The 112005-nt window shown below is 51.3% G+C and overlaps 2 protein-coding genes and 2 long non-coding RNA genes across 7 annotated transcripts in view; 2 read left to right on the top strand and 2 right to left on the bottom strand.

Annotated features, from left to right (window-relative positions):
* Positions 1-15919: 15919 nt before the first annotated feature.
* Positions 15920-60157, bottom strand: Kcnk3 (potassium two pore domain channel subfamily K member 3). The gene is made up of 2 exons (XM_006994271.4): positions 59685-60157; positions 15920-19255 (listed from the first exon to the last, which is right to left on the bottom strand). The coding sequence occupies exons 1-2, from the start codon at positions 59965-59967 to the stop codon at positions 18324-18326; spliced, it is 1215 nt and encodes a 404-aa protein (XP_006994333.1). The 5' UTR covers positions 59968-60157; the 3' UTR covers positions 15920-18323.
* Positions 59814-69796, top strand: LOC107399598 (uncharacterized). Of its 2 annotated transcripts, none has more exons than XR_006067120.2 (4): positions 59814-59913; positions 61070-62710; positions 62983-65591; positions 69534-69796. It is a non-coding gene; the product is annotated as an uncharacterized LOC107399598 (long non-coding RNA). The 2 variants fall into 2 exon arrangements; XR_013047281.1 differs by lacking the exon at positions 69534-69796 and adding an exon at positions 66443-68069.
* Positions 69797-86970: 17174 nt separating this feature from the next.
* On the bottom strand, positions 86971-102475 carry LOC121825019 (uncharacterized). 3 transcript variants are annotated; one of them, XR_013047278.1, is made up of 7 exons: positions 102174-102468; positions 100048-100486; positions 98674-98763; positions 92057-92418; positions 91775-91946; positions 91325-91621; positions 86971-89776 (listed from the first exon to the last, which is right to left on the bottom strand). It is a non-coding gene; the product is annotated as an uncharacterized LOC121825019 (long non-coding RNA). The 3 variants fall into 3 exon arrangements; XR_006067068.2 differs by lacking the exon at positions 91775-91946 and having other exon boundaries at positions 102174-102467; XR_013047277.1 differs by having other exon boundaries at positions 91325-92418; positions 98674-100486; positions 102174-102475.
* Positions 102445-112005, top strand: part of Cib4 (calcium and integrin binding family member 4) — a 60897-nt gene continuing 51336 nt past the window's right edge. Inside the window, exons 1-2 of the mRNA XM_006994272.4 lie at positions 102445-102599; positions 103048-103082. Coding sequence (XP_006994334.1) covers positions 102546-102599; positions 103048-103082 — 89 coding nt within the window. The 5' untranslated portion in view covers positions 102445-102545. The remainder of the gene's footprint in view (positions 102600-103047; positions 103083-112005) is intronic.

The following is a 112005-nucleotide window of genomic DNA, read 5'->3' as shown; positions in this document are numbered from 1 at the left end:
CTCTCTTCTCTCTCTCTCTCTCTCTCTCTCTCTCTCTCTCTCTCTCTCTCTCTCTGTGTGTGTGTGTGTGTTTCATTAACGTTGTCTGCAGGTACACAGGCCCCTTACTGGGGGTTACACTACTGAAGAAATGATCTTTCCCTCTACCAGCCACCACTAACTGGGTAAACTCTCAGACAGGGTGTGGCCTCCTGAGTCCCTCCCCCCTGGATGACAGACTGCTAGCAGGACCAATCTCGTGCCGGTAACCATGGCTGCCCTGAGTTCAGGAGCGCAATGGCCGCACCGTACTTGGAAGTCAATATTCCACACCACAGCTCCCCTTTCTGATGGAAAATAGCTCATGAGTGCAATCGGACTACCAGGGCAAAAGGAAGTTTCTCTCTGGACCGTGAGAAGCACATCGTAAGAGGAAGGCTAAAGGCATAAGGAACACCATTTTCACCTTTCTATGGAACAATGTCATTGATTTTAATAAGATCTCTTTTTTTTTTTTATATGTATTTATCGCATAGGTGGAAATGTGAGTGTGCACTCTCTTGGGGAGGTCAGAGGACAACTTGCAGAAGCTGGTTCTCTCCTTCCACCATGGGGCTCTGGGGATTGAACTCAGGTCCCAAGGCTGGGCAGCAAGCACCTTACCCACTCAGCCATTGCACAGGCCTGACTGGAGCAATTTTAAATAAAACATAACAAGAGGATGCTGAGAAGCGACACGCTGAAATCAAGTCAGTGTTTAACATCTGAAGAGGCCAGTTTGGTTATGTCTATGAAAAATCACACGTGTACACCGCGTGTTCCAGCATGAAGCTGTCATGTGTCCCGGGGCCATGTCCTGCTAGACATTTTGTTGTTTGCATGGGATAAATGAAGAATGTGCTTACCCTTAAACTCAAGCTTATCATGCTTGAGTTTTCTGGTTTACGAGACAAAAATGAATCCTAATGGGCAACCTCAACAGATCCATTGTTCAAGGATTTATTCTAACATATTTTTTCCCTAAAAAAATGTTTGTTATTGGGATGGATATCGGGAGCCACATGATGTCCACAAAACGCATCGGGAATCACTTAATGTCTGCTAGGAAAGGGTTAAATAAATGATGTAAGTTCCATGTACTGCCACATGAGACGGGACAGGGTCACTTTATGAGTCAAGACGTTCCTTGTGTGCTAGTGCGCAGTGGTGTTGGGTCAATGCGGTGTTGAGAGCACTGTGCATGTTTGGTGCCCCATGCAGAAATGCAAGAATCTGTGTATACTTGTAACTCTATGGGAAGTCAGGCGGGACATGTGGGAACCGATGATTGGGTGGTGGTGTCCTGGGATGAAAGGCAATGCATCTTTGCACGTGTGCAAACTTATCTATTCAGGAAGGTAACAGAATTTAAAAAAAAATGAAAGGAACAGAAAGTGAGTTCATCCTGCAAAAGGGACACTTCCTTTCATTCACGTCTACTAGAATCGAAGGCTGCTCCCTGCTCCCAGAAACACAGCTTGCAGCAAATTAGGGAAGCGTAGCTTGCTGCTCAGGAACCGGGTGATGGTTCAGGAGACTGGATTCCAACTTGCTGTGCAACTTAAGACTGGTCACTTCCTCTCTCTGAACCTTTCAACTAACTGGCTCCCCCAGATCTGCAGCGTTTTTTTTTTTTTTTTTTTTTCCCCCAGATCACAAGCTGTCCAGTCTGGCCACTAGATGGCGTGCTGACCCCGCCGCTGGAGCATAGATGCTGCTGGGCTAGCCAGCCTTTAAAGCCGTTTGGGGGTCACCTGAGGCAATTTTGGCACCAGAAGCAACCCCCCCCCCCAGGAGAGGTGATATCTTGGACATGATGGGGGCGATTAGCTAATTCAGAGGAGTTCAGAAAAACAAGAAGTTTTGAGGGGTTCAGTCTCGCCAAGGGTCAGGGAGAACACAGCCACGCCTCCTCAACCAGGACGGCAAAGTGGCATAGCCAAAGCTGGTCAGAGACCTGGGCTTTGACAGGCTCCCTTCCATGCCTTTCGTGGCTGAGGAAGAGCCCCGAAGAGCCTCAGGTGTGTCATCAGGGCTGAGCCAGTCTGTTGGCCTCTCTGAGACTTAGATTCCCATCTGTACAATGGGTGCGATAATCACAGCTCCCGCATGGGGGTTACTGTCAAGGAGGGGGCCTGTGTGCAGTTCCTCAGGTAGCTTGTGTCCTGGACACGTTAAAGAATTCGTATACGTAGCCATCACCCCTCTCAATCAAAGGAGGGACCCTCTTCAGAGGGCTTGATGTCCACGGTTCTCTGGGAGGACGGAGCATGGCCGGGTAGCGACTTCCCACACCGCAGTCGGGTTCTCAAGAAAGTTTCTGGCTGGCAGACGCAGACGTTCTCCAGATTTTTCTTTTTATGGGGACATGTGAGGAAAGTAGTGAATGTCTTTGCTTAAAAGCAGCTCTGTTTAAGGGCCATCGAATGTAAACACTATGGCCCGAGGAAAGAGGATGGCCTTTTAAAGGAGTCTTTGGTCAAAGCCTCATTTAAAACATCACCGGAAACCACTAGGGGCTGGGACTGTTGGATGTTTAGTGACTTGGGGCAAAACGACCTCCACAGCAGATGTTGGAGGGGAGGTGATGAGCAGGCAAGACGCCACGGAAGGATGCTCTTGGCTGAGCGAGGTGCTAGTGACCTGGAGGCCGGGCCTCTGCTCAGTTCTTCCTCTTCTTTCACCTGAGCACAGCTTCCTTCTGGGCTGTGTGCCTTGAGGAAAGGGTGCTTCTTTTTTTTCTAGACAGAGAGGCTGTTTGTTCCCTATGGATGCTATACCTCCCAGAAGGGAGCCTTTTCCCCAAGGCGCTACATCCGCTTGCTTTGGTCATGGTAGTGTGGACGGGAAATCAGTTTTTCCTTTCTTGAAAATAGCCCTGAAGTATTCATTTCCCAAAATCAGTGCTTTGGTTAAAAAATGGAGCTTCCCAGTGCCCACCACCCGGGATTTCTCCCGGGAAGGGGTTGCCTAGCTCACCCTGGCAGGTGGAGGGGACAGTTTGAGCTGGCATAACACCATCAGATGAGGACCAGCCTTGTGTGAGGGGAGAGGGGCAGTCAGCTGAGGACCCATGAGGGTGCTGGCTGTGTTGGTGAGGTTGGCAGACATCCGGAAGCCAACAGCAGCAGATAGCCTAGGCTGGCGGGAATAGTAAGAGAACACTGCACTCCAGGCTCTTCTCTGTATCACTTGGGTGACCTAGGGGAACCACTTAGCTTCCCTGAGCTCTCTCACCTGTAAGATGGGCACAACAGTTCTTGCTGGCAAGATGTTTGGCCTGCAACAGCAACAGTCGAAGCGGTTGTCTTGTCTGTGTTATGGCCCTTGTCCTTGAGCTCTGTAAGTCCCTGGGGCACAGGCTTCAGGAAGTCTTCAGTGCTGTGAGGGCAGGAAAATGGGATGCTAAGCCTGAATCTCTCTGACGGTGCCCTCAGGATCCCTGGGGCCGGCCTGACCAGGCCTCTCTCCCGATGTTCAGAGCATAGACTATGGACTTGTGACCTCATTCTCCATCCTCTTAAGGCCCTGCTTCCTGATGGAGGGATGGGACAGGTGGGTGGAGAGGTCTCCTTCTAACTCTGGTCAAACCTTGTGAAGTTTTGTCGATGTTACCAAAGGTGCGAACAGTGCGAGCTACCCTGTCTTCACACCCTGCTGCGGAGTTCCCTGGGGTGTGCCTGACTTCCGGACAGCTGTGGGCATCCCTGCCTTCGTGTGGATGTACTGGTCAGATTCTGACCATAAATTGACAGGAAGAAGGGGAGAAGAAGTTCCCTTTATAACTGACATCAGTCTGGTATTCTGGCTCCAGCGTGGCTGGTTCTCTCTCTCTGTCTCTCTCTGTCTCTGTCTCTCTGTCTCTGTCTCTCTGTCTCTCTCCTCTCTCTCTCTCTCTCTCTCTCTCTCTCTCTCTCTCTCTCTCTCTCTCTCTCTCTCTCTCTCTCTGGGCTTTGGGACACATTGCTTCAGCTTTCTATGCTGAAGACCGACCCTCATTCCCAGTAGATGGTTGGGACAAGATGGTCCCTGTCCTGCCTTTCAGTAATGGCAGACCCAGGGAGGCGTTGAAAAAAAAAAAGGCCCTTCTTCGAGTCCTCTGTAAATTCCTCTGAGGATTTCCTCATGCTTCTTGGACCCTTTGATGCTGACCAGGAAGCTAAGCTCCTTCATCGTACACATTTCAGCTGTGGAGCCTTAGACAGCCACACACACCCATCTATCTGATCCATGCGGAGGCTCCGCTCTGCCATGGGCACAGGTTTACTTCCCTGCTGGCTTTATGGGTTCAGAGGGAAATGAAAACATCTACTGTACAGTCCTGAGCCAGGGACTGGGTGTGGTAAATTACAAGGCCTGTCTTTCCTCAGATCAGGATAGATGGATAGATTGGGAGAATGGAGAGAGAGAAGGGGGGTAGCTTCAGGTAACATTTGTGTGTGTGTGTGTGTGTGTGTGTGTGTGTGTGTGTGTGTGTGCAAGCCAGGGGTCGACCTTGGGTGTCATTCCTCAGAAGCTGTCCACTTTGAGACTGGCCTCAGTCTTGCCGAGTAGACTATGCTGGCTCCTGTCTCTGTCCACACAACGTTGTGGTTACAAGCTTGTAGCACATACTTGGCTTTTTCAGTGTGGGTTCTGGAGATGCAACCCAGGTTCTCAAGCTTGCACAAATGCTTTACTGACCAAATTATCACCCTACCTTCTCTGTCAAGTTTTATTCCTATATGACTGACTGCCTGCCTGCCTCTCTGTCTATCATCTATTTAATCATCAGTCTATCCATCCATCTATCTATCTATCTATCTATCTATCTATCTATCTATCTATCTATCTATCTACCTATCTATCATCCATCTACCATCTACCTATAATCATCCATCCATCCATCCATCCATCCATCCATCCATCCATCCATCCATCCATCCATCTATCCATCCGTCTGTCTGTCTATCTATCTACCTATCCATCTGTCATCTATCCATCCATCCATTTTCTGTTTACCTACCATCTTTCTAACTATCCATCTATTATCTATATCCATCATCTATCCATCTTCCATCTACCTATTTTCATCTATCATCCATCTATCATCTAACCATCTATCATCTATCTATCTATCTATCTATCTATCTATCTATCTATCTATCTAATCCATCTATCATCTATCTATCCAACTATCATCTATCTACTTATCATCCATCCATCATCTATCTAGTGCTGGGGATCAGATCCAGGGCCTTACACTTGCCAGGCAAGCTTTAAGCGACACCCCAGCCTCTAGATGCTGCTGGATTTTGATACATGAGGTGCAGACGGTCTGGCAGCAGGGTAGTCCAGGCAGAAATCTGGTCCCAGTGTCCTGGGAACATCTTCACATGTCTACTCTCACCCCACCCAGGGGCTCTCTCCAAGTGAGATGGCATCCTGTAGAGAGAGAGACTTGGGTCTTCTAGCTTCATGGTGGTGCTGGAGGGAGCCCAGAATACAGCTAATCCCCACCCCTCCCCAGCCTCAGCACACTTCTAAAGGAGTCTGCTCTTTTTCCCTGTTCTGGAGGCTATGTACAGCCGCTGATCTGCTTTCTGTCCCCTGAGGTTTTGTTTGTTTGCTAAAACATTATGTAAATGGAACCATGGAGTACATGCTCTTTTGAAAACTGTATTCTGTATGTGTGTATGTAGGTTGGTGGTGCGTGCACCACGGCTGTATATAGAGACCTTCTACTATATGTGTCCCGGGACTCAAGGTCATCAGACTTGGCATCAGGTACATTGACCTAATAAGTCACCTCTCTGGCTGCAGTGTGCGCCCTCTCAAAGCCTCCGCTGTTATCATTTGGTGCTGACGACCGAACGCAGGGCTCATGTATTTCACCACAGAGCTGCTCCCCAGGCTCTGTGCTCTTTTCTGCTTGGTGTCCCTCACTCAGGATGGCAGCTTGCACACTGGTGCATTTTCTCAGGTGTCTTGGCAGCCCCATCCTGGGCACGGCTCCGTGACATTCCTTGACCCCCATGGTCTGCTTGGCCTTTGCCTGCTGATGGAACCTGGGGTTGTTTCAGATGAGGCTCTGTAGCAGTAGCCAGGGAGCCCCAGGGCCCTGGTTCTGTCACCCTTGACTCTGTCTACCCCTCCATTCTCCGAACCTTCCTTTCCTTCTGAAACATGAAGCCAAGGGCTCCCATCCTTTTCCTAAGGGTCCCTCTGGCTACCATCGGAATTCCCTCTTGTTAACCATACCCCATGCACCCCCACCCCCAACCCAGTGCACCAGCTCACGACTTGGGGGTTCTAGGCTTCTGTGCTTGCATACTCCTAGGAACAGAAGTAGCTGCCTCATGTAGCAGACTTGCGCTGTGGATGGTGGGGTTTGTGAAGCTGGGTGTGCCCATCCCTGCTCCCTCCCGTGAGCCCCCACTCCACAGCTGGCTCACCTCCCTCTTTCCTCTCAGCAACTTCAGCATGCCCTAGTTATGTCCCAGAGAGGGGCTGTCCATCTGTTCGCTGTGGCAGAGGTTGGGGGTCAGATAGCAGCATGTTCTCACGCTGTCTCTGATGCTAGACCCAAGATCAATCCCGAGTCACACGGCTCTTAGGAACCCTGGAGTGGTTTTTCTCATGGCCTGATGTCACCCTATCAGCCTGTCACACCGTCCTGGAGTCAGGCAGGGCTGGCTTCAGGCTCACCTCTTTCTGAGGTGGCTGCCCCGCCTAGTGTCGGTCACTAGTGTCTGGGGTGTGTGTGGTGGGGGGACAAGCCTGAAAAGCATGAAAACCAGGGAGCGGCTCATGTGGAAGGTCCGCCAATGCCATTGGGGCTTAGGTCAGAGATATGGCCCTGTACTGTGGCCCATGGCAGTGCCAGGAGTTCTTAAATCACAGTTTACTTATTTTCTGTCTGTGCGCATGTGTGATGCACAGCCTGTGTGTAGAGGTCAGGGGACACTCTGTATATTTGGTTCTCTCCTCCTCCGTGTGGGTACTGGAAATGGAACCCAGGTCATCAGGCTTAGCTGCAGAAACTACAACGTGATGAACCATCCCTCTAGGCCTCTGCTGAGTTATTTTCAGAGATCTCTACTCAGGTGGAACAACCAGGATTCCTTCTCTCTCTCTCTCTCTTTCTCTCTCTCTCTCTCTCTCTCTCTCTCTCTCTCTCTCTCTCTCTCTCTCTCTCTCTCCTTCCTTCTTTTCTTTTTCTTTCTTTCTTTCTTTCTTTCTTTCTTTCTTTCTTTCTTTCTTTCTTTCTTTCTTTCTTTCTTTCTTTCTTTCTTTTTTTAGATTTTCAAGACAGGGTTTCTCTGTGTAGCTCTGGCTGTCCTGGAACTTACTCTGTAGACCTGTAGACCAAGTCGGCCTCAACTGTAGACAGAGATCCGCCTGCCTCTGCCTCCCGAGTGCTGGGATTAAAGGTGTTCCTCTCCTACCTTCCCGCCAAACCAGGATTCTTGACTTTGCCTCAAAAAAGAATTTCAGGATGACTCAGTGAGCCACAGAGTTAGGGTTTATGAGGAAACAATTTTTAACACAAATTTAAGTACAGAGGTTACGAGGAGAGCCACTCAGAAGGATTGACACTTCCAAGTCAATTGAGATGTGGGCTTCTCAATAGAGTCATACCTAAGGGTCTTAACAGTAGCCATACATATGATTTGGGTAGCTTTCAAGTTACCTCTGAAAGGGTTTATAAATCCCCCCCCCCCCCCCCCCCCCCCCCCCCCCCCCCCCCCCCGCCTTTCTGGTGAATGAGATCATGCTGTGGTTCCTCAGGTGCCTAGGATAGGATAGGATTGCAGTCTGATAAGCTGTGGCTCTCAAGGGTTGCATAAGGAATCCCTGTGAGATTTCCAGGAAATTGTAGGTTTGCTGCTGGGAAGGGAGACAGGCCATACTCAAAGGTTCTCTGTGCTTAAGTCTTAAGTGGGGCTCATTGTTGTATTTTAAAACAGAATCATTTGAAACAGCTCCCTGTGAAAAGAATATTGTTTCAGTGTAGGCAACCTTCACAGTACGTGTGAATTGTGATGGAATCCTTTTTTTTTTTTTTTTTTTTTGGTTTTTCGAGACAGGGTTTCTCTGTGTAGCTTTGCGCCTTTCCTGGGACTCACTTGGTAGACCAGGCTGACCTCGAACTCACAGAGATCCGCCTGCCTCTGCCTCCCGAGTGCTGGGATTAAAGGCGTGCGCCACCACCGCCCGGCGGAATCCTTTTTAAAATGTTGACTAATTTACTTTGTATGTGTATGGAAGTGCAGGGGTGTGCGCGCTACAGCACACAGGTGGAGGTCAGAGGATAACTCATGGGAGTCGGTTCTCTCTCTTCTGTCACCTTGTGGGATGCCAGAATCAAACTCAGGTCATCAGGCCTGGGTGCCAGGGCCTTTACCTGATAAGCCTCACCAGCCCCATGCTGGAACTCTTGACTCTTGGCCCTATGGGGCGGGCCTTCAACCAGACTCAGAGGTAAGAGTCTTCTTTTCCTTTTCAAGTCCCCTTCACTTTCCATGTCTTTCTGTTCCGCCTCAGAGCTAATAATAATAATAATAATAATAATGGGTTTGAGACCTGGTTCTGATCCTTACCAGTTGGGTGACCTTACTGAGTTCCACTGTGCCCCTTGGATGCAGCTCATCACACCCCCTCCTGCAGGGGAGGTGGGAGACTCCTACCCCCCTCCTAGTCCACCTCCTACAGGCGTTTCCTGAATACAGCTTTGCACCCTTCCCAGACCCCCTGTCAAGTCTCCTGGGGGCAGTTCCAACCCTGAGTGCTCCAAGAAGCGTCCTTTGTGCCTTCCACTCAAGGATAGATAAGTTGCCTGTGCAAGGAACTGAGTCTGAGCTGATTAAGGCTGGGTCGGTGTTGGGAATCAGGATGGGGTGGGGGCTCAGCCCAGCTTATTGACATGAGGCATTCCAGATAAGGTGGTGGCTGGTGCAGAGGCTGGGGGATGCTGAACAGGGGGGAGTTGTTTCTTCTTTCTTTTCTTCCTTTACTTCCTTTGGTTCTCTCTCTTTTTTTTTTTTGGTTTTTCGAGACAGGGTTTTCCTGTGTAGCTTTGCACCTTTCCTGGAACTCACTTGGTAGCCCAGGCTGGCCTCGAACTCACAGAGATCTGCCTGGCTCTGCCTCCCGAGTACTGGGATTAAAGGCGTGCGCCACCACCGCCTGGCCTTGGTTCTCTTCTTTTGAGACACATTTGCTAGGTAGCTGAGGGTGACTTTGTGACTTTAAACTCCTGACCACCTTGTCTCCACCCTTCGAGTGCCAGGATCACAGGCATGTGCCCTTCACGCCTGGGTTTTTGCGGTGCCGAGGATCAAACTCAGGGATTTGTGCATGCTAGGCGAACACTCTACTAACCGAGCTACATCCACAGCCTGCTATTTTCAGAAAGTTCAAGTCCCCCAGCCCAGGTTGTGACATCCCAGAGACTAGGGTGTGGTGAGCGTGACTGGAACCCAGCCACCTGCCAGCTTTGATTAAGCGGACTGTTTTAGAGTATACATAAAAGAAAGAGGTGAGGAGCTGGGCCAGCAACAGTTCACAAAGAACATGCTGGAATAAATGTCATCTGGAATTAAGAGCCTGCTATCTGGTTCTGTCCTCTTTGATATTTTTATCAAAGGCTTGAATAATGGCCCTGAAGGCTAGATTATCAAATCAGGGGGAGATGTGGAGCTGGGGAGAAGGGAGGAATCGATGTGATATGGGACAGGGCTTTGACCCTGGAACATCATGGAAAACCTGGGATGCCGGTATGGTCTAAGTGTTCAGTCTTGTATCAGCACAGAATGGAGCCATAAGTCAGTCCCAGCACAGGAGAAGCTGGCCCCAAGGTGTGTAACCCCAATATTTTCTCTCACCCTAGAATCTGCCAAGGACAAAGAGATGTTCTCTGTTCACCCCAGTCCAGACAATTAGCAGGAGGGAGAGAGAGGATGGCTGTGGTTGCGGGTTGAAAACCTGGGCATGCCAGGCGGTGGTGGCACACGCCTTTAATCCCAGCACTTGGGGGGGGGGGTGCAGAGGCAGGCGGATCTCTGTGAGTTCGAGCCCAGTCTGGTCTACAGAGTGAGATCCAGGACAGGTTCCAAAGCTACAGAGAGAAAACCTGTCTCAAAAACAAAACAACAACAACAAAAAAAAAAACAAAAAACCCAAAAAGAAAAAAGAAAGCCTGGGCATGTAACCCAGTCATGGCGGGCAGCAGGACTGGCTCAAAGACCCTGCAAGGAGAGGGCATCTCTTCTCGGGGACCTGGCCTTGACTCCTCCTCCTCTGTTCCTGTGACAGAGAGGGTAGAACAGGGGCAGGAGTGGCAGGCTCTCACGGGCACTTTCAGGCATGGTCAGCATGCATGAGTATCCCATGTGCTGACTGAGCAATGAAGGATACAGCAGAGGGCTGGTTTGGGGACCAAAGGAGGCCGTGGGGCTCTCCAGGGGCAGCACTTTGGGAACATCAGTTTGCCTCTCCACGGCTCCTGAAAGGACTCTGGACCCCAGTGAGGGCTGGCACCTGCGTCCTGGCCTCGGAGAGGCTTCCACTGACATCCTTTTGTCATCCTTCCCAGCTGGCTGTGGAGCAGCCAGAAATAGAAGGAGAGAGTGGAGGAGGCTGCATCTCTCCCATGTCTAAGTTCCTTGCCCGAGCTGGAGGCTCGGTCTGTCCTGGGAGCAGGGAAAATACCGGTGTTCAGGGCATTTGATGGAAGTTTCCAGTTGAACTAGATTGGACTGGGGGCCTCTTTATAGCCTAGGGTGGCCACACGTCTTTGTGACTGGCCCTCAGTATCTTTTAAGAGTCAGGAATAAGAGGTGCAACCCCGGGCTAGTGCTAGACTCTGAAGGGAAGGTGAACAAACCATCCAGCCAACCCCGTTTCTTCTTCCTTGTGGCCCTCCAGGCTTAAGACTGTGCATGTCCCATTCCAGGAGTCTGAGGGCCATGGGGTCTTCAGAAGCCAGTAGCAGAAAATCCATTTGGGTCCCTCACCTTCCATTTCCCATGACAAGAGCTCCTCCAGTTGGGGGCTCCTGGGTGTTCTCAGTAAGCCAGCAAAGCTCTTTGCCCTTTCTTCCTCTACCATCTTCATCGGGTCTGCAATGTTTCCCTCAAGGTCACAAGATGGCTGCCATAGTTCTGACGGGTCCATAGAGAGGCCTATCTAGTCAAAGCATAGGGGCATTTCCTCTCCTCTGATGCCTTTACAGGAAGAATGCCTTTCCCGGTAGTCCCACTGAAGCCATACCTGGAGAGCTCCAAACCGAGACAGAGCCTAATGTTGACATCCCTAGGATCAGCTGAGTCCCAGGGCTTGGGGTTGGGGAAGGATGAGCCTCTGAGAAATGTCAGCGCTCTGTCATCAAGCAGAAGGTTGCTGGAACGGCTCTCGCTTTGGTAGCTCACCGAATCTGCTACCATGGCTCTCCAGTGAGGTCTTGGTGGCTTGGTGAACCCAGAGGAGGCAGCCAATGAATGCTTGGCTTGTGTTCCTAGGGGAATGGCATTCAGAGCGGAGGAGGGGACGAGTGCCACCTCTGTGTTGGCTGGGTCTATGTGGCATGTCTACGTGGCACATCAAGCCCCCGGGGCCAGAGAAAGGCTGAAGCTGGCCTTGAGAAGGGGCCAGGCTGGTGGGGCATCCAGATGCACATTTACAGGAAAGGGGGCAGAAACAGCTGGGGATTTAACCTGAGAAGGCCTAGGAGTTCCTGTCCATCTGGAGGGCCATCTTGACTTGTTTGGGTGACTTCATCTGCCCTCCGGTGAGAACCTCAAAGCAGTTCTTGTCTCAGTGGGAGGAAGACACGATGGTCCTTAGAACTGCCATGTAGTGGGGGGGGGGGAGCCACCCAGAGCATGGGGTGCTGTGGGCTGGGTCTGTTCACCAGATTCTTGGCCTAGGGAGGGGCTGAGTGGCAAAGTTGGGTGTCGTACAGTGGGAGTGTGGAATTCAGTCCCAGGTCCTAGAGGGCCCATCCTCCAACCTCTGGGACCTCCTTTGGGAAGGACCAGAAGGACATCTCTACACGGCCCCTGGCAGGCAAGGGTCTAGAGCTTCATGGTTCCTCATATTAAGGCAGAACACGACTCTTCACTTAAAGCAGGGGTGAGACCAGAGGGTTGCAGGGCCTGGCAGACCCCCTGTGCTGGGGGGCAGCCCTGCTCTTCAGGGTTTAACCCTCACAGTGTCTCTCCAGCCCTGATGCTGGAGAGGTTAAGATCTCAGGCCTCCTAGAACCCCAGTCTGCTCCTGAAGCGAGACTCTAACATTCCGTGGCTGTGGATGACCCGGCCACAGGTGCCCTCTTCCCGGGAACAAGAACTGTGAAGATGTGTAGAGGTGGCCCGGGTCAAAGGCAGGACCTTTGTTCCCTCCTGTCGAGGGCCGGGATTGTTGGCTGGACATTCTACTGGCCTTGGCCCAAAGTCCAGGGCACAGGGTGAAGCGGGTGAAGAGTCCCTTACTCTCCGTCCCTGTTTACCAATGACTTCTGGAACTGTGTCCACCTGGATTCTCCCGAAGCCTGGGACCTGTCCAGCCCTCTGAGGAGGCTGTAAACAACAGGGCACTGGCCGTCTCAGATCTCTCAGGACCTGACTGCTGTCCTGGCCCAGCACAGCAGTCCCTGAGGAGACTCTTTAGGCTATGCCCAGTGCCTCTGATACCAAGTTCTGTGACCTCAGTCGCATGGCAAGACCTTGGTCTTCCTGACAAGGGTGTTAATTCATGTTTAACTTACAGTGTTGTCCTGGTGGTCAAATGCTTTCGATGTGGACTCTCCAGGTGTTTTGTGTGTGTCACTGGCTAGAAGGGATCAAAGAGACCCATGTCATCACAGTCCCACCCACGAGTCCTCCATGCAGCTGGGAGACAAGGGGGCGTGAGTCTCCCAGTTGGTTCAGATGTGAGGTAAATTTCCAGCACCAGAGTGACTCAACTCCAGGATTAGCACTTTCTTCCAGTCAGAAGCCAAGGACCCAGGGTCTGTGTGTGTGTGTGTGTGTGTGTGTGTGTGTGTGTGTGTGTGTGTACAAGCCAGGATCTATGGCTACTAGCTCTGGCTTTACCATTGTCTTCCTTCATGACCTTGAACCTATCATTTCTTTCCTGACAGATAGGAGTTGGCCCTCTGATCTGGGGACCCATACACACACACACACACACACACACACACACACACACACACACACACACACACACGTCTCCATATGGCTTGGCAAGGAGAGTAAGGGCAGCTGGAGGTCTGTTGTCGCAGCCGCACAGGAGACCCTGAATCCACCTGAGTCGACTGGCCTTGTGAGGTGAGGAGGAGAGGGAGCCTGGGTCTCATACTCCTCAACGGCCAAACCTTTTCTGAAGACAGTGACCACTGCCAGGCAGTGTCCAATAGGAGGAGGGAGGACACAGGCTTCATCCATGTAGCCATTAGCCTGGGTCCCAGGCTCAGCTGTGTTACCAGCACACTTGTCTGGTTTTGGACCAGTGTGCCGCTCTGTGCCTTTTGTGACTTGGTACATAGTGAGCTTTGCTTGTGTATTTCTTATTGCTACAGCTGTCAGTTACAGATGGGCTACAGTTTATCGAGGCTTCAGCTTACTGGTTTGTTTGTTTATTCACTCATCCACCCATTCATTGAGGATCTTGTGTGCCCCAGGTTGGCCTTAAACTCACTAGGTAGCCAAGGATGACCTTGAACTCCTGATCATCCTGCCTTCACCTCTGGAGTGCTGGGATTCGAGGCGTAAGCTGCCACCTGTATGCGGTGCAGGGGGAGCAGACACAGGGCTTTGTGTATACTAGGCAAGCACTCTGCCAACTGAGCTACATCCACATCCTTTAAGACTGTAATGGCGGACAAGAGGGATGGATGAGACCTACTTCTCTCTCAGCGAGATGGTGATAGCCGAGCAGGTCCCAAAGTGCGCTGGGGGATCCAGGATGTGAACAAGTGTCAGGCAAACAGAGGAGCTGGTGTGCGATGAGTTTGAGTGGCCCCAGTTTAAGTAAAAACAAGCAGTGTTTTGGCCGTGGGACCTCTCAGAACCTTTACCGCATTAAGAAGCTTGTGGGGTTCCAACAGTGGGGTGACTCGCGCAGCTTTCTATCAAATTCCTTTGACCCAGGACCAACTCTTCTCTTCCCTTCTGGTGTTTTGAGGCAGGCTAGAGGCAGCCTGACCCCAAACTCACGTCAATCTTCCTGCCTTAGTCTCGCGCATTGGGGATTATAGGTGTGAGTCACCAAGCTCGGCTAAGCACCTATGAGTCACCTGCTGCATACTCAGAGAGGCACTGTCATGGCATCCCTCTTTTTCTCTTGGCTCCTAGGAAGCTTGTTCCCATTGATGCTCACCCAAATCACCATATATTTGTTTCCCACTCCCTCTCTGGGGTGCAGGTTAGCAACTTCTGTTACTCCTGTGTCCTTCAGTTCAGGTAGCCTCAGGGGTAAAGAGGACGGGGTTGGCAGTGTCTGGACGTGAAGATCCCGTATTAGTGCTGAGCTCTGGGGAGCTGTGGGTGGGGCTGGGGGTGCGGGTCCCCTCTGGGAATCCCTGCAACATCTGTTTTCGGTAGCTTTGCCCAGGCGATGTTGAAAGGAGGGCAAGAATCATCATGCTTGTGTCCTGAAAACACTGCGTGAGAAAGTACAGGTGACCTTGTGCTGGCCACCACTGACCGCCAGAAGGACCCACCTTGGCTGACGCTGCATTTCTGAGAGCTAAGAGAAGCAGGAGCCTTTGAGCCTTGATTGTGATGAAGCAGTTTTAGGAGTAGGTGAGCCAGGGTTCTGCTGTGCCCACCCTGAGGGCAGCAGATTACCAATGAACATGCCCTAAAACCTTGGCATGGCCAGAGGTGCATCACAGGGAGACTGGCTGTGTCTTGGAGAGGTCACAGGCTTTTACCCCTTTTTTTTTTCTTTGAACCCAGAACCTCCCTCCCCACAAATATGTCCCCTTCTCTCTTCAGTTGGTCTGCGGAGGTAGAAGGGAAGGTTAGGGAGGTGCGCCCCCAGCCCCAGCCCCTTGATTCTCTAGTGTGTGTGTCGATCTGAAGATAGCAAGCCACGGATGGGTAGAGAAAATCATCGGAGTGGGCCACAGCTGGCATTTATACACGGAATGGATATGCGCGTACTGAGTGTGGCGGGGTGGTTGTGAGTCAGGATGTGTAGCGAGATTGTGGTGCCGAAGGTATCACTATGGTTCATGCTCAGGGGAGCCTGGAAGCCCATTGGCTGGGTGATTCAGGTGCTGGCTCCAAATGGGCGGGGTCTATCTGCTTCCTACATATCTATCTTGTACTCTGGGGCCCATTCCCAAGCCTAAGGAAAAGTACTTGTGATGTGCCCCTGTTGAAAGTGATTGTGTGTGTGTGTGTGTGTGTGTGTGTGTGTGTGTGTGTGTGTGTGTGTGTGTGTTGGTGTCCATCAGGCCACTGGGGGCAGGAGCCTCTGATGAAGGAGGTCATGTTACTCCCAGAAGTCCTGTTTGACTCTGCAGGCCAGGTGAGGAGGGAAAGTGAGGGAATCCCCAGCTTTTCTTCTAATCCTAGGTTGCCATTCACAGGCTGTGTGACTCCGGGCAAGTGACTTGTCCTTGTTAGCCTCAGGTTACTTATGTACAGAAGGGGGACAGGACCCAGTCATTTCTAAGGTCCTGTTCTCATAGTCTGTTCCAGGATGAGATCGAAGAGCTCGGATCTTTTGAGAAACTACCAAGGGAAGCCAGGGTTGACTCCCGGGTTTTTTCACAAGGCCCCCAAAGCACTTTTGATCAGCCTGAGGGGAATCCACCAGCCACATCTGTAGACCCCGGCGGGGCAGGGTGAGTGAATGGCTAGGCTTGAGCAACTGAGGCGACCAATGACAGAGGAGCGGGAACCAGAGCCTGGTCTCCATGGACAGCATTTATTAGGCGCCATTCTCAATGTGAAGACAGATGGGCAGGAGCTGCTGAGGGGGGCCAGGGCAGCCACAGCCTGGGGGGACTTAGGGGCTGCCCGGGTGGGTGTGGGGCGTGTCACCCACACATATTGCATATTCTGTGGCAGTGTGCCCAGGCATAAGGCATTGGGGAAGCAGAAAGGCTGCCTGCAGTGGGAGGGGGTGAGACAGGAAGTGACAGTGGCTTTCGAGTTCCCTAGGCAAGACCCTACAGGAGACAAGCAGTCCCCCAAGCTCAGAACCCTAGGGCCGCTCTGCTGCCTTCCCCACCCTCTCTGTAACTTTGGTTGTGGCTCCCTCGGATCTGACGGGACTTGACCCCTCGAGGGCGGGGTCACACACAGGACAGAGGCAGTGAGCACTGCCCCTGCCCCAACATAAACACAGACGGCACCTCTCCAGCTCCGGGGTCCCACTCCCCTTGGCACACGGGCCAGCTCTTCCACAAGGACAGGGGATACACATAGGTCAGATTCCTTCCACCTAGGGACCGCCAGGGCCTGGAGGACATGGTGGGGGCTCTCTCTCTAGCTTGCCAAATGGTCGGGCTGGCCTTACTCTAGGCCTGGGAACAGTGAGTGGAAGGCAGCTGGGGGGAGGGGGGTGTTCCCTTCCCCCTTTTCCTGGTGCCAGGGATGAAACTCAGGGTCTCAAGCACACTAGGAAAGTGCTTTACCTCTGAGCCATACCCACAGCCCCACACATACCCTTCTGCTGCCCTGGGCCTACCCCACCTCTAGCTTGTCCCCAGTAGCAAGCCACCAGTCCGCCACCCCCAACCTGGGTTGCAGGTGGAGGAGGTAGAGGGCATACCAAGTCCAATACATTCTCTCCCCTAGAGGGGCATTCCTGGCTATAGTGGAAGCCTTAGGTCTAGCAACTTAGGATGCAGGCACCCATCCCGGCTTCTAGTCCAGGGATAATGTCCCAGGATACACCTGCCAGCTGTCTGGGCTGCTCAGCCCAGTCCCTGAACTCTCAGAGTGTTGCAACTCCCGGCTTTTAGTCCGTGAGACTTTTAGTCCTGCTCACCTCAGTCCCGAGGACTTCCCTGCTTGTGAACAGAGACAAGGGTCCATTTAGAGCCGCGGTCTCTGGGCTAAGAAGAGTAGCAGAGTCAGAGCCATGGCAAAAGGGCTCTGACGGAGGGGTTCTGATTCTAGTTTACGCCCCAGCTGCCTACACAAGGCCAGGGTGCTGCCCGTTGCTTCTGAGAGGAGGCTGGGCCAGAAAGAAGAGCACTTGGGCTGGGAACAAGCTTGCAGGTTCTTGTTCCCCTTCAAGACTTGCATCACCTGGGGCAAGTAATTTTTACCTGTTTTCCTCTTCTGAAAAAAAAAAAAAATGGCCATAAGAACTGCCCAGGTGACCTAACCCGAGTGTTAGTACACTCAAATGAACGTAGGGAGGACAGGGTTTCCGGTGCTAAAAAAATCACTATAAATGGAAGAGTAGGTGAGCAGCCATAACAGCAGCCAGGGACAGACAGCAAGCGGGAGTCTGTGTTTCAGATTCCAAGGGCAATCCTGAAGGCTGGAGTCTCCCCGGAGCCCTGAGCATGACATCAGACTCCAGGTAGCTCACCTACGGATGTGGCCGCCTCGCAGAGTTGGAAGCCACAGTTTCTGCGCTCACTTTGCTCTAACTCCTGTGGCCTGCCTGCCACTTTTTTTCCCCTGTCCTGCCCTCTGGGGACTAGCTTTAGGGACCGCTGGGATTTCCTTTTTTTTTTTTCTTCCATAACTGCATAGCCATGCAAAAAAAAAAAAAAAAGACACAGAAGGTAGTGGAAGGCTGGGAGACGTGACTGGAGATGAGAGAGCAAGGTGGGATGGAGTGGGGGGTGACCTGGACAAAGACACCGTGGGCTTTGGAGAACCCAGGGGAGGTATAAGTAGAGATGAAAAAAAAAAAAAAAACCAGAACAAAACCAGAAAACAAAAAACAAACAAACAACAAACAAAAAACCCGAGAACAGAAGTCCCCTCGGGAGGTAAGGGTTCTGGGTCCCAGCAGGGCCTCTGAGGACTGCGGAGCTTCTCAGATTTCCGAAAGGCTCCTAGTGGCTGCGGTCCCCACCTCCCCACCTCCCAAGTTTCACATTTCTCGGAATGGATCGGGCTCTGATCGGGGCTCCAGGGGTCCTCAGAGCCCGGTCTCCTGCTGGCTAGTGCAAGCCCGCACAGTTGGAGATTAGGGGCTAGGGAAGAATAGAGGTGGTGGGCTGGGGACGTCCCACGGGGCCCGAAGGCGTCTTTGGGTGGGGCCTCCTGGTCAACTCCTGCGGCTTCTGCAGGCTGGACCCCCACCCTGCTGGCTCACAGGTGCTGCAGGCCTGGCCGTGTGGTTCACACCGAACTCCTGCGCTTCATGAGGCTGCGGAAGGTAACCAGGCTGTGCAGGCCCGTGGACACCGAGCTGATGGCCGAGCGCTGCGTCCCGCTGCACAGGCAGGGGTGCGAGGGCGTGTCGCTGTAGCGGCCACCGCATCCCGGCGACGAGAAGCTGTGCTCCACGCACGTGTCGGACGTGGAGAGGTCCCGCGGGATGATCATAGGGATGGAGTACTGCAGCTTCTCGCGGCTCTTGTACCACAGGCACGAGCACATGGATTGTAAGTGCAGCACCTCGGCGTAGACATTGCGGAAGCCGCTGCCACCCACGCCCGCGGCCGCCGGGCACATGATCGGGTCGCGGGGATGCATGCTGTCGCTCAGGCTACCGCTCAGGCAGCTCAGGCCCCCCAGGCCACCCGCCTGGCCGTTGTGCGTGAGCAGTGCGCGGTGCTCCTTGTCACGCTTCTCGTCCTCGGCGTTCATGGTCATGAACCGCAGCACCACGAGGTTGAGGAAGGCGCCGATGACCGTGAGGCCCGTGAGGATGTACACGAAGCTGAAGGCCACGTACTGCGGCTGCGTCTGCAGCGCCTGGTCCTTCTGCAGCGCCACGTAGTCGCCGAAGCCGATGGTGGTGAGCGTGATGAAGCAGTAGTAATAGGCCTGGAAGAAGGTCCAGCGTTCATAGTAGGAGAAGGCGGCGGCGCCAATGCACAGCGTGCTGATGCACGACACGAAGCCGATGAGCACCATGTTGGCCATGGACACTTCGGGGTGCCGCATGCCCAGCCCCTTCTTGGCACGATGCAGCAGGTACTTCACCATGGTATTGATGCGCTCACCGAGGCTCTGGAACATGACGAGTGTGAGCGGGATACCCAGCAGCGCGTAGAACATGCAGAACACCTTGCCACCGTCCGTGCTGGGCGCTGCGTGACCATAGCCTGTGAGAGAGAAGAGAGAAAGCACACACTGTGGGACTGGCCTGGCGGGGGTCCCTCCTCCTCCTCTGCCTGCCCCCTTTCCTCCCCACCTTGCAGGTTCTTGACCTGCCCCCCCCCCCCAACTTCTTTCTTTGCTAGCTATGGAGCCGTGGTTAACTTGCATCTCTGAATATGTAGACCAGGCTGGTTTTGAACTCACAATGATCTTCCTGCCTCCGCCTTCCAAGTGCTAGGGTTACAGACATGTACCACCATGTCTGCCACCGCAGCTGGCTACTGAGCCTGCCTTTCAACACACGGGCACATCCGCGTCCTGTCACGCTTTGGGCACCAAACCCTTTGTATCACCCAGAAGCACTTGGATGATAATCCCCGAAGGCAGAGAGGAGTTAGCGACTTTCCAGGTCACACTGTCGAGAAGTTTTAGCAGGCGGAGTTTGAACTTGAATCTGTTTTCTTGAAAACACGGCATGTCTCATGCCTCTGGGAGAGGGGAGCTGGCTGCTGGTACTTGCTGGGAAGTTTGTCCGCCGGCAGCTGATGTGTGGGGGATGGCAGGCAGGCAGTTGAGAGCTGGCTTCCTGTCTAATACTTGTGGGCTCTGCCATGCTCCCTGTCCTCTGTGGGCTTCAGTGCCCATGGCTATAAGGGGAGATGGTGGGATGGAATGGCTTCTGATATGGTGATGCAGTGTGGAGGGAGAGAAACTGAGGCATGCATGGCTTCTTGCTTCTTGATGGTTTCCTTGCTGTAGTCAAAGCTCTTTGGGGCAGGGTAGGGCAGGGTGGGGTGGGTGATGGCCACTGGGACTTTGCAGTTTCCCTGAGCAGCTGGCCTATAGTGCCCTCCCTCACCACGGTAGCATGAACCCATACTCCAGGTTTTCCACCCTGCCTGGGACTGGGATCTGCCCATGGGACTTGGTCCAAAAGTCGGCTCTGTCCGTGTGAGGGTGGGACATTGCCCTGGGCAAGGCAGGAGTCCTGAGTGTCCTGTCACCAGCTAGACCATCTCTAAGGTCCTCTCCTCTGCCCTGTCTACCCTCTATGGACTCTCCCCATCTGTGCGCCAGGCAGAGTCAAATCCACCCCCTCTGAGCTGATCATCAAATGACTATCAGAAATTCTGCCCTGAGCTGGGTGTAGTGGTGCATGCCTGTAGCCTCAGCGTGTGCTAGGCTGAGGCAGGAGAGTAAGAGGTGGAGAGGCAGTCCGGGCTGCAGAGTAAACCCTTCTCAAAACAATAACAACAAAATCTTCCTGGCTGCCTGGGAGAGGTGCAGAAAGGACCCTGAACAGGAACCAGAAGCCGTGGGCACAAGTTCTGGCCTCGTTACTTGTGGCCTTGTGACCTTGAACTAATGACTTTCTGTCTTTGATCATGTCTCTTTATTTGAAAATGAAATCTTCTGTTCTGGGCACTCGCTTCTCCAATCAGACCAGAGAGCATAAACACTTCAGCTTTTATTAAGATAATTATGAGATTGAAAGAATGTGGGCAGGGTTTCCAAGTTTTCCTCTTTTCTGACTCGTAGGGAATCTCAACCAAACACTGCTTCTTCCAGGCAGTCTTCCTGAATTCCTCCTAGTGCTTTATTTGGGTGGTTCAGAGAAGGCTCATCTGTGACCTCTAGGGCCCCCAACTATATAAAACTAAACATCAACTTGGGAGGGAGCCCTGGTGAAACTATAATGGTCCCCTCTAACGTCGGCCTTCCAAGGGAGTCCCAAATACACTTCACGACTACATTTCAAGCCGGGATGTTATGAGCTTTGCAAGTTTTCCCATCTGTAAAATGGGGCTAAATATGTCACACGCAGCAAGAACTTTGGGGGAATAAGTGAGATGATGTATGTGATGCACTTAGCCTAGAGCCTGGCACATCTCAAATGCCCAACAATAGTTCCCTGATTAATAATGAAGGAGGTGGCAGAGAACTCTCACGTTTCCAGGAGATCTCCAGGCTTGGGAGCAGCTGCATTCCAGTAGGATCATCTCTGCCAGCCTAGGGCCATCAGAAGCCTAAAGCTCAGAGAGGTCTAGGAACAGATGTTTGGGGTGTGAAGGCTTCAGGACTCCTTAGAATTGTTGCCCCCCACCCCCCACCCTCCCCACCCCCCCAGTGCGGCATCTAGCCAGTGGCTGTGTGTCGCTTCATCTGCCAGAGGCTGCGCAGTTGAGCGGTTGAGCCACGGGGCCTGCGCCTGGCCTGTCCGCACCCTGGCAGTGTGAGAACAGATTGTGCCCGCCAGCTTGGCCCCACAGCTCACCTCGACAGCCGGGCAGCGAGACAACCATCAGCTAGAGTGGCTTCCTGCCCTGTTCTTCCCTGTCTCCCAGGCCAGCAGCACGCACTATGTGGACCCCCACCCCAGACAGGACACTGGGGGCAGATTTCCCCACGCAGGGCAGAACGTGGATACCGACCCCAGCTTTGTGACACTGGGACAATCTCTTTGTGTCTCTGGGCTCATTTGCCTTGTCTGCACTTGGGGGCCGGGTAGGGACCTAAAACTGCTATTCCATGCCCTGGGGACCTATCAGATCTGCCCCAGGGAGTCAAGGAGACAAATGCTGGGGGGGGGGGGTGTCTTCCGGAACCTGTAGAGTGCACAACTGGCAGGAGCCCTTGGGAAAGCACCTGAGGACACAGGCCAAGAAGCAGGGCCCTGTCGGGGGAGCCATCCATAACCACCACCAGATGAAGGAACCCTTTTATTTTATTTTATTTTTTTTGGTTTTTCGAGACAGGGTTTCTCTGCGTAGCTTTGCGCCTTTCCTGGAGCTCACTTGGTAGCCCAGGCTGGCCTCGAACTCACAGAGATCCGCCTGGCTCTGCCTCCCGAGTGCTGGGATTAAAGGCGTGCGCCACCACCGCCCGGCTGAAGGAACCCTTTTATATGGCCCCTCTACCCTTACCAACTTGCCCTGGGTTCCGTCAAAGACCACAGCGCTTCAGGAAAACTTAGTGCCCACCTGCCTGGCATTCTCTGCTCCACCCTGCTGGCTATGGCCCTCAGGCACTGCCCTGGAGCCACACCTGGCACCCAGAGGTGCAGCTACCCGCCCCTCCCCCACGGTGCTCCCTCCCCCTTCATCCTTCTGCTTCTGCCCAGCTCCCAACCCCCAAGAGAGGGCAGTGCTCAGAGCTTACTTTGAACCGTAAGTACACCCCCAACTTGGTGACTCTCAAATCGAGTGACTCATCCAGGCCTGACCAGAGGTTCCTACCAGGGGCAGAGCCAGTGCCTGGCCTTTGGGGCAGATGGCCAGGCTGGCCCTCATTCCCTACCACAAGTCAGGGTCACCAATAAAAAAGCTCTCACCCTTAGGATAAAAATTTACCTTTGCCCTCACTAACATCCCCCAAGGTCACTCCGGTGACTGACTTCTGTTTTACAGCTGGGATTGAGAAGTTGGGAGGGGCCTTTGGAGGTGGCTGTGGCCAGTAGGCATTTCTGACTCTGTATTCACGCCACTGCGTGTCAGGAAGGGAAACTGAGGCCCAGAGGGAAGCGCATTCCATGGGAAGCCTCAGCCCGAGGCCCTGTCTCAAGCCAGACGAGGCACAGTAGAAATGGGAGGGTGCTGCCCGGGAGATGCCCTGGAGACAGACGCTATTCATCTTGGGGCCGAGGGTAAGCATGCCCATCCCTTTGTCTGCCTTATTGTCACTGGGTGAAAGGGCAAAGGAGCCACGAGGACCTGCTGACGTGGGTGCCTTGCTTGGAGGACTGCCAGCTAGGGTGGAGTCAGTCCCAGGGGACCCTGGACTTCTGGGAAGTCACCGGGAGTTTGGCCAACCCTGTCCCCCTGCAGTGGGGCAGCATGGTGCCTAGTTTGGTTAAGGGAGAAGGTAAAAAGAATTACCCATTGCTGCCTCCTCAAGCCTCTGGTTGGGAGGGGCTCTGCCAGTTCCTCTGGGTACCAACACACACAGGGGCTACTCTCTGAGGCTGATGCTTTGGGTACCTTCTCCCAGTACCTGTTGGGCCAAACAGCCAGAACCTCATCATATCTTGAACACAGACTCTGGTGGCGGTCTCTCTGAGCACTCTCCAGGGCTCTCCTCCTCTCCCGTCTCCCATCCTGAATCCACCACAGATGTAAATAAAGGCTCTCAGTGGTCATTTGGTCTGGTCCTGGGGTTGTATGGATAAGCCACAGAGGAGCAGAAAGAGAAAGCAACGTGCTCCAGACCTATAGCTGGTAAGTGCGGGGACCAGGCTGTAGCCCAGGACACTCGCTTCTAGAACTGTGTTCTGGCCGCTGCTGAACATGTTCAGGTGTGGCCGGAGCTCTACCCGCTCCTTCACAGCCAGGGCTGGCGAGTCAGTCATCAGGGGAAGCAACTTCACTAAGAGGTGGGTCTGGGACTGACTAGAGGCACAGAAACCACCGGGATCAGCAAGATGGCTCAGTGGGGAATGGCATTTGCTGCCGATCCCAGTGACCTGAGCTTGATTCCCAGGACCCACGTGGTAGAAAGAAGAACCAACCCCCACAAGTTCCCCCGAGTTCTACACATACACCATAGAACACACACACACACACACACACACACACACACACACACACACACACACAAGTAGATGTAATTAAAAAAATAAAACTCTTCTAAAAAAGAATTCGACTAAGGAAGCCATGGCTGGACATAAATGTTAATTATTAGTATAAATATTTTAGGGCAGCAGGAAGCTAAAAGATGCCATTGGAAGCCTCAGGCCTCTGTTTTCTTTTCTTCCTGGTGTTAAGGACTCAGACATTGGTCGTAGCTCTGGCTTCTAGGGACCTGGAGGGCCTGGAGGGGTTGTCCCCGCCCCTCCCCCCTTACTGGTCTCTTCTCCCAGTGGCCTGGCTCCCTGTACTCAAAGCAGAACTCTAAACGCTTGGTAATAGCCTGGTCTTGGCCACCTGCTCCCCACTGGCCTTGGGAGTGTGTGAGCTTGCTGCCCGCCTCCTACCCTTGGCCTAGCTGGCCCCAAGGTGGGCCCCTGGCCACAGCTTCAGTAGAGCAAAGTGTGGGGAACTGGAAGGCAGGAGGTTAGGGTCTGCCCTGAGCTTGGTGAGCACTAGCTTTGTGTCCTGGCCTGTCCCCTCCCGTCTCTGGTTCTTACCCTACCTATTTTTTTTTTTTTCTGTTCTGAATGTCATTTAGTGTTTTCTCTGTTCACCCACCCACTCATAGGATCAAAGATTCCATTTGTGAAGTGTTGATCAAATGTGCTGTTTTACTACGCTGAACAGGCGCCACGTAGATGATTGTTAAGACTCTAATTAGTTTATTTCCCCCATCGAAATCAATTAAGAACCCACCTGTCAATCAGAACTTCAGATGAGCATGGGATAATTGATTCTGTGAGACAGGATGAAGTTATCCTTGTATGCTGGAAATGCTGCAGATAGGCAGGGAATCTGCAGTTCAGGGACACACAAAGAGCACAGGCTCTGCCGCCGAACAGCTCTTCACCTTGGTCAGGTTCCGTGAGCCACGGAGCCTCAACTTCCTCGTCTATGAAATGGGTACAGTGAAGTATGGACCTCATATGGTTGTTGTGGAGATTTGGTGAACTAGTAGACTTGAGACGTGACTGTGAATATATTTGGTCCCCCAAGATTGCACAGCCATTGACGTTCCCCTCAACACTAGCGCTGTATGATCAATATTTCTTAAAGGTTCATTTCCTCAAATACCAGTGCCATGGTTATTAAGGGTCGGATAAGAAAAAGGGTTGTTTGGCTCAATTAATTGGGGGAAATAGGGACTAAGCAGGATTTTTCATCATGTGACTTCATTGTCACAGGGTCATACTAGTCTGTGTTCCTGTGCAGAGGTGGAGAATGTGTTATATGTTTCTCACATGTTTGACCGTGGAACGTTTTTTCTCACAGTGCATACTGATAAACAAGGGTTCTCCTGAGCATAGTTTGGGAAGCACTCCTCTGTTACATCGAGAACTTCTGGGGTCCTTCTTCCAGGCCATTCTCTGCCTCTGAGCCTCTGATCCCCATCCCTGGGCTGATTAGAACCTTGGTAGTTCCTGGCTGTACTCTGCCTCTTAGCAGACTCGCTTATCTTGAGTAAATACGGCCCTGGCTAGGGCTAATGTCTGTCCCAAGGGGAAGATGAATGAGGTTGACCTGGGGTGTAGACACCCGAAGGCTTTACACACTGGGGTGAGGCCGGAAACGAGGGGTCGGGGAAGAGGGGATCGCCTGGAAGGGGGTGCGGCCTGGGCTTGTTGAGCAGAAGTAGGGCGGGCAGTGTGGGGCTCTGGGGGAGGGCCTGCTCCAGCAGGTTGGAGAAGGGATGGATACCTCAAGGGCCGCTTGCCTGTGGGTGGAAAGGGGCAGTCAGGCTTGAGCCACGAGCACCAGGAAAAGGTGACATTTGGGGCTGTGCCTCCTGAAGGGCTGGAGGTCTGGGGACAGCAGCAATGTGGAGCTGAATGGGTGCGTGAAAGGAGATGAGATGAAAGGCGTGTGGTATTGGTACCCAGGCCCAGCTCTGAGGGTAACGGGAGGGGCAGCTGGCCTAGTGGACATTGCAGAGAGTGTGGGTGGGTGTTCTCCTCTCCTCTGGAAGATGCCTTCAGACACCATGGTGTCTAAGAAGCTTCTAGGACTTCCTCAAAGTACCAGGAGGGCCTTGATCATGCCCCCTTTTTGGCGCCCTCTTTCCATGGTGGAGTCCGCAGAGTGGAAAGTCCCTTTGGTGTTGTGCACAGGACCTGGCAGGGGGTGAGGAAGGGGGTGGGCAGCTCGTCAGAAATTGCTGTTCTATCCAGAAAGTCAAAGTTCCAGAAGGCAAAGGCTCTGGAGTCTGTGTGGTCTGTGATGGTGACCCTCAAATGCCTCCCCGCAAATTCTTAATTTCCAGAAGGGTCAGCCATCTTTTGTTGACTCACAGCCCTGGCCCTTGCTCTAACCCCTTCCCCTCAAAACGAAGCCAACTCTAGACTCCAAAGGCATCCCACTGCTGTAGGCCCGGCTCAGCCAAAAGCTAGGTCTGAGAAGCCACCAGGGCTCCAAGGACTTGGGCGGGGGTGGAGATGAGCATGCAGAACTGGGTCTGGGGTTTGTCACCCTCCAGGCCAGGACTCCTGGAAGGACAGTTCTGCAACCAGGCGCCCATCTCATCGTCTCTCCGCCCTGCCCCTTCCCAGGGCCTCTTCGTCCCATCTCAGCAGCTCCGTTTTCAACACCTGCCCCTCACTCTACAGCAGCAGCTCTTTCTCACTGACCCTTCTCGACTCCCTGGCTTTCCCCTCACTCTCGAGCTGTCTCCCACCCACAGGTGTCTGTCCCTGTGACTGACTGGGACCTCTTATGCAGAAGAGCTCCAGTGCCCCACCCCCAACCTCCCAGGCCCATGTGGAATGGGGGAGTTGAGAGGGAGGGTGCTGGTGTCATGGAAAATCCCTGCAGCAGCCAAGGTCAGTGTTTGCAGACACAGTCTGGCCTGCAGCCAGGCCTGCCTCAGGGCCCAGCTCCTTTGGGCCATCCACCCCCCAGGGCTGGCTTTGTCCAGGGGCCTCATAGGTTTAGAGCAGAGGCTTCAAGCAGGGTCCTCAAGAGGGGTTCATGCTGCAGTGTGGGGGTTTGGGTGGTTCAACTTACCCATTTTTCAGAGGAGTAAACTAAGGCCTAGAGAGAAGCAGAGGACCAGATCCATAACACAAGTCACTGGCAGAGTGAGGAATTGATTATCATGGTCTATCCTCTCTGCCTTCCCCAATGCTGCAGAGGGGTGCAGCCTTGTTCGTCCCACCAGGCCAAGGAACAGTAAAGGCAAGGTTAAAAGTGCCCTTCAACTCAAGGCTAGCTTGCGGTTGGGCTACACTGAAGCTTGAAAACTATGGCCAGGAGAGGTAGACCAGATGACCAAACCCGGGTCCTTGATCTCAAGACACTTTCCACATGCAAGTATATCAGATGAAACCCTGTGGTGGAACACTTTAAAGCTTCCTTGTTTTCCCCAAAGCAAAGGTAATTACAGCACTAGCTATTGAGAGATATGACAGAGTTGGCTAATTTGGGGAGTGATTAAGATAAATGAGCAGAAGGAGGGATGGAGGTGAAGAACCCCAGCTGGGGTGTCAGGGAGAACAACAAAGAGGTGGTATTTGTCCTGATCTCTGAAGGGTTGAAGGAAGATACAGGGTTCCCATAGGGGGAGCTGTTGAAGTTAAGATGTACAGAATGAAGTTAAGGGGCAGAGAAAATGGCCCGGGGGGCACTGTCACCATTGCGTAGGGACCGGCAGAGTCTCCCAGGAAAGTAGTTTCATATACACAGCAAGATCCTTAGAAATGCATCTACCCAGGACCCGGTGGTACCACTTCTAGGAATCTCTGCTGGGAAAATAACCAGAGATCGGAGCAAAGATTTATGAACACGGATGTTTATAGCAGCATTTTCATTGTGAAAAATTGTAAACACTCCAAATGTTCACCAATAGGGTTTAGTTAAACATATTAAGGTATATTTATGGGGTGGAATACTGTGCAGCCATTAAAGTGCTATTCCTGAGGAGTCTCTTAATTACATAGAAAACCACTGTATTATGACAAAAAACAGTAGGCACAATGCTTTCTGTATAGTGGGATCCTATCCTAAATCTATAAAGACAAAAGGTGCATATGCATACACACAGGGAAAGAGCTAGAGATGTAACAGAGAGCTCACAGAGTTTATCCATAAATAATGAGCTTATTATTGATTTTAATTTCCTTTTCACACTGTTTTACATGTTCTACAAAACATCTATTATTATTATTTTTTTATAGTACTGAGGGTTGATCTAAGGGCCTTGCACATGCTGAGCAAATGCTCTACCATTGAGCTATATACCCAACGCTCTACTACTTTTAGAGGTAGAAATGCATTAATAATAGTAACAATAACAATTTATATTATTAGGCAGGGTCTTACCACATTGCTGGCTTGGGACACCTAAAGCTCAAGTGATTCTTCTGCCTCAGCCTCCTGAGTGCTGAGACTACCAGCATGCACCATTGTGTGGGCCTAGTCAGAATGCCAAAAATAATAACATCTAACAACAACAACAGCAACAACAAAATCTTCCTGATGTTCCTGCAGCAGGAAGTTTGATTGAAAAGTGAGAATTGTTTTGGTGGGCAAGGGTTAACATGTGCAGAGCAAGACTCTTACCTGGAAGACAATGTGGAGCCCTTGGCAGCTCCGAGTTAGGAAAGGGACAAATGCCCAAAGAGATACCATTGTAAATTTCCTCACACCCCTGGGTAGAGGAGGAGTGGGCGTGGCTGTGGGAGATTGGGAGCAAGGAGCTTCACTGGGGGTCCTCAGCATAGCTTTGTTGGCAAGTGCTCAGGCCTGAGCTAGAGGGGAGCAGAGAACTCAGGGATTCAGGAAGGGATGGGAAAGGGAAAGGAGGAAGCGAGGAGGGAGGAGATGGAATGGATACAGTGTGTGTGATGCCTTTGTGTTCAGGACTAAACTGTGAGCTACCCCAGGGCAGGCGCCTTTGTGTCTTATGCCTTCCTTATGCCTGGGAAGCAGCTTGGCACAGAGGTGCCTCTGAGGTTGGAGCAGGTTGAAGACAGGGAGGCTGGATGTAGTGTGAGGCTCTGGGAGATTCTGCTACATGGAAGGACAGCTGGGGATCCTGGGAAGGCTAACTGACCTCAGGTCTGTGGCATCTGTCTTAGGCCACCCACTGTACCAGGTGTCATGATATAGACCTGTGGCCTGTGTCTTCATGGCCAGATGGACAGCTATACTGCATGGCCATAGGCAAGACCTGATCTTCCCTGGGCTCCGAGTGCCTTTTATGGGATATGAAGAGGCTAGGGGAGATGTTCTTAGGCCCCTTGGAATCTGGGGTGCTAGACACTCATAGGAGCCACAACCTCAAGCCCCAAACCAAAGACACAGCAGTGGTCTCAGTGGCAGTTACCCAAGGGCCAAGGGGATTCTTGGGTGCCCAAAGTAATGACTGGGTCTCTGGCTGCACGATCAGATCACAGTATTGGTCGGCACTGTTCAAATGTGAGGGAGAGGAAGAGTATGGATGAGCCTTCTGGCTCACTTTGAGTAGTAACAGTGCCTCAGCTGAAGCAGGTGTGTGTGTGTGGGGGCAGCCAGAAGTTCAAATCCCAGCTCCCCTAGACAGCCTCCCTTCACAGCAGCTTCTCAGGGTTGCAGGGAGGCAGCTGCCAAGGAAAAGTCTTGTTGGTCTCAGGTCTCTGACTGCTTGCCAAGCCCCAAGGTACCCATATCTCCATCCCTACTCCTAGTCTTAGAAACCTGTCTTCAGGGCCCTTGAGTCTTCTGTCCTTTTGCTCCTTTGCCTCCAGATAATACCCAATTGTGGGGCTCCGTGGTGGAAGTGGAGGTGTTGGTGTTGGTGTTGGTGGTGGTGGTGGAGGAGGTGGAGGAGGTGGTGGAGGTGGAGGTGGTGGAGGTGGTGGAGGAGGTGGAGGAGGTGGTGGAGGTGGAGGTGGTGGTGGAGGTGGTGGATGAGGTGGTGGAGGTGGTGGTGGAGGTGGTGGAGGTGGAGGTAGTGGAGATGGAGGTGGTGGAGGTAGTGGTGGAGGTGGTGGAGGTGGAGGAGGTGGAGGTGGTGGTGGTGGAGGTGGTGGAGGTGGAAGTGGTGGAGGTGGAGGTGGAGGAGGTGGAGGTGGTGGAGGTAGTGGAGGTGGTGGAGGTGGAGGTGGAGGAGGTGGAGGAGGTGGAGGTGGAAATGGTGGAGGTGGAAGTGGTGGAGGTGGTGGAGGTAGTGGTGGAGGTGGTGGAGGTGGAGGAGGTGGAGGTAGTGGTGGAGGTGGAGGAGGTGGTAGTGGTGGAGGTGGAGGAGGTGGTAGTGGTGGAGGTGGAGGTGGTGGAGGAGGTGGAAGTGGAAGTGGTGGAGGTGGAGGTGGAGGAGGTGGAGGTGGAGGTGGTGGAGGTGGAGGAGGTAGAGGTGGAAGTGGTGGAGGTGGAGGTGGAGGATGTGGTGGAGGTGGAGGAGGTGGAGGAGGTGGTGGTGGTGGTGGTGGTGGAGGTGGAGGTGGAGGTGGTGGAGGTGGTGGTGGAGGTGGTGGAGGTGGTAGTGGTGGTGGAGGTGGTGGTGGAGGTGGTAGAGGTGGAGGTGGAGGAGGTGGAGATGGAGGAGGTGGTGGTAGAGGAGATGGAGGAGGTGGAGGTGGTGGAGGTGGTGGAGGTGGTGGAGGTGGTGGAGGAGGCAGAGAAGATTTTCGTAACACCTCCCCCACTCCCCCGTTCCCCCACATGCACCGCTAGTGAATGGCAGTCAAGGGTTGCATTCAGGCCTGGCACCGTGGCCTGCCTAGCTGATGCATCATGGATGGTGAATTCTGGAAGGCAGATGGTCAGGATTTCTAAGGAAGGAAACTAAGCTGAAGGGTTGGATAATTTGTCAAGGCCATCCAGGTCAGTGACAGAGCCAGTTCCTCCCAGGCCACACACTCTTCTTTTTGTTTCTCATATTGATGACCCCCTGGGCTTCTGAGGTCAAGGATCAGGGTCCATGGGACACCTGAATGGGAATTTCATGAACTCCCCTCTTAGGGTTTCTGGGGAAGCAGTATCAAGGGATGGACAAGCCCCAGGCACTACCTCTAACAACAGCTCTTCCTCCTTCTCCAGCTTCCCCACCTGCACTGGGTCAGTAACAAGGACTCCACCACCAGCCTGAGCCAGAGAGCAGGAGGCTGATATTGTTGGGGAGCTCAGGATCAGTCTTGGAAGAAGACACTGACCTCTGGCAGAGGAAACCTGGGCACCTGGGGAGGCTAGGCAGGAAGCAGGCACCCCAGAAGGCTGTGACACTTTGTCAGTCTCAGGAAGATCAGGTGGAAAATGGGTGTGACAGGCATGGCTTCATCCTCTTCGCTTGCTATAATTGATTAGCTGAGCCAACATTTCCTCTAGCACCTCTGACTTTTGTACCAGGCACTCGGCTAAGTGCTGAGGTAGGATGCAGAAATGGGACAACCAAGTCGTGCTTTTTGAGAACAGACTAGCCAGGGTGCAGGTGGGAAGAGACCAGAAAGCGGAGAGATGCCCTAGGAAGTTCCGAGTCTGTGCCAGGGATGGGGACCCCATCCCCTGAAGGTGGGGTGGGACCAGGAAGCCAGGACAGGGAGTCGGAAGGCACAGCACCTTTGCCAACCTCTAATGGCTGAGAATGCAGTATCTCCTGCTCCTGTGCCCTCTGGAGGTGGCCCTGGACACTTGTAAGCAGTTCCCAGGTCAGGGTGAAATCTAGCCCATGTGTATAGTAGCTTGGTCTTGGATGTCATTATATATTGGCTCAAGGTCAATGTCTCTTCCTCTGCTTCTTTTCTTGTTATTTTGGTTCGTTTATTTTGCCACTGATCATTAAAAACAAACAAACAAACAATAAATGTAACTGTAGAACAGTTTTGGGTGAACCGAATGTCCATGAAGACCACTCTCCTGTGTTGATGCGGGGCTGGTTGTGTGAATCCCACCTCTCCTATACTGTCTTCTTCTAAGAAGCCTTCCTCCTGCTCTCAGCCCCTGAGAATCCTCCCCATACCCCCCTATACACTTGGCCTTTCTTGGTGACAGTGGCTGACATGGTCACTCCTCACCTCAAGCAGCGTCACCATGAGTAAGTAAAGCTGCTTTTGCTTCACTCTGTCTGTCTTGTGGGAGGCAAGTGGGCCGCTAGCGTATTGTGGCGCTGGACACTTAAGGGCTGGGAGAGGTGGTTAGGGTCCAGGCATGGCCTGGATTCTGCTTCTTCCCCTTCCCCTCTGTGTGGAGTCTGGGGCTGCAGCTGGGAATGTGAAGGGTGGAGTGTAAGAAGGCAGGCAGGCAGGAAGGAAGGAAGGAAGGAAGAAAGAAAGGAAGGAAGGAAGCCCACTGGCCAGAGCACAGTCTAAGAGTGATGGTTCCTTTTAACTGTCAACACGTCACAATCTAGCATCTCCTGGGAAGAGAGTCTAACTGAGGGACTGACTAGATCAAGTTGGCTTGTGGGTATATCTTTGGGGGATTGTCTTGATTCCTCCTGTGCGGAAGGAAGACTCACCCACTGTGGGCGGCACCATTCCCTGGGCTGATCCCAGACTGTATACATACAGAGAATGGGCCGGGAACAAGCAAGCATACATGCATTCATTTCTCTCTGCTCTTGACTGTGGGTGTGGTGTGGCCAGCTGCTCCAAGACCCTGCAGTGATGGACTGTCACCTAACTGTGAACTAAAATAAACCCTTTGTCCCTTAAGTTGTGTTGTTGTTGTTGTTTCCAGGGCAACAGACATGAAGCTAAAACTCCAGGCTTTTCTGCTCTCGGGGCCCTTGATGGTGATGGGCAACAGCCTCGTGGAAGCTAGCCTTTGTTAACACCTCTGCTTCTCACCATGACTCTCTGACTGGCCAGTACCAGCTCTGTTCTGATGAGGGAACTACAGAAGGCTCAGAGAGGTGAAATACCACTGGTCCAAGGTCATCATATAAAAAGTGGCCAAGATTAGGATTCAGCCTAGTCCTTGGGCTCTTCAAAGTTCAGGCACTCTCAGGGGTCTGACCACCCAGAGTACCCCCTCCCCCATGGGCTATTTATCTCATCAGTAGAATGTGGATATCATGTCCAGCAGATCTTTGACCATAAAGCCCTCACAGCAGAGCTCAATACTTAAAATACTTGGTCTGAAAGTCTTAGAACACTGTGTACAGTAGGTGCTCAAGTCATGATGCTCGAAGAAATTGACCTCCTAAGCCTGGTCCCTGCTCTCCGCCTCTGAAGAGCTCACAACTTGGAGGCCACCAGGCCCTTCCTCCCAGAGAGCAGTTCCTGGAAGTTCTCTATGGAAACCCCGAGAGGTTTCAGTATGGTCCTGAGGTAGACAGAGCTGGAGGTGGGGAGGTCGAGGGTAGGTACCAGAGCTAGAAGAGGCCAACCGTGGAGGACTTGGTGGGGCTTCTGTGCTCTCCTACCTCTTTGGTCCTTCCTGCAGCAGCCTCAGTTTAGACAGTCTCTCTTTTTTATCTATCATCATCCTGGTCCAGGCCACAGTGAATTGATGCAGGATGGAACACCAAATCCAAGAGGATATGCACAACCTATATGAACGATTGCTAAGGCTCACCCAAGAACTGGACTGAGGGGCTGGATAAGCTCTGGGGAGCTGAGCTACAGGGTCATGATGATTTGAGTCCCGGCTGAGACCACGGTGAGGGAAAAGCATAAGCAAGTCAGAAGGGTGCTGAGAGAAGCCAGAGCTTGGCTGAACAAATTAGAGATGGGTAGCTCAGCCTGGAGACTGGAGGGAGGGGCCTGGCTCTGGCTGCTGCCCCTTGACCCTGGCTAAAGGTTAGTCGTTCTTTGCAGAAGTCTTATTACTCGCCCGGCTCCAAAGAGGCACTGGCTAGGTCCTAGGTCCTGTGCACGGGAGGCCCAGCCCTACACACTACATCCAGGATGCCCTGCATGGTGAACTACACAGCAGAAGGTCCTGGCCAGATTTCTGGAGATCCATATAGGGTGTATGCAGCACACTACAGTGGGAACATTCTAGTCCCACTGCACTGCAGCCCCGTGAAACTCCTGGGCTGCGACAGTATCAATTCTCCAGCTAGGGACAGGGGGTTTGGAAAGGTCAGCCTCTCCCCCATGGGAGGCAGCTGCTTCTCCTGCTACATGTACCCCATCTTTGGTCCAATCTGATGAGGCAACTGAGTGACCTTGGGGCTGGAAAGGCTAAGTGGAAAGTATCTAGTTCAAGGCCTGGGATGTGCAGGTTGGAGAATCTTTTTTTTTTTTTTTTTTTTTTTTTCTCTTTAAGGGAAGTTTTTATTTCCTCTTTAATGGAGTTTTTCATTTCCTCTTTTTTTTTTTTTGTGTGATATATATTTTTTATTTTACAATACCATTCAGTTCTACATATCAGCCATGGGTTCCCCTGTTCTCCCCCCTCCCACGCCCTCCCCTTACCCCCAGCCCACCCTCCATTCCCACCTCCTCCAGGACAAGTCCTCCCCCGAGGACTGTGATCGACTTGGTAAACTCAGTCCAGGGAGGTCCAGTCCCTTCCTCTCAGACTGAGCCAAGTGTCCCTGCATAAGTTCCTGGTTTCAAACAGCCAACTCATGGAATGAGCACAGGACTTGGAATGAGCTCCCAAACTGATCAAGCCAATCAACTGTCTCACCTATTCAGAGGGCCTGATCCAGCTGGGAGCCCCTCAGTCTTTGGTTCATAGTTCATGTGTTTCCATTCATTTGGCTATTTTTTTTTTCAATAATTGAGTAAAACTGAAATTTATTATATGCCACAGTCGTCCTAGGGACCTCCATGCTATATATATAGCCTCTATGGTTCTATGGATTGTGGTCTGATTGTTCATTTTATATCTAGAATCCACCAATGAGTGAGTACATACCATAACTGTCTTTCTGGGTTTGGGTTACCTCACTCAGGATGATTTTTTCTAGTTCCATCCATTTGCCTGCAAATTTCATGCTTTCATTGTTTTTCTCTGCTGAGTAGTACTCCATTGTGTATATGTACCACATTTTTTTCATCCATTCTTCCGTTGATGGGCATCTAGGTTGTTTCCAGGTTCTGGCTATTACAAATAGTGCTGCTATGAACATAGCTGAGCATGTATCTTTATGGTATGTATCAGCATTCTTTGGGTATATGCCCAAGAGTGGGATGGCTGGGTCTTGAGGTAGTTTGATTCCTAATTTTCTGAGAAACCGCCATACTGATTTCCATAGTGGTTGTACAAGTTTACATTCCCACCAACAGTGGAGGAGTGTTCCCTTTGCTCCACATCCTCTCCAACATTGGTTGTCATTGGTGTTTTTGATCTTAGCCATTCTAACAGGTGTAAGGTGGTATCTCAGAGTCGTTTTGATTTGCATTTCTCTGATGATTAAGGATGTTGAGCATTTCTTTAAATGTCTTTCAGCCATTTGTAGTTCTTGTTTTGTGAATTCTCTGTTTAGCTCTTTAGCCCATTTTTTAATTGGACTGTTCAGAGCTTTGATGTCTAGTTTCTTGAGTTCTTTATATATTGTGGAGATCAATCCTCTGTCAGATGTGGGGTTGGTGAAGATCTTTTCCCAATCTGTTGGCTGTCTTTTTGTCTTATTGACTGTGTCTTTTGCCCTGCAAAAGCTTCTCAGTTTTGAGAGGTCCCATTTATTAATGGTTGTGCTCAGGGTCTGTGCTGTCGGTGTTTTATTTAGGAAATGGTCTCCAGTGCCAATGCGTTCAAGAGTGCTTCCTATCTTCTTTTCTATTAAGTTTAGTGTAACTGGATTTATGTTTAGGTCTTTGATCCACTTGGACTTGAGTTTTGTGCATGGTGACAGATATGGATCTATTTGTAATCTTTTACATATTGACATCCAGTTATGCCAGCACCATTTGTTGAAGATACTTTCTTTGTTCCATTGTATAGTTTTGGCTCCTTTGTCAAAAACCAGGTGTTCATATGTGCATGGATTAATGTCAGGGTCTTCAATTCGATTCCATTGGTCCGTATGTCGGTTTTTATACCAGTACCAAGCTGTTTTTATTACTATAGCTCTATAGTAGAGTTTGAGGTCCGGGATGGTGATGCCTCCAAGGGTTGCTTTATCGTATAGGATTTTTTTAGCTATCCTGGGTCTTTTGTTTTTCCATATAAAGTTGAGTATTTTTCTTTCCAAGTCTGTGAAGAATTGTGTTGGGATTTTGATGGGGATTGCATTGAATCTGTAGATTGCTTTTGGTAAGATTGCCATTTTTACTATGTTAATCCTACCTATCCATGAGCATGGGAGATCCTTCCATTTTCTGATATCTTCTTCAATTTCTTTCTTTAGAGATTTAAAGTTCTTATCAAAAAGGTCTTTCACTTGTTTAGTTAGTGTTATCCCAAGGTATTTTATATTATTTGTGGCTATTGTAAAGGGTGATGTTTCTCTGACTTCTTTCTCAGCCCTTTTATCATTTGTGTATAGGAGGGCTACTGATTTTTTTGAGTTGATCTTGTATCCTGCCACTTTACTGAAGGAGTTTATCAGCTGTAGAAGTTCCCTGGTAGAGTTTTTGGGGTCACTTATGTATACTATCATATCATCTGCAAATAGTGAAAGTTTGACTTCTTCCTTGCCAATTTGTATCCCTTTGATCTCCTTTTGTTGTCTTATTGCTCTAGCTAGAACTTCTAGTACTATATTGAATAAATATGGGGAGAGTGGACAGCCTTGTCTTGTTCCTGAATTTAGTGGTATCGCTTTGAGTTTCTCTCCATTTAATTTGATGTTTGCTGTTGGCTTGCTATAAATTGCTTTTATTATGTTTAGAAATGTTCCTTGTATTCCTATTCTTTCTAAGACCTTTATCATGAAGGGGTGTTGGATTTTGTCAAAGGCTTTTTCAGCATCTAGGGAGATGATCATGTGGTTTTTTTCTTTCAGTTTGTTTATATGGTGTATTACATTGACTGATTTCCGTATGTTGAACCATCCTTGCATCCCTGGGATGAATCCTACTTGGTCGTGATGGATGATTGTTTTGATGTATTCTTGGATTCGGTTTGCCAATATTTTGTTGAGTATTTTTGCATCAATGTTCATGAGGGAGATTGGTCTGTAGTTCTCTTTCTTTGTTGCATCTTTGTGTGGTTTGGGTATCAGGGTAATTGTGGCCTCATAAAAAGAGTTTGGTAGTGTTCCTTCTGTTTCTATTGTGTGGAACACTTTGAAGAGGATTGGTATTAGTTCTTCTTTGAAAGTCTGGTAGAATTCTGCACTGAAACCATCTGGTCCTGGGCTTTTTTTAGTTGGGAGACTTTTGATGACTGTTTCTATTTCTTTAGGGGTTATTGGTCTATTTAAATGGTTTATCTGGTCTTGATTTAATTTTGGTATGTGGTATTTATCCAGAAAATTGTCCATTTCTTCCTGGTTTTCCATTTTTGTGGAGTACAGGTTTTTGAAGTATGATCTGATGATTCTCTGGATTTCCTCATTGTCTGTTGTTATGTCTCCCTTTTCATTTCTGATTTTGTGAATTTGGGTGTTCTCTCTTTGCCTTTTGGTTAATTTGGCTAGTGGTTTGTCTATCTTGTTGATTTTTTCAAAGAACCAACTCTTTGTTTCATTGATTTTTTGTATTGTTCTCTTGTTTTCTATTTCGTTGATTTCAGCCCTCAATTTGATTATTTCCTGGCGTCTATTTCTCCTGGGTGAGTTTGTTTCTTTTTGTTCTAGAGCTTTCAGTTGTGCTGTTAATTCATTGGTATGGGATTGCTCCATCTTCTTTATGTGTGCATTTAGAGCTATGAATTTTCCTCTTAGCACTGCTTTCATAGTGTCCCATAAGTTTGGGTATGTTGTACTTTCATTTTCATTGAATTCTAGGAACTCTTTAATTTCTGTCTTTATTTCTTCCTTGACCCATTGATGTTTCAGGTGGGTATTATTCAGTTTCCATGAGTTTGTGGGTTTTCTATAATTTTTGTTGTTATTGAGTTCTAACTTTAAGGCTTGGTGGTCTGATAAAATACAGGAGGTTATTCCAATTTTTTTGTATCTGTTGAGATTTGTTTTGTGTCCAAGCATGTGGTCAATTTTTGAGAAGGTTCCATGCGGTGCTGAGAAGAAGGTATATTCTTTTGTGTTAGGATGGAATATTCTGTAGATATCTATTAGGTCCATTTGAGTCATAACATCTGTTAGGTCCTTTATTTCTTTGTTAAGTTTCAGTCTGGTAGATCTATCTTTTGGTGAGAGTGGTGTGTTAAAATCTCCCACTACTAATGTGTGGGGTTTGATGTGCGTTTTAAACTTTAGTAGTGTTTCTTTTATGAATGTGGGTGCTTTTGTATTTGGAGCATAAATGTTTAGAATCGAGACTTCATCTTGGTGGATTTTTCCTGTGATGAATATGTAATGTCCATCCTGGTCTCTTTTGATTGATTTTAGTTTGAAGTCTATTTTATTAGATATTAGGATAGCTACACCAGCTTGTTTCTTAGGTCCATTTGCTTGGAAAACCTTTTCCCAGCCCTTTACTCGGAGGTAGTGTCTGTCTTTGGAGTTAAGGTGTGTTTCTTGTATGCAGCATATGGATGGGTCCTGTTTTCTAATCCATTCTGTTAGCCTGTGTCTTTTTATAGGTGAGTTGAGACCATTGATATTGATGGATATTAATGACCAGTGATTGTTAATTCCTGTTATTTTTTTGGTTGTGTTGTGTTGTCCTTCTGTGGTGTATGTTGGTGTAGGATTATCTATTGCTTGATTTTTCATGGATGTGTTTAGCTTCTTTGGGTTGAATTTTCCCTTCTAGTGCTTTCTGTAGGGCTGGGTTTGTGGACAGGTATTGATTAAATCTGGTTTTATCCTGGAATATTTTGTTTACTCCGCCTATGGTGATTAAGAGTTTTGCTGGGTATAATAGTCTGGGTTGGCATCCATGGTCTCTTAGTGTCTGCATGAGGTTTGTCCATGATCTTCTATCTTTCATAGTCTCTATTGAGTAGTCTGGTGTTATTCTGATGGGTTTGCCTTTATATGTTACTTGGTCCTTTTCCTTTGCAGCTCTTAATATTTTTTCTTTATTCTGTGTGTTTAGTGTTTTGATTATTATGTGGCGAGGGGACTTTTTTTTTGGATCCAGCCTATTTGGTGTTCTGTAAGCTTCTTGTATCTTCATAGGTATTTCTTTCTTTAGGTTAGGAAAGTTTTCTTCTATGATTTTGTTGAATATATTTTCTGTGCCTTTGAGTTGGTATTCTTCTCCTTCTTCTATCCCTATTATTCTTAGGTTTGGTCTTTTCATGGTGTCCCAAATTTCCTGGACGTTTTGTGTTAGGACTTTTTTGTCTTTATTGTTTTCTTTGACTGACGAATCTATTTTCTCTATCGTGTCTTCAGTGTCAGAGATTCTCTGTTCCATCTCTTGCAATCGGTTGGTTATGCTTGTTTCTGTAGTTCCTGTTCGTTTTGTCAGGATTTCTATTTCCAGCATTCCCTCAGCATGTGTTTTCTTTATTGTCTCAAATTCATTTTTCAGATCTTGGAATGTTTCTTTCATCTGTTTAATTGCTTTTTCTTGGCTTTCTTTGATTTCTTCCCATTTTTTGTTCGTTTTTTCTTCCATTTCTTTAAGGGAGTTTTTTATTTCCTCTTTAATGGAGTTTTTCATTTCCTCTTTAAGGGAAGTTTTTATTTCCTCTTTAAGGGAGTTTTTTATTTCCTCTTTAAGGAAAGTTTTTATTTCCTCTTTAAGGTAGTTTTTCAATTCCTCTTTAAGGAAAGTTTTTATTTCCTCATTGAGGGAATGTTTTATTTCTTCTTTAAGGGCCTCTATCATCTTCTTAAAGTCATTTTTAGGGTTGATTTCTTCTGTTTCTTCTGTCATGGTATGTTTAGGTCTTGCAGGTGTAGAATCACTAGGTTCTGATGTTGCCATATAGGTCTTTATGTTGTTGCCTGTATTTTTGCACTGGCGCCTACTCATCTCTTCCTCTGTGAGGTGCAGGTGGTGTCTGTGTCTGAGAGTGCCTCTCTTGTTCTAATTTTTAGTCTTGGTTTAGTAGGGGTTCTTGGTTAAATTGGTGCTTTTGGGCTATTTCTTCAGGGGCAGCTGATTTCCATCGGTGAATTATATACTTATGATTCTGGTGATCTGGTTTGGTGTCTGGGTAGCGCCTTCTTCTATGTTCTCAGGTCACTTTTTGTTCATTTGTCAACTCCTCAGCTGATCTTGTTTCTTCAGACTTTAAACTGTAGGCATCTGAATCCTCTCCCAGATGGGTTTCAGCTGAGCAGGGTAGTCTCACCAACACCTCCAAGTTGTTGGGTTTCACAGGATCAGCAGCTGGGCCCTGGGTTGTCCTCAGACGGAGTGTTCAGGTTCGTTCTGGTTCTGACCCACGGAGATAGCTTCTTCCCCAGATGTTGGGGTTAGGGGCGTCCCTGTTCCAATCTGTGTCTGCTTGTCTCCGTCCCTGGGCCTGTTTACCTCTGCGGTCTGCCGCCGGGCCTGTATGTCCCTGTCAGCTGCCGCTGGGTCTGTCTGCCTCTGGGGGCCGCCACCGGGCCTGAATGTCCCTGTCGGCCGCTGCACGTCTACCTCAGCGGGCTGCCGCTGGGCCCGTCTTCCTCCACAGGCCGCCGCTACAGGCCTACCTGCGTCTGCTTGTCTCTGCCGCCGGGCCTGTCTACCTCTGTGGACCGCCGCTGGGCCTGAATGTCTCTGCCGGCTGCCGCCGGGCCTGAATATCTCTGTCGGCTGCCGCCGCTGGGCCCGTCTACCTCAGCGGGCTGCTGCTGGGCCCGTCTACCTCCGCGGGCCGCCGCGCAGGCCTACCTGCGTCTGCTTGTCTCTGCCGCCGGGCCTGTCTACCTCTGTGGACCGCCGCTGGGCCTGAATGTCTCTGCCGGCTGCCGCCGGGCCTGAATATCTCTGTCGGCTGCCGCCGCTGGGCCCGTCTACCTCAGCGGGCTGCTGCTGGGCCCGTCTACCTCCACCGGCCCCCGCCGCAGGCCTACCTGCGTCTGCTTGTCTCTGCCGCCGGGCCTGTCTACCCAGGTTGGAGAATCTTAAGACAGGATATTTATTAGTATGTCCGTATTTTTTTTTTTCTCAACACAGCTCTGAGTTACCACTCCCCACTCAGAAATCTTCCTTATCCTTTGAATTTACACAACACGGTGAAAGGGTTCCAGGTCCAGCGCCCAGGCTGTAAATCTAGGATCCAGCACGCCCCTATCCAGACCTGCTACTTCCTGAATTTCATAAAACTCCAGGCCAGTCTGTACCAAGGGTTCCCTGCCAACTTCGCCTCTGAGCACTGCTCTTCCCCCGGGCACTTCCTCCCGGTGTGGCTGCAGCCCGGAGTTCCCTCCCGGACCGCCTCTGTCCTCCCGGATTAGATATGGGGCTGCTTCTTCTGGCACACCTTTCCCTGTCCCTCAGCTGATAGAAGGGCACCTTCTGTCTTCCCCGCCCTCTGCCAGGCATTGCAATGTGCGTGGAAGCAGGTCCTTCTCCTGCTGGCCCACTGCACCCAGAGTCCATGGCTGAAGCCCAGCAGATGTATGGAGGCCAGTCTTGATGGATGGCCTGGGTATGGGGAGAGGCCTTGGGGCATCCTTTCTCCATCACCTGATCCCTCCTTTCCTTCCTGGTCATGGCTAGTGGCCCAGACAGTATTGGGCTGGCAGGGAATTTGGGAGCAGATGCCAGGAGCTGCGAAGGGAGGCTTTTCTTAGGCTCAGCACCCTCCCCAGGGCTCAGGAGCTCAGATGGTGGAGGCTGGCATAGCGCCTGTGAGAAGAGGGACTCTAGGCGACAGGGACTTCGGCCTGCAGCAGCTGCTGGAACCTTCTTTCCCCTGAGCCAGTCTGCAGATGTGGGGGCCTCACCCTCAACATTCACCCATGCACGCCATGCATGCACGCACACGCGCACACACACACACACACACACCCATGTGCACATATGAGCACATGCACACACACCCTGCAGCCCATTGCCTGCTGCCTCCACGTGACCTCGTAGCATGACTCCATCCACATCCAGGGCAGAGTGCAAGGACCAGATGAGCTGCAGGGTGAGCACTCTCGGGAGACACTATGCAGCAATAAGGGGGAGGGGTCGTTGTTTTAGAACCGCTGCTGTTCCAGCCGCCCCCCCCCCCCCGCCTCACCCCCTGTTATCTTTACTTGAAGGCCATGAGGAGTTGGGGCTTCTTCCTCCTCTAAGTCCTCCCTTCCTGTCCAAGGAGACACAGACTCTACTTCGAGGCTCCACTCTCTGTGGAAACGCCCTTCGCTCACCCCTCTGCCCCGATGGAAATGCTCCTGTGAAGCCCGGGATGATGACAGGGCTTTTCTTTCTCCGTCCCTGCTTGGAGACATTGCCTTCCACAAAGAGCCCAGAGGCAGACATTCATTCCCCAGCCCGTCTCACCCAGGCTTACCACTCTCTCTGACCCCCTGCTTTCCCGGCCTTCCCAATGACCTCTGCCAGCCACCTGTCTTCCTGGCCATCCATCTACATCCTGTTCACAGCCCAGAACAGATGACATGGGCCTAGCCAGCATCTCACAAGAGTGACTTCTTGGCTTCCATGGTCTATTCACACAGCCTAGTTACACCCATGTGTCCCAAGCTTGCTTTTTATGGTGCCAAGAACTCCAACCCAGGCAGCCTCCCCAGGACCAGGCGGCCTCCCCAGGACCAGGCAGCCTCCCCAGGACCAGGCGGCCTCCCCAGGACCAGGCGGTCTCCCCAGGACCAGGCAGTCTCCCCAGGACCAGGCGATCTCCCCAGGACCAGGTGGCCTCCCCAGGACCAGGCGGCCTCCCCAGGACCAGGCGGCCTCCCCAGGACCAGGCGGTCTCCCCAGGACCAGGCAGTCTCCCCAGGACCAGGCGATCTCCCCAGGACCAGGCATCCTCCCCAGGACCAGGCGGCCTCCCCAGGACCAGGCTGCCTCCCCAGGACCAGGCGGTCTCCCCAGGACCAGGCGGCCTCCCCAGGACCAGGCGGTCTCCCCAGAACCAGGCAGCCTCCCCAGGACCAGGCGGTCTCCCCAGGACCAGGCGGCCTCCCCAGGACCAGGCGGTCTCCCCAGAACCAGGCAGCCTCCCCAGGACCAGGCGGTCTCCCCAGGACCAGGCGGCCTCCCCAGGACCAGGCGGTCTCCCCAGGACCAGGCATCCTCCCCAGGACCAGGCTGCCTCCCCAGGACCAGGCTGCCTCCCCAGGATCAGGCGGTCTCCCCAGGACCAGGCATCCTCTCCAGGACCAAGCCTTCTCTAACTGCTGCTTATAGTCTATCTGGCTCCTTCCTTCCCTCTCTTGAGTCCCAGGGTGGAATACAGGCTAGCTGACTTTCTCTGCACTTGACTTTATTCAAATGATTAAATACCTCTGTCACCATCCCTCCTCCCCAGTTCAAAACAATACTAGCTAACATTTACACAGCGCTTACTACGTGCCAGGCGCCGCTCTGAGGAAGCTGATCTATGTGCCTCATTTAATCTTCGAGCAAGCCTATTCAGTAGGGACTATTATTATCCCCATTTAAAGATGGAGCGACTGAGCCACACAGAGTGGTCAAGTACTCACTCAAGGTCACACAGCCAGTGCATTGTGGAGCCGGACCCTCTCTTTATACTGTCTCCCAGTGTCTGGCAGTGGGGAAGGAGAGGGAAAGTCTCGGAGCAGGTGGATGAGGGGAGACCCGGAGCGTGCTCCTCCTGGGGGAAGGTGCTGAGAGGGCTCTAGGGGAAGAGTGGTGGGCAGCCAGCTCCCATGGGAGTCAACCACTGCATCCCTCTTCATTTGTGGATCACTCTGGAGTGTTTTGACAGCAAGGGGAGACGTGTGTCACTACCGCTCATCCCACTGAGAGCCACGGAGGCTGAGCTCTGATGCGATGCAGCTTGGTCAAGGTCACACTATGCCTGGCGTGGAAACTTCCCAGGGTCTGGTGCCTGCCTGCCTGCCTGCCTGTTTGCTGCTGCCCTAGGCTGGAGTCTAGGTTTTCATATAACAGAAACCATCCAAATGAGGGGTCAGATAACCCTGGCTCTCAGTGGGAGACTCTAGGGGGGAAGGGTCTCGTCTTGCCCGACTCCATTCCTGGCCCAAATTGGCACAGGCACCTGGGAAGGGCAGCCGGCCAGCCACGTGCCAATGTTACTTTAAAAATAAACCCGGGAAGAACGAGACTTAAAATAACCCTGGGGATGTGTGAGCAGTTAATTACTACCGCAGCCCCCTGTCAGGGATGCGGGGAGTGAGCCGGGCCTCCGTGATGTCTGGGTGCTGGGTCCCCTCTGCTGATATCTTTTGGTTTGTGAATCAGGCCAGGCCTTGCTAAAGCAGCCTGGGGCAGACGGGCACAGAATCCTGGAGGGTCAGGCATGGGTCACTTTTGGGACATTGTGGATGATGTCTCTTATTTCAGGGATCAGATCAGCATGGAGGATGTACCCAAACCTGGCACTCAGGGTTAGGGCGAAGGAGGGCACACGGCTCTAGCTGTGGCCAGGATCTCTCCCTTGATCCCACATTGTCTTTGGGCAACACCTATGACTTTCAACTGGAAAGAGCTCTGCTGTCCTGAGCCCCGCCCTTCTCTGAGGTGGGTGTGGTAGTGGTAGCCGGGCAGCCGGGCTTTACCAGTGACTCCCTATTCAGGACTTCCGATAACCATCTCTCATCGATTTCATTTTTCCACCTCAGGGAAGAGTAGAGGGTCCTTCTGGCTGTCCATTCCTGATCGCCCCCAGAGACATCCTTGGGTCCCCAGTGCTGGGCAGGGGCTAGACTAAGTCCCAGCCAGGCTCTCTCTGTTGCAGCAGGCAATCCAGGCGGGATCACACTCCTGTCCTGTGTGGCGATAGCCCCCTAAGGCTCTGTGATCCTCTTCCAGCCCCCCACCCCGCCCCCGCCCCCGCCCCAACCCCTAACAACCTGAGGCATAGGGTACAAGGACACCTTACAATAGCTCTGAGGGAAGGACATGGGGCCCAGTTGAAGATGCAGCTGACCAAAGATGACAGGCATGCAGGGATCAAAGAGAAAAGCAAAGCAAAACAAAACGAAAAAAACCCAGCTTTCTCAGGGGCAGGAGCCAGAGGCCTAGACGGCTGGGAGCTGACAGGAGGGGTCGGAGGGCAGAAATGACGGAGGAGGTGGAAGGGTACAGAGCTTTCAGGCTTGTAAGGGAGGGAGGGAGCTATACAGGAGAAGCTGAGCGGCCAGCCCCGGCTGGGTGTCCCAGCCCATAAAGTTGTTGGGCGTTGGCATCATTTGCATAATAGACCATCATGGACCTAAGGATCACTTCCCCTGCAAACAGGAGGGCTGCCATGCTGCTTCCACTGTCCCAACCCTGCTTCTCTTCAGTTATAGCCCCTGTTCCATTTCAGAATCTACAAGTACAGAGGATTCCCGTGTCGTCTCCCCCCCCCCCCACAAGCCCTTCCCTTCCTTTGTGCCTCGAAGGAGCTGTAAAACATGACACTCCATGGCCAATGTCCCTTTGACCACGATGGTGACAGATCCACTGACTCTTCCTTTGTGGTCTCCTGATTTGACCTTCCGGCAGCTGTGGACAAGATTGACGGCTCTCTCTATCAGAACGCTCCTCCCGGCCTTTGGGAAACCACTGTACTGGAGTCCTTCCTTCCCTTCCCCCAGCTCCCAGACAGCGCCTTGTCCACCCTTGGCAAGCCCTTTATCCCCAAGCCACTTCCCTGGCCCGTGGAGTCCAGGCTGGACCCCAGCACTCAATCCTGCCGCCTCCGCCTCCCGTTGCTGGAAGATTCCAGGCATGTGCACCAGTACACCTTCTGCCCTCTGGCCTTTCCTGCTTGACCTCCCACCGTCATAGGAAGGCTGGGGGCATTCTGCGGTCCCCAGCTGGTCTCACGCGCACTGGCACCCGGCTTTCAGTGTTATTCCTATCTCCCGGGTTTCTGTCTTAGCTCTGATTTCTCCCTTTCGTGGCAGCCTTGCCTTCACAGGCTTGTCTCGAGATTAATCAGGATGTCTCCAACAGCAGCCTTGAATCTCTTTCACAGAACCTGTTACGTTCCAGCTTCGTTTTGCATCTGGTAAGGGATCAGCCTCCATTGTGACTCACATCGAAGACCGGGGGCCATGCCTGCTTGCTCCATTTCCCTCTAACTCCCACAGACTGCTTGCTCCCTTTCCCCGACACAGACATCCTTCCCATCAGCAAGTCCCATCCACTCTACTTTCCAAACTGCCTCAATCTGCCCATGACCACCACCTCACCTGATGTCACCTGGTCCAATCACCGTTCTTCCTTGTAAGTTATGGACTATAGTCATGTAACCCACCTCCCTTCTTGTACTGAGTGATTTTTTTTAATTTAAATTTTATTTTTCACACACACACACACACACACACACACACACACACACACACACACACGTGCGCGCGCGCATGCATTTGTGTGAGCACACTTGCATGTGCACATGAGTGCGTGCATGTGTGCATTTGTGTGCATGCAGCCACACATACACAGATGTGTATGCCATGGTTCATGGGTGGAGGTCAAAGGGCAGCTTCTGGGAGTTGATTCTCTCCTTCTATCACGCAGGTGGGTCATCAGGCTTTGTGGCGGTCACCTTCCCCTGCTGAGCCAGCCCCAGATTACACTGCTTTATTCACATGATTTAGTTTCCAGGTGCTGCTTCCCCTAACGAGTAGACATCAGGAGTCCAGGGGCCACCTTTTCCTGTGCTGAGTCTCTGGGGTCCAGGACAGTGCCTGATTCACAGAAGACACTTGTAACAGCCAGGCGGATGGAGAAATGACTGCGTGGAGTGTGAGATGGGTGAGGGAGAGTGGGGGGGGGCTGGCTTTGCACGTTTATCCCCTCCTGTTCTCCAGCTCTATCTTCTCTCGTCTGGAATAGGGAGAAGTTGGGTGGTAATACCGGTTCTCAAGGGATCTGAAGGACCCCGGAGGTTTCTAGAACTTACTCTGTCTTCCCGCCCGCCCCAGCCCCCTTTGGTTTTTCGAGACAGGATGCAAAGGTGTAGCTTTGCACCTTTCCTGGATCTCACTCTATAGCCCAGGCTGGCCTTGAACTCACAGAGATCTGCCTGCCTCTGCCTCCCGAGTGCTGGGATTAAAGGTGTGCGCCACCATCGCCCGGCAAATTTGCCATGCTCTAATGCTCATCTGAGCCTTTATTTTTCAATAAAGTCAGAGTCAACATGTCTCAGCATGAGGTGGAGTGAGGTGTTAGGGTCGGCTCCATAGGTCCTCACAATGCTACACAAGCATTCCGACATCATAAACCACCCGGAGGGCTCAAGGGACTGGGCTCTCTCGGTGGGATTGTGAAGAATGATCTGTCAGCAAAATGTCAGTTGCTAGGGCCTTGGAAGCCTTGGAGTCATCCCAGGGTCTGGACGACGCCCTGGGTTGGCTGTAGCTGAGGAGACGCTGTCTGCAGCTTTCTTCCGGGCCACCTCGTCAGAAGGCACTAGCTGGGGTCAGCCAATTCCTGGCATCATACTGTCTCCTGAGCTCCGTGTCTGGGCTACTGTAGGAGCTGACAGCCTAGAGATCCTCCCCTTCCCTTTCCGGTGGGAGGTGCCTGCATTCCAGCAGTCCCATGCATGGGCTGGAGCAGTGGCCTCACTCTGCTGATAAGCTGGACCTTGGCCACAACCAGAATCACTCTCTTTCCAGAAAGGGGTGACTTGGAGGTCCTGTGTAGAACTCTATTCTTGGGACAGACTACAGAGAAAATCCTTCCAGGGCTTGAGCCCCATGGGGTGAAGTGAGGACAAGGGCTTAATCCTGGAGGATGCTGGGAAGGGAGGCCAGGTACATTCAGCAAGACTGAACTCTTAAGACTCTTGAAGTTCTCCCAGCCCTAGACGTCACAGACGAAGCCAGGGTCATATGAGACTTGCTCCAAGTATTTCGGTCAGCAAGAAGCAGAGACTCAGTGGAGGGGACCGCTTTCACTCTCAAGGTCATCCCGTGGGTCCCTACATGCCTTCGCTCTGCTGCCCTAAGCCAAATTCTTCCTCACAGTTCACAGAGGAGACATGCCTGCCTGTGTGCCCACTGAGTAACCCGTGGGGACAGGAAGGAGACAGCAGGAAAATGAGCTCTTGGGACTCGGAGGACACTGAGCTGAGGGAAGGGGGCCCGCACTCGAGGTTTAGATACATTCTCCCTGGCCTGCCGGGAAGGAGGACCAGAAGAGGCGCTCCCTAGAGCCCTGGGTTTCCTCTGACCTGTGCAGTGGAAAGACCATGACTCAGGCTCAGCCATTTGTTCTCTGTTGAGGGGACCGGTCCTGTGTCGAACCCCAACCCCTGGGGTTGTTTTAGATCAGGCTAAGAGCAATGACCATGAAGGGGTAGACACAGGCTGTCCCCAGGGGTCCTCTGAGACCCACTTAGTCCCCTTCTCCTCTGGGGAGGACGAACATGCTGTTTTCCATTCACCAACTCCTCCCATTCTGCCGTCCAGCTCACCCTACAAACATTGCCTTGGGGTTCACGGAGCGAAGAGTTTCTCCTTAGCTACTCTTCAGTGTTTCCTAGATGCTGATGGAACCAAGAAAGCTAACTGTGGCCGGTGGGGGTGCCCAGCCACCCAGGAATAGAAGGATGGTCCTAATAAGCTCTCTACTCTCCCCAGCTGCAGCCTCCCATTACCTGGGAGTCTTAAAACATGGGCCTCACCCAGTTGGGCCATGCATGTGGGTGAGGGAGGGGACACACATAGGAGAGGACGGGGGAATCTCATAGCAGCCACCCGGGACCCTGCAGAAAACATCCACACCCTGTTGGGTGACATCAGGCCCCGTGGTTCAGTGCGTTCCCATGAGCTCCTGCACACCTCAGTGAGCCTGAGTCTGATCTCACCTCCAGAGTGGACTTTTGGTTGAGAAAAGGGAGTGTGCAGGAGGAAGGGGCTCTGCAGAGACAGGCTGAGGGCTTCTGGGTAACCAGCCCGAAGAGTCTGGACTCTCACCCACAGGTTTAGCTGGGGTCAATAGGCACCCACTGGTCAAGACCCAGGCAAGGGACACAGGTTAGCTGGCCCTCGCCTGTGCTGCTTGCCACGTCCATCAAGCCTACCTACCCACCACTAGGGTAGTAGTTCTCAACCTGTGGGTCGTGACCCCTCCGGGGGGCACCAACAACCCTTTCCCAGGGATCGCCTAAGACCATTGGAAAACACAGATGTTTACATCATGATTCATAACAGCAGAACAATTAGAGTTATTATGTAGCGATGAAAGTAATTGTATGGTTGGGGGCCAGCACAGCATGAGGAACTGTATTAAAGGGTTGAAAGCATTAGGAAGGGTGAGAACCACAGTTTTAGATCCTTGTGTGGCCTGTTCCTGGCCCTTCCACCTTGCTCTCTGAAGGTCACTGTCAGTCTTCACCCCCAAAGCCTTATTCAACATTTTTTTTCTTTCGAGACAGGGTTTCTCTGTGTGGTTTTGGTGCCTGTCCTGGATCTCATTCTGTAGACCAGGCTGGCCTGGAACTCACAGAGATCCGCCTGGCTCTGCCTCCCGAGTGCTGGCATTGAAGGCATGCATCGCTGCTGCTGCTGCTGCTGCCGCCACTGCCGCCTAGCCCTACTCAACATTTAATGTCCTGCCACTCCAGAAAACCTCAGACGTGTCTGAGGGCCCTCGTTTGGAGTCAGCATGCATACCGGTCAACTTGGACTTCCCAGGACTCTACTAGACCCCAGCTCTTTGGGGAAGGTTCTGGGTTTTAGCTGTCTGATCTTGTGGTGCCTCATATATAGCCTGGCATACAGACAACCTCAGAAGATTTCAATGGCTTTTGATAAACCAAGGAGGGAAAGATAAAGCCAGTTCTACCTGGAAGGGGTCTCTAACTTTGGTCTCAAACTCTAAGGGAGTTTGGTCTCTACCCAAACTCCCCAGCCTGCCCCGAGAAGATGAAGGACTCACTCAAAACATTTCTGGATAGGGATGAAGCTTAAAAGCTGGCCATTGTATCCACAAGTACACCACAGTGTACAGTGTGATGGTCCTATGGCCAAACTCCCTAGTTGTTCTAATGCCAGCCTAGGGGTTGCTAGGATGGCGTTTTGTAAATGGGACTACAGTTCATAGTCAGTTGACTTTGAGTGAAGGAGCGCAAGCTAGCCCTAGGTTATTATATAGGACAATCTGTTCTCCCAGATAGACTGTCTGGGTCTGACATGATCACCTGAAAGTCCTTACGGATTAGCTGAAGAAGGAATTTGTCTCTGAAGATGAAATTCTACCTACGGACAGGAGCAACCACACAAATTGGGGACAGTTCCCGCCTGGCTTTTGTGAAGGAATTTGGCTTTACCAGCCTGCCCTTCCACCCTGTGAGCTAATTCCTGGCAGTCTGCTTCTTTAAATTTCATGTGTGTCTTCTGTTGGTTCTTCTTCCCTGACTGAAGCCTAATGGATGCATGGTGGTGGTCGTGGTAGTGGCGGCGGATGGCAGAGGCGGTAGGGGATGGGGTGGAGTGGGTAGGCAGGGTGGGAGATGGGGCGGGAGTAGGTGAGTGGGTAGATGGGTAGGTAGGGTGGGGTGAGTAGGTGGGTGAGTGGGTAGGTAGGGTAAGGTGAGGATGGGGTGGGGGGAAAGGGTGAGTGTGTGGGTGGGTGGGTATATCAGGGGGCGGGGGTGGGGGTCTTCCACCATTATGCAGTGTCTGCTTATCTGCTCCCTGGGATAGGAGCTCACAACCTCTTGAGGCGGTACAAGTTGTCTTTGGCCAGCTTCAACTTTAACAAGACCCACCTTACACTGGACAGAATTATCTTCCTATGGCCTCTTCCTGTTGGTGTGGGTTCAACCCCACAGATCTACTCAGAACAAGTCTGGTCCTTTCCCCTCACCGTAGGGATCTGAAGGGGGATTTCTATTCTCTATGACCCTCTGTCCTGGAGGGTGTTTTTGGCCAACTTGACACAAGCTAGAGTTATCTTGGAAGAGGAACCTTAGTTGAGAAAATGCCTCCATCAGATTGCCCATAATCATGTCTGTGGGGCATTTTCTTGATTAATGACTGATGTGGGCGGGCCCAGCACAGAATGCAGTGGTACCACTCCCAGGCAGGCGGTCCTGGGGTGTAGAAGAAAGCAAACTGAACAAGCCAGGAATTACAAGCCAGCAAGCAGCATTCTTTCATGGTCTCTGCTTCAACTCCTGCTTCCCAGTTCCTGCCTTGCCTGCCTGTCTTGAGTTTCCCTCAGAAACAGATTATAACCTGTAAACCACATAAACCCTTGTGATCATGGTGTGCGCCACAGCAGGAGACTCACCCTCATTTAACACACTGCTTTCCCGCCGACTGATCCCCCAGGTTATCAACGACGACCCTTTCAGTTTGCAAACACTGGGGTCCTGCTGGACCCAGGAGTAAAGCAGCTTTATCTGCCACCCACTTTCCACACCATATTGACGCAACAGGCTGAGTGTTTTGGGGAGCTTTGGGACGGGACTTCTCCAGGCTTTTCCTGCCTGGACGCAGCCCATGGGAGGCACAGCTCCTTCTTGACTGAGGAAATGGTTTCCCAGCTTCTAAGGAGAGAGGGTGCTATTCTGTCCTTGGGGACACTGGGCATTGCTACGGAGCCCCAAATCCACATGTTCAAACCCGACCCCAGTGTGCTGATGTTTGGAGGAGGGGCGTTGGGCAATGAGGATGGAATCCTTCTCAGTGGGATTAGTCGCTTTGTAAAAAGGGACAGGCCTGTCTCCCTCTTTCTGAGGTGGAGAAGGTAGGGTCAGGGCTGTGACCCCAGTTACTCTGAGGAAGGAGGACCTGAGGTCTGCCTGGGCTGCAGAGCGAATTCAAGACTATTGTGGGTAATTTGGTTAAACCTGCCTCAAAAGCAAAAATAGTGCCAGGGTGTAGCGCCTCAGCAGAACGCTTGCCTTGCATGCGTGAGCTCCTCCTTACACTCCGCCCCTGGGTTGGACAGGCCGTGGGGAGGTCAGCTGAAGAGCCAGCCAGCAGGAAGCCGACCATTCCCTACCAGACACCCAGTCTGTGAGCTCCTGGACTTGGGTTCGCACAGACACCAACCCCGTGAGAAATAACTGAGCCACTCAGTGTTTAAGCCACTCAGCCACACAAAGTTCTAACAGCCCTGGCACAGACCAAGACCAAGACAAGCCAGGAGGGAGGAGCCAGTTTCTCATTGGTGTTTACTTCTCCATAGATCTAAGGAGTTTGTGTGTGCATGCGTGCGTGCATGCGTGTGTGCGTGTGCGCACGAGCACTAGCGTGCACATGCATGTAGGGTAGGTAGGGGAAGTGCAGCAACCAAGGACCAGCAGACTTCTAGTTGCCACTGACCCCATGGGCTAGGCCCTTCATTACTTCTCTGTCCCCCAACCCCGTGCTCCCCATTCCCCCCACCCCAAAACAGCACGTGGTACCCAGGCTCCATAGCTGGTCCCAGTGGCATGAGGCCCAGCTTCTCTGAGCCCCAAGGAGGGGGTACAGCCTTCAAGTCCCATCCTATGGGCTCGTCAGCTTCTTTTTATTGGCACAATCGTGCCTACTGCACAGGTGGTCCAGAAGCTAGGCTTCCTTTGCTGCCCCAGGTGTGAGTTCTGCCAAGTGCAGGGGTGCGAACCTCCAGCTCTCCAGTGTAATACTGCTGTCCCCCTGATACCTTCCTAGAGAACAAGTTTGGGGACAATTTTCGTTGTTGCCCTCTTTATTTTTGGGTGCTGGAGATCAAACCCAGGGCCTTGGGCACACAAGGCAAGTGCTCTACTCTCGAGCTACATCTCTACCCCTTTTCTTCATTAAAACGCCAGCTGGCACGCACATTTGGCTTTGGGAGAGGAGGGTTCTGTTCCTTCAGTGTGGAGGCTGCCCTTGGAGCAGAACCTCCTCTTTGGGCCCAGGACCTTCTTCACTTGTAAATCCCTTCCAACTTGACTCAGTCCCTCTTACGCCTCCTGCTCCAAGACAAAAATGCCATTGGAAGGAGGAGATCTGACCCTGCGGTGGGATTCTGATGACCTTCCTCACGATTTCAGAAACGTGTTGTATTCAAAACCTTGAGACTGAAGGGTGTCATTCCACGTCGGTGTGTATTTTCGGAATCTTTGTATGACTTACGATTAATTGAATTTTAAGCAGTGTGTGGCTCATAGATCTCTAGCATCAATGTCCCTTGGGGCTTGTTTTAAATGCAGACTCTCAGGCTGCGTTTCACAGCTACTGATTCAGAATCCACATTTAAATCAGGGCACCCGGGGGCCCGCCCTTCACGGGAGAAGCATCAAGTTAGGGAAGCCCGAGGTGAAGCCTGACTCAATGGAGATGGGAAGCTAGGCAATCACTGACTCCTGAGGGAGACATCTGCTCCTCTGTGGGCAGAAGAGAAGGTGGTGGTGGTGTGGGGGGAATAGAGACAGAGAGACACAAAGAGAGAGACAGAGACACACACAGAGACGGATCTCTTGTTCTGGGCACCAAGGCCATGCTCCGACTTTCCATTCCCTTTTTAAGGGGCTTTGCTTTGTTGCTAGAAGAAACTGAACTGGGTACAGGAGTGGTAAGAAACCCCTTTTGTGCCAGGCAGGCGTAGTGGTGTACTCCTTTAATATCTGTGAGTTCGAGGGCAGCAGCCTAGTCTACACAGTGAGTTCCAGGACAGCCAAAGCTACATAGTGAGACCCTGTGTCGAACAAACAAACAAACAAACAGCAAGCTACCCTTTTGTGAAGAGTGAGAATAGAAGGCCAGCTTTGGCTTGGCTCCGCTACCAAGAGGCCACCAGACCCGGAGGCGTCGCCTGCTCTCAGTCCCGGCTAAGGCACACTAGCCAACGAGGAAGTGAAGAATTGGCTGGTAGCAGTTGCCAGGGCCTGGGCAGCTCCAGGTGAGGGGCAGGTCCCCGGAGACCCCTGGCAGCTGTCCAAGCACAGGCAGTTTCTGAACAGCCAGAGAGCATGCGTGGCCTGGGAGGCGGGGGCGGCGGCAGCGGCGGCTGGGTGCTCAACCGGGTCTCTGTGCTGCCATGCCAGGCATTTGTCATGTGGCTCTCTGAGGACCAGAGGCTATCAGAGGGGTCAGGAAACAGGGCTCCAAGCCCAGCTCCGTGTGACCTTGAGCAAGCCCCTTCTCAAGTCCTGTGGACACAGCACAAGAGAGGTTGGAGCTCATTCTTCTCTGGGCAAACTGCTCCATGTGACAGTCCTGCCTTCACCCTGGCGCCCGTTCCCTATCATACACAGGGTCACACCGAAGAAACCGCAGAGACTCCATGGGAAGAACGGCTCTCGGAAAAGATGCCCATGCGCACACAGGCCTGGGAGGCGGGGAGGGGTGGGGGGTGAGTCCTGGGGCTGACGTTTATTTCTGTGGTGTCTTAGGCAGATTTCCAAACCTCTCTGAGCAGGGCAGTGTGGGAACAGTGGTGGTGAACAGCACGCAGGAAAGTACCTGGCCCGCTGCAGACACACGTCAATTTCCTGAGCCCGCGGGCCTGGATGCAGGGCGGAAGAGGCGCTGGGTCCACCCTGGTAGTCCCAGCCGAGGTTGGCCTAGACGGGCAAGACCATGGTCTCGGTGGTTAGAGTTTGCTCTCTCTCCCCCTGGTTGCTGGCTGGCTACGGGGGAAATCATTTTCGGTTTTTTTAAAAATTATTATAAAATCGACTCGCAGACCCGTGGTTGGCACCGCCAGCTGAAAGCTGTTTATGACGGGGACGCACATTACAGTCATCTGTGCTTGTTTGTGTTTGCCTTGGAAAATACTTATTGTGTTTGTCCTCTTCTTGCTGCGGCCAGTCGTGTGTCTGACTATTTCTGTCCTGTTCTCGCCTCGGCTCACTCCCGACACCTCCAGCTCCCCACTGGAATGCGTGGGAACTGGATGGGCAAGCAGCGGGACCTCTGGCCAAATCTACCCACTTCTGGGTAAGGAAACTGAGGGCTAGAGAGGACCAGTAACTGAACCGGGTGGAACTAGTTTTTTTTTTCTGCCTTGCTCTGAGACATAACAAGTTTTCCTAGCACAGGGGCCTAAATCCACTCTAAATCTTCCGAGGGTCTGCCTGCTCAGAAGAGGTAGCGCAGCGTCCGAACCTGCATGTCAGGCGGGCTCCAGGCATGCAGAAGGAAAAGGGGACCCTGAGCTAGGATCTTGGGAGGGTAAGACAAAGGGATGTGGTAGCTTCTTGATCTTGCCCCCCCCCCTCCTCCCCTCACCCCCTCACCCCACTGGCCCTCTTCCTTAAGAAGGTAGCTGTGCCACGGTAACCCTGAAGAGCCAGAGTGGGCCCCTCCATGGGGGAAGGCACACTCCATGAACGGTAACATTATTGATAGTAAACATTACAGACACCATTAAATAGCGACTCCACCAGGCGCGTCCTTTGCATGAAAGTATTATTTCCTGCTGATAATTTCATTCTCATTTTATAACTGACAGAATGAGATCTGAGAGATTTAATGGCTTGGGCAGGACACGGGAGGGGATAGAAGGTGGGTTGAGATGAAGTCCAGGGCTCTCCAAGTTAGGGCTTGGAGAGTCAAGGTAGAGGGGCCAGCCTGTAGGCAAAGAGCGGGGTAATGCTGGGGGATGCACAGTGCGAAGATAACGGCCGATCATGGGCTTCATCAAGCGCTCAACTTGCCGTGTAGCCTTGGGCAAGTTATTGACCTCTCTGAGTGGTTGGGTGTTCCCTAACATCACCTCTCATTCTCTTATTATAGGGCTCTGTGATTTGGGAAGTGGCAGGTCACTTCTGGGAAAGATATAAAAAGGCACCGTTTCCCTCTTGGGCCACCTGCTTGAATTCAGTCCCCGGGTCACACCGTGCAGCATCGTGAGCCACAGGAGGCTGTGCTCAGCGGGAGGTCGGGCAGGCGAGGAGCCAGAGAGCAGCAGCCCAGGCTTCCTGCCTGGGCTCCATCAACAGATCTATCACCTGGTCTCTCTCTCTTGTTGCCTTAGAGCCGGAAAGATTCCCAGGCCTGCTGTGAGAGAACCAGCACCTGTGAGTCCCACACAGCCTCGGGGACAACCAGGTGCCAGGCACAGCTCTATCTGTCGGGCCGTTAGGAGATGGGGGAACAGCAGGCTGGCTACCAGAGACGCCCTTCTTCCGGGACGCCGGGCTAGGGATGAACCAGCTTGGCTCTCTTGGTGCCTGGTGACCCAAGGGTCTGGGCTGGGTTTGAGATGGAGAAAGACCCTGCCAGCGAGAGGCGGATAGGTCAGTTGAGGCCACACAGGTGCTTTGCCCTGAAGCTCCGAGGCCATGGGTGAGTGGCTGACTTAAAGCCTTCCAATGCTTAGCTGGGAAGTGGGGGTAATAAGGTCAGCGTCGGAGGACTGGCAGAGCTTAACAAGGGGATACAAATGAAGTGTCCGGATAGAGCCTGCCGGAGCGGAGATTGTAAAGGGAGGCTGCCCTTACTATTGTGGCTACTGTGGCAATAAAAAAAAAATAGCGAGATGGGCGCTCAGTTGGTAGAGCGCTTGCCTAGCACACAGGAGTTCCTGAGTTCCATCCCCAGCATCACAAAACAAACAAATAAATAGAACTAAACAAGTAACAGGTAAAGAGGCATGGGGGCGGGGGGGGGAGGGGCTGCAAGTCGGATTTTGTCCCCCCTCTATGTGGCTCCTGTCTCCCCCCCCCGCCGCCCCCCCCCCCCCCGCGGCCCCGTGCCTTCTCTGTAGGAGGAGGTGATGGCACCAGCTGATCCCCAGGCCCCTTCCTCCTCTGACAGCTCTAGGCTATGAATAGAGGGGGCTGGGGCCTGGAGGAGTTTGATGACTCAACAGCTAGGGGAGGGCGAGGTTTCCCAAGGAAAGAGTTTCCATTTGTGTCTGGTGAACTTGAGGAGCAGGGAAGGAAGGGTTCCCTAGCAGTGAGGCCAGGGATGAGGGGGTGGGAATGAACAAGGTGACTAACCAGGTGAATGACTAAGTCGGACCCTGCTGACCTCCAACCAATCAGGGCTACTCGTGAGCCTCCTGCAAGTTGGCATCACTGGGCACCTGGTAGCTCTGCCAGGCTGGGCCTGGGCTTCGTAGCATATGGAGGCAAAGGAAGTGGCCAAGAGGCCAGCAGGGACACAGCCCCGGGTGGGTGTGGAGTCAGAAGCGCCAGCTTCCCCCTTCTGAATCCGCTGCCCGTCAGCCTGGTGGCTCTGGGCAGGAGATCCCTTCCCTTCCCTGACCTGTACCCGCTGCTTGCAGTAACAGAGCTAATAATCCCACACTGAGTTGTGAGGGCTGAGATCCAACCAAGCGATAACACCGTTGTGGTCACTAGATGCTGAGTGAATGGGAGGCTCCGTCATTTAACCAGACTTAGCCAGTGGGTTTGGCCACAAGATGTTCCCAAGTAGGCAGATGGGTCGGGAACAGGCTAACAACATTCTCACACACAGCCCTTCCAGGCATCCCATCACTACCCCAAGGACAGCTTCCAGACAGGTGGCAGAGGCAAAGTGAGAGGCGACAGAGAAGCCAGGTATGGTTGGGTGCAGTAGGGAGTAGGCACTGCCCGTCTAGGGTGGTGACTTTCTTTTTGACCAGCCCTGTATAAATATCAGCCGTGTTCGGCTGCTAGCCCCAGCCTCTAGCGTCTCTCTAGGTAAGAACCACGGGCAATTTGAAAAGCAACAGCAGGGTTGGAGGGGAAGGGTACCGCCTGTCATGTCTGCACACCTTAAACCCATCAATAGCGTTCTCCAGTGCCCATGGCTGTGGGGCACCTTGCTAGCTCTCAAAACCCACAGAGATGGGCTTTGCCTTCATGGACATTAACAAGACTGTGTGTGGTCAAAAGACAGACACACTCCTTAGGATGTAAATAAGCGTTTAAAAAGAGCCCATACTGGGTCACCTAGGTCATCTGGCCAATAAATCCTGCTGCAGTCCTCAAGGACAGTGGCCCTGTGAGGCTTAGCAGGGGTGTGTGTGTGTTTGTGTTGGGGGGCTGGGGGGGGCGGGGAGGGTGGTGTTAGACTGGACCTAGAGAGCAAAGGGAAGACAGAAGAAACATGCTGTTGGCTAGAAACATGTTAAGTATTCTTGAGGGATGATTTGGAGGCTATGGAGAGAAATCATCCAACTAACAAGAAGTCAAGTCAGGCATGGAGGGGGAGGGGGGTAAAGAGCACGGGGCAGTGGGCAGCCGGGTGGGCTTTGGTGAAGCAGGCGAGGACAGCTGTGCTTTGGGAGTTTTGTTTTTGGTTTTTTTCTCTGGAAGCATTTGTCCCGGGGATGCTATTTGCTGTGGCGATGAGGCTGGGAGCAAGAAGGTCAGCTGGGAGGTTTCCGCGAAGCAGGAGGAAAGTTGTACTAATTGGGGAACTTGTGTGGGAAGAGGGAGAGAGGTGTACACAGGCCACACTGATCTACAGATAGCTAACCTACCGTGAAACTCCGGGCAAGCGGCAGTGAGATGTGGAGGGCAGGGGGACCCTAGAGCAAACCCACTCTTTGGGTAGTGTCTGGGTGTTCCTTTTCCCACGGCTAGAGAGCAACAGAGCCCCAGGACAGAATTCTGCAGTGGGTAGACTGTGTCCAGCTCTGCCTTTAACCTGCTTCCTCCACTCCTGTTGACTCCCAGGAAAACACTGCCATCTTCTTATGGGCTTTGCCAAATGGCAATGAGCCCCTGGGAGTCCGGCCAAGGCAGGGGGTGGGGGTCAGGATGAGAAGGAGTGGGGAAGATGGAGGAAACAGCTCCTGGAGGCATCCCAATGGCTTTGGGGGAAGGTGGGTCCCCCAATCTCAGAGTCCAAGCACGTCAGGGCTGGGAAGAGCCCTTGACATCATTTTGGCCAACCTCTACATGTTGGGACATGAGCCCAAGATCCAGGCAGGAGAAGGGACTTGCCCAAGGTCGGTCATGGCTAGTGATGGAGCTAGGTTGCAATCCCAGGGTCCTGGGAATGGTTAAGGTGTGTGATCCTGGCTGGACACTGACACTTCAACAGCTTGGTGAAGGGCCTGGCTGGAGATGCCTTTCCTGCCGGACATTTGTTTGTGTTCTCTCTCTCTCTCTCTCTCTCTCTCTCTCTCTCTCTCTCTCTCTCTCTCTCTCTCTCTCTCTCTCTCTCTCTCTCTCCTCTCTCTCTCTCTCTCTCTACCTGTGTGCCATGTTCTCAGAGGATCTGGGTGTGCGTGTGGCCTCCTACAGCCTGATCTGCCCTGGCTTTGGAAAAGAAGTGGAGCCATTCCTGTGAGGTGACTGTTTTGCTGGGACACTGGGAAAGAAAGCTAACAGGACCGAATCTGGCTGCCAGCCCCTGCTCTGCTGCCCTCAGAGAATTACAGGCCCTGTCTGGTGCAGCCCAAACTCATGGAGATGGACACACACTCACACACCCACACCCACACCCACGCGGACACACGCACCCCACCCCCCCTCCCCAGCAGCACTCAGTCGCAGTTAGAGAGTGGCCCGTGTGTCCGCGGAGTGCAGCGTTCCGGCATGTACGGGCCTCCCCACAGCCCAGCAGGTGTGGACACCCGGGTGCCCAAGCCCAGCGTCAGGGACACGGAGGAGTGGCACGCTCCCGGGGCTGCTCACTCCGGGCACCCAGCCCCAGGGCCTAGCCCGGCCACACCCCTCCTCCCGAGCCTCGGCCGGGGCTGCTCCTGTCCCTCTCACACACTTGAGTCCCCTGGGGGTCCTCGCACAACCCGGCCAAGGCCAAGTTAGGGCTGGCCCGGGCTGGAGACAGATCGGGAGTCAGGGGTCCCCCCGGCAGAGCAGACACGCGGGGCTGAGCCCCGGCCGCTGGGAGCGCGCGGGTTCGGCGGCCCGCCCAGCTCCGCAGGGACCCCCCTCAGCGGCGGGCGGCTCCCCAGCATCCCAGGTCCCCGCCCCCCGTCCCCTCCGGCGCGGCGAGTGTAGTTACCGATGGTGGTGATGACGGTGATGGCGAAGTAGAAGGAGCCGGCGAAGCGCCACTGCACGCCGGCCTTGTGCGGCTTGAGGCGCAGCACGACGCGCTCCAGCTCCTCGTAGCCGCCCTCGCTGAGGTTGTAGCGCGCCCGCAGCTCCAGCTGCCGCAGCTCCAGCCGCTGCCGCTCGATCATCTCCGGCTCCGACTCCAGCGCGTCGAACACGGCGGCGCCCACCAGCAGGTAGGTGAAGGTGCACACGATGAGCGCCAACGTGCGCACATTCTGCCGCTTCATCGTCCCTCCCCGGGTGTCGCCGGCCCTCCGGCGTCTCCGGCCCGCGCCCCGGCCCCGGCCGCCGCCGCTGCTGCTGCCCCGGAGGCGGCCTGGGGCATGGCTGCGCTCGCCGATCTCCACGCCGGGTACCAGCTCCGCACCCCGGGGCCGCTGCCGCCGCCGCCGCCGCCGCCGCCGCTGCCGGCCGCCGCGGAGCTGTCCCTTCAGCACCACCCACCGCCCTCCTCCGCCCGCCCCCGCGCCCGCCCCCCGGCCGCCGGCCGCCACCTCCCGCCTGCCCTCCCGCCCAGCCAAATAAGGACTGGGAGCCGCGCCGAGGGCGGGGAGGGAAGGGGGAGCGAGCGGGAGAACCCGGGCAGGACAGAGGCGGGAGAGAGAGAGAGAGGGAGAGAGGGAGAGCGAGAGCGGAGGGGGGGGGGGAACAAGATGGGAGAAGGAGGGGAGAGAGAGAGAGAGAGAGAGAGAGAGAGGGAGACAGAGATCCAGCCCGCCAGCCCCAGAGAAAACTAGGCAGGGAAACAGATAACTACAGGGAAGGGAGAGAACTCAGGAAGCGGGGGGGGGGGGGGGGGGGGGGGGGGGGGGGGCCTCTGTGTGTGTGTGTGTGTGTGTGTGTGTGATGGAGGAGACAAGCCAGAGGTCCACACAGACCCAGGAAAAGGGGGATCTGGCAGAAAAATGTGGTGCAAAAGATGCAAACAGAGGACAGACTGAGCCAGGGAAACTTGGAGAGCTGGAGAAAACACAAATGTCCTGAAAAGGGGCAGCCACGGGAGTGAGAGGAGCAAGACAGAGAAATCCCCCTTCTGTATCTACCCTTGGCTCTAGTCACGGTGGCTGAGGATGGAGGGGACCTTGGGCTCTAATGCCCCACTCCATAGCACACAGATGGGGAAACTGAGGCATAGGAGGTGAAGTGACATATGGGACACACTCTGTCAACCCCCTCCCCACCCAGGGCACACTTCCTTGCCTGTCCCCCAGCCCCTGGCTTATCTTAGAAACTGGCAAGGATTTGCTGTGCCCCCCACGCCCCCCGGGGTACATTGTGAGCCAATACTCCAGGGAAAGCCTTCTCTCCTGACACAGAGTTCCTTCCCAGGTTAGCACCAGGCACTGGCGACCGACCGGCTGAGAAAGCCAAGGCTGGTAGCTGAGGCCACCTGCCACATCTTTATGTCGATGGCCCTTGTCCTACACCAGGGTGACAAGCAGGACTTGGAGCTGCAGAGAAATCACAGGAGACCACCTTGAGGCACGGACCAGGGGTGGGTGGGGATCTAGCTGAAATCCGGGGTCGGGGTAGGAGGAGTCCAGACCTAATGACTAACTGACAGATGGGAGAAACTGAGACAGGGGTCTCCCTGCCTCAGTTTCTTCATTTGCCAACATGGGGCGGGGGGCTGTGGCGATGAAGAGGGGAACCTGACGGGCAGTGGGAACTCAGGCAAGGTGTTAGAGCTCCTCTTGGAGCCCTGTGTCCTTATCTCTTCCGTGAGTTGTCATGGCAGATGATCCCCGGGGCCTTACTCAGCTCCAAACAGCTCCGGACATGGATGGGCTGAGAGAGCAGAATGATCGGAATGCAAATCCCAGTGCCAAGGAGGGTCAAACAGCCCTTCACGGGACCCTGGCATAGGCCACATAGAGAGCCGTGGAAGAGGCCCAAACCCCGTGGTTCTGGAGGTAGCAAGCAAGGGAGGGTACCATCTGCCACATTCTGGGCTGGGATGTCACTGCCAGACACCACTCTGTATCCAAAAGCACCTCAGAAGAGCTACCAGCCCATTCACTCCACCAGGACGCATCCTTGTATCCTTCGGGGGTACTCCACACTCACAATCTTAACCTTGACCTCGCTCCTCAAAGGTAAGTCTGCTCATACTTAGGACTGTTTTATAGGTGGAGAAACTGAGGCTGAAGGAGATATAATCACTTAAGGTCTCTGAGCTGGGAGGAGACTTCTGCCTGTTTGCGTCTCAAGCCCACGCTCTTCACCTTGAGCCTCATCTCTGTTCCCTTCTCTAAAATGGGTTTGATCATTATGCATTAGTCTCCTGAGCAGCTGGCTTCAAGGAACCAAAGGGAGCCATATGTGTGTGAAAAGGACATGAGCCTCTCTGGTGACCTTTACTCCCTTAAGACCCGGGTGTCTGGACCACAGCCTGATGAGAGGACCTTGAATTCATGGCACCCGTGTCTTCTCTCTCCACAAAGGAAGGTCTTCAACTTTTTGAAGAAACAGACTGTTTTCCCTCGGCCTTGGACGCAGCCTGTGGGTATTTCTGTCCCTGGCATTCTTTGGCTGCAGGAAGAAGAGTCATGCCCTTCTGAGCTTCCCGTGGGTGGGGTACAAGTTGGGCTCAGTGTGCTTCTGATGTGCTGGTTCCTGGTCAAAATCAGCCCAGAAGGCAGTTGTGCCTCGCTCGGTCTGTCCGAATGCGCAAGTGGATTCCCTAGAGCCGGGCTTTGGGGGGGAGTGCTGTCAGGGTTTTCCCACTTCTGGCTGCCAACCCCAGACTGCTATACAAATGAAAGGCGATATTATTAAGTGAAAGAGCTTTAGGAACGGGAAAAAGCTGTCTTTGGGGCAGAACATTTATTATTAATTTTGATGGAACTTGTTCTCGAAGCTCTTAAGAACTAGAAGGACTCTTAGAGACCATCTCGCTCAGCCTTCCTGTGTTCCAGATTAGGAAACTGAGGCCTGGACAGCAAGGAGAAGAATAATGAAGATCTCACAGTGAGTATGATGGGCGCTTATGCAGCATCCATTATAGATGGGACCAGAGCACCATTGCATGTTCTGAGTTCCGGAGGACAGCTGCCCTGTCCATCCTGTCCATCCATCCTGTCCCCTGTGGTGGGAGGGTGGCAATGGAGGAGCATGCTGGCACAGTCAAGGTTTTTGATCGGCCCCTGGGACTGCAGGCATGATCTCATCCATCTTCTTCCTGGTGACCTGGGTGGGCTGTATCAAAGACTTAACAGCATTCCTTGGTTCCTTCTGTACAGGACCCTTGGACCTGTCCGTGCCTGCCCAAAGTCAGCCTGTCTCTTCGTCTGTGTTTGCTGTAGCTTTGGAGGTCAGCCACTGCCTTGCCTGCTCCTTGAGTCCCACATCCCTAAGTAGAGGGCTTGGACCAGAAAACATCAACACGCCTTTCACTTATAACATCCCATGACCTTCCTGGCCTGATTGCATCTGTTTACGCCAGTCCTCTTGAGAACTATGCAAAAAGGGAATAGCCACTTCTTTGAAGACTAGTTTGTGGGGAAAGACGCAGCAACAAGGTTAGGGTAAACTGTTTGGAATTTATCACTAACTGCCATGCTTTACTGTACGCTAATCACTAGACACAGCCATTTCCAGCGTAACACACCACTCCACCCATCCATCCGTAAGTCCTGGGCACATCTGTAATCTCTCATGTTTCATGAGACTCTAAGGGCTCCAGGGCTCCCATCAGGTGGGATGCTGGGACCTCCGTGGCTCTGCCATCTTCTTCTGCCAACCAGCTCAGGCTTCAAGACCCAACTCAAAGGCTACTGTCTCCATGAAGCACTTCCCAGTTTCCGCCCCACCCCCAGCCCTTGTACCTCTATGGACATCCGAGCTTCAATTCTTCTTACCAAGTAGATTATTTGCTCTTAGGACTGCCCCGCTGGCTTGGTCTCTTTTCTTGGGTAGAGATCCTTTTACAATACTATTCTTCCCATAATGCTTTGTATATCAAAGTCACACTACACATTTCCTTAGGTCCTTGGGACACAAGCCAAGGCCAGGAACGGTTCTGGTTCTGCTGGATTTTGCAACCAGGTTGAGTGATAAAGGGATTCAGACAGTTGAGTCTAGGGCAGAAAAACCTCGGCCTCCTGCTTTCCATGCATACAGACAATAAACTTCTCAAACCGGAACAAGTGCTATCAGGGAGGAGGAAGGTGGAGGCAGAGTCAAGTGTCTCAAAGGGCTAAGGAAGCATGTTGTGCAGCGTGAGGTATCGAACTGATGGTCCAGACAGAGGCTTGGGCTTTCGGTGCCGATGTGGCTGGGTGAACTGGGGGAAGTTTTGGCCTCTCTGCCTCAGTTTCTATTTCTGAGAGATAAAAGCATCAGCTGTGTCCCGATGACGCTCTTGTTCATTTTACAGTAACCAAGTGTGTGAGCCTGAGGAATGGAGGCACAGAGATGCTCCATTCTGTTACTTCTGGTCCCCACTGCATGGACAGTTTGGCTGAAGACCAGGGCAGGCTAGGGCAGGGCCAGTGAGGGAGTAGAGAAGCTGACCTGGAGTCAGACAAACCTGGTTCAAGGCCTGACACATCAGTTATGAGCTAGCAGAGAGCCTTGGGGAAGTTGGGCAAGTTCTGGTCCATCTGTCTAGAGTAGACTATAAGCTCCCACAGGACAGAGACAAGCCTTTTTTTTTTTAAAAAAAAACCTCACTTTTAGCTTTAACACAACAGTCAAGACAGAGAACGTCATTTCAAAACCTCCCTCGAGCCCTTCCTGCTGGCTCCAGCCACCTGGGTGGGTTGGTGTGCCTTGGGGCTTCAGAGAAGCCAGCAGAGGCAGGGGAAGGGGCCCAGAGCCATCTCAGTATCAGCCAGGGCAGGCCTGAGTAGTCTTGGACCAGGGCTCAGGATAAAGACAGGAAAACAGGGGTCGTGCCACGCCGCTGCTACAGGCCGCTGGACCGAAGTCACAGCCCTGGACAGCAGGTTGTGGGTGTGGCGGAGGGGTTTCTTGGTGTATCTCCGGAGGCAGTGAAGTTGGGGATTAGCTCGGCTTTCCAGAGCATAACTGGTCCCACAGCAACGGCTTGCGTTTGTCAAGAGCTGCTGTTTGTTTAACATCTCAAGCCCAACTCAAACACAGAAGGCAACTGTTAGGAAAGCCGGGCTCTGTGGGCTGCTGGGGGAGAGCTGGGCTGGGAAGCTGGACACCTGGTCCTCTTAGTCTTGCTCTAGTTGGGCTGTGTGGCCCAGGGAGAAAGGCTGTTTCGGTCTGCGGCAAAGGAGGGCTCAGACTCAAAGGGTGCAGAATCCCAGCTCCTAACAGGAGTGAGGACCAACTGGTCTCAGAAACACTGCCGGGGGGAGCTCTGGTTTGCTCCTGACTACCATTGGCATAAACATAAAATCCTCACCCTAAACGGCCTGTCCCATGTCTGATTGTACATCCCCCTCCCCCCCACACTCTCCACCCCCTGGCCAGGCAGCCTTCCTTTCTCTGGCTTGTAAATGCTACTCGCAGTGAGCATCCTCCTCCATGAGTGCTTGAGGATGTGCTGGGAGCTGTGGCTAGGACCCATACCCAGAAGTGGCCACAGTGTATCTACAACACTCTCCCCCCATGTGTTCCTAAATCCTGCTGCTTGTCCTCAGCAGGCTATCTTGGTTTTTATTCTCCCCGGCAGTGTGGGAGATTGCCCACTTCCTCCCCGGAGTTGCTATTACTCACTTTCTGATTTCGATGTCGTTTCCAGGCCTCCCTATTTTCTCCGTAGCCTCCTCCTTGTCTCTCTTTTCTCCTCTCTTCTTTAGAACCTCTGCATCCCCACACTGGAAGCAGGGCCAGAGGGTGGACTCAGCCATGACTGAGATCTCTTACAGACCAACAGGTAAGACCCAGTAACTCTTCTCCAGCCTGTCGTATGTGGGCATGAGCATGCTGTGTGTGCATGTGTGTCTGTGTGTACAGGAGCTTGTGAGCCTTACTGTCTCAGCTTCTGTCTTGGTCTCCTCCCCATCCTCTATCTTCTAAGCCTTCACATTTTCTACTCTACCCTTCTCTTTTCTGTCATTAAATTACATAATTAAAGCCAGAGAAATCCTTAGACCTCCAGTACCTATGAAGAAATAGTTTTGACAAGGAGCATGGCTACCTCCAGGCTTTGGAGCACACGGGGCCAGAGCTGGAATTCATGCCCAGCTCCCCCAGCTGTCCTGTCTACAACCACGAGATAAGTCCCTGTACTTGCCATTTTCATTGCAAGAATCAAGTTCCCAGATTGTCTCTTGGAGAGATTCTAGAGTGGCCATGGCCAATCTTTCCGGACAAACACACAGCCACTGAAGAAAAGAAAGGCCGGACGTGTCGTCAACAGCTCACAAATCTTGAAATCCTCCTTTGCAGGTTTATGGCTTCTGAGAAGCAGAGGCAGCCTGTTCTCAGCACCAAACACAATAATTATAATAGCACTCGCAATGATTAATCAGCCAGCGCGTATTGAGTGGTGCTGGGCAGGCACGGCAGGGCGTTCGTGTGTGTGTGTGTGTGTGTGTGTGTGTGTGTGTGTGTGTGTGTGTGTGTGTGTGTGTGTGTTGGGACAGGGGGACAGGCAAAAGTGGTGACTCCACTCCCACAAACTCCTTAATGGAAGAGGGTAAAGTGGCACCACAACCCTTCTTGGAAGTGTCATATTTAGGGATTCTGGGGCTGTCCAAAACTGCGGATGATGTTCTGGCTCAGGCAGGATCCGGAGTTTCACAGGGCTAGCCGCCGAGAGCTCCAGACTGCATCGAAAGCAAAGCATTGACAAACAAGAACAGGTTCCAGGCCTGTCAACCAGATTAATGAGGGGCCTCGCCAGGATGATGTTCATGGTACAAGTGAGAGAACTTGGGATGTTCAGCCTGGAGAAAGACACGGGGGCCATGTGAGCTGTCACCCAAGGAGGGATTAGCTTTGTCCTGTGGGGCCAAGCAGGGACCAGTGATCTGCGGAATGATGCAACCAGCAAGCAGCGGAAGATGGAGTGTTCTCCACGTCTCCCAGGAAGGGACAAACTGCTGGGCATGGCAGTGACCTCATGGTGAAGAGGGCATGCAGGCATAGTCTAATGGATCCATTTTAGAAAGATTCTTGGAGTTAGTCTCATGCCTGGCACATAGTATGTCTATAAGAAATGAGTGTATTGGGTTCAGGGGCTAGACTAGATGCCCTCTATGATCCAAGTGGGTTCAGTCTAACATTTCTGGAGCAGTCTGTCTACGTCAGGCACTTTATCCCTCCAGCCTGGAATGTTGTAACTCCCTGGCTCTCAGCCTCCAGAGGGGCTGCTCTGGGCATCTTGCTGCTGAATCTCCCCAGTGACGTTTTCTCTTGACTATCCCCAAACCAGCCCTAAAGCCCACCCACATCTACCCCACATGCTGCCCCCTGCGGAGGTCCAACATGCAATATGCCCAGTAGCCCTGGGGCTTCAGCAAAGGAAATGGGCCTGTGGCAGGCTAATTACTGGGAGCTGATTCTATTAAGTAGATAGCTCGCTCCCAGCAAAGCAATTACACCTAATCAGCCCCTTGCAGCAGCCCAATGGGACAGCAGTGTGAGCCAGACACACGTGTGAGCAGGGACACCAAAGCAGCCTGGGAACAGGCCTGGCAGGATCTTCTGAGGCCAGGGATGCTCCCAAAGTAGTCTCAGGCTACCTTGAGGTCCCAGCACTGTGGAAACAGCACCGTGGTGGTGGTGGTGGGGGGGTGACTCAAACCCCTGAGTGAAGACTGAGCTCTGCTATGGAGGAGCTGAACTTCACTGAAGAGAACACGTCTCAGACTAGAGAGGACCCATTCCAAGCCTGAATCGCTAGTCGGTTAGATTCTCATCTAGATTAAAGTTAGTCGAAAGAAACCCATTTGCTGAGCTAGAGAGACAGTTCAGTCTCTTGCTTTGCAGATGCAAGGACCTGAGTTCAACCCCACAGTCTACATTAACAAAAACCAGACAGGACAGTGCACATTTGTAATCCCAGTGCGGGGAAGGTGGAGACAAATGGATCCTTGGGCTTCACTGGTCAGCTAATTTAGCCTACTTGGTGAGATTCAAGCTGGTGAGAGACCCTGTCAGTACTTGGTGAGATTCAAGCCGGTGAGAGACCCTGTATGTACTTGGTGAGGTCCAGCCAGTGAGAGACCCTGTCTGTACTTGGTGAGGTCCAGCCAGTGAGAGACCCTGTCTGTACTTGGTGAGGTCCAGCTGGTGAGAGACCCTGTCTGTACTTGGTGAGATTCAAGCCTGTGAGAGACCCTGTCTGTACTTGGTGAGATTCAAGCCAGTGAGAAACCCTGTCAGTACTTGGTGAGATTCAAGCCAGTGAGAGACCCTGTCTGTACTTGGTGAGGTCCAGGCAGTGAGAGACCCTGTCTCAAACAAACACAATAAAATAAAATAAAATAAAATAAAATAAAATAAAATAAAATAAAATAAAATAAAATAAAATAAAATAAAATAAAAAGATGGACAGTGTTGTGAAAATGAATGCCAATAAAAGTTGTCCTTTGGCCTCTACATGCACATGCACACACACACACACACACACACACACACACACACACACACACACACACTCCTCATATACCCCCCACACTTTTTTTTTTAAATATCCAGACATGGGAATGCATTTTCAAGATCAAGTTATTTAGGCTGTGTTTTAAGATTTTATTTATTTTTATTCTATGTGTATGAGCGTTTGTCTACATGTATGTATGGTACACCACATGTGTCTGTGCTTGGTGCAGAAGAAAGTGTTAGGTCCCTTTGAATTGGTGTTTAAATGGTTGTGAGCTGCTGTGTGGGTGCTGGGAACCAAACCTGGGTATTCTACAAGAGCAGCACATACTTTTAACCGATGAGCCATTTCTCCAACCCCATCAGATCATATTTTTTAAAAGACATGGAATATTAAATATTTAGAAGATATAGATATTCTATTTGTATTCATAGTTTTATCTAGAAATTTTAGAAAATGAGTTTTCCCCCAAACACCCATGACTTTTTTTTTTTCAAGCCACAATTTGGTGACATCTGGGTCCCAGATTTATCAAGGAAGTAGGGTCAAGTTCAAGTATGAAGAAGTGGTGAGAGAAGGTTCTAGAAATGAATGGTAAGCAGGAGATGCTGGCCAGCCAATGGCTATTGGTCCGCTGGCTCACACAATGCTTTCCTTCCCCCAAGGAAAAAATTCCCTTTGAGAGAATGTAGGTGTTATCAGGATGATGAGGAGGGCGGTTCTGAAACATCTGTCCCTTCTGGCATTGAAGCTCTGGGACTCTGGGCTGGTATTGGTGTGACCCAAACTCAACAGACGGGCTGACCGGCCGAGGCTGGGGGGTGGGGCACAGGAGGCAAGCAATCTCTGCGGTGCGTCTGTGGTGAAGACGCTGTTAGCACTGGGGCCTGGGGCTGCTCTCCTGCACTATTTTCTCCGCCCTGATGGTCATAATTACGGCTTTGGGAGCAGGATGGCCTTGCAGGAGCGGTCACGGGGACACCTGGCTTCCTGTTTCTCCTGGCCTTGGTGATCTCAGATGACGGGTGCCCATGCAATTAGACAAGGGCCTTGGTCTGCCCTCTGAGAGGAACTCTCTGGCTTATCAGCAGCCAGTGTCCTTGTGAGGCCACAAGTGGCCCTTGCACATTCACAGCGGGGGCAGTGGTGAAAGGTGACCATGGCTGGGGAACGGGCCCGGGGAAAGCTGGTTCCCTTGGGTGGGATTGAAGGGAGAAGCGGGAGAAGGTGGCAGGCTGAATCAGGTTTGGGCTTCCTGTTCCTCCGCAGCTGCTCAGCACTTTCCAAGAGAGTGGCTGTGAAGAGGATCCCACTTTGTCCCCATCTGCTTCCACTGGTGACAGACACCAAGGCCAGCCCGGGAGGCGGGTGGTACCTCCAGTACAGCTAGAGCAATCCTGACTGCTACCTCGAGGCCGGAGGGACAGAGAGAGGAGAACGCCAGGTACCTGACGGGGGCGTCACACATTGAGATCATGGCCTTCGTTGGCTCTGCCTAGTCCCCAGAGTGACCTCACACCTTGTCCCATCCACCTTACTCCATCTCTCTGAAGGCTATTTGCTCGGCCATGCATAGCGTTTGCCATTCTGCTAAATGTATGGGTCTCTTTCTTGTCTTTATACCAGAAACACATGATACTAGGTACATGTATTTAGGCGTATGCTTAGTGCTCCTGACAATATAGAAATGGGACCCCCCCTGCCCCCCCCCCCCCCCCCCCGTGCTCTGTAAAGGAGGAAACAGAGGCTCCTCCTGGAGCAACTTCTTAGTTCTTACAGGGAACCAGGATTCAATCCTTGATGAGTCTGGCTCCTGCTTTTTCCTTCTCGGCCATGCTCCCTCACTAGAAAATGACTGAGGGCAGAGCCAGGCAACGACAGGGGAATCAGAACAGAAGGTGCTGTTAACGCTGGGCTGGCATACAGCTAGAGCTCAGAAAAATGCTGTCACATGAATGAATGAGGAGCTCTGAATGGAAGGCGCCGGGCGGGTCCGGAGACTTAGCATCTGGATTTACCATGGGTGGACAGATGCTCAACTCCAGGTGGGAAACAGGTTCGAGATGGGAGTAAGGCCTGGTGACTCCAGCTCACATAGGGGGCTTGGAGAGAAGACGATCAGAGACGAGAGCTCTAGACCCATTGAAAGTAGAGACGAGAGAGGGAAGCAGAGCTCTCCTGGCTCAGTGTTCGGGCACCCAGCCCAGGCAGGGACTCAGAAGGTCTCTGTGTCTGTACACAAGCCAAAGGATATTGTTGGGGCTTTGAGCGGGTGCCTGGAGAAAGAGCGGTGTATCCAGGGCCCTCGGTGACCTGAAGGGGATGGGACCATGCCACCCATAGGGGCCAAGGTTGCCACGGGGTGGGAGGGAGGCACGAGGTGGGGGGGGGTGGAAGATCCAGGCCATGAGTTGCATAGTTCTTGTCCAGCGATGGTGTGGTCCAGTGAGCCATGGAAACCACAGCGTGTCAGGGAGATGGAGGTCAGCTGGGAGGCAGCGCTCAGGCAGAAGGGCACAACACCATCAGGGAGATGGAAAAAGTGATGTCGTTAAGGAACAATGTGAGCCAAAGGAATGCGCTGTAACTGGCCGGATCTGAAGGGACAAGCGGGAAAGCGGCTGCCAGACGCCCATGGGTGTCTGATGATGGCCTGCCACTACCTCAGGGAAGGGACTGAGCCTCAGCCCCGAGGCTTAGATGGAAGTTACCCAACTGGCCCCATGGTCCTTCTCTGCTCCTAATACCAGGCCCTGTGCCTCTTGGTCTGTTAATCAATGCATGGTAAGGCAAGCGTCAACAGACCTCCTGTCCAGAGTACATGGCCCTGGTTCTCCAGAGAAGACCCAAGAAGTCAGCAGGAGGCTAATGGGTATGAGTTCTTGGTTCTGCAAGGTGCTCTGAGTCCTCCCTCTGCCTCAGCTTCCAAAAGGGGAATCCTTCCACAGAGAATAAGACAAGGAAGCCACCGACTCCGGCCTCTGCTCTCTACTTGGATAAGAGCTGAAAACCAAAAACCAATCCAACCCCATAGCCCAAAAGGGAAGCTAACCCGAGGCTGAGGAGATCTGGTTGGGAGAGGGTCTCCTTGGGTCTGTCCGGGAGTGGTAGGCTGTGGAAGGCCTGAGCCGGAGAAGTTTAGACTCTATTATGAGTGGTGAGTGGAGGTGTGTGGTGAAGCAGAGCTGATCCGAAGGCTTCCCTAGAAAATGATGAAGAAACAGAGGTCTAGAGAGGCCCGGGGCCAAGGCTGGGTTAATATCTCGGCATGTGGATTTCATTGAGCTCGGGTCTCACTGTTGTTTTCCAGAAAGAAAAACCTTTGCATGGCAGAGAAAAGGGTCCCCATGATGGCCAGAGTGCCCGGTTAGAGCCGAGACCTGTGTTGACTTTGGCAGTCTGGAGAAGCTGGAGCACCCGTCTTTGTTGGAGTCACGATTTCTGGTCTTTTTATTACCGTGGATTGGGGCTCCATCGATTCTCCCAGTGCCCTGCGAAGAAGTTCAACATCTTCATAGGGGGGTTATCACCTGGCATTTGGGGGATAAAGGAGCCTGTAGGTTTAAGGCAGTGGGACTGCAAAAGGTAGCTGACCTCCAGTGGTTGATTCGGGCAGACAAATGGCCACAGCAAGGCACCTGTCAGTTTGCCAATGGGATTGACGGAAACCTGCAGACTTACTTCTCCACAGAGGAAAGGTAGCTTACTCAGACCAGCAGATGGGAGTGGCTGAGTACTATGGCACCGTCCTCACAATACTCTGTGGCGTCTCTTCTCTCTGTACACCCCAGGGTCCCCATAAAAGGTTGTGGTTGTCTCTCAGCTACCGGGACAGGTCCCCCTAAAGATTTCCCTTACCAACCCTGTCTTGCCACCGGGGTCTAAGCCCTTTGTCTCTTGAGACAGGTCAGTTATCTTTCCAACAGCAAGACAGAAAGGGAACTGTGGCATGGAGCTGACCTGAGCCAGATTCCGGGCATCCCCGTCCTCAGGTCTGCAAGTGAGCTCGCTGGAAAGCTGCAGGGGTAGGCAGCAGGCCGAGAATCATTGCTCTGTTTCTTAAGCTCCCAGCTGGAACTAGGAACACCAAATCCTCTTTGAATAAAACAGAAAAGGGATTAATAAAAATCAAGACATTAACCTTGTGAAACCAGACCCCCTCACCCCCACACAGAGATTAACTTCTTCCCCCAAGCTGCTTTTTTTTTTTTTCATTTCTATAAACATCTTAATTCATGCCGACATCACAGCCAGCTTGGATTACAGATGGAGGTAGAGGTGAATGAACTTGTCTCAGATACACACACACACACACACACACACACACACACACACACACACACACACACACACACTACCTGGAGCAGGGGAAAAGAACAGTGCACGAGATGCCGAAGAGCCAGGATTTATTTCTGGAGTTCACTTTCCTCCTCTGTAACGGGAGTAGTTAGCTGATACTTCCATCTCGGCCTTTCTGAGAACTCTGTCCTCTGATGGTCCCTTCTCCCAAGGTCCTCTACACTCCCACCCACACCCATGGAGACACACTACACCAACTAAGAGGTTCACTCCGTCCCCAGCCACTCTCCTTTCTAGAGCACAGGTTCCAGAAAGGGGACAAGCTGCCAGGGTCCCCTGCTTAATGACAGGTGCTCTACAGGTATTTATGAGCAAACGCATGGACAGTTCTGGAAATTGCTCTTTAAGTACACCTGGGATGGGGCTCTTTTTTTTTTTTGATTTATTTACTTATTTATTATGCATACAATGTTCTGTCTGCATGTTTGTCTGCAGGCCAGAAGGGGGCACCAGATCTCATTACAGATGGTTGTGAGCCACCATGTGGTTGCTGGGAATTGAACTCAGGACCTTTGAAAGAGCAGCCAGTGCTCTTAACCTCTGAGCCATCTCTCCAGCCCAGCATCTTGCGTGAAATCTGGACCCAGATCTTGAAATAGGGTCACTCTCCTCTTGGGTTGAGGAAACACCTGGCCTTTCTGGAAAGTCCTCTCTACTCCCTCCTGACTTCTGAGAGATTCTCAAGGCCTCATTTCTTTTGAAAAACCTTCCTTCGTTCGACTCGCCGGCAGCGTCACCCCAATCAAGCAGCAGATTTTCCACGCACGTTTTCGGCTCTGCTTCCCACCTTCATCTGACAAGTCCAATCATCCCCATCCCTTGATTATGTTTTGGTGGGAGGCTGCAGCCAGCTGCGGTTTTTCTCAACTCTGGGTGGCAGTGGAGAGGAGGGTCATTACGGGGGGCGGGGGGGGGGGGGGGGAGCCCTGCCTCAGTGGAGACGAGGAGACAGGCGCCGAGTTCCTCCATGGTTCTGGGGCTGGGGTGGGGGTGGGGCTCCTTGCAAGGGGGCGGGTTCTGGTTGGGTCAGAGATCAGCGGGAATCGCACTTGGCTTTCCTTTTAGTCAGCATCCCTCAAAGCATGCTCAGAGAGCCAGAGTCTCTTGATGTGTCCTGTGGAAGAGAGAAGCCCGGGCTCGGATTCATTTGGGGGAACTCAGCTGCTCTCAGCCTTTGATTGCAAGCTGCAGAAGTCAACTCTCCTAATTTGAGCTCAGAAATGATTTATTCCAAAGACCGTGGATAGTTCAAAGAACTTTCCGTAGGACCAGAAAGCCAAGGTCGGAAGGGAAGCAGCTAGCCGCAACCCTCAACGTCACGCGGTAGGACTGATTCCAGGAAGGCCCCACTGCGGTATAGACACTTTAGCTTTGGGCTGCCGGCTCTGTCAGCACCAGTACTGCCCCTATCCCCACCATTCCTGGCACCATGTCTGAAGATAGGTTGTCATTACCGCCACCACCCCCACTTCTGGGCAATGCATTCTGCAGACTCCCTTCTGGATTCTTTTGGGAGAATGCAACTAATTGGTGGAGAGAAGTCACGGACCTGCCCGCTACATGCCAGAGAAGCTGGGGCGATGAATTGATATTTTCAGCTCCCGTACCTGAAGGCAACCTCTGCCTCCAAACACAGGAGACATCTTCAGGCATGAGTGTGGTGGTCTGAACGAGAATGGTTCACCTGGGCTCCTGTGTTTGAATATTTGGCTCCCGGTGGGTGGAACTATTTGGGAGGGACCAGGGGGCGTGACCTGGTTGGAAGAGGTGTGTCACTGGGGCGGGCTTCAAAAGCCATGTGCGCCGGGCAGTGGTGGCGCACGCCTTTAATCCCAGCACTCGGGAGGCAGAGGCAGGCGGATCTCTGTGAGTTCGAGGCCAGCCTGGTCTCCAAAGCGAGTCCCAGGAAAGGCGCAAAGCTACACAGAGAAACCCTGTCTCGAAAAACCAAAAAAAAAAAAAAAAAAAAAAAAGCCATGTGCATGCCATACCAGTTGAGCTCTCCGTTTCCCGCTTGCAGATTGAGATGATCTCTCAGCTATTGCTCCAGCTGCCTCCTTTGCTGCTTGCCTCGGCTCTGCTGTCTTGGACTCTAACCCTCTGGAGCTGTCTACCCCAAATAAACTCTTCCTTCTATAATTTGCCTTGGCTGTGGTGTTTTATCACAGCAATAAAAACAACCAACTATGTGGGCAACAAGAGCATGTGCTGGGTGGTCTAAGAGGATGAAGAACAGGACCAGGGAAATGGCTCAGTTGGCAAAGCACTTGCCTTGCAAGAATGAGGACCTGAGGTCAACCCCAGTTCCACGGAAGGCACAGTAGCACATGTTTGCAAACATACTCCTGGAAAGATAGAAGCAGCCGGACCCCTGAGGCTCACAGGCAGCTTTTTTTTTTTTTTTTTTTTTTTTTTTTTTTTTTTTTTTAAAGCACTTTAGGCCAATAAGAGACCCCATGTATTAAAAGAAAAACAACGGATGGATGGCATCTGAAGAATGACATTTGAGGTTGTCCCCCTGGCCTCCACACACACTCGTACACACACAAAGAACACATATTCACTGTGCCGGGACCCTAGACACCTTCTTTGGGAACTCACAGTGCTGTGGGACATGGCTTTTTTTTTAATCTCAGCACTGTTGATGTTCTGGGTATTTCTGGGTTGTAGGCTGTCCTACACATTGTGAGGTTAGCAGCTCCCGGTCCTCTACTAGCTAGGTACCAGTATCATAGCATCCTATCAGTGTGACAGCTGAAAATGTCTAAACCCATCAACAAATTAGATTGCCGAGAACTGCCATTTATGAAATCTGCAGGGAACTTGCCATGCATTTGAGGAACCAGGATTGCTTTTCTCTGATTTTTCTCCTTTTCTCAACCTTTTTTTCCTCTAACACTCTGACTTTGTTTCATAGAAGTTACTTTAGGAAACGCTGGCTGGCAGCTGGGGCCTTGGCTCTGGTTTTCATGGGAGTGGGAGGCTGCACATACCAAATGGCACCCCGTGTCTTCCCGTCACCCCCTTCTCCACCTGCCCTCGCCCTGCATGCATAGCTTAGAGTCTCCCGGGGAGTCCAGTTTTGTGAACACCCAAGCTCCAGGGAGTTGGTTATGATGGGGAAGCATACCCAGGGACTGAAGGAGGAGGCCGTAGAGCGCCATTCAGCTTGGAGGCTATTCTTTTCCTTTTGGTTGTGAACTTGCCCTGCAGGCACACACATTGCCCTGACTACCAAGAATGTAGCCCTGGAAACAAGCTGCCTGCTCACAGCTGTCCCCTGTGGGGCTCCCCCTCGCCCCCCCACACGGCCACAGAGATCCTACAAGGCTCACACCTCAGCCCCATATGAAGGCCTGACCTCCTGTCTGTATTTTACACTAGGCAAGGCTCTTATTACTACTCAACGAGTATTTCTAGTGGCAGGGTCAAGCACGTAGGCTCCAGCATAGAAAACACCCCCTTCCACCGCGATGAGGGGTGCGCAGGCCTCGGAAGAGTGGGACACGCCCACAGGCCTTGCCTTTGAGAAGGAGCATTGGAGTTGCCCCTCTCAGCCCAGCGTGGCCTGAAGTACGCATCCCCAAATGTTCCGTTGTCCATTCTGGAGATTTCTGTGACTTGGACATTTCCTTACATGGATGGCTGGGCCCTGGCTTGTGTTTTTGGATGTCTTTTGTGTGCCTCTCAGTCCTTAGCCTTGGACGCGGGCACCGTGAGAGTAGAATTGCGTCAGAGTTAAACCGAAGCTGCGTGTGATCGACTTTGGACATGTTACTTTTCTCTCTGAACTTCACTTTCATTGTGTGTAGATGTTTTTTTTTTTTTTTTAAAGCACCTCTTCTTTTCTACACTCCAGGATTCTGTATTTTAGGTTCTGACAGGTGGTCCTTGGGTGGTAGAAAGTGGGGGCTCCTGAGGCCTCCCTGAGGACCGCAGGTCCTCATGCTCTGGGCCCTGGGGTGTATATCCACGAGGCAACTGGAGTGCAAAGGAGGGGGTGGTGGGGGTGGGGAATATGAAAACGCGTTGGATCCCAACCAGATAGAGGATGCGCCAGTGGAAAATTCCTGCTGTGTGTCAGAGGCCCACCTGGCCCCGGGTGACAGCCAGCCAGACACACAGGCCCCAGGACGTGTTTAGATAGCACTTTCCTGCCCCAGCTAGAGTTCCCCCTGACCCTCACCAAGGCTTCTCTTGTGGGGTGGGCTAGGCTGGAGTGCTTGTCAGAGTTCAGGGAAGTGACCTAAGGCTCAGGTTCTAGAGCTCCATCTGTGTGTGGGAGAGAGCGCTGACAGGAAGAGCAGGCAGTGGCAGGCTCAGGCCAGCCCCAGGTCTGCACTGAACACCTTCTGTGGCCCAGGAACAGCCATAGATAGGGTCCTTACCAGGCCAGTGTCCTGCTGGAATGAAGCTGCAATATCTTGGGGGATTCCTCATTGGTGTTGGGAGAGGCCAAGATCTTTAACCGACAGGTATTGATGGAAGTTTCTAGGTGGGATTCTCTGGGTCTGGCAGGACCCTTGAGTCTCGGGGTATTGTACTTTCCCAGAAGCATTCCTAAATTCCGTATCTTTGAGTCTACGACTGCTCCAGGGACCACGCTGCATTCTATGATGTGGGCTCAACAAATCGCTGAGCCTGACAACAGGCAGGGTGGAGGGTCCCTTAGATTCTGCACAGTTCTTTTATACTCCTGGCTCTTTCTGTCTGGGGACCAGAGCTAAGCAGAGGTGGCCTAGGGGCAGCTAGGGAATCAGGAGACATCATTACCAGCCTGGGCGAATCAATGTGTTACAGGTTCATGGAGAGACCCCATCTCAAAAAAATAAGGTAGAGGGTGATAGGAAAAGACATCTTCTGGCCTCCATATGCATACATTCACACATTCACTTGTTTGTATACTACACACACACACACACACACACACACACACACACACACACACACACACCCTGCATTGGGGTTGAACACATTGGTCAAGATGGACATATTTTTACTCATGATGTCAATACTCATCTCTTGTCAGTTTGACTGACCTGAGATTCTGACAAGGCCCAGTTTGAAATAATAGTCAATCTCCCATGCTTATGCATGTGGGAAGTCTCTTGATGAACCCGGGAACTGTCTGACTAGATTCCCACCCCATACCACTGGATCACCTGTTCTGAGGCCAGGTTTCCACAGGGAGACTCTCAGGGACAATTGGCACCCAGCTTAACAGCAAGAAGACAAATCCCCCAGGCCACCAGGCTCCCAAACCCTGCTCCCTTCGGGGCTGGTACCTTGTGTCTTTAGGTTGTTCAGAGCACTTCCCAGGAATATATTTAAGGAAAGCTCTGGACTTTGTCACATACAAGCCAGGGCAAAGACAAACCCTAGCCCCAGGGCTCACTCTTGTTGGGCCTTCTGTGAACCCATCCATAGGGATTTCCAGGCTCTCTCAGCCTCCCACACCTTCCTCCTTCAATGGTTAGATCTCTTTCTTATGGTCTCCAGGTCATTCTGAAGGGAAGACCCCCTGTCAACCCCCAAGTTTGAACTTCTAGCTCCAGGTCAAACACTCTGGAGAGCCCCAGCTGTCCAGTGAGTGAACTCCAGACAAGCTGCCCTCCCGCGGCCAGCATTCAACCCATCTCTTCTCTTTAGCTCCCAGTCTGTGCTTTTTCCAGTTCTGTGTGCTTACAGGATTCTCCCAGGAGTCAAGAAATCTAGACATCTTTCTTACCTCTCCTGAAAAAACAGTCCGTGTCACACTCTGTATCTTTGAGACCCCAGGGTATCCTGGATGAATAAGGTGGAAGTGGGAACACAATTGTAAGATTTTGTGTGTGTATGTGCATGGGGGGGGGGGAATGGTCATGTGACTTAGAGACAGGCCCATCCTAGGAAAGCCCAGTGTCTCTGTGATAACTTCAACTTCATCATCCACTTGACCGGATTTGGAATCACTTAGGAGACACACCTCTTTGAACTGAATAAAAAGGGAAAATGGGAAAGAGCCAGGCAAGCACCCCGCGGTCCTTTCTTTCTTCTTCCTGACTGCAGATGTGATGTGACCATCAGCTTCCCACCCCCACTGCCATAGCTAGAGCCAGCTCCCTCTTTCCTCTGCACCTTCTCCTGAGGCGATGTATTGAACATTTAGACTGTAAGCCAAAAGAAAACTTTCCTTTCTTGTACTGGTTTTTGTTTGTTTGTTTGTTTTGGGTTTTTGTTTTGGTCAGGTATTTTGCCACAGTAATAAGAAAAGGTAACTAAATGCAGTCTTCTTATAAAAGTCCTTAGAGATCCCTGGCCTTCCAGCAAAGCTACCCAGACGGAGTGGGTGAGGCCCCAAGTCATGTCGGAGAATGGGGCATGGCTTCCAGGAACCCTGGGCCATGTGGGAGGGCTCTTCTCCCCCTTGCTTCTTGAATACCAAGAAAGGGATGTTGATAATCCCAGCACTTGGGAGGTAGAGGCAGCAGGATCAGGAGTTCAAGCCCAGCCTTGGGTTACATGAGACCAGGTCTCTAACAAGTCTCAAAGCAGTGGTTCTCAACCTGTGGATCGCAGCCCCTTTGAGAAGTTTCATAGTAGATATCCTGCATATCAGATATTTATATTACGATTCATAACAGAAGCAAAATTACAGTTATGAAGTAGCAATGGAATCATTTTATGGTGGGTGGTGGTGGTTACTATAACACGAAGAACTATATTAAAGGGTCACAGCATCAGGAAGGTTGAGAACCACTGCCCCAAAGGATAAAGAGCCAAAAAGGAGACTGAGCCCCGAGAGACTTTGCTGAAGGCAGAGTTGGAAGGCAGCTTAATCTCACAGCTCGGCCTGGGCTTGGTGGAATGATGTTTAAAAACAATCATCTAATCATTGACTTTTCCAGGATGTTCCTTTGGTCTCACAGCTCAAGACATACTCTGATTTATAGGGCACAAGACTCCAGCAGCTCCGAGAAGGGCTCTGGTTTTTTTTTTTTCTTCTTCTTCAGTGCTGGAACTCATGGGAAAAGGCAGAAGAATCAAGGGACTATGCTGGAATGTTGGGAGTCAGGGGACAGGGCAGGGTGGGGCCTGGTGGGAGAGGATGTTTCCATCTATCTTTGGCTACAGACCCTTCAGCAAAGGGTGGGCGGGATGGGAGTCCTGCTTTTTGTCACAAAGTTCAGCCATGTTTGTCAGAGTCAGAGAGAGAGACGCGTGTGCTGGTCCCTCACTGTGTCATTGAGCAGACACATGCATTAAGGAATTCACCCAAGGGTCTTACAGCTAGAACGTGGTAGAGTCAGGCTTCAGATCCATTTCTTCCATTGTGAAGTTCGGTCTCCCCAGGTCACAGCGAGCACTGCTCGGTTTCAAGGAGGTCATGGAGCCTGGAAGCAGGCAGGCTTTGTCCCAGGCTCTGTCACTGTTGGGATGAGCTGAGCGCATCTCAGTGTTCTCATAAATACAGTGGACACATTCAGTGACACTCTGGGGCTGGCTGTTCTGGCTCCTGAAATCCAACTCCTCATCCGCAGGAGGTGGCTAGCTCTGAAAGGGTTGGGACAGCATGGCGGACCTTGGAAATGGGCAAACCTTGCCAGATCAGCTGTTAGGTGTTCACCAGCATAGCCCTGGGTATGGTTCTCACCCACTCTGACTGAGTACTAACAGGCAAAATGCATGGAGTTCTTAGCATGTGGCTAGATTGGAGAGCCTCACCAGTGATTGTCGTGACGCCTTAGCATGCTCTATCCCTTTATTCACTCGCGAGAGTTAGCTGGGCAGGGATTGCTTTCTTCCGTCATATGGCTGTAAATGTCTAGGTCCTGAGGGGCCGTGCGACTGGGCGTAGAGGTGGTCAGCAGGAGTCAGAATCTTTGCCCTCTTCATGGACTCTGCTCACACTGCCTTGGAGTCTCAGACATTTGAGGAACCATGGAGAACCTCAGAAACCATGGAAACCATTTGAGTAGCCAGGAGAGGAAGATCCATGACCACAGTCACTTAACTGGTGACGGCCAAGCTAGACTCAGGTTCCAGATCTCTGTGTTCCACGTAGGCGTCTGTCCCCAGTGGACCAGACTGCCTTCAGCTCCTGAACTGGGGTAGGCTGTCCGACCCCGACAGCACAGCTCCTGCCCACCAGGGTGTAAGGAAGGGGATGTCTATGGAAGAGACCATGTGTATTCTTTCTTTCTTTCTTTCCTTCCTTCCTTCCTTCCTTCCTTCCTTCCTTCCTTCCTTCCTTCCTTCCTTCCTTCCTCCTTCCTTCCTTCCTTCCTTCCTTCCTTCCTTCCTTCCTTCCTTCCTTCCTTCCTTCCTTCCTTCCTTCCTTTCTTTCTTTCTTTCTTTCTTTCTTTCTTTCTTTCTTTCTTTTAGCTGAGGATTGAACCCAGGGCCTTGCACTTGCTAGGCAAGCGCTCTAACACTGAGCTAAATCCCCAACCCCCATGTGTATTTTTCTCAGGAGAAAGCACATGAGATCATGTGACCCACCCTGCCTGCATCATCTAGTTATGTGCAACTGTCTTTGTCCACACAGAAACCTTCACACATTCGAGTCTCTGGCACCACGTCAGTTAGAAGATGCCGCAGAGCGCAGTCTCCCCGGGCAAATCCTTGTGTCTCTGTGAGTAATAGAGCAGTGAAGCTGATGGACCAGGGCTGGACCCAGGCTCGTAACCACCCCTATGGTCCCGATCCGCTCCCCTTCCTCCTTCCCTTTCTTTTCCCTCTCTGTAACTCATTTCCAGATATTCCTCCCTGGGCACTGGAGCCCGCTTTGGTGCAGGTATCAGAAACACCTGGGAATTTCCACCCATGGTGTTCTTTAGCCAGGAACTGGGGATCTGGATACGTGGGGACATGTGGAACGCTGGGTCACCTCCAGCGTCCTGCAGGATTTGAAGCCTTCGGCTGTGACTTTATGTCAGAAGTCCCTTGTCTGAGCCCCTGCTCTCCCCGCCACCTCTGTGGCTTCTGGGAAGCACTTCATTTATGGGTCCTTATTTCTGGGACGACTCCTAGGGAACCCAAGCCAACACACGGGCTTTATTATTTTTCAGCCATTTACCATTACTTGAAATGATGACGATGATGTCTCTGTTTTTTGTGAGCCTCCGCTAGGATACAAGCTCCCGAAGCAGCACCTCGATCTGCTTTATGCTCCCCTGCTCTCCCGTGTCCAGAGAGGCGTCTGCCTCGTGGTAGTAGGTACTCAAAAAGGTATTTGGTTGAAGGGACTTCCTCATTCTCACCACGAGGCTGTGAAGAAAAATGGCCACCCCTATTTATCTACAAAGAAGCCATGACAGTTAATCTCAACTCTTGACTTGGTGAGACCTGGAATCACCTGGGAGCAGGCCTCTGGCATGCCTGTCGGGGAGGGGGAGTTATCTTGATTGGGTTAATTGAGGTGGAAAGGCTCACCCTCTATGGGTGGCACCATTCCCTGGGCTAAAGGAGAAAGCTGGCTGAGTACAGGCATTCATTGCTCACTTCTTTCTTCCTTTTTAAAAAAGATTTACTTATTTGTTTGTTTGTTTATTATATGCAGCATTCTGCCTACATGTATGTCTACATACCAGAAGAGGGCGCCAGATCTCATTACAGATGGTTGTGAGCCACCATGTGGTTGCCGGGAATTGACTCAGGAGCAGCCAGGGCTCTTAACCTCGGAGCCATCTCTCCGTTCCCCATTGCTCGCCTCTTCCTGACTGCAAGTGTCCGTCTACCTCAAACTCTTGCTGACTTGACGTCTCCATCCTGGGAGACTAGACCTCCAATGAGCCCAAATAAAGCCCTGGATCCTCAGTTGCTTTTGTCAGAGGGTTTTTGTCTCGGCAACAAAAAGGTAATTAAGACAGAAGCATTTTCAAAGTCGTTTAACAACGTGTCCAGGCCGCCGCACGCAGACTGCACTTACCCGCTTCCCTGCGTCTGCAAACCAAAGCGCAGGCTTTAAAACCCAATCCCATGTTGTCAATTTCCAGAAGATTCCCCACCTCCTCAGGGCTTCTGAAGTGGCTTCTTTTGTGAAGGAAAACTACCAGTATTTATGTAGTTTTGTGCTTAGAGTGTTGTAAAGATTGAATGAATTAGTGTAGCACTTAGGCGAGTCCCAGGACCCCGTATACCGTCTGTCAAATGAATTCCCTTCTAGCCAAATCTGTCTCCATTTCTGCCCCCTTGTCACTCATGTCCTCTCATGCCTGGGTACCTTTGTCCACACTGTCCCTTCCTGGAATATATTCTCTTCACTGTTTTCTCTGGGAAATTTATTTATTTATTTATTTATTTTGAGACAGGGTTTCTCTGTGTAGTTTTGGTGCCTGTCCTGGATCTCACTCTGTAGACCAGGCTGGCCTTGAACTCACAGAGATTTGCCTGGCTCTGCCTCCCGAGTGCTGGGATTAAAGGCGAGCGCCGCCGCCGCCGCCGCCGCCGCCGCCGCCGCCGCCGCCGCCGCCACCACCACCACCACCACCACCACCGCCCGGCTTCTCTGGGAAATTTTTAATCATTCTTCAAGTCTCCTCTGAGGGCTGCATCTTTGTCCCTGAGGACCGGGGTTCTCCCAGGATGCCCCGGGGCCTCTCTCCCACAGCCCCTGGATTGGTGATGGAGACAACATTCCTACTGTGCTGGGGCTGTCTGCTGATGGCCCTGCTCCCAAGTCATTTAGCTAACTCTCAATGCAAATGGATCCTGGTAAAGATCCAATATTGTAGAGGCATAAATTTTTCCAAAATTTATCTATATTCAGTAAAAAAAAAAAAAACAATAAAAAACTTAACAAGAGTTCTAAAAATGTAATTTTATAAGCTACTACTAAAAGTCATCTAGAGGGGGGAAATGGATAAGAATAGCCAAGCAAGTTTTGACACAGAACAATGAGGATGAAATGGCTCTTTTAAAACATTTACTATGAAGTGATTAATACAGATTGGTCTTTGTTTATGAACAGGTGATCTACTCAATGGGACCAAGAAAGAGACAGATTCATGGAAGTGTGGTGTGTGCTAAAGGGGCATTTTTGTCTTGTTATTTTTGAGATAGGATCTTGCTATGTGGCCCAAAATGACCTTGATCTAGTGAGGATCCAGTGAGGATCCCTCTGCCTCAGTCTCTTGAGTACTGACTGGGATTACAGATGTGCAGCACCACATCTGGCCTAAATCAGTAAGAAAACACTGTTCATGAAACATTCAGGGACAACAGAGTTCCCATTCGGGAAAAACCAAGTTACGATTGGTGGTGCCTTTACTTTATGCGTCTGCAAAGAGAATTCATTCTAGCTATTTCAACCAGCAAGGGATTTGAGGGAGGTATGTGCTATGGCTTGAATATCGTTTGTCCCCTCTGAAAGTCATATTGAAATATGACTGCCTTTGTGGCAGAGGTTGAAGGTAAGGTTTTTGAAAGAAGATGAGGTCATTAGGAGAGATTGATGTCTTACTCAAGGGAGTGAGTTCTCAGTCTCCAGGAACTGACTCAGCCACCAAGAGGGCTGTTACAAAGCAGGACTGCCCTGTGTGATTTCCCTTCCCTGTATGCACCTGATTCCCTTTTTGAATTCTACTATAGAATGAAGTGTCATGGGGCCCCCTCTGGATGCTGGCACCACGAGCTAGGACTTGCCAGTCTCCAGAAGCACAAACTAAAGAAACCTCTTCTTTTTGTACAAATCACCACCGCAGGTATTCTGTTACAGCAACGGGAAATGAAGATGCATGCAAGAATCATAGAGAGTGTTGAAAAGAAAGTGTTCAGGTTGAGCTTACAGAACAATTTCCACAGCTGCGGTACAGAGCCAAGTCACTACAGAAGACGGTGTCTCTGCCATGGTCTGGAAGCTTTCAGAAAGTAGGAAGTTTGGGTCGTGGACTCTGTTCTATTACTGCATCTCTTTGAGGATCCAGGCTAGGCAAATGGATGCTCTATTGCTTTCATTCCCTCATAACTCAAAGCTTCAGGTGATGCATCTGCTGAGGGATGTAGGAAGCAGATACCAAGAAAGAGAGAGTGAGCCAGGAGGCAAATGATTTTCAGGATAAAGAGAAGAGGAAGCAGTAACAGCAGGGAACGCTTTCCGAGCTTGATCAGGTTCTGACCATGCAAAAAGAAAAAGGAGAAAGGAAGAGAAGTTGCTAGAATAAAGCTGCAAACTGGTGAGGCTGTAGAGAGAGTCTGGGCCATTGCAAAGGTTGCTCATAGAAGAACTCCATCTAGGAAGGAGTGGCCAAGCTCTAGCTCCCTCTGCATGCTCAGTCATTGGCCCTAAAGCCATCCCAAAGCTGTTCAGGATGAACATAAAAGAAGGACATAGAGAAAAATTTAGGCAATCTTGGGTTTGATGATGACATTCTAGATATAACTTTTCCAAAGATAATCCAGAAAAGGAAAAGTTGCTAAGATGAACTCCATCAAAATCAAAATTGAGCCAGGTGGTGGTGGTGCACGCCTTTAATCCCAGCACTCGGGAGGCAGAGGCAGGCGGATTTCTGTGAGTTCGAGGCCAACCCAGGCTACAGAGTGAGTTCCAGGACAGGCACAAAGTTTCACAGAGAAACCCTGTCTCGAAACAACAACAACAACAAAAACAAATCAAAATTGTCTACCCTGTGAAGGACATTGTTGTAAAAATGACAATGCAAGGCATGGGTGGGAGAAAAGGTGAAACTCATGCATGATTATAAAAATGAAACACTTCCATCCAAAACACACAACTGAGTCTTGAAATCCAATTTAAAAATAGTCAATAGATCTGAGCAAACCTGTAACAAAAGGAAACGCACAGGACAAGGAAGCATGTGGAAAGTTAGGCAACGACATCTCCGGGGAGGAATTACAAACCAGAGCAACTATGGGACGCCACTGCACACGTCATCGGACATGGCTGAAACCCTCAGCACTGACAGCATCAAATGCTGGTGAGGAAGTGGAACAAGAGCTCTCCTCCGTAGCCGGGGAGGATCCAAATGGGACAGCCACTTTCTAAGGCAGTTTGGCACTTTTCTTACAAACCTAAACACAGTCCCACCATATGCTCCAACAATTATGCTCTTAGGTATTTGCCAAAATGAGCTGAAAAACGTTGTCCACACATACACACGCACACACACACACAAAAAAACTGTATGCAAATGTTTATAGCAGCTTTGTTCATAATTGCTAGCAACTGGAAGCAACCAAGACGTTCTTCAGTAGGTGAATGGCAAACTGCGGTATCTAAGAACAATGGGATATTTTCATCAATGGAAAAATAAAAGAGCTATCAAACCCCAAGAAGCCACGGAGGGAATTCAAGTGTATATTGTTCAGTGGAAGGAAGTCAGTCTGAATGTCTGTATTCTGACCATATATGACATTGTGGAAAGGGTAGAATTATAGATATGCTTAAAAAAAAAAAGATTGATGGGTTCTAATGGTTCAGGGGAGAATGGGAGAGATGAATAAACAAATTCAGGGCATTTTTTAAGGTGACAAAATGATTCCACATGATACTACAAGTAGAGGATAAATGGCATTATATATTTGTCAACAGCCATAGAATTATACAACCCAGAGACAAAACCTTCATGTAAACTATGGATTTTACTTAATAACGATGTTTCAATACTTGACAATCAGTTTGTAATAAATGTACTATTCTAATACAAGATATTACTGTAAAAAAAAAAAACCTGGATGTTCAGGGCTGCGGCCTCAGAGGATATAGGGGAACTGCGCTTTCTTTTGCAACTTCCCATATGCCATGTACTCTAATCTTTGATTTAAGATCAAAGGTTGTTTTGTTTTTGTTTTAGACAAGGATTCTCTGTATATCCATGGCTGTCCTGGAATTCACTGTGTAGACCAGGCTAGCCTTAAACTCACAGAGATCTGCCTGTGCTTGGGACCACATGTATTTCCCAAGTGCTGGGATTAGAGGTGTGTGCTACCATGCCCAGCTGTCTATTGACATTTAAATAATTAATATATTTGAAGAAAAATTGGAAGCAAATGTAATAGGCAGTAGTGATGTAACTTCCCAGCTTTCTTAGGATACTTCTAGATCAGGCTTATTTTCTCAGTGTCCCATCTGGACTAGTATTTGTCACTCTTAAAGTATAGTAAGTGGATAATGATTTACATGGTCACCATAGACAAAGGGCTATTATTGAGAAATAATACCTGTAAATCAGTAGAAGAAATAATTCAGCAGAACAGCAGCAGTTTACAGGAATAAGGTGCACTTTTAGACTATTTACAACTATATTTAAAGTGGATTTCTTGTAGGAAGTGTTTAGTTGGACTGTGGTTTAAAGAAAATAAATTCCATCTTGACCATGCATGCCTTTTAATTGGAGTGTTTAAATAATTCCGTGTTTAATTTTTTATTTCAGTATTGGGAATGGTTCTATTAACATCATTTGAAGCAGATTCCAAGCAAGGAGTATTTCGAAGGATAAAGGAATCCATTTCCCAGAATCAGTTCAAGGGGGCTGGGTGGCACCTAAGGCACGTGTGTCTAAGGAGGCTTCAAATGACATGAAGCCAAAAGAGAAATAGACAAACAGGTCATCAGAGTTGAGACTTAATCATCTTGTCCGTAGGTCATAATTTTCTGTTCTTGTTATGTGGCCTTTTCATCGACTCCGTTAAGTGCCTAACGAACCAAAGGTTCCTTTAAGACTAGTCCTTCATCTCTAGTTTCTCTGATGGGAGACGGTAGGATGTCTGTGTTGACATTGGACTTCACTTTTATCTGTGAGCTCCTTGGCAGCAGGAGTTCCTTTCCTTGGGAACCAGTGAGTGCCTTGAGTTATCAGGGCCTCCTTAGGTGATTTCACTACTGCCGACCTCGACTCTCTTTGGAGGGGATCGACTTTCTGACAGTTCCTGCGTTTGCTTCATTTTTGGCTACCTAGAAATTTTCTATTCCTTGCTTTTGAGCTTCCGTTATATAACATTTTGCTGTTCGGGAACAGTCTGAGAGATTCCCGTGTCTGATTTGATTTAGGTTTTGATTAGACATCTTAATAGGTCTCCCACAACACAACCTTGACGTCAGCCTCCACCCTTCCTCTCTGCTTGTCCTGGAACTATAACATTATAATAAGTTGTTCTTTTTTTAACTAGGGGAAGAAATGGCATTGCCTCCCTGGTGGAGTCTAAACTTTGCTTGCAGGAGATACCCTTTTGTTTTGGAATTCACCACTTGACCCCTATGTTCCATCAATAGGAAACAACCCCCACCCCCAACCCCCAGTGCCCGTCTTGGTGAGTATGGGAAAACACCGAGGGAGCCCTAGAGAGATTTCTAACTCTGAGATGTGAATACCCTTTAGCAAAAGACGTCTGGAATGACTTAAATGATGCCTCTGGGGACGGTTTACTTAGAACACTACCAATGTCCTAATTTGGAGTCACATTATCTTATGCTTGTGGTTCGTGTGTTATAGATAATACTCTGTGAACCAGAGTTGTTTGTACAAGGGGTAGGGCAGAATGTAGAAGGAAATGTTCACTGTTTCAGATGAGGCAGAAGCTGCCCAGGGCAGTACATCCTAGACCTGGGAGTAGGTGTCTCACCTGAGGAGATCTTTTAACCTGGCTCCCCAGCTCCAGGGGAGTCCCCCGTGGGTATCTTTTTGATATGTCTATTATTGGTAATTCAGGGAGGAGGCCGTTTCTGGGACAGGTCTTGGATCTGGGAGGGGGGAAACAGTTCTTGAGGCTGCCATGAGATTAGGCTTGCTCAGCCCTGGACTCTAGCGACAGGAGGCTGGGACAGGCCCAGTGGCAGGAGGAATAACACCCCTGAGGTAGGGTAGAGCTTGGGAAGGACTTCAAAATCAGCTCTGGGCCACCTCTGGGAGCAGCGGTTAGCGGTGCTGGATGGGCATTTCCTCTGTTCCCGTGGGTTTTCAGGCAGTTATTTTGTTTCTGGCTACGTTGCTGAGGATTAGGGGGAAATCGGGTCCCTGCTTTGAGAGGAGGAAGTCGGGGACTGACCAGCTCTGGTAGAAAGGACTCAGGAGAGAATGAGTGAGTAAGAATGGTGGGTAAGGCTGAGCAGGGAGCAGGCCAGAACACAGACTTCTCTGCAGGGCATTGTATGGAACTAGCCCTTATCTCCTGGGCCATCGGCAGCTATGGAAAGATACCAAGAAGGAGGATGGTGTGATTAAACTTGGTGCTACCCAAAAAGAAAACAACAGATTCTCTCAACATTCATAGATGGCTGTGGGGAGCATCTGCTGGTTCTGTCTGCCTGGCTCCGCTTCTGCCCTCCCTGTGTTGATACAACCTTCTAGATGGCATCTAATGAACGTGCTGTAGGTGGATCAGGGGGTGTGCTCATACCCAGTCCAGGTCAATGTGGCACCTGACTTGGCTATGGGAGTTGTTTGGGAGACAGGACTAGTTTTCAAGTTTGAGTCAACTGGTTGGGCCTACGACTCTCCCAACAGACGGGTTAGGGAAGACTATCTTCTTCTGATGGGGTCTCTAAATAGACTATGAATCCAGGGCTGCTGATGACTAAGAAGGCTTCCTGCCACGTGAGGAGAAAATATTTGAGAGATGGCATGAGTCAGAGCCCCGAGGATGTAGTTTGGGGTACAGCTATGGATCACATAAGTGGAGGCAGGCCACTGGAGAAGAGAACCTCGATGATGCCGGCAAAATGCTGGATTCAGCCATTCTCGAGGCTAATTCAAGCCGCCCCTTAGCATGAGTCAATAGCATTTTTCTTGCTGAATCTACTTTGTCTCATTTCCTCCTGTGCCAGGGAAAGTCCTCAGCAACAGTTGTGAGCCCGACTTCCTCTGTCCTTCTCCAGACTGGATAGCCCTGGTTCATCTTATATGTAAACTGGTTTCCAGAGCTTCTCTATCCAGGCCATCCTCCTCTGGGGATACTAGCTTCCTGGGGAAACATTCCTCAGGACGGAGTACAAGGAAGTACATGATGCGGAAGACTGTTAACCCGGCAGTCTGTTGAAGGGCCTCCATCACGGGTTCTGTACGAGTTAAAGTACTCACACTTCTGTGGAGAACAACACACTTTGATTTGGCCACAGCGGGCACTAAGGTCAGCACCTGGACCAGTCTCGGTTTCTAGGCGAGAGAGAAAGGAACGCGTCCTTCTGTATAGTCAAGAAGTTCCCAGGACTGCCTGCCCTGAAATACAGATGAAGCCACTCAGTCATCTTAATTGGTGGTTAATGGGCCAATCCATAATTTAAAAGTAGTTTTAAGAAAGAGCAGAGGGAAGTGGGGAAACATGGAGCCGGGGCTATCTATATCATATAGGAAGAGGTATGTGGGCACATATGTGGGCACATGTGCGTGCGTACGTGTGTGTGCGTGTGCGTGTGTGTGTGTGTGTGTGTGTGTGTGTGTGTGTGTGTGTAACAGAGAATGTCAATCCCACTCCCCTTTCTATCTTTCAAAGATTCCTGTAGTTGTCTTGGATAACATGACTACAGCCAAAGCCTTCCCAGCAGACCTGAATTTAGACCCCTAAAGGATGGACCTCCTCAAGGCCCCATGATGCCTGCAATGGGATTTCATGAGTTCTGCTTTGTCTGTCTTCTTCCTGGCCAGTCAGCGAATTACACACAAAATTAAAACCTGAATGCCTGGCAGGACCATCCTGCCTTTCTGTGTGTGAGAGAAAATAGATCAAGCCCTCAACCCACAGGAAATCTAGGGCTGCCTGCAGTACCTCTGGGGATTTGATTCCAATCCCATCTTCTCTGATATCACGCTTCCCCCTCCCTCCCTCTCTCCCTCCCCACCTCCCTCCTTTCCTCCCCTTCTCCTCTCCTTCTCTTTGCTCTCTCCTTGCCAGGATTATTTTCTCTTTGTTTTGTATCAAGACAAATGTAAAGTATAGATCTCTGTCACTGATTTCCTTCAAGGTAGCAGCAGAAGGCATCTGGAACATATTTTCTCCACATATAACTGGGGAAATCGTGTGGCATCTTAGCAGAAAAATACACCAAATACCAGCCATCCCTTGCATATAGGTCACGTCTGCATCCCCTCACTAGCCAGCTCACGTCTTTGAGCCCCAGCCTCCAATAGGTTTCTGTCTCCCCCCCACTACAAACTCCCTTGCCTCTCTATGAGTGCCCCCATGGAGTACTTCAGCCTTGCCCCAGCTTGCCTCTGGGCCATGTTCAGAAACCCAGATAGGACCAGCTTTGAAATTACTTTTTCCTTTAATGTAATCATTATTATCATTAATCCCAGCTCCTTCTCCTACTAGTGTCTACATGCATGTTGAGGTCAGCTGTCTCTTTGGCGTGAGTTACTTCCAGATGAGGGACAGAAGCCCAGATTGGGGGAGGGTTGCCCATCTCTTGAAATGAACTTAGAGTGCAGCCAGCCACGGCTTCTTGGAGGGCAGAATTAGCTACAACAGTCCTGACGGTTGCTTAAGTGGTACCTGTTTCTTTCTTGCTGCTCAAGGTTGACTGTAGCCTGGAGCTATTTCCCCAGCGCCACCTGGCCAGGTGACACATGTCCCACCCTGTCCCCATCATCTCACTTGTCAGCATGCCCCTAGTCCCACTCTGTCTCTCCAGTTCCAGAGCCTTCCGCAACAGCCATGTTCTCATCTGCCAGTTCCTGCTGCCTCCCAAGCTGAAGGAAGAGCCATGGCCTTGAACCACAGGGGAGCTGCTTTTCTCCCTCCTCGAGATCCCAGAGCCCTCGACTCACCTGGGTCAGTCTCTCTCATACCACTCTGTGTGGCTAAGGGTGTCACAGTCAGCAATCCAGACCCATGGTCATCAGCCTTAGCATCTGATGGAACACCAGCTGTTGGGAAGATCTGGGGAAACGTTCCCTTGGTTTACCCTGAGCTCTGTTATGTCCCAGGAAGGAGTCGGACTGGAGTTTGGACTGGAGTTTGGACTGCCAGGTGGTGTAGAGATGGAAGACTTGGTTCGTCTGCTTCCAGGCTCCTGACCAATGGGCGAGACGCCAGGAGCCCAATCTAGGCCTCTGTCCCCTTTCCTGAAAACCAAGATAGTGGACTAGATGAGGGCCAGAGCTAATCCTGGTCCCGGGAATGAGATGATGCCATCCCTGACAGGAATGTACAAGGTGCCTGGAACGTCAGGGATCCTGTGAGGACAGAGGCGACCCTGGGCCGCTTTCCTCTCTAACCTCCCAACTACGGAGGGGTCTGCTGCCCCAGGAACTTCAACGTGCTGGAGTCTGAGGAACTGGAGAGACTACTGAAGCCAGGATGCAGTGGGTGAGGAAGAATTACTCAGGATGAGGCTGAAGAGGTGTGGAGAGAAGCCTCAAAGGCCATTTGGAGACGTCAGTGTTTATTCTAAGGACGACAGAAATCATGAGGAGGTTTTCGTGGCTGAGAAAAGCTTCTCATTCACCCACCAATACAAGCTTCAGGAACCTTCTCTCTTAGAAGTATTTCCCACTCACCTCGACTGCTCCATCTCCCAGAGGCCTTTGGGCCAACTTCTGCTTCCAGGCTTTGCTGGCCAGGTCTGGTACTTCCTTTAGTTGGGTTTGCCTGGCTAGGGGTTGGCATTCTTTGGCAAATGAGGCAGAGATGGGATCACGAGAGACAGAGAAAGGGGTAGAGTAACAAATAAGAGCTTGGCGCAAGGGGTTTGAGGGGACGTTTGTTAAACGAAATGTAAATCCTTGATCTGGTGGCTGCCAAGAAGAGAGAGGTAGCTGATGAAAACCATATGTCCCCGAGTAAGTGACGAGGAGCCCTGCTCGGTGCACGCGCAAGTTGAAGATGTTGCTGTCGGTCTCCCATGCAATGGAAAAATCTCCTGTTTTAAAGAATACAGTGTTAAGAGGCACTCTGAGACAAATGACATTTCGCAATTAAGTCGTTTACAAGGTCAGTAAAGGAAGGAGAAAATAAACCAGCCAAAAGGTCTTGCTCAACGAGAAAAAAAAATGTTTGAAAGTTCAACGGTGTGCTCTCAAACCGTAACATGGGCTCTTTCTATAGTTTGGTTTAAAACAAAACAAAACAAAACAAAAAAAAAAAACAAAAAACAAAAAAAAAAAACACCACCACCACCAACAACAAAAAAACCCCAAAGACAAATCTCTGCAGGGATGGAGAAACAGTTGGAAGTGACCGGAGTGGGTGAGGGCTGAAGAGACAGCGCAGTGCTTAAGAGGACTAGCTGCTCTTGCAGAGGAACCAGGTTTGGTTCCCAGAAAAAAAAAAACACCTGTTAAACCCAGTTTCGGGGACCCAGCTCTCTTTTCCAGCCTCCATGGGCACCTTCATCCATGTCCATGTGCATGTGGTCTCGTGTGTCCGCAAGTGTGTGTGTGTGCACACTCACACACACAGACACACACACACACACACACACAGACACACACACACACACACAGACACGTGCACTTAAAAATGCAAAAATAAATCCTAAAAATCTCTCTCTTAAAAACAAAAGTGACTGACATACTTGAGTGGATACCTGCAGCTTCTGATATTTTAGAACAGTTTTGATTTTTTTTTTTAAAATGAAAACTATCAGTTTTTAAAACTTGCTTTAAGTCGACCTTGAAACAAACTAAAACAAAGCAGAGAAACATCTCTACTGTAGACCCTCAGTCTGAGGAAGAAAATTCTGATCTCTTCATCTGACATCCGAGTTCTGGCATGGCAGGGGATCTGCCTGGAGTTTTCGATACAAGATCCTGTCACTGGCCCTGCCTCCCCATCTGCCATCCATTCTGTTTGCAGGCTGGACCTGTTGGGCATCATAGTTACCTACTTTTCCCCTGGGATGCCCTTCCTCCTAACTACAGAGAAACACTGTTAGCTTTTTGTGGGAGTGGGGAACGGGGTGCTGGGTTTCGATCCCAGGACCTCATGCAGGCTAGGCAAGCCCTCTGACATGGAGCCATACCCTCAGCCCTTGTTAGCCATTTTAAAAAGATACAAGTTTCCAAATTCTATGAATTATATCATCATTTCCACCTGCTCCTTTTGATTCCAGTTCCCTGTGAAATTCTGCACCTCGTCATCTATTTTCTTAACCGTATTAATCACAGCTATTTTAAAAGTCTAGATCAGAAAAGCCCAAGATCTGGATCCCCCGTGGGGCGTTTCTATTATGGAGATGCTCTGGGCTCTGACTGATGTTACCTCTCATCACAGAGGATTTATTTTTGCCTTCCTGAAGGCCATCCTGTCCGTCAGGAAAAGCGGAAGGTCACCCTAATCCAGCCTGGGATGGGGCTGTTATGATGCTGGCGGTCAGCCTGTGGGGGCTGTTCTATTTCTGGCTCACCCCCCCTCCCCCCGCTGCCTAACCTCTCTGGGGTTCTAGGTGCAAGCCTGCTTGTTCGTTAAGGCCCTTCCACTTAGGTGGGTTACCAAGTCCAAGAGCGTCTTCCAAGGCTCACGCAGCTGTTGATTCTTGTGTCGGGTTCCCCACCTCTCAATCGCGGGCCACTACATGCTAGGAGGCTGCCCCGAGCACTAACTCTGGTGTGCTTCTTTTCTCCCAGAGATCCTGGCCCTCAGATCGTCTTGTAGTCTGACCTTCACACTTACTTCCCTGTCTTAGGGGATGGCAGAACCCTCCCAGGAGCCTCTGGCTTTCTGCTTGCTCTGGGGCTCTGTAACTCCTTGATCTCCGGCTGTTCAAGAATGAAGAGGACTGAGCGTCGCCTCTGCATGCTTCCCCTTTGGAAGACTGACCCCCTCCAGTACTGACAACCTTTAAGTAGATGGCTTTGGATTTTACTTGCAGTGGGAAGGCTGGCCTTTGATGAGCTATTCTGCGATTCCAGAAACTAGGGTACTTGACCCTTAGAACTACAGGTGAGCAGGAACGCTGTCTTTTTCACCCTGGGGTCCCTCGCTGATCTTACCCATAACTTTCAAAGTCACCTATGCCCAGACATTCCCTAATGTCTGTCTATAGCCTGGAGCTCCGTAATGACCTAAATCCTAATATCTCTTCTCGTCGCCACATATCCGCCCCATAGACATCTCGAACAACACATTTAAAATCTTGTTTTCCCGCCCAACTCTTCAGCATTCCCTCCTGGCTGCTATCAGGGTCGGAATCCTGAGGGTCACACGCAGTTCACTCTCCCTCCCCTCCCCAAAGTCCATCCCTCTTGAGTTGTCATATGACGTCACCAAGTCCCGTCCGACATGGACAACCTTGTCCCAACCATGCTGTGGCTTCCTCGGTAGTCTCCTCACACTTCTCCCCAGCCTCATGGCCTCCTTCCAGCACAGTGGCCCGCCACCCTCTGAGGAAGTGAGCCCTTGAAAACAGAAACAAGATTATGTCATTTCTCACCGTGACTCCCTACAATGAGTTCCCATGACTTTTCACAGAAAGCACTGAGGGCCTTTCTGCCCCAACCCGTCTTCTGCCCCTCTCTCCCGGCTCCTCCCTGGACTCATCAACTCCACAGCCTTTGTTCTTCTAGAACCTCCTTTCATTCGGGGGATCCTTTCCACTCGCCCCTCTATCATCAGGGAGCACTTTCCCACATGTCCGCCTCTGCTACTGTTCTCTCAGTTCCAGCTCAATGTCCCCTCCTCAGGGGAGCCTCCCTGAGCCCTGGGTGAGTTATCTCACGGCTGTATTTCTGCCATTCTGTTCCCTGCTCTTTGGCCACAGCACGGGTGAGACTCCATAGATAATTCAGTGATCGTTGATTCAGTTTTTCCCTCGCCGAAGTCTAATTTCCCGAGGCCAACAACTGGGTCTGTCTTGGTCACCACTACCTCCAACACTAGTAAAGTACCCCGGGACACCTTAAAAGAGTCGAAAATAACCTTACAAATAAATTTAATACTAGGCGAGGACAAACAGTCACTACCCCCAAGCCCGAGCCACCTAGAGGAAGTAGGGTAGTGAACCCCCAGTAGAAAGGGTAACTGGGAAGATTGAAGCTAACAAGCATCAGAGTGAGTACACAGGGAGCCAGCTCAGTTGGTAATGATTTCTGAGGTTGTCCTCTGGCCTACACAGACACACACCGGTGGTGGCGGTGGCAGCGGCGGTGGTAGGGGTGGGCAGCGGGGGAGGGGGGGAGTGTGTGAAGGAGGGGGAGAGGTGAAGAATTCACTAGCTAAGACAGTCCTAATGTTGAGGGTGCAACATGAAACAGGAGTCCACAGCACAGAGTTCCAGTCCCAGGCCTGGTACATATCATGACAAACAGCATTTTTTTTGTTTGTTTGTTTTGTTTTTTGAGACAGGGTTTCTCTGTGCAGTTTTGGTGCCTGTCCTGGATCTCACTCTGTAGACCAGGCTGGCCTCGAACTCACAGAGATCCACCTGCCTCTGCCTCCCGAGTGCTGGGATTAAAGACGTGCGCCACCACTGCCGGGTTCACAAGGTATCACCACAGATAGGATCATTATCAGACCAATGCTGTGACATCCAGCAAGTCGCTTTTCAAGGAAAAGGAGACAGCGGACTTCCAGGGCCACTTGGGCTGTTTTTCCTGGGTCTTAGGGAAGCCCCACCTTGGGCCGCAGCCTGCTTCTCTGTAAAGCATAAGTCCTCAAAGGTGTGTCTACGACATTTCCAAATTAACAGCTCAAATTGTTCCAATGAGAGAGTAAGTTTTTGGGGTCCCTTTTCTTGGGAAGTCGCTGCTCCCCCGCTTTCTCGGCACCGTCTAGTGTGGTGTCGTATGAAAGCAAAGTCTGCTGTGGGACTTTTTCTGTAGGTCCTTTGGGACTCGATGCTCCCAGAACTGAGAGACAGGCAGGAGAGAGGACGCCACCGTCAACCCAGGTATGTCCAGCCTCCCATCCCCACCCGGAAGAGCTTGGCCCTCCACCTAGACCTGCCAAAGTCATAGAACTGTCTCTGGAAGCTCCAACCCCCACCGGCTGAAGGTCATCCAGAACCATCACACTGTGATTCTCTACACACAGTTCAAGGAGATTAATTAATTAATTAATTAATTAGAATGCGTGCATGTGCCTGCATGTGTATCTGTGCTCCACATGTGTGCAGTGGTGTCAGATGCCCTGGAAACGGAGTCACAGACAGTGGTGAGCCGCCGCCGTCGCCGGGTGGGTGCCGGGAATGGATCCCAGGTCCTCCACAAGAGCAGCTGGTGCCGTTACCGGCCAAACCCATCACCTCTAGCCCCTCAAGATTCCTCTTTTAAGGGAAGGTTCGAGGGCAGAAATTGAAGAGTTTGTGAGGCAATGCTCAGTCGCCGGGAGAAGGCTTAAGCTCACGTGGACCTGTTCACTGTCACATGGACAGTGCCCGAAACCAGAGTGTGACGCGGGTGTGCAACTCTGAAGTGAGTTGCAAAAGGACAAGGTCAGCCTTGTCCAGGGCCCAAGCACATGTCCCCTATCCCCTGGGCCCAGCCTTTCATGCTTTTTGAATGCCAAGGATACTCACTCTTCTTTTCTGAGGAGATTTTCAGTATCCAGGGCCATTGAAGACAGGGGTGTCTGTCATCCAGGCTAAGAAAAGCATTGGGAAGCACACAGCTGTGGTTCTCCGGGCAGTCCCTGAGTGACAGCAGGCTGGATACTGCTGGGATGGAGTGGCCTGCACCAGGCAAGGCAGTGGAAGCGTCTCTGTGTGGGAGAGCCTTAGCAGCCTTTGTGGTGGGGTGGTCCATCTCCTCCGTCTTCATCTGCCCCGTGTGTGTGTGTGTGTGTGTGTGTGTGTGTGTGTGTGTGTGTGTGCGCGCGCGCAATGTGTTGGAAGGCATGGGCTACTGTGCCAATGTGGAGGTCAGAGCACAGCTTTGTGGGGTTGGTTCTGCTTCTGCCTTTATGTGAGTTCTGAGGATCGAACTCGTGTGCCCAGGCTCACAGAGCAAGGGCCTCCTCACCGCTCAGGCATCTCACCAGCCCTCTATACGCCTTTTCATAAACTCTAGCCTCCGCTTCCTTTAGCCTTCCCTTCCTTCTGATCGTCAAATGTCTGATTTATTTATTTATTTATTTATTTATTTATTTATTTATTTATTTATTTATTTATTTATTTATTTATTTTAAAAAGGGAGGTGGGGACCCAAACATGGGCCACTTATTCCAGTTCCCCGCCACTAGTAATTCTATTTTCCCCAGGCAATAGAATGGGAAAGACTAATAGAAAAATAGTGTCCTAGAGGAAGGTGAGGGGCGGGCGGATCACGAAAGTTTAAATTTCAGGGTATTATCTATCCGCATTGTCCACGCTTAGCCTTCTGGGTAATGTGTGCAGTGCGCTGAGGCCTTGGGTTCCTTTTGGCTCTGGGAAAGCACGGTATCAGGTGCTAGACGGCTGAGCCCTCTACACTCTGTCTCCGGGGTGCCAGGAAACTTCTAGATCCCTGCACATTGGTTGGACCAATGTTTAAGCAGATGTAGGACGGGAGTCTAAATGTTTCTGCCGTGGAAAAGCAGGGGCTGCAGCTTCAGATCCCCAGGGCTCTGGGGATGTTTCCAAGCATCCTGGTCTCCATCTTTGGGTACGTTTGTCCCCAAGACCAGCCCCTCTCCAGGATGGGTTCCCGCAAGCCTGCTACTTGCCAAGGAGGACATCACTAACTTCCAAATCACCAGCAGGGAGGGGTGGGCTGTGGGTGGAGCCCCCTGGGTTAGACGACTGGGCTGAGGACATAGATCTGAATCCTCTCATTTATACATTCTTCAATAATATTTACGGTGGCTTACTTACATTCCAGGCATTGAGTTAGCACTTAAACACACCTTGTCATTTTTAAAATAACAGCTTTAAGGTATAATTGACGCACCATACAATTCACTCCGCTAAAGTATGGAACTTCACAGTTTTCGGGCTATTCTGAGCTGTACCGCCATTTAATTTTAGAACATATTCATCTGCCCATAAAGAGAACTGGTCCTCGCCTGCAGTCAGTCACTCCGATCTCCCTGCCCCTTAGCCTCTGTCAACAACCTGCCTACTTTCCGACTGTAAGGGTTTGTCCACCCGAGATACTTTAAGCAGGGGGGAGCCTTTGGTGACTGTGTTTAATGCATGCTGTTTGCTGAGACCATAGTTCATCCTTCGTAGTGCCAAGTAATATTCTACTTTATAGGTACTCACAGTTAATGGGCTTTGGGCTTGCTTTCACTTCCGGCTCTTGTGGATAACGCTGCTGTGAGCACGGTTATTCTTCTGTTTAAAGCAGCCGTCCTGGTGGGTGTGAAGAGGCGTCTCAGTGTAGTTTTGATTTGCAAGACTACCCTGATGGCTAATGATGTGGAGGCACTTTCCATGGATTGCCAAGACATCCACTTATCTTCTTGGAGAAATGCCGATTCATATCCTTGGCCCATTTTACATTTAATTTAATTTTTGAAGGCTTACTTTATTTTAGAGTGTGTGTGTGTGTACATAAAGGCAGGTGCCCATGGCATCCAGAAGAGGACATCGAATCCCCTAAAAGCTGGGGTTACAGGCTGTTCTGAGCCACTTAATGTGGGTGCTGGGAACAGAACTCAGAGCCTTTGCGAGAGCAGTCAGTTCCCAGGTGCTGGCCAGCTCTCAACTCCGTCACCCACCCCTCTCTCTCTTTTTTTCAGTTGGCTTATTTCTTTGTATTTAAGTTGTGAGAACCTTTTACATAGCCTGGATACCAATCATTTTTCAAAGACTGGGGAATTTGACAAGGCAGGTAAAAATAAATTAAGTTCGGGAAGGGGTTGGAATTTTAAGAATCTGTGCCAGGTGACAGAAACCTACCTCAGGCAGACCCTAGAAAGGCAGGATGTGGAACTAACTGGCCTTCCTAGAGACTTACTTCGCTGCTCAATTACACACCTCTTCTGAAATCACTGTGGCACCACGGGCATCCAGGAGTGCCATGGGCTGGGGGAGGGGCACAGGTTGGCTAACACATTGAAGGTGGAACCTCCTGTGGGGGATTTTTTTCTTTCTTCCTTTCATTCTTTTCTTTTTAAATGCATGGTCTTTTATTCCTTGGGCAAATGAGATGGTTGGTACATAGGAAAGCGTTTGGAATTGTAAAGGGAATATGCAAATGTAAGGTGACATTCTTATTGCTACCATTGTTATTGGTGAGAACCAATAAAAGGCCTGTCTAGAATGAAGTCCCAGAGCTTTGGGGATGGGGTGGGGGAAGGAGTGGGCTGGGGGCAGATGGGGGTGGGGAGGGTGAAAGCTGAGGAGACGGGAGGGGAGCAGGGCTGGCATACCTTGGCTTTGTGTGTGTGTGTATAAGGGAGGGAGGGAGAGAGGGAGCGTGTGAGCACACAGAGCACCTTGTAATTTCTGGTGCATTCCTCTACCACCTGTAAAATGATCCACTTAATATTTTTCTTTAAAAGGGCTCCTATTTCTTTTCATTAAAGGGCTGTGTTTACAAAGGTAACTTTATACACCAGTTGTAAATGACAAACCCCCGCATCGTTTTCAGAAGGGAAGGTACCCCATAAAAACAAATGTGAAAATCCGTACCGTGTTATGCAGTTCTGGCTTGGATTCCTTTGCCTCCTGGGCCTGGAACACTGTCCCCGCCGCCTCAACCTGGCTCAGCTCTGTCTGTCACTCAGGCGGCTGCTGTTCCAATGGCTTCTCCTTTGGAGGCTCTAACGGCTCCAGTGTTGGCCTCCGGCCTGGTCCTTGTTATCTGTCTCTTATTGCACTGTAGCTTCCTGAGGGCTGTGGGTTCACATTCCTGGAGTGTGTCTGGGCAGGGTGTCATCCGTCCGTCCGTCCGCGTTCTTCACCAGCCTCCCGGCCTAGCTCTGTAGCGGCTGCATGAGGAGCTAAGAGCTCCGAGCTGCTGGGCGGTTCTCTCCTTTGCTTTTAGTTGCTCTCTTTTAGCAAGGGTCAGCAGAGTGTAAAGACACAACAGGCTGGTGCCAAGCTGCTGCACCTTGTATAATCAAGACGTCTGAAAAAAGAAAAAAGACTGGATTGGAGAAGGATACAGACTGCAAGGGTAGCATCTCAAAGTTCCCCAGGCTTCCCTGGGGGTCCCAGACCTACAACTTGCCTATCCCCAGAGCATCCCTTAAGCTCACCAACGCAGAGTAAGGGAGCAAGAATCCCATGAGCAACTCTGAGCGTGGACCAAGCCGGCTTCTGGCAGATGTACCTGGTGGTTAGAAGTGGTCAAGTCTGGAAGGGGTTTAGTGAACTGCCTGCTTGCTGGGTGCCCCCGCTTCCTCCCAGGCTCAACTTTTAAAGCAATACCGTTTCCCCCGTCTCAAGTACCCAGTTTGTACCAGCCATCTTGATTGAAAAACAGCAGCCAAAGAGGCTACACCTTTGTCATGTTTTTTCATCCTTGCGATTTTAGGAAGTAGGAATTTCCAAGTCCCATTTTAGAGATGGGAACTGAGGCTTACGGTAGTTTGATGATTTGCTTAAAGTGACAAAAATCTAGCTTTTAGCATTTCAAAGTCTAGGTTCTTGGGTCATCACATGTAACAGCTATTAAACGTCACTGTCTACACACAGGCAAGTCTGGCCTACAGTTCAAAGGCTACATGCACTCCAAGGCCCACAAAGTTATGAACTTACTTAAAACACGATGCCCCGCGCTGCGCCCCCCCCCCCCCCCCCCCCGGTCTCTTTTGTAACTTGGTTGCACAGATTTCGAGCCTGAACTTCATGGATGATAAAATGTCAAGGGGTTGGATGTACCTGTCTTCTTGCTTAGCAGTTTTTATGTATTCATGACCCTGTAATGTTACCTCTAGTGACATTAGCTTCCAACTCCAGGGATGTGCGCGTACACGGTGTGTGTATATGGGGCCAGGCGTGTGCACAGGGTGTGTGTACGGAGGGCAGATATTTCTCAGAACTTGTTGCTAACTCTAAGACTTGTTCCTCTCCAGGGTCCAGTGGCATGCCTGGTGCTGGTGCCTGTTTGTAAGGAAGGGACGAAGCTTAGGTTTCCTCTCAGCCTCTACTTCCATGGAGTCAACTAGGCGGCAGCGTGCTGTTCCGTTTCCAGAGAATTCCCCACATCAGAGTCGCAGGCTCCTCCTGGGACAATCTGTGGTCGGATATGTTGGGGGCTGAAGGGACTCTCAGGTGTCCTATGAGGGTTGGTATGCAGAATACCCTGGAGGAAAGCAGGGAGAAGATTTCAGGGGGACCCCAGAACTTTAGCGTCAATGCTGTGCTGCTCTTTGTCTGTTTTTTGTTTGTTTGCTTGCTTTTTGTTTTCTTTTGTTTTGTTTTGTTTTTCTGATCCACGGTCTGCCCATTCTATCCAGCTTTCTGTCCCCCAGAAAAATCAAAGGGTGATGCTGGAGTGCTTGGTCCATTTGCCCTTGGGCAGAACCAGAGCAGCTTCTGTGATAGGAGCCCTGACTTCGGCCCCATCTTGGTAGAAGCTTTTGACCTCATCTTTGTGTAGGGTTCCTTCCTGTCGTCCAAATTTGAATGCACCTTCTGTTCCTCCGGGGACTCAGTCAGATGGTGTCAAGTACCCTTCTGTATCTTGTAGGCCATCCCCTGAAGTCAGGGTCTATGTTTCTCCACGTCAGTATGTATCCCACCCCCTGCACAGTACTCAGGATCTGCCTCTGACACTTAGGAGGCACTTTCTACGTGTCAATAATCGCTACCTGCATCAACTCCGTGAACCCCCATGACGGTCCTGTGATCATTATCCCCTTGGAGACGTAAGGGCGCAGAGCATCACAGAGGTTGCGTAGCTTGCCCCAGGTCACACAGTCAGCACGTGGCAGGTCTGGGATTCCATCCCAGGCATCGTGACTCCTGAGTCAACAATCTTAGGACTACTTCTTGGCCCGCCTTTCCATGTGTTGTTCTGGAGGTGATGTTTCTTAGCCAGGGCACCAAAAGAACCTGCTTGCCAACTCAAGGGGCAGAAGGTGGAATGCTGGTCACCATGGTAACTGAATCAACGGGCCGCACCAGCTGCTGATCCCTTGGGGCAGAAGTTTCTGCTGCTGGCGCGAGGAGGCTGGGTTGGCATGGGGCAGTGTCTGAGGCACCAGATGCAGTGGGAGGATCTGGAAGAGTACCAGGTGGGTCGTCAGGTTACAGATTTGGGACAGAACTAGGGGCTTCCCGGGGCAGGTGGGACAAAGAGAAGAACTCTTGCCTAAAGCTCTGGAGCGTCGTGGGCTGGCAATGATGTTTCTTGCCTCTGCTGAACTTGTAGCCTTGTGATTCGGACCGGCACTTTCGACCTCCTCACCCCCATCCCCTGTCCTAGAGCCCAGGGATTTGCTTGGTTCTGATTGGCTCTCCCAGTTGGGGTTACTTTGCCTTTTTCTCCTGTGACATGGCAAGGAGGATATGGTACCACTTTGCCTTGGCTACCACCACCGCCTGCTCCTGGGGCCTACGGTGCCTTCATTTCTTCAACAGTACAATGAGAGAATGCCTCCCCTCTCCTGAGGCTCCACGCTCTTCCATGGGGCCAGGGTGGGACGGGATTGAGTGGCAGGTCATCTCTCTGATTTGTTGCAGGCTCTGACCTTCCTGACGAGAAATGAGATTCTGTGGTGAGTAGAGAGGCCCGGGTCCTCCTTCCCCTTCTCTTGAGCAGGGGTGGAGGGGTGGGGGGGTTCTTTTTCTGTTATGGCTTCCCTCTGGCCCTAGGGTGTGACCCCCTGCTCAGAACCACACAGCCATGAGGCAGCATCTGGGATGGACAGGAAGTTGTGAGATTCCCCTAGAGTAGAAAGACACACATACCAAATCTGGGCTGCGATGTGGTTACTACCACCGAAGGCAGAGATTCTTCATAGCTGCTGGGAGTCCTTGGGCAGTGAGGAAAATGAAGACAGGCTTAGACAGTGTAGGGTGAGCTTAGTCGGGCTATTCGCTGGTTCGATGAACTTGGAAGCACCGTGGACACTCAGTCTGCTACCTGTCCCCTCCCCTTCTTGCCCTCCACCCCCCAAGACTCCTTCCAGGGCCATCTCTGTGCCAGATACAAGGGAAGAAGCAATGTGTTCCTCAAGCAGGACCCTGCCCCGTGGGAAAGCTCTTGGCCAAAGACCTCATCATCCAGAATGGAGATGTGACAAATGGCTTCATAGGGCATGACTAGGGTAGATATATTTGGTTAGAGCCAGGTGCTCAACAAGCCTGTGTGGTGTGCAAGCCTGTGTGGTGTGCAAGCCTGTGTGGTGTGCAAATGAGCTTTCCAGGACTCTCTCAGGGGAAGTCAATGAAGATGGGAATGAGGACACCGCTTAGACACTGTCCGGGACACACACATACACACCCCTTAACCTCATTGGCTCTTCTTGGACTGACCCTCCCTAAGCACCACACCCAGCCTGAAGGCCACAAACATTAGACTCTCCAGACACAATAGGATAACCAAGTGACAAAGAGCTATGGATATCAGGGACAATCTTGAGGCTGTGTTACTTTTCCTTTTAAAAATACTATTGATTTACTTTTTTTTTTCCTATACTGAGAATCAAAGCTAGGGCTTGATACACGCACGTCACGACTGAGTCACTCTGTGAACTCACTGTTTTACATAGAGAAGAAAAAATGGCAAAACTCCAGATGAGCCGTATCCTACTACTCACCTGATCCCCATTGATATTTTCTAAGAAGCGATGTATGCATAAAAACTAAAACAAGAGGAAATGAAACACCGTTTAAATATGGCTAGAAAATTTAAATAGGACCCAAGTTCTAAGTGAGACGCGAAGGTCTCCATTCTCTCCTGTGGGCCCTTCCTCTTGACTCAGGCCCCTGCTCACTGTCAGTTTATCATCCAGACATCCCAAGAGCATTGAACACGCACAGACCTTTGCGAATCTCTCAGCCATTCACATCACTGCTTCCTATGCCTGAATCATCCCCTCACCCGCTTTGTTCTGTACCTTTGTCTTTTTTTTTTTTTTTTTTTTGAAGTTGTCCTCTTCGACAGTTTTACAGGAAGCATATAGAACCACCCATCCTTCCTCAATGGCTCTGAATCTTTCCCTTGCTTTGATGGACTGTAATTCAATACCAGACCCCGTTATGGAGACTTAGCCTGTGGGGTGGTTTGTGATGGTGGTGGTGAGGACCTGGGGAGAGAGACTATGGAGGGCACCCTTGTTTTCCTTCTTGAAGATTCTTCCCCTTGTTTTCCTTTGTTTTTTGTTGGCCTCCTGCGAATGAGGTCCTTTGGAAGGAGGCCGTCCTCAAGGGTCCCTTCCCATCTGACCTGACCACCCAGGTCTTCAGGTGGCCCCTGCTCACATCCTCTTTCCAGCCTGCTCCCATCCCCATCAAAGGCAGCTATTATGGTTTGAATGTAAATGTGCCAGCAGGCTCGTGTGTTTGAACACTTCATCTCCCGCTGGTGGCACTATTTTGGGAGGTTATGGAACCTTTAGGATGCGGGGCCTGGCTGGCAAATGTAGGGCTGCAGAAGCCGATCCGGAGGGTTATGGAAACTTCTGCTCCCAGACTGTTTGCTTCTTGTTCCACTAGGGATTTAACAGGCCAGCCCCAGCCCCTAAGTCCCCAGAGCTACAGGCCCGGCATCCCAGCCGCCAGCCCCAGCCGCCATACTTTTCTCCATCGTGAAGGGCTGTATCCCTTCCAACCGTGAACCAAATAAACCCCCAGAGGTTATTTCTGTTAGGTATTCTATCAGAGCAAGCAGAAAAGTAACTAATACCGTGTCCTTATGTAATAGCCCTGGCAGAAATGAAGATATTCTAATGAGACACTGTATCTCTCAGTCTATCAGATGATTCAAACAATGGATCCCAAAGAAATGGGAATTTCCCCAGGAATCTCATGCCGGGAGAAGGAAAAGGTGCCAGCCACAGGGGGAACTTGTCCCCCTGAAAGAGGTTTCACACAGTTCTACCCACTTGTCAATTCACCTTCCAGAATAAGACTGGAGCTCAGATAATGATGGATCAGTTGTGGATGGGACCACACCTTGACCTGTACTGCTTAGGTGTTTTTATGTGCACATCCTTGGCTCTCTTTGCTGAAGATGGCTTGGAGAATCTCTGGCTCCCTCTGTCCCTCTTCCCAATGTGGCCACGTTGAATAAATCGTTTTTCTGCTGTCCGATATTAATGTGGCTCTTTTAATTGGCTTATGAAGGACAGGTGGCCAAACCTAGCTTGGGACACACACAGTCTGTGTGACCCCCCTTCCCCTCCAAGTCTGATAACACTTCCCCTGGAAAAGGTGCAGCTTTAACTGTCCAGATGTTGCGAAGGAAAGCTCTGCAGATGCCCAAACCTGCCCCGCAAACTTCTCCGGAAGCTCTTCCTGGCTCACTCTGGCTGATGGCTTCATTCCGGAGCACAAGGCACCCATGCCTCACTGGGTAGCTCTTGCAAGGAAGCTTCTACCTTTGGGGCCCTGGAGCAGAGGCGTGGGTCAGTGTCGGATAGGGGTCGTCCTGCCTAATGAAGATACAGTGGAGGATGTGGTGCTCGACCCCTACTCTACATCTGTCTCCACATTGCACACCTTCAAGATGCACAAGCGCTAGGGGACAGGAACTCCAAGATGGCGGGATGCTGCTGCAGAGAGTCCTGCTCCTTCCATAAAGGTGACACCCCAGCTCAAGAGCACCACAGCCTGAGGAGCAGTTGAAGACATGGACAAGGGCCTCAGCTGATCAAGGTGCTCAACTGCTGTGGGTCTCTGCTGAAAGAGAGACTTTGACTTGGTATTCCTACTTGCATCATGACGGACGGCCCAGGAAACACAGGTGCTGATTCACCCACCGGTGGGATGCTGTCTTGAGTGCGGGAACTTTCACGGAGAATCTTAGAAGTTTAACGTTCAAGACGATAAGATTAAATTAGGAAAGCAAAGGGCATGGAACTTCCAGTTAATATGGAAAACGGAGTATCACCCAAGTCCGTTCTCATTACCAAAAGGCTTGTTTTTAGAAGAAGGAGTAAACCTGTAAGCACAAAAAGAAAAAAAAAAAACATAGACAAAGAAGGCCAACAGAAATATGAGAAGTACCAAGTAGATTGCCCCCCAAACAGATTCAGCTGAAAGAAGCTGATCCGCAGGACCTGGAGTAAGGGAATCGAATCCCAGAAAGACCGAGGGAGCTCAGAAAGCCATGGTGCAGAGTCAGGTAAGAGCAGGAAGGGAAACTGAGGGTATCAGGCCAGTCTACCTCTGGCTCTGTGATCCACTTGGTAGTCCTGCCCCGCTGCAATGGAGGATGAGCTCACCATCTGGATAAGAGCTGTACCCAGGCTGGGGCCACCAGAAGTGGTGAAGAGCAAGAGGATCTTCCACTCAACCTTCAAAGCCTTGCTGGAAGTCTGACTTGAAGGCCAAGGACCTCTACATGTCAAGAGTAAACAAAAGAGCCTGCATGTAGCATCCTGCCATCATGACATTTCAGAATGCCGAGATAATGGGGAGGAAAAGAAGACTTCCATAATAGTGGGTATGGAATCAGAACAGCTTGGGGCTTGCACTGGAAGACACATGTCCTTCAAAATTCTTAGGGGAAAAATTTCAATCTAGAACGAAGTTCCTGGATAAACTATCTATCAGAAATGTAAGTGGGGTAACAATATCTTTTTTTACATGCAATTAAAAAATATTTGAGACAGCTTTTTGAGGATTTGCTACACTAAAATTAGTCATCAAACTCAAAGAAAGATACAGAACCCATGGAAGAAAGGATTTTACCATAAAGGATGGGGAAATTAACTACAAGGATGGAGACAAGGAGGAAAGCTTGAGCAGGACGATGGCCACAGGCCTGGAAAGCAATCAGTTCTTTACAGCGCTCTCCTCGGAAGTTTGGCGGATGAGCTCACAATAGGTGCACTACAATCTGAGAAAAAGAAAGCAAAGCAACAGTTAACTCCGGGAAAAACAAAAGGCGTTGTAAGAAAGGAAATGTAATCACGCTACACAAGGGAAATCGGCTGTGAGCAATGCTTGAATAATAAATAAAATATAATAGTGATACAGTAAATACAGAATATCGATTCAGGCAAATTGTTTTAAATTGGGACATCGGGAAAGGGACTTCCATAGGGAAATAAATCCTCTTCTTAATAGGGGCCTGTCGCAAGATAATATCCATAATGAAACGGTACTGACGGCGGTAGCAGCATTAGTGTGGTGCTTAGAAGTGTTATATAAATATTAAGGAAAAAAAACAACAAGAGAAACAGAAAGCTGTTTGTAAAATGCCTCTGGAGAACAGGGTAGTTGAGTGTGGGGGTACGGGAATATAAGTCATCCTGACAGTAGGCTTTGCAGTGCGTATGTTTTTCGCCTGTTGCAGTGTGTTGCTTTGGCAAACTAGACTGAGAGAGACGAGACACTACCGGTTTCTGAAGTGAGGGATGTTTCCACACACGGATGCAGAAGGACAAACTGAAAACAGCCTAGCTCCTCAGAGATACCCAGGGACTTGAGCATGTCTGAGTTAGGGGTACATCACGGGTAAAGGAAAGAAACAGCTTAGATTATGGATGCACGGTGTGGGCTCAGAAAGTTCTTGGCTCATAGTGTGCTGGGGAGAAAGGGTCATCATGAGCTGCTAAGGTCAAGTTGGACCAGACCAAGCCCCAGTCACTTTTGAACAGTTCTTCTTAAGTGGCCTCAATGACGGCCCGGTGGAACGGTGGTGATCCACTGATTAAAAACCACGAAGACATCAATACCAGGTGGGAAGGCAGTGAGCACGTCTGTGTAAGACGTCTCACCTTCTTATCCATATGAGTAAGCACTCGAAGGCCAAGTCACCAGATCCAAATGTACTGTGACCGGATCCGGGTCAGCCTGGCCCAGGCTGAGCGCTTTGGTTGAATCGGTGACACTCTGGAATCTCTGGGTTAAGGTTGGATCTACAGAAGCATTTGTTCCTAGACCCTGCTCAGCCTGGTCCTTCCTTCCTTCCTTCCTTCCTTCCTTCCTTCCTTCCTTCCTTCCTTCCTTCCTTCCTTCCTTCCTTCCTTCCTTTCCTCCCTCCCTCCTTCTTCTCTTCTTCCTCCCTCCCTCCCTCCCTTCTTTCTACCTTCCTTCCTTCCCCCCTCCCTCCCTCCCTCCCTCCCTTCCCCCTCCCTCCCTTCCTCTCTCCCTCCCTCCCTCCCTCCCTCCCTTCCCTCTTCCTTCCTTCCATGTTGGGGACTGATCATAGGGTGTCACACATGCTAAACCAACGCTCTGCCAAGCCCCTTAGGGAACCACTCTTTCTTCTTAGCATCTCAGAGACTCCCCAGACTTTCCCGTCTCCGGCCCGTGTTCCACCTCTTGGCCCCAGGAGCTCCCTGGAGCAGCTCCAGCACATGGAATGTTTCAAGTTTTCTTCCTGGGAGCCAGGGTTTAAGGTTCAGCTCTGCCGCTTTCCAGCTATGTGACTGTGCCTCAGTTTCCATACTGTGAAACAATGTCAGGGGATTCGGGCCCCCAACCTCACAAAGCCATCATAGGCCAAGGAGATGACATGTCATTGTGTGAGCAATGCGCACCCAGCCCAGGGCTGAGCACACACAGCTGTTTGCTACCATGCTATTTTTTCCCCTTTGCAAAGCAGGAAATTGGCCCAGAGAGACACAGTGATTCTCCCAGGGTCACACAGCTTGGAAGTAAAAATCTGCATGTTTGGGACCCTGAGCCCAGTCAGGGACCAGCGGCTTACGTTAAATCTCTGATCTAGGTCTTGCAGGTCTGGGAGGGGTACCCAGAAGCTTGTAGAACCTGCACAGTGTTCTGGGTTTGAATAAGAGCCCCAGGGCCTAGTGGAGTACAGACCCATTCACAGATTCCCTACAGGATTTAACAGAGCCCCCGTTTGAGACCCACTGAACTAAAGAGTCTCAGAGGCAGCTATGGTAGGGATGGCAGAGAGAGGGGTACAACAGACTTTCAGAGTCACAGATGCCTGACTAGGGGGATCCAAGCAGGGCAGTCACCATGACACTCATTTCTCATGAGAAACTGAGGCTGTGAGAAAGGGGGGGGGATGGGAGAGGAGCGGAGGGGAGGGGAGGGGGAGGGAAGGGAGTGGCAGGTCCAAGGTCACTTGGAGAGGGTACCTCCCAGCAAAGTAGATTCTGAGCCTTTCTCTCCTCTGGGAGCCAAGCGTGGAAGCAAGCCCCACCCAGGCTGCCTGGCTGTTGGCAGGGTGAATGTGTGAGTTTCTCAAATGGCTTTGACTTTTGAGTCCATTAGTGATTAATTCAGAGCTCCATTTCGAGCCGGCTGATCCATATTTGGAGGAGGAGAACATTCTGTGGCAGCCGAGATGCGGCCGTGATTCATCTGTGGACAGCTGGTCCCTGTGGCCGTCTGGGAAGGCATGGAGTCGTCTGGGCAGGGCTCCGTTCAACGGGGATTGGGTACCCAGGGTCTTTCACCTGGGAGCGGGGGTAGAGCGGACCCTTCAAGGGGAGATAGCACAACTCAAATAATCCATTTCAGGCTTCAGTCATCTACTCCTGTTTCTTCCCAGTGGCCTGACCCTGGACATGCTAGGTAAACTTCACAAGCCTCAGTTTACCCATCCACAAAAGTAGTCACTTACACCTCTCCCACAGGCACTATTGGGAAGACGCTGGGAGGTGACATGTCTGAGTATGCCCAGACCACAGTATGTGGTCAGAAGAGGGGTCCTGACAACCGCAGGGCCTTCCCAGCCTCCCCTCTCTGTGCTTCTGGGTGAGAGCCCTGGTGTCTGCGACTCACACTTTAACATCCACACCCACATGACTTTGGGCAAGTCATCCACCTCCTGTTTTCTCTTCTGTACAGGAGTGGTCCCTGCCTTGCTGGGTCCTCCCTCTAGGGTGGACAGAGGAACAGTCACTCTAGGTACACACACCACAAGCATGTGTTTCCAGGAGGGCTTAAACTGAGTGGAGAGCTGGGACGATGGCCCAGTTGGTAACATGCTGGCCACACAAGCATGAGACCTGGAATTCAGTCCGTGTGAAAATGCTGAGCACTGCTTTTGACTCGGAGGTGGGAAGAGAGAGACAGAATTCCTGCAGCTCCCCGGCCAATCGGCTAACTGAATTGGTGAACTCTGGGTTCAGTGAGAGATCCTGCCCCCTGAAATAAGATGAAGGGTGTAGAATAAGGCAGTGGACAGCCACATCTGGACTCAGTAGGCACAAGTACATGTATTCTTAACACACACACACACACACACACACACACACACACACACACACACACACCCCTAGTGAAAGTCCATCTTTGGTCTGGACATGATAGTTGGTGCACATCCTTAATGTCAACACTCTGGAGGCAGAGGCGGGCAGTTCTCTATGAGTTCAAGGCCAACTTGATCTATAAAGTGAGTTCCAGGTTAACCAGGGCTACAGAGTGAGACCTGTTTGAAAAAAGAAGGAAGGAAGGAAGGAAGGAAGGAAGGAAGGAAGGGAGGGAGGGAGGGAGGGAGGGAGGGAGGGAGGGAGGGAGGGAGGGAGGAAGGAAGGACACTGACAGTGACATAATGCTCCTTTTGCCTGTGACCACCCTTACCCCTTAGAGATCAGCAGGGAACCTCCAATAGGAATAGCTTTTCTTTCTTTCTGTTGACCTGAGATGACCCTTCTCCCATCCCAATACCTTTTAGAATTCTCTCCCAACCTCCCCCACACCCTGCTTTTTTGACTCCCCCTTATACTTAACACAGAGCCTCTGGGGACATTCAAGGGTCCCTTACTAGATCAGCAGTGTCGTGGCCCTCTCCGTGCATCTCCAAGCCCTGGTCCACCTCCCATTTGCCAGGCCTTCCCAAATCAGCACAGAGCCTGCCTGGAAAGGGCCTGCCTCCCACTGGACGAGCAGGAATAGAACCCACGTCTCTGGTCTCTGGTCACCCATCCAGTAGGGAAGGAAAGGGATTCACATGGGTTCATCTGCCTCATTAGCCGGCATCCCAGGAGGATAAAGACAGCATCCTCAGCTGCCCTCCTGGGAGGTGATAGAGGATGGAGAAACTCTGCAGAGGCTGGTGGGAGACGTCTAAACACCAACCATCCCCGCCCAGGGCTTGAGGTGGCCAGGTGCCCGTCAGAGCTGCCACCGCTGAAGGACAAACTCGGCTAAGAGCTGCGCCGACCTTGTGAGGTCAGAGGGGAGGAACCCTAACGGTTCTCTCACGGCCTCCAACTTCCTGCTGGGGCTCCCCCCCCCCCCCCCCCCCCCGGCCCAAGCCCTTTGGAAGGTTGAAGGCCAGGGAGCCGGTGGCAATGGGTGGAGACCAGCCTCTCAGAGTGCAGAACTAGGTAGCATGGTGGACAAACAGAATTTGGGTTTATTGTTTTTTCCTCCACTTGTCCATGGCTGAGACAGACGTACAGGATGCTCTCCTAGTCAGTGAGCTGTGACGGGAATGAGTGGCTAAAAAGGGAGCCAATGATGGCTCCACGTTCTCAGGCCTCCCCCTTTACCCCCGATTCTCCGGTCATAGAATCACCCCCTGAATTCCTTACTAAGTCCACGTGT

Source organism: Peromyscus maniculatus, chromosome 22 (assembly GCF_049852395.1).
Source record: "Peromyscus maniculatus bairdii isolate BWxNUB_F1_BW_parent chromosome 22, HU_Pman_BW_mat_3.1, whole genome shotgun sequence".
NCBI classification, from domain to species: Eukaryota; Metazoa; Chordata; class Mammalia; order Rodentia; family Cricetidae; genus Peromyscus; species Peromyscus maniculatus.
This window is presented reverse-complemented; position numbering and strand designations above follow the sequence as displayed.

Coding starts and splice junctions, on each gene's coding strand:
- Kcnk3 (XM_006994271.4), bottom strand. CDS start 59,967: ATGAAGCGGCAGAATGTGCGCACGTTGGCGCTCATCGTGTGCACCTTC. Junction 19,256..59,684: donor CACCGTCATCACCACCATCG/GTAACTACACTC, acceptor TCTCTCTCACAG/GCTATGGTCACGCAGCGCCC.